Source organism: Gadus morhua, chromosome 11 (assembly GCF_902167405.1).
Source record: "Gadus morhua chromosome 11, gadMor3.0, whole genome shotgun sequence".
NCBI classification, from domain to species: Eukaryota; Metazoa; Chordata; class Actinopteri; order Gadiformes; family Gadidae; genus Gadus; species Gadus morhua.
Genome location: NC_044058.1, coordinates 30,587,650 through 30,713,045, shown reverse-complemented (window position 1 = coordinate 30,713,045; position 125,396 = coordinate 30,587,650). Strand labels below are relative to the sequence as shown.

Below are 125,396 nucleotides of genomic sequence, written 5' to 3'. Positions count from 1 at the left end.
ACCTGCCACGCCGGCGGCACGCCGGAGCCCACAGTAGAGTGGCTCCACAACGGCAGGCCCCTGGAGAGGGACGGCACAGACGACCAATCAGAGGCCTGGGTGGAGAGGGGCTTCCTCTTCGTCAGAGGTGGGAGGTACGGCGTGAACACGGTCTGCTGCATGGCGAGCAACAGCGCTGGCACGGCCAATCACAGCGCTGAGCTGCTTGTCTTTGGTAAGTCCTGGATCCAAGGAGAGATGTTTGTTGTTGATGTAGCAATAGTGTAACTATCATCACATGACCCCCCCCCCCCCCCCCCACACATGTCATGTTCAGGAGAACAGTACTAGTGATGAATGAGTGTATTCATAACACTGTTGTTGATGTTTTCATAACATTGTTGTTGATGTTTTTCATAATATTGTTGTTGATGTGTTCATAACGTTATTGCTGAGGTGTGTGTATCTATGTATGTGTACATATGTACATGTATGTATGTGTTCATATCTATGTATATGTACACAGAGCGCAGGAGAACAGTACTAGTGATGATGATGATGAGGATGAAGAGCAGTCCAGCAGCTCATCATGTCTGGTTCTCCCTCAGATGCCTGTGACCTCACACTGGACCCCAACACGGCCTACAGACGACTCTCTCTGTCTGAGGACAACAGGAAGGTGACGCTGGGTTGGAGAGGTCCAGTCGTATCCGGATCACCCAGACAGATTTGACTCCTATCCCAGGTGTTGGGTAGAGAGGCTCTGACTGGCCGCTGTTACTGGGAGGTAGAGTGGGAAGAACGGGTTGAGATAGGAGTGACATACAGAGGAATCACAAGGAGAGGAGTGGGTGTTGACAGCGAGCTTGGACTGAACAACAAGTCCTGGGCTCTTCATTGTTCTGATGATGGTGGTTACTCTGCCCGGTACGACCGTACAGTGACAGACCTCCCTCTCCTCCCCGCTGGCCCCACCAGAGTAGGAGTGTATCTGGACCGGCCTGCTGGCTCTCTGTCCTTCTACAGAGTGTCCCCAGGTGGTAGGAGGGTCCTCAGACACACTGACACACCTCCACACCTTCTGGTCCTCCTTCACCCAGGAGGACCTCCTCCCGGGGGTGGGGCTATGGGGGTTGGGGGGTCCTCAGCGTCTCTGTGTCGGTTGTAGAAAAAAAGAGGGTGAAGGGCGCAGGAGCACCGGGGGGGGGGGGTCAGCGGGGTAAAAAATAAGATGCATCCCCGGCGCGCACACACTCACACGCACACACGCACAACACACACACACACACACACACACACGCACACACGCACACACGCACACACACACACACACGTTCACACACACACACACACACACATACACATGAACACACACACATAGACACACACACACACACACAACATACATACACGCACACACAAACGCACACATATACACATACACATATCAAACACACACACACAAACACACACACATATACACATACTCAAACACACACACACAAACACACACACATATACACATGTACACACATACTCAAACACACACACACACACACAAACACACACACACACACACACACACACACACTGAGAGGACTGATGACTCTGTCTCTGTGGCAATTATAGTCTCTCTCTCACAAACACGCACACACACACATAAACACACATACATAAAAAAACATACACATACACACTGTGGCAGTTATAGTCTCTCTCTCTCTCTCTCTCTCTCTCTCTCTCTCTCTCATCTCTCTCTCTCTCTCTCTCTCTCTCTCTCTCTCTCTCTCTCTCTCTCTCTCTCTCTCTCTCTTCTTTAAAGTATAGCATGATAAACCAATCATTATTATTTGAAATGTATATAAAATACCTATTGATGGTAAATGTTTGTATATTTTCAGACTTCACCAGTTTTGGTCTTAAGGGCTCTGATATCATCATATTTGTCATAATCCTGATTTACAACCTGATTTAATGCAGATTTTATATTTTTTTCATAATAACCAAGATGTCTATGGGATAATGTTGCATGTTGTAGATGACTTTAAACTGAATCTTGATATTTTGTGTTCTGTTTGGAACCAAGCGGCCGCAGAACATGTTCAGTTATTAAAGATACATGCACACCTGTTGATGATTTGTAAAGTCTGCTGCTGATTGTTTTAGTCCTTTGTTTTAGTGTTTATTGTGTACATGTGAGGGATTATTTTTCTGTCTTATTTGTTAATGAAGCATAATTGCAATAAACAACTCAGTGGATCCAACTGAATGTTCTCGTGTGTTCAGCCGATGATTTCTCGTTTTATTAGTGAACAATAAAAAAAAACCTAACATTATCAAACTTCTTCACGAAAATGTTTAGTTTTCTTTGCATGAAAAATTATCATTTAAATCCACAAACATCATATGTGTAACCCGGGGCATATAAAAGACTGGGACCAGACAATAATGACTTTCTCTCCATTGAAACCCATTCATATTCTTCGATCTCATAGGTCCCATGGGCTCTACCAGAAGGGGCGTGGCTTCTCCACTCTGTAGGTCCATGACTAGCCCTAGGCTAACGTCCTGCCCAACACTTTACCCGGGATAACGTCAAACTGTTGCCGTGGTAACGGGACTAAACACCAACCGCCGCAGTGTGGGCAGCTGGGGCTGGGGGAGGGCTGCGGGGGGACGGGGCGCGCCACCCCTCCTCGTCCCAGCCGCCGGCGTGGCCGTCGACGGGCCAGACGTCGGAGGGCGGCGGAGGACGGGGTCCCCGAACGGCGCTCCAACGGCCCCCTACGACGGATCAGGTGGGGGCCCCGAAGGAGGTGGTCCCCGACCACACCCCCAGGGCTCCTGCTGACTCTGGGGTCTGGCAGACGAGGGCCTTCGCTAAGGATTCTGGGGGTTCTCCTGTTCTAGGGGGTGGGACCGTTTCGGGGCCCTCCTGGGTCATTAGTGGTTGGTAAACTAATCAGGGTTCATGGGTTGGGGTTTATCGATGTCGGGGTGTGTTGGTGACTCTTGTGTTCATGTTGTGTTCATTGCACCATCACTGAAAGTGTTAGTGTGGTTGAATGGCGGCGTGTGTTCTAGTGTGTACCGTGCTGGTGTTATTAAAGGCAGCTCCGTTGTCCAGCGGTGTATGGGGCGCGGAGCTTCGGCCGACTGCTAAACCTGGGCTCCCGTCTCGTCCTTCACCTGCTGCTCGCCACAATATGATTGTTGAAGTTAAACGGATTGAATTATGGAACATGATTGTCTAGTGGGCTCATGTTTAAAAGGATTATGGTGGGATGTTATTATTTAAATGAGAAGTAAATATTATATATTTATAATTAGAAGTAAGTTTAAGTAAAAAAAAACTGAATAACATTAAGAATGATAAACAGTGGGAGAATTTATTTTACACTTTGATTAATTTAAGGGAAATAAGGCAAAAAATCACATTGTAAAACAACCTTTTTCTTGTTTCTTGATGGTTTTTCACCTTGCTAACAACTGAATTACTTACAACTGACCATCAATTGAGGCTTCAATAAAAGAAGATAAAGAGGAAACACTTTGTTGATTAAGTGTGACCCATAAGGAACTCTGAGTGGATGCACCAATCTCGTTCAAGTGGAGAATGCACAAAAAAAGAGAGAACTTGACAATAGTAATATTATAACAGTATTCATTAGTGATAGTAATATCATAACAGTATTCATCAGGGATAGTAATATTGTAATAGTGTTCATCAGAACTGAAGTTATATTTTCAGAATCCCTGTTTATCAGTTTAATTTAATACCGTCTTGTATTGTATTGTAGGAGCAGCAGCCTGGGTCTGAGGAGGCACGGAGCAAAGGTAAGTCTACTTTCTGTTCTATTCCCTCTTCTGACCCCCAGAGGAATCCAGGCAGGGCCCATCCATACACATCCTCTCACAGAAAGGGAATTATGCGCATAAATACAAAATATAGGCATAAAGGGGAGCACACTGCAATCTGAATCAGAATTCATGGGTGAATAATGCAGGAACCCCTTTAATGTAACAATGTACACGTATACATATATACATATATATACTGTATATATATATAAAAACATGGGAAAAGCATGCAAGAAGTATTAAAAACACACAGGGTAAAGATACGTGCTGGCAGATAAGTGCAAAATAGATAAAATGAATAAATAAAGAAATAGGTAAATAAATAAAGATAAATGAGGCATAGTAAAACCATTCACACATTCATACGTCCTTTCACCTAACAGAAGCCTCCAGTGTAATAAATGGGGCAGTACAAGAGTGGAAGGCCTCAATAACATCATGATGTAAAGGAAGCACACAGTGAAGATAAAAACATGGAACACATTAAAACACACAATGGACCCGACGCCATGCAGGGAACCCCCCAGGAGGAGTCCCAGGACCCCCCAGCGCCCCCAGCAGCGTCCCAGTGCGGCCCCTACTCCCTGATGTTCAGGCCCACGGGGGGGAGGGTCTCAAGCTTGGCTCTCCACCTCTGCTCCGCCTCCTTCCTCTGTGTGTCCGCCCAGCACGCCTTCGTCTCCAGCCCGGTGATGAACAGTGAGGTGATGGGGTGTGTTTGGAAGTGTTGGACGATGTGAGTGTTGAGGGTGCCTACGTGTTTAGTATATAAGAGCTGTTTAAGTCAGGTGAGTATCGTGTGCTTTGTGTCGCCGACATATATGACGTGGCATTGGGAGCATGAGATGGCGTAGAAGATGTTTCTGTCCAGTATGGTGAGGTTTTGCGGAGTAGGGCTGGAGGTGGAGGCGTGCTGGTTCCTGACGACCGCCAGCTGCTGAGAGTGGCTTTGGTGTGGAGAGGGGGCGCCTCTAATATCTGTGGAGAAGGGGCGCACCAGGACATCCTGGAGGTCCCAGGACGTCCTGGAGGTCCCAGGACGTCCTGGAGGTCCAGGACGTCCTGGAGGTCCCAGACTTCCTGGAGGTCCCAGGACATCCTGGAGGTCCCAGGACTTTCCTGTGAGCTGATGTTATTTGATGCTTCTGGAGTGTGGGGTTGTTGTGTTGTGCGCGTGTGAATGCGTGTTTCAGTTTGTGTGTGTGTGATGTGTTGTGTCAATGTGCTGATGAGGGGTACGATGTGTGTGTGTGTGGCTGCCCCCCCCCTGATCGTCTCCGCTCCTGATGTAAGGGGTCCCCTCAAGGAGCCTGTTGGGGAAGACCCCCTGACTCAGGGATCCAGGCCCTCCTAGTGGGGGCCCCCCTCAGCCGGCCTGTGGACGGGGGCGGACCCTAAGTCGGCCCCTCCAGGGGGGGAGGGGAGCCGGTTAGTGTCTGGCGCCCCCCGGTGGCCCCTCCCAGAGTCGTGGTGGGCCAATGGGAGGGCCTGGCCTTGATTGGCAGCACCAGGGTGTTGGCATGGCGACTCCTACCTCGGGGGGCTCTGGGGGGCCGACCAGGGGGGGGGCTCCTCCTGGGGGGATTGGTGAGGGGGGGGGCTGGTGTTTAACAGCTCTAGGTCAGGGAGGGGGGGGAGGAGTATGGGAGGGGGGGGGAGAGGAAGACCGGGGGTCTGGAGCTGTAGGGGGGGGGGGGGGGGACCCGAGAGGCAGTGGGCCTGGGGTGGGGGGGCGAGGGGCGGGTGGGGGGCTATGGAGGGGGGGGCTGGGGGTGTTGAGAGGGGTAGGGGGTCGAGGAGGGGGGGGGAGAGGACAGGGGGGGCAGTAGTGAGCAGTGTGTGTGTCTGAGGGAGGGGGGGGGCCGGAGGTGGGGTCTGTACCGGGGGGGGCCACCTCACTGCCACGCCCCCCCCCCCCCCCCCCCCCTCAGAGGGGAAGCCTGTTGGAGGAGGGGGTTAAAGTGTGGGGGGGGGCTGTGGTAGAATAAGGTTCTGCTTCAGCCAGTCGTCCGTGTTCTGCTCCCCCCTGTGGACGGTATGGGGGGGGGGGGGGGGGGGGGGGGGGGGGGGCAAGCAGGTTTAATGGACTCTGCTCATTGGTTCCCCTGTCTGACCGTCCCTGATGGGGGGGGGGGCAAGCAGGTTTAATGGACTCTGCTCATTGGTTCCCCTGTCTGACCGTCCCTGATGGGGGGGGGGGGCCAAGCAGGTTTAATGGACTCTGCTCATTGGTTCCCCTGTCTGACCGTCCCTGATGGGGGGGGGGGCCCAAGCAGGTTTAATGGACTCTGCTCATTGGTTCCCCTGTCTGACCGTCCCTGGTGGGGGGTGTTGGTGGTGACGGCGTGGGGGGTGACTGCTTGGTGCTGAACTGCTTGTATCGTTTTAAAGGATGTCTTGGTGACGTGGGAGAGTGGAGGTAGGGGGTGTGTGTTAGGGGCTGGTTGTTTCTGTGTGTGTGTGTGTGTGTGTGTGTGTGTGTGTGTGTTTGTGTGTGTGTGTGTGTGTATGTGCGTATGTAAAACAAACACGAACACACAGTGTGTTTGTGTGTTTTTTGTGTGTCTGTCTGTCTGTCTGTCTGTCTGTCTGTCTGTCTGTCTGTCTGTCTGTGTGTGTGTGTGTGTGTGTGTGTGTGTGTGTGTGTGTGTGTGTGTGTGTGTGTGTGTATGCAGTGGTGTAGTCTACGTGATACGCAGGTATACGCCGTATACCCACTAGGAACGCACCAGGATTTGCGTATACCCACTTAAAAATGTGCACGGATACGTAGGCCTATCAACCGTCTTGTGACAGATCTTTCACTTCTGTTTATTTTTCGGAAATATCGGTTGGGTATAACTGCAATAAAATACTTTAAGCAGGGGAAGTTATCTCCTACATTCACCATTCATAAAATTCCCCCTGCGCGCACGCGCTCTGCCCTGTCTCTGTTACGAAGCGCGAAGCTGCCCCTGCATCTCTGCACGTTAGTTGGCGGGCCGAGCCCCTCCTTCTCGCGTGTGTGTGCCTGTGTGTGCGTGCGTGGGCGTGCGTGTGCGTGCGTGTGTGTGCGTGTGTGTGTGTGTGTGTGTTTGTGTGTGTGTCCAGTCCTCCCATATTAATGTGTAAACCACATAATAAGTAGTCAACAGAAGACAATGTTTTAATCCCACTTTATATCTCCTTGTTACTTTTAGATGAGAACCCCTGGCCAGCCTTTCAGACTGGGTGTCAGGCTAGGGAATTTAAAAACAGGCATCCTTGGTTAGAGTGGAGGGAAAAAAAGTTATAGGTAAATGTCAGCCAACATACAGTTGGTATACACAATTGAAATTCATAATGTTAATCACTATGCAAATGAGAGTATAGCTAATTCATGGTCATTTTTAAGGTGCAGTAATTTCACACTTTTACACAATTCAATTACTGTATGGTATGTTAGATAACAACAGTAAGAGCTAAAATTAGAGCAATTGAAAGAGGGAAACATTAGTCTCCTGTCATCTCCTTCTCATGCACTGGTTAGCCATGGTTGTAAACAGTTCATTAAATTATTTTGAGTAGATTTTGTCCTTGTTTAGCATGTGCTATTGCTACTATAGATATACAAAGGACAACTTGTCATTTTTGTGTTCTATTTGTACATACTGTTATTAAAACTGATAAACCTATTCAGCTTTCCATGATTGTTTATAATCGTTATACTCTTAAATCAGCGGGTTGTAGACCCCTGCGTTGGTGAGTGTGGTGCGACACCCCATAAGCGCCACACACGTACACGTACCGGTGGGACGGGTTTGTACGAGGCTGGGCGGGAATCATCACAGTATACCCACTACAATAAAATAGACTACACCACTGCTCACATCTGTCACTAACCTCACTACTTCACTAATCTCTACTCCTTCCCCTTCTTCTTCCTTCTCCGTGGTTCGAACCTTTACTCTGAAGGAGTGCCTTCTTGAACCTTTACACTGAAGGAACGTCTTCCTGCCCTCAGAGGGTTCAGCGTTAGGGTTGAGAGTCAGGGTTTAGAGTCGGGGACAGAGCTGGTCAGGGAGGACTGGTTTTACACAAACCCCTTCATTTGCTTTTGTGAATGGTGGTGACATTTTGAAATTATTAATTTGGGAAAATGTTTTCCTCTGCTTTCCTTTACAAAAGTATGTATTCAACATCTGTCAAGTGTTTTTGTTTATACTGTATATTAAAATCCTACATTGACTTCTGCATGTTTGGTGCGTTTCATTAATTGTCCTTTGACTTGGTTAATGTCAAGCTAAATATCAAACATCCATGTTACTACTAAATTCAAGCCTATTCATGTATTTAACAATGTACATACTGCCCCCGCAGGCCATTCTCTGCTACTACAACACGTTCAAACCACCAACCCGGTCTCCCATCGATGTACAATAGCTTTGTTGGTTCAAACGGAAAATGTAGTTTGGTGTGAGACTGTTGTCCAAACTGTCCAGCAGAGGGAGGTGTCATACACCTCAATTAATTATACAGGAATGTGTGTGTGTATTTACATTTTAAAAAGTTAATGTGCTGGTCTATGTCTGCAAATAACTCTGCCTCCAGCAACAGGTTTGGTCGCAGCATAGGAAGCAGTAGCGTGCGGTGCCCCTTCATCTCGGTGGGGCAGAAACGACCGGCGTATGACCACACCCACAATTTATATCAATTTTTAACAAGTATATTTTGAGCTACATTAAAACATGTTAACTAAACTAATTGTGAGTAAGAATTAAAAATAAACCAATAGCCTAATGTTACTGCACGCTTTTGAAGTGCCATCCGCAACACTCGTCATATGATGTCGGGCTAATTAGAATAGCCCATGTGCAATGGAAACTCCAACTCTGCAAAGTCAAAAATTTCAAAGGACATATTCGACATTATAGGGAAGTTATTTCTTCCATATTTTATTTTAACAATCTAACAACAATTTAACAACAGGCTTAGCGAGTGCATTGCAAATACATGAAAAGTAGAAATACCCGTTGGCCCGACGATGTGTGCAAATCTCTCAACACCTTTGAAATCAGCTATTTCTCAATAACAGCTGTTTAAATCAGGTATGAAATCAGGTATACAATTTTAATACCTGCTGAAATTAATAAATAAATAGTCTTCAATGCCGAAAGATACAGGCGGAGTAGTTCGATTTTAAGGCAAGGCAAGGCAACTTTATTTATATAGCACTTTTCATACACAAGGCAGACTCAAAGTGCTTCACATATAAACATTGTCATACAATTAAATAAAACAATAGGTAAGTAAAAGAAAAACATGCAAAAAAAAAAAAATAGAAGTTAAAATAAAGGCAAAGTTAAAAAAGCATTTTTAGAAAGTGCAATGTCTTTAAGATTTAGCAGAAAGCTATAGCAAAGCTATAGTAAACATAAAGCTATAGCAAACATGTTAAACAACAACAGTCAGAGAACACGACCATGGGCCAGACTACATTACGACCATATGGGCGTCTTATAGCGCGGAAAGCAATTGTTATTGCAGCCTGCAGGGTTAATGCGAGAAACATACGGAGGGACGCGGGTCGTTGAGCTCCGCGCCCCACATTGCATCATACGTTAAACTCAACTAGAATCGCCACCATCAATTTAATATCAACAGACAATATAGTCAGAAAGCCTACAGAAACTATTGATAGTTAATGTAGCAATGACATTATTAAAAATAAACTTGGAGCAATGATTTACTGAGGAACTATTTTTTTGGGAGCATGCTTTTGCAGTGAGTTCGCCGCCCCAGCTGCCCATATGGACGGCACGCGCCTGTAAGAGACTCTCCCTCTCCCTCCATCCCCCCTCTCCTCCCTCTCTCCCCCATCTCTCTCTCCCTCCCATTCTCCCTCTTTCTCCCTCTCCCCCTCTCCCTCTATCCCTCTCTCCCCCTCTCAGTATGAGAGAATCTCTGCTCTCCAATGTCGTTATGTCGTTGTGAGTTGTGTGGAATTCAGAGTGGTGTATTTCGAATAGTGAGTTGTATTTTGTAGTTATGAATGCATTAAGTCAATATGTTAATGGGGTCTGATGTGGTGCAGCTAAATTGTGTGAGAAAGTAATGATGGGGACATATATGGTGGCCTGCGGGTATTTTTCTACGGTTTTGCAGTGCAGTGCCTGGAGAGAGCACGTTGCCGACTCCAACAGGTTGTCCCTGTGGTTGATGCCCAGAGAGACCACCACAATCTTGGTGTGTGAATTTTTTTCTTTTTTATCTAAGACCTGTGTGATGTGTTGGTTTTGCACTGGGATATCTATCCATTTGGGGTCTGTGTGTGTGTGGGGAGGGATCCATCTCAAGTTTGACTCACAGTTGATCACTTCGGGCTGGATGGATCAAATAGTCCAATCCCTAACTGTATGCCCCGTAGGATCGTGTCTGGTCCTTTTGAACATCGTCTTGTTCGGTCGAGGCTTGGGGTCGGTGGTTCCACTCGGCCGTCGGCGCTCGGGAGCAATGGCGTCTTTGCATTAGGGGCCAGTGGGGCACGGCCCCACCAGAGAACGCTGCCGTGCAGGCAGGGGCGGATCTAGCCATTTTGGGGCCCTAGGCAAAATATAGACATGGGGCCCTCATTTTTGAAACACGTACACAAAACAAATAACCTTTCCAATACTCTTAGAATCGCAATAAACCCATAGTGCACTGCCACTCAACTCTCCACAGTAAAATCAGTTTCAGATTGCTCCAGCCTTTGCCAAAATTACATGTTTATTAACGAAGAGCGAGAGAAGAGAGATGAGAGAGAGAGAGAGAGGAGAGAGAGAGAGAGGAGAGAGAGAGAGAGAGAGAGAGGAGAGATAAGAGAGAGAGAGAGAGAGAAGAGAGGAGAGAGAGAGAGAGATTAGAATTTCCATTCTCTGCCAGAGATACAAAATGATCTTGCACTTAACAGAACTAAAATATAAATGGATATGAGTCTATGAAAACCACCATTTACATTTAAACAGGACAATGAAAAGATTTGTGTGTGGACAGGAATAACAGTGCTGTGTGTGTGAGTGAGAGACAGGCAAAGCAGTGGTTCAGTGTGAGTGAGTGAGTGAGTGACAGGAGAGAGAGAGAGAGAGAGAGAGAGAGAGAGAGGAGAGGAGAGAGGAGAGAGAGAGAGAGAGAGAGAGAGAGAGGTGGGGGGGGGGTGTTTAGGTGTGCAAGTGGTTAAGTTCTCCATCTTCAAATGTCCATTTTCCCTGTTGCCTTCACCATTTCATGTGAGTAAAACAGTGTGTGTGTGTGTGTGTGTGTGTGTGTGTGTGTGTGTGTGTGTATGTGCAGGGCCGTCGGACTGCGGGGACAAAGGGGACAGTGGTGGGGGGGCCCAAGGCAGAGGGGGGGCCCATGACCAAAAAAAAAAAAAAAAAACCCCCCCCCCCCCCCCCCCATCAACAATCGCTCCGGAACCCCCCCCCGTCAACAATTGCTCCGGACCCCCCCCCCCCCCGGTCAACAACCTGGCGCAGGGGGGCCCATCAGTACCTATAGTATAGGGGCCCAGGATTTGGTGCTACGGCCCTGTGTGGTGTGTGTGTGTGTGTGTGTGTGTGTTGTGTGTGTGTGTGTGTGTGTGTGTGTGTGTGGTGTGTGTGTGTGTGAGACAGAAAGCATTTGTAAACACAAAGTCCTACTGTTGTCGTCTTCTCAAAAGTCTTCATATCAGAGAAAAGTGTGTGAGCAGCAGTATAGAACCCAACCTGAAAAACAGACAAACACAGCATTAGAACATACTCACTACACCATGTTTCATTTGGCATTGATCTTTATACAACAAGAATGTACTTTGTCAACTCAAATACCTTGTTCAGCCAGGGCTCACTGATAGAAGGTGATGTTGTTCATCTGTCATCCCCTGTTTTCAAATCATCTTCGTCTTCATCTTCCTCTCCTTCGGCTTCCATAGCCACCTCTTCTCCTTGGGCACCCACCTCTCCTCCTTCCTCCTCCACCTCCACCTCCACTTCATCATTTTCCCCAACAGCAGAGCCTGTCGCAAGTTCAGCAGCGGCTGCTGTGGCGGCAGCAGGTGTAAAAAATGAAGTCAATTTCAGCAGTGTATCTGCAATTCTTTTCTTCTCAGCTTTTTGTTTTCGTTTAGCACAACCACTATCATAATTCCGCTGCTTCATTTTCACCGAGTCGCATCCCTCTGCTTTGGTTTGAAGTACGTTATTTCGCGCTGCGCGCGTTACTACGTAATCATATTCTGTACTAGTCCAATGCACAATGGAGGGGGGCATGTGTGCTGGAAAATTATTATTTAGGCATTAGTTCGGCGTTATTTTGATATTTTTTTTTTTTTTTTTTTGGCCATAAGTAATGGCTGGGGGGGGCAGATTTGGGGGCCCCTAATAAAGACAGATTTGGTTGGGGCCTAGGCACTTGCCTAGGTTTGCCTAATGGAAGATCCGCCACTGGGTGGTGGTCCCTTGTGGGGTAACCTGAGAGGGTGGGGGTCCCGTGGTGGGTAGCCTGAGAGGGTGGGGGTCCCGTGGTGGGTAGCCTGAGAGGGTGGTGGTCCCGTGGTGGGTAGCCTGAGAGGGTGGTGGTCCCGTGGTGGTAGAGGCGACGGCAGGACGGTCCCTGGTAACTGCTGACGGTGACACAGCAACGGGCCAATAGAAACACACTTCTATTGGAAAGGATGAAAGTACATCAGAGTAAATAAAAGGGGGGGTCTGAGGACCCGCCCGCACACACACGCATAGAAGTATATACATATATATGTGTATATATGTATATATTTCTAAATATATGTGTTCTGTTACATGTATGTTTTCTCCTGTGTAATTCAGTCTTTTATGTTTATTGATGGTCCTGTGATGCCATCTACTGCGGACTTTGGTATTGTTCTGGAATACGTTCTGATATGCATGCCTTTCACTCCATTACACTACATTCACTTGAATCGGAAAGCAGGTACTCGCACTCGTCTTCATAATTGCGTCTCCTCTGGTTTCAAGTTAGCCTTTGAAAGCATCGTTGGTACGTTATCTGTATTGCTATGTTAAGGGGGTTTGGATGTATAATGAGATTAAGGAAACTTTGTAAACAAATTAGATGGATGGATATTCTTACGTTAGCAAGCCAATTTAGTAGCTAAGCTAATTTTACAGCATTCTGTTATTCTCATACTGAAATGCTGTACTTCCATTCCTCAGTTTTACCCTACTTCACCTCACCATAAAGAGTGAACTGTAACTTTTCGTCTGCGTGGTTTGATGGAGAGGAGTTTATACCATCTGTCAACCCTGGCAAGGTGCTGGGGGTACTGCAATCTCAGTAGAAGTCATGGGTGAAAAATGCAGGAACCCCAAAATTGCACATATACATATATATATAAATAACATGGTATAAGCATTTCAAGAAGTATTAAAAACACACAGGGTAAAGATAAGTGCTGGCAGATAAGTGCAAATAGATAAATGAATAAATAAAAAAATAGGAATATAAAAAAAGATAAATAAGAGATAGTAAACCATTCACACATCCATACCATCCTTTCACATAAAAGAAGCCTCCAATGAATAAGAGGGTAAGGGTTAGGGTTATGGGTAGCATAGCCCTAACCCCCGTCCCCGAGCCCAATGAGACGCTGTCCTGGGTCGTCTGGAGTTGAAGGAGAGACCGTTGTTTAAGGTGACCGCATCGGGGGTCCACCTCCTCTATGCTGTCTCTCACAAAGCTGCTGAAGGCCTCAGTGCAGTGGAGCTGGTGAAGGGATAGCTCGATGGAAACAGAGAGGAGAGGAATGACGAGACGGGCCTTGAGGGACTTCAGCTCTGCTGTTTCCAACGCGACGTCGATGTCTTTGATAACGGTAACGGCTGTTTGTTCCCTAAGACGTTGTTTATGTCTACCTAAAAACCACCGGTCTGATGCCAGAGCCTGGGGGAGGGGGATCTAAGCAGGACCGCAGTGAGGTGTCTGAGGGTCGCTCCCGGGAACCTGTGGGCTGAACCTCCGACCGTTTAAATGTGGGGGTGGGGGCGATGTTAGAATCCCCCATAATGATAAGAGGCTTCCTAATGGCCAGAGCCCACTGGGAGGCTAGGGGGGTACCAATGGTTTGGTGAGGGGGGGGGGTCCTGGGTTGATCTTCATTTGATGGTCTAGAACAAAAGGAAGGAGGTGGAGAGGGGGGGGGGGGGAGAGGGGGGGGGGAGGAGAGGGGGGGGGGGGGGGGGGGAGAGGAGGAGAGGCTGGGGTCAGTGGGGGCCATTGGACTATGCCAGGTGAGCTAGGGATCAATACACGCTGGGTAATGGTTTGCTGGGGGCATCTAAAACAGTGTTGGAGGGGGTGAGTGAGGGGGAGAATGAACTCGGGCAGTAAAGGAGACAGACACAACACACACACACACACACACACACACACACACACACACACACACACACACACACACACACACACACACAGGACAGAGCAGACTGAGCGTCTCGGTCCCAACTATATATAGAACCGGAACTAGAACTATAGCGGTCCCGAAGCAGTGCTTAGCTTCGCTGTCTTTGCTTTTGATGTGAAACTGGTTTTTTGTACAATCTCAAACTCGAACAATTAATCCCAGGACGATTAACCATTCACTTGTTCTGATAGTTTAAACCGATTTAATCTCTCTCTCTCTCTCTCTCTCTCTCTCTTCGCTCTCTCGCTCTCTCGCTCTCTCTCTCGCTCCCTCTTGCTTCCTCAAGTACTTCCCCTTCCAACAGGTGTGTGTGTGTGTGTGTGTGTGTGGGTGTGTGGTGTGTGTGTGTGTGTGTGTGTGTGTGTGTGTGTGTGTGGTGTGTGTGTGTGTGAGACCCGACCCCCCGGACCCTCTCCTCAGACCAGACCCCCAGACCAGACCCCCAGACCCTCTCCCCAGACCAGACCCCCAGACCAGACCCTCTCCTCAGACCAGACCCCCAGACCAGACAGACCCTCAGACCAGACCCTCACAGCTTGTTCCTCACAGAGAGAAAAACTAACTCGAGATCTCTTCTGCTCTTCCTGCTCACTCACTGTCTCACTCTCTCTCTGTCTCACTCTCGCTGTCTCACTCTCTCTCTGTCTCACTCTCTCGCTGTCTCACTCTCTCGCTGTCTCACTCTCTCTCTGTATCACTCTCTCTCTGTCTCTCTGTCTCTCGCTCTCTATCTCTCCTCTCTCGGTTTCCTGAAGTACTTCCCGTTCCAACAGTTTGGTGTGTGTGTGTGTGTGTGTGTGTGTGGTGTGGTGTGTGTGTGTGTGTGTGTGTGTGTGTGTGTGTGTGTGTGTGTGTGTGTGTGTGTTTTGAGAGTGGATAAGTGTATGATTGCATCATTATGCATGTAACTGTATTTGTTCAGGAGGTGGCTAATGACACCACTACCTTTATTATAAGGGGGATGTTTACCATACTCTATCTCTCTCTGTACCTGACTCTAAGGTGTGTGTGTGTGTGTGTGTGTGTGTGTGTGTGTGTGTGTGTGTGTGTGTGTGTGTGTGTGTGCGTTGTGTACTTGCTGCGGTGTGTGTGTTGTGTGTGTGATGTGTATTGTGCGCGAGCACTGCATTCATAAGATTCGTCTTCACAGATATCACGTGCCCGCGCTGAGAGAGGCGTTTGTCCCGGGTTTTTTCAACTGCGAGTCAACAGTGTCGCAGCGAAGAGCCTTTCTTTCACTTCCTTTCACCTGATTAACTTGTTTTAGAAACACTCTAACCTCCGTTTCTTCCCTTACATTTAAACTTTTACAACTTATACCGTATGGACGCAATATAATCCCGGAGTAGATACGATAAGGTAAGGTAGGCTGACAGTTTACTAGCATTTATATTGTCTTTCGGTTATGCATATGATAATGAACAACCAGTTTACTAGCGTTAATATTGTCTTTAGGTTGCTGTATATAATACTGACCTCATCTTGGTATGTGTCTCCGTGTATCGCTTATCAATTAAAGACAGAGTTTATTGTAGAGAATGCAACGTTAGTTCATGTTTCACTGCTTTTCTGACCCGTGTGGTAAATTGAACACTGCGTTCAATATTCAAGAGATTCGTTTGTCTTCATGCTACTCCGAATTAAAGGAAGGACGTGGCAGAAGTCCTTTCAATGTGGTGATATTTAAAAAAGTTATATATTTGTTCGTATTGACTATCGATGTGTTGAGCTTCACAGTTGATCTATATTGAATCTGTGGTTCAGTAAAGGGACAGAATTCAGACTTTGGTCCAGTGGAGAAATTATTCTAACGTTCTTTACTTTAATTGTACCGCAATGCATTTCTTTTAAGTCTATTGTATATCTTTTTGCGTTGTAGTTTAAGCACAGTTACAGTCTCCAAGGTGTTTAATAATTCATCGGTCATCTGCTGTACCCATCTGTACTGTAGTGAGGGCGGTGTGGTTATGTGTGGGGTTCATATTGATGGTCTATGACGTCCATAATGCTTTAGTGTGACGCAGTCTCAATGACCTCTCTCAAAAACGGCTGAAGTTCAAAAGGCAATTGAAGTGATGGATGAGTTGTGTTTGTGTCCAGGTCTCCAGTCTACTATGGATGAGGAGAGAGAGGAGGGGGGTCCTACCTCTAAGACCACTCTGTCTGGGGAACATGGCCGCCGGAGCAAAGCTAAGAGGTAAGAAGAGGATCTCTCTGTCTGTGACTGTTGTCCATCTCAGAGCTCAGCAGTGATGCATCATGACTCCATCATTAGTCTGAGTAATAGGTGTGTGTGTGTGTGTGTGTGTGTGGTGTGTGTGTGTGTGTGTGTGTGTGTGTGTGTGTGTGTGTGTGTGTGTGTGTTGAAGCCCAGAGCAGCAGCAGAGAGCAGACTCCCTGGACCCAGCTGTGTCTCCATGTAGAGTGGCTGGTCTATGGATATACCATTGGTGTTTAAAGATGGACGCCCCCCCAGAGAGGAGAGGTAGGACTTTTAAACAGACGAGGAAAACAGACCAATTAGTTGTTATCAGTCTCTACTGCTGCTGATATTTACAAGTGTGTGTGTGTGTGTGTGTGTGTGTGTGTGTGTGGTGTGTGTGTGTGTGGTGTGTGTGTGTGGTGTGGTGTGGTGTGTGTTGAAGCCCAGAGCAGCAGCAGAGAGCAGACTCCCCTGGACCCAGCTGTGTCTCCATGATGAGTGGATGGAACATCCTCTATGGAACATCCTTTTAACTTTAAAGATGGAAATCAGTCTATTGAGAAAAGGTAAGCATTGATTAGAGATGATGATTTGGGCTGTAGTCTTAAATTCAACCAACTCTCTGACCAATCGATTGGTCGATGGTGAAAAGATGATTATAAAACAATGCGTCCGTTATCTCCAGATTAACAGAATCTACCACAGTGCGTTGTACTCTACCTGCTAGCCTCAACATCACATAAGGGCTGTTTGGAGAAGGGCAGTGGGTTTCAGACCCCCTCTCGGTCCGAGTCCACTCGGTTAGGGCAGAGCTTCAATATGAAGCAGACAGCGGACGAGCCACGGAGCGTCGGGCAGCGTCGTTTATAGACGGACACCACCGAAGAATTGATTATAGCTTTTATCTGTGTGTAATATAACGGGGCCCACTGGATGCTGCTGGGATTCGTGACAAGAAGCCAATTCTGTTGTGTTCCACTCAAAGCCTAGCGAGCGTTAAACACGAAGGGGGTTGAAGAATCACAGACGTATAAGAAAAAAGTACTCATGCCACCATTTTAGCTGATCTGCACACAAACTTACTCTACACTTGCATGCTATTTTGTCGTCCTTTTTAACCAAATGCTGCCAGATCGATGACTTTGTTGGAATCAATGAGTTAGTAGCGGAGTAAAGGTTGAGTAAGTTAGGACTAGCGGTCTTCCTTATGGGTTTGACCCTGTCGTATAAGTCTTATCGTTGAAACAGAAACTACTAAGCCTTCAACATTATTTTATTCATAATTAATGTTATTTCTAACACAATATAGCCCGTCACTCCAATATAAAAAAATGGATGAAGAAGCTCTTTGTTCTTATTAAAGGAACACCAGCCATTGCCCGACCAAAGAGAATCTGGTCCAACAAGTGCATATCGATTAACCAGTCAATCAACTCAGTGGTCCCCAACCCCCGGTCCGTGGGTCATTTGGTACGGATACCATATTGAATACAATTATATTATTATTATTATTATTTTTTTTTAATTCATGCAAAATGCATGCACACTTAATAAACTCAATTTACTTCGCAATACCGTCACTCTTTTACATGCCATAAGTCTATATGCAGTTGTTAGATTGCATATAACATGTTTTCATTTTAGGCAACCTCTGCGCAACATAACCCAACCACCCCCCCCCCCCCCCCCCCCCCCCCCCCCCCCCCCCCCCCCCCCCCCCCCCCCCCCCCCCCCCCCCCCCCCCCCCCCCCCCCCCCCCCCCCCCCCCCCCCCGGTCCGCGAAACTTTCGGAGAATCATACCGGTCCTTGATTGTTGTGGACCCCTGAATCAACCGACCAGAACGTGACAGCCCTAGAGATTATATCGGTACAGCTTCTATCAAACGAAATCCTGTTTGTTTTCTAGAAGAGTCCAGCAGCAGAGAGCAGACTCCCCTGGACCCAGCTGTGTCTCCATGAAGAGTGACCACTCTATGAATCATCCTGCTGAGTTGAAAGATGGAAATCAGTCTATTGAGAAGAGGTGAGGATTCATTATATATTATAAAGGTACAGCTTCAATATTGAAGACGATCGCGTTGACTTCTGCGGTCTGTTCTGCCTTCGTGCTGTCTGCGTCAAACCAAAACAAACCTGAGTGACAGCGGCCGCACTTGTCCCGCCTCCTGCGAATTTACGTAATATCCCTCCCCTTGCAATGCCGGCGCTGGCACTGGCCGCGGGAGCAAGATGTTATTCAAACAAAAATGCATCAATCATTGTTTTATTCTTTCATTGCACAATTTCTTTCATTCTTATAGATAAAAAAATAATATAAATACATATATAAATCTAGCCAACTTGGTGTCGAAAACAAATTCAGGTGTTGCTATGGCAACACCCTGGCGCCCGCCACTTCTCAGAGGTCTTCTCAGGTCAAGTACAGTTATAAAATATCGTTGATAAGAGATGGACATAAGAAAATTCCTTGGGAAGAAAAGGGCAGAGCAAGAACAAGCGGTGGAGAGTGTGGCATCATCTCCCGCAACCCCTTGATGAGAACACTTGGATCAGCTCTGGTTTGTGAAAAGCAGCCAGTCGATAGCTTATTTTGATTGATTAATGCTGGTCTGGTGTTACTACCTAGTAGCTAGCATAGTAGCGGCGCCTGTCTTGTCTCTCTAGTGGTCCTTCATTCTAAAACACCACAATCTGTTGAGAAGCAAATGGTTGCAGCCTCTATAGGCTTACTGTGGCGCTGATGTGAGTACTGTATGCATGCAATACTACTACTCATAGTAATAATCTCAGAGGGTTGAGAAACAGTGGGACAATCCATTCTAGCTTCGTACCTCATTTTGAAAATCCCCAAAAAAGAAACTTCACATAGGACTGTCTTTCAATTTTTAATACATTGCTTTGGAGGTTTTCAATCTAACATCCCACTGGTTTGATTTTACCTAAGAGAAAAATGTTTATTTTTTAAAGCATCCACAGCAGCCTTAATAATGAGATTATGAGACAATGAGAATGAAGCGGCAACAGTGTGACTGTGCAGAGTGAGAGAGATGGCTTCAATGGATGACCAGGGATTGGTGGTGGCGTTACCCAGGAAGGGCGGCTGTAGTTAACTGCAAGCAACAGAACATGAATAGTGAAGTGGAGGAAGGAGTCGAAATGAGACTTCATTAACAGATTCATGTACAGCTCAGATTTATATGGAGATAAGCTTCTTAAAGATCCCATGCCATTCTATTTTATGATGCTTTAATATAGGTATTAGTGGGCCACAAACACAGTATTCAAAGACGTCCCCGAAATTCAGCCGTGGTGCAGAGTTACAGTCACTCCGAAACAGTCGCACATTGAGCTTCCCCCAAACGCGCTGTTTCGGTGGGCGTGTCAAGGCAGGTCAAGGAGGGGGGTGGGGGTGTGGCCCTGAGCAGCTTGTAGCCACTACCATGCGCTCTGTATACGGTGGGCGTGTCAAGGCAGGTCAAGGAGGGGGGTGGGGGTGTGGCCCTGAGCAGCTTGTAGCCACTGACAGTACCATGCGCTCTGTTTACGGTGGATGCATCGCAATGGCTCGTAGAAACCCATATTATGCATAGATATCTATATCATATAATATATGATATATATTATCACCTGGCACCTGAGCAGCTTGTAGCCACGGTACCATGCGCTCTGTTTACGGTGGATGTATCGCAATGGCTCTTAGAAACCCATATTATACATAGATATCTATATCATATAATATATAATATATATTATCACGGCCAAAAGCTGTGTGAGCCTCCAGACGATAGGTTATTATGAATCTCAAACGACCGCGTCTACTTCAGATTGATGTGGAAGTGGAAGAACCAGAGACGTCGGAGAACCCGACGAAGTCCTTTGTGATTCATTATATCGTCTGGACGCGCACACAGCTTTTGGCCGTGATAATATGTATTATTTGATATAGATATCTATGTATTATATGATATTATTTAGATATAGAGCAGAGCTCCAGGACTGTAACGCAAGTGTTGTACACTTCCTTGTTATTTGGATAACCGTTCTGCTGTTGGTGTGATGGCGCGTCGGACTCTCGTCTCTGGTATTTCTACAACGAGACTCGTAGTGGGGGTTATCTCAGCCATGGTTGAGAATGAATTGGGGGAAAGGAACTTTGGCTTTGACTCCCTGAAGTAGGCTACATGAACCACGACATGGAGGAGAAAGGGATTGTTGGCCGCGAATGTATCCCGCTTGAGCCCTGCTTCCCGCCGCCTCGGCAGCGGTCAGCGCTAATCACCGCATCCTGAAGCCGAGGCGGTGGTCCATCGGCAGCGAGGCTCCGGCGGGAGACGACCGCGGTCAACAATCCCTTTCTCCTCCATGTCGTGGTTCATGACTTCAGGGAGTCAAAGCCAAAGTTCCTTTCCCCCAATTCATTCTCAACCATGGCTGAGATAACCCCCACTACGGGTCTAGTTGTAGAAATACCATAGACGAGAGTCCGACGTGTTATGCGCCATCACACCAACAGCAGAACGGTTATCCAAATAACAAGGGAGTGTACAACACTTGCGTTACAGTCCTGGAGCTCTATATCTAAATAATATCATGTAATACATAGATATCTATATCAAATAATACATATTATCACGGCCAAAAGCTGTGTGCACGTCCAGAAGATATAATGAATCACAAAGGACTTCGTCGGGTTCTCCGACGTCTCTGGTTCTTCCACTTCCACATCAATCTGTAGTAGACAGAACCGTGCGCTGCCTGCTGCCTGCTGCCGCCGCGAGGCACCACCGCCCGGCTGCCTGCTGCCGGGCGGTGGTGCCTCGCGGCGGTGGTGCCTCGCGGCAACCGGCGGCAGGCAGCATGTCGCAGTTCATGTACTTCGATGTTGTTCTGCCATTGCATTCAAAATTCTGTAACTAGCCTGTTACTACGAACTAAGCAACTACCATACACGTATTAGCATTTAGCACTAGCTCAATCACGACTCCTTCAGAATTCTTGTGGGTGGTTACGAACCAACCAAGTGGGCAGGGCCATGAATAATAGTTTGACAACGCTACGTCCCAGTGTCACCTTATCCAGATTGGCTCATTTCTTCTGCCTTTTTCCTTTCATTGCCTATTGCATTCAGCAGACACACTGCATAGATTTCAAACTTACCACAGCTCACAAACTTATTCAGACCTATGTTATTGAACAAACAACAGGAAAAATGTGATTTTAATGGCATGGGCTCTGATATGAGTGCAACACTGTAATATAAGGTTGAGAAAATACCGTACATTAAAAAAAAAATTGCATTACAATTACACACGGTCACTTGGCTTTTTTAGCCAAGTGACCGTGTGTGTGTGTGTGTGTGTGTGTGTGTGTGTGTTGTGTGTGTGTGTGTGTGTGTGTGTGTGTGTGTGTGTGTGTGTCCTACTCCTGAACAGCTCTATGGTTTCACATCACTGTCATTGTGAGCATCGGACTGCTGAGTATTCTCCTCAACTCCCTGCACTTCAGTGAGTCTAAATCATATCATCCTGAATAGAATTACAATACAGTATAATCATATCAATGATTGTATTGATAGCAATGATAATGTTAATTATTGTTTTTGTTAGATCTAGTGATAATAATGGGATTAGCACACATACACCGCACGCACACACATAAACACCGCATACACACACACACAATCCAGCCACATGTGCACGAACACACACGCACACACACAGACACTGCACACACGGGCGCGTTGATGCAAACGTTTCAAGACAAGGGCAGCGCAGGACACCGCATACACACACGCCACACACACATGCACACATGCTATGGAGTTAGAATCATGCCAAAACCCCACATACACGAAAACGTGTTTTACTCACGCACAACGATTCACAAATACAAAACATCATTCACAAACTTATGCATTTTGCTTCAGAAACAAATACATAATGTTTTACACATACAAAGAAACATATTTCTTCAATTACAAAAAAATATCCTCCAAGTACAAACTAAAATCTTCCAAGTACAAAAAAGTCACGTGACAAACAAATGTCCTGTGATTCACACTACACAACAGCAGGTGGCGCTGTTGAGTCAGTTTAAGGCCGCCAGGACAATCTTTTTTCTCCCCAAAATCTTTGGGTGTGTTCGCAATGATTTACTAATTACTACTTACTACCTACTCAATACTTGGCTTACTTCTCGAATTCTTAAATAATGATTCAGTAATACATATGAGTAATCGACGTTCGGAAGCCCGCTCTTACTTAACCACCTCAGATGACGTGAATCAAATGACGTGTCAATAACCTACCGGCCGGGCGCCGTTAATAAATATTATAAATAAATATATAAACGTCACATTTAACGTCACAGTACACCTTCAACCTAAGGATTTGCGGGGCTCTGCTGCTGCGGCTCCCCGTTTAGCGCCATTGCTTCCGTTGTTTTTTTGAATAGACGCAGTGCATTCTGGGGCAGTTGAGTACGTCTAGTAAGCTAGTGATGCTTACACAAAATCTTTCCGGAAGTAGAAGACATTCGGATACTACTCGCTTACCTAAAACTCGCTTACTACGTTCTGCTTACTCAATTTGACGTCATAGTTAGTAAGAGTAGGAAGCAAGTATGGTTTCGAACACACCCTTTATTTCATAGCGGCCAACCGTGTGTGGATGCTATGGAAAGCCAAGAAGGCCACTAACTGGCCTTAATATCGCGCGGTGAAATTGCTAAACCGCACGGAAACCGTACGGAATCCGTGTGGTTTCGCAGGAACAGCGCCACCTGCTGTTGTGTAGTGTGAAAAAGATTTTAGTTCGTACTTGGAGGATATTTTTTTTGTAATTGAAGAAATATGTTTCTTTGTATGTGTAACACATAATGTATTTGTTTCTGAAGCAAAATGCATTAGTTTGTGAATGATGTTTTGTATTTGCAAACCACACTGAGCGTGTGTGTGATTCGTTGTGTAGTGTAAAACACGTTTTGTGCTTGTGTGAATCGTTTTGCGTGTGTGTGGGGTTTTGGCATGATTCTAACTCCATACCATGCACGCACACACATGCACGTGCATAAACACACTGCACACACGCGGATGCAGATATTTCAAGACAACGGCAAGATTGACATAACAGCCCCGCCGTCGACACACTCTCCCACCTGAGCCTTATGTCTATCATCAACACTTTTTGCAAAACGTTATTTTTCTTTAAACATTATCCACCTCCTTGAGCCTCCCGAAATGTCTTGTGATATTGAAATCCCCCCTCCCCCCTGCCGACTGTATTAGTTGTTTTATTTTTCTTATGTTTTATGTGTAGGCTATGTGTGACTGTAGGCTACTGCCGCCTGTCTTGGCCAGATCACTTGAAGAGATGTTTAATCTCAATGACGCATTCTTCTGTTAACAAAAAAAAAAACATCTCTCATGTCAGGTAGCCAATGTACAATCTGCAATGTAGCCCTCACAACCCCACCCCCCCCCCCCCTCACAACACCCCCTCACAACCCCCCCCCCCCCCCCCCCCCTCACAACCCCCCCCTCACAACCCCCCCCCCCCCCCCCCCCCCCCCCCCTCACAACCCCCCCCCCCCCCCCCCCCCCCCCCCCCCCCCCCCCCCCCCCCCCCCCCCCCCCCCCCCCCCCCCCCCCCCCCCCCCCCCCCCCCCCCCCTACTTACCAATAGTAGTTGCCATGCATTTTTTAAGTATCAATGCACTTTGAGACCTGAATAACAGTAAAATCTGTTGAATGATCAATCTGCATGCATAGTATACAACACTTTATATGAAACAATTACCCCTGTAACCCAACAGTTAGCTGAACATGATATGGTCCCGTCCTTCCACTCCCTGTTTTCTCACCCTGTTTAAACAAGAAATCAACTGCATTAGTCCCAGTGTTTGTGCTATGGGAAATTAAAGGTCCCACGGCATGCTACTTTATGGATGCTTTAATATAGATATTAGTGGGCCCCTAACACAGTATTTGAAGTCGTTCCCGAAATTCAGCCGTGCTGCAGAATTACAGCCACTACGAGCCAGTCGCACATTGAGCTTTCCCCAAATGCGCCATTTCTGTGTCAGTAGCTTTAATGCAAATGAGGCAGAGAGAGGCGGGTCAAGGAGGAGGGTGGGGGTGTGGCCTTGAGCAGCTTGCGGCCACGGTACCATGCGCTCTGCTTACAGTGGATGATTCAAAATGGCGAAGCATACAACAATCAATCCCTTTCTCCTCAATGTCATGGTTCATGTACTTCAGGGAGTCAAAGCCAAAGTTCCTTTCCCCCAATTCCATCTCAACCATGGCGGAGATAACCCCCAACTACAGTCTGGTTGTGGGATTACTAGGGACGTCAAAGAACCAACGTTTTATGCGCCATAACATCAAAGCAGAACGGTTATCCAAACTACAAAGCGCCGTGTGGCGCTGGCATGGACGTAGTTCATTGGCTGATTGGTGGGCCGCATTGTCTGGGCGGGCCAGTCAGAGAAAGGGGAGGTAACCTGGCCCCTTATGGCGCCATATGGGGCCACATTACAAATCAGCACGCCTGAGCTTCCATTTATTTTAAAGGCGAGCAGGATACCTAGTGCTCGTTTTACACCGAACGCAAGTTTTAGCCACTAGGAGACGATAGGCAGACTAGTGGACCTCATATTAATGTTAGAAAACCTCATAAAGGGAGATTTTCATACCATGGGACCTTTAAGCAATAAAACACGCTCTCCGGTATCGTTCGCGACGCCCTTCTTCTTCGTCTTTTCTTCAATTTGTCTCTAACTCATGCTCCAATCTTTCATTGATCGAAGCTTTGGATGTTGTGAATGCAACGGAATATAGGATGCTTCGTTGCAGAAACATTTCAGATGATGGCGATGAGTTCTGCCCGTTCTGCCCCTGTGCTGTCTGCGGTCAAACCAAAACAAACTGCAGTGTCAGCGGCCGCACTTATCCCGCCTCTTGCGAACCTAGACCGTACGTCATATCCCGCCCCTTGCAAGCCCACCCCCCTTGATTCTACTGATGTCTGAACGACATTGATGTCTGCATTAAAGCACCAAGTGTGAATCACCCTCAGGGTCTAATCTTCTGATATACAAATGCTGCAAACTTAAAATTATCATGCTTGCTTCATAAAGTAATGAGAAAATTATTAGGCTTGCTTCATTGCGTAATAGCTGAACCAATATGTTATTTATTGTAACATTGTAGGCAAAATGTTATGATATTATACGTTCAGAAATTTGATACATTATCGACCAGGGTTTCCATATTATAGCTTTGGGTTTTAGTAGAGGTTGAGCGCGGGCAACGGACACACGGACACTCTAGTCTTACTTCTATATAATAGCAGGCCTGTCCGACCAGTTACTGAAGTTGGTCAGTGCGCAGGTGCCAAGCAGCCTGCAGCTCTCACACACACACACAGCACACGCAAACGCATGCATAAACCCCAAGCACGAACATGCACACTGCATATACTCACCGCACACACACACCTCACACACACGCACCTGTCCACGAACATACACGGAAGCACAGACACACACACACACAAATACGCACACACACACGCGCTTGCACACAAACGCACGTGCACACGACGCACGTCAAGACAAAGGCAGCGACACACTCGCCCAGGTAAGAGGTTATGTTTTTAGCCATAACGGCTCCGCCATCGACACATGTGCAGGTAAGAACACACACGCACGCGCACACACCGCAGCGAAACTCGCCCAGGTAAGCCGTTATGTTTTTAAACATCTTACTGCTATAGAAAAGCAGGCCTGTCGCACAAGTGATGGAGCGTTCACACCAAACGCTAAGGGGCGACATGAACTGTGTGTTCACACCAAACGCTAAGGGGCGACATGAACTGTGCGTTCACACCAAACGCTAAGGGGCGACATGAACTGTGCGTTCACACCAAACGCGAAGGGGCGACACGATTCCGTACGCGTTGACGTGGTTTTGCAGCCCCACACTTTTGCTCGAATTGAAATCTTTCAACTTTGCCGCGACATTCGCGTGATGACAGCCAATCCGCGTTCAACAGCATGGCCACTGAGTGGCGTAACGTAACAGCCAATCAGCGTTCAAATAAAATGATACAATTAAATATATAATATTACGGCCAAAAGCTGTGTGAGCCTCCGGATGGCCGTAGCGCGTAGGAGGGCTTCGAGAGGTTTATTTACCGGCGTTGCTAGGGTTACCGGTCTTGTGTTTTCCAACGGTTTATTAGCGAAGGTATCTAATAAATCGCGGTCTAATCAATACTTTATTCACTGCCTCTTCCGTGGTCATTACGATATTATGGATCGACTGCGTCTGGTTCTCCGCCGTCCCTCCCTCTTCCACAACAGGTATAGACATGCTACGGTGGTTATCTCGGCCGTGGTTGAGAATGAATTGGCATGAAGCTCCGTTGGCGGGCAAAAGATGCTTGCTTCATAACGTGAAGAGAAAATTATTATGCTTGCTTCATTACGTTATAGCTGAACCTAAATGTTATACGTTGTAACATTATAGGCAAAATGTTATCATATTATGCATTCAGAAATTTGTTACATTATCGACTGGGGATTCCACATTATAGCTATGGGTTTAATTACAACTAGAGGTTGAGCGTGCAATGCTCAACCTCTAGTTGTAATAAAAGCAATGATAATGATCATTATTGTATTTGTTAGATTTTGTGTTAAGACTTTACTGATACTAATATGAATAATTGTAACAATAGCAACGATAATGATATTGATAACTGTAGTTATTGCTATTTTAATTAGTATTAATATTATGGACTTTGTGTTTGGTTGGCTGTGGGTCCTGTGATGTTTAGAGACGATGTCGTTCTGTTTTAGAGCTCATATCTTCTGTACTCCTCTGTCCTGTCCTAGACTCACCGTCACCCTGGAAAGAGGGGAGAGAGCACTTACTGGATGAACTCGGTGAGGGTTTTATCCAAGTTATTAAATCAATCGCGTCATTAACATTCATTTCCAAAAACACCCTCTGCTTCTGTGATTCATGTTGTGGTCTACTAAGGTCAGGTTTCTATTGTCATCTATTTAGGTCATGCTTCTATGTGGTCTGTTAAGGTCAGGTCTCAGGGTTGTGTGTCCGTACCGAAGACCGTAAGATAAGCAGTTATCTGTTTGTTCAGGATGTTCTTTTACATTCAACAGATGAATTGACACTTCAGGGCTGGATGCTTCACGACAAGAGTCTCTACCTTGTTTCTACTACTAAGAAGGGCTGGAGGGCCAGTAGAGAAGACTGTCAGAAGAGAAAGGCAGACCTGGTGGTCATCAACAGCAGAGAAGAACTGGTGTGTGTGTGTGTGTGTGTGTGTGTGTGTGTGTGTGTGTGTGTGTGTGTGTGTGTGTGTGTGTGTGTGTGTGTGTGTGTGTGTGTGTGTGTGTGTGTGTGTGTGTGTGTGTGTGTGTGTGTGTGGGAGAGACCAATTGTTTGTTTGTGTGAGTGATTAAGAAAGAGAGAGAGAGAGATGGAGAGAGAGAGAGAGAGATTGTGTGTGTGTGTACTTTGTGGTCATGATAACAGATGCTTTTACCTTTAGAACCAGGTTTCCAGGTTTGACAGCAGATTGATGGGTTCTTCCTGGATTGGACTGAGTGATCAAGAGAAGGAGGGGACCCTCAAGTGGGTGGATGGTACCCCCATGACCTCAAGGTAAGGCTGAAGACTCTATTCAGCAGCATCTCTTCTCTGAGAGTGACAGACTGACCTCCACTGTCTCTTCCTCGTGGTTCTCAGTTGGAGACACGTTAAACCACGCGATGACGGCGGAGCAAGAGACTGTGTCGTAGCAGGGGAGGACGGCTGGTCTGAAGAACCGTGTAACAGACTGCACCACTGGATCTGTGAGAAGGTCCTAGACCTGGATCATCTGGAGGCTGAGCGGAACAAAGAGGGTCGGTAGACTTTGTTTGTGTTCATGAGTGGAGAACGGTTCCTCCTTTCTGTTGAGAGAATTGAAAGGTTGTTGGATGTGTTTAGGTCTACCAAGGTCATGTTTATATTTTGGTCTACTGAGGTCATGTTTCTATTGTGGTCTACCAAGGTCAGGTTTCTATTGTGGTCTCCTAAGGTCAGGTCACAAGGGTCAACCCTTTCTGGGTTCACTTGGACTAGTTTCTATTTGAGCTGCTGAACTGTTTTGCGTTCTTTTATGCAAGCTCCGACCGACTCGTTAATCTCTGCGCTGGAGTGACTTCCCGTCCCTGGGTAATCTTTGTAGACACTGCTGTGATACTCAATCATGTATAAAAAGGCAGGCGAGAATACTGGGTGTGAATCTCCTGGGTCGCCCTCTAATGGACAGGTGTTAGGAGAGAGTGAAGGGAGTGTCTGACGCTGCATCTCTAGATCCGTGTTGTAAGCGTTCACTCCTCTCCTCCTGGCTTCTTCAGGTTCAGTGATGCCCACGGAGGAGGAGGAGGAGGAGGCCCCTAACATCACAGAGTTCCACTCCTCTACCCACGTGTTGCCCGTGGGCCAAACGGCCCGCTACACCTGCCACGCCGGCGGCACGCCGGAGCCCACTGTAGAGTGGCTCTACAACGGCAGGCCCCTTGAGAGGGACGGCACAGACGACCAATCAGAGGCCTGGGTGGAGAGGGGCTTCCTCTTCATCAGAGGTGGGAGGTACGGCGTGAACACGGTCTGCTGCATGGCAAGCAACAGCGCTGGCACGGCCAATCACTGCGCTGAGCTGCTTGTCTTTGGTAAGTCCTGGATCCAAGGGGGGATGTTTGTTGTTGATGTATTCATAATATTGTTGTTGATACATTCATAATATTGTTGTTGGTATATTCATAATATTGTTGTTGATGTTTTCATAACATTATTGTTGAGGTGTGTGTATCTATGAATGTCTACAAATGTATATGTATGTATGTGTTCATATCTATGTATATGTACACTAGGGCTTTGACTTTTGCCCAAAAATCATATTCGAATTTCGTTTGTTTATTAATATTAATATTCGAATATATCTCATCTCATCTCATCTCATCTCATCGTCATCCGCTTATCCGGGGTCGGGTCGCGGGGGGAGCTGCTCAAGCAGGGGGCCCCATACTTCCCCTTCCCGGGCCACATTGACCATCTCTGACGGGGGGATCCCGAGGCGTTCCCAGGCCAGTGTTGAGATATAATCTCTCCACCTAGTCATGGGTCTTCCCCGAGGTCTCCTCCCCACTGGACGTGCCTGAAACACCTCCCAAGGAAGGCGCCCAGTGGGCATCCTTACCAGATGCCCGAACCAGCTCAGCTGACTCATTTCTAAGTAAAGGAGCAGCGGCTCTAATCCGAGTTCCTCACGGATGGCTGAGCTTCTCACCCTATCCCTAAGGGAGACGCCAGCCACCCTTCTGAGAAAACTCATCTCGGCCGCTTGTACCCGCGATCTCGTCCTTTCGGTCATCACCCAACCCTCATGACCATAGGTGAGGATAGGAACGAAGATCGACCGGTAGATCGAGAGCTTTGCCTTGCGGCTCAGCTCTCTTTTTGTTACAACGGTGCGGTAAAGCGAACGCAATACCGCCCCCGCTGCTCCGATTCTCCAGCCAATCTCACGCTCCATAGTACCCTCACTCGCGAACAAGACCCCGAGGTACTTGAACTCCTTCACTTGGGCTAAGGACTCATTTCCTACCCGGAGTAAGCAATCCACCGGTTTCCTGCTAAGAGTCATGGCCTCAGAATTAGCGGTGCTGATCCTCATCCCAGCCGCTTCACACTCGGCCGCCAGCCGATCCAGTGAGTGCTGAAGGTCACAGGCCGATGATCCCATGAGGACCACATCATCTGCAAAAAGCAGTGACGAGATCCTCAGACCACCGAACTGCAACCCCTCCCCACCACGACTACGCCTCGATATCCTGTCCATGTATATCACAAACAGGATTGGTGACAAGGCGCAGCCCTGGCGGAGACCAGCCCCCACTGAGAACGAAACTGACTGGCTGCCGAGGACGCGAACACAGCTCTCGCTTTGGGAGTACAGAGATTGGATGGCCCTGAGGATAGACCCCCTTACCCCATACTCCCGCAGCACCTCCCACAGTTTCTCCCGGGGGACCCGGTCATACGCCTTCTCCAGATCCACAAAACACATGTAGACCGGATGGGCATACTCCCAGGCCCCCTCCAGGATCCTTGCGAGAGTGAAGAGCTGGTCCGTAGTTCCACGTCTGGGGCGAAAACCGCATTGTTCCTCTTCAATCTGAGGTTCGACGATCGGCCGGACCCTCATTTCCAGCACCTTGGAGTAGACTTTACCAGGGAGGCTGAGAAGTGTGATACCTCGAATCGAATATTTATTAATAATATTTTGACCATTAAATGCCTTCAGTAAGTCCTGGGCTGAATTTGAATACTTAGTACATACTATTTCTGTTCAGTGTCTACTACTTGACCGTACTACACTTAACAGTGTAGTACGGTCTACAGCTATGCGTAGAACGCCTCTGAACGCTTCCGAACATCGCCGAAACTCCACCGGAAGTTTGGAGATGACGTGTCTCCTCTCAGATGCCGGCAAAATGACCTTGAAAAGTTACCTGTTTTCCGTCTTGTCATCGTTGCTATTAAATTAAAAATGTCTCTTTTTACTTAATTACTTACTTTTCTTTTTTACTCTTTTTAATGTCTCTTTTTTTCGCCGCTTTCTACAACGTCTTTCTAAGCCGCTGTTGGTGGTGTCGGGTCAGCCATCTCTTCTTCGTTCGTTACCAGACTCCGGTTGCATTGTGGGATAGCGTAGTGACCTACCGTTGTATACTGTGGCGGTAGCACGCATTCTTTAACGTTTTCCGTCCTACACAATGCGTACTGAGCATTCGAAACGCGCTTTATTTGTGGCGTACTACAAAATGCATACTATAAGTATGAGTATTTGGATTCAGCCCTGGATTGGGTTTTGCAAGCTTTGTTTACCGGCGTTGCTATGGTTACCGGTCTTGCGTGTTCCAACGGTTTATTAGGTTTCTAATAAATCGCTGTCCAATCAATACTTCATTCACTGCCTCTTCCGTGGTCATTACAATAATTATGAATAGACTGAGTCAGGTTCTCCGACGTCTCTCCCTCTTGGCCTGCCCATAACAGGTTCCAATATTGCTAATACTGCCTAATATTTGTTCGTATTTTGATTTATTTTTTGATATTCTAATATATTCGAATCACGAAGTTCGGAGTCAAAGCCCTAATGTACACAGAGCGCAGGAGAACAGTACTAGTGATGATGATGATGATGATGATGAGGATGAAGAATGGTCCAGCAGCTCATCATGTCTGGTTCTCCCTCAGATGCCTGTGAACTCACACTGGACCCCAACACGGCCTACAGACGACTCTCTCTGTCTGAGGACAACAGGAAGGTGACGCTGGTTGGAGAGGACCAGTCGTATCCGGATCACCCAGAGAGATTTTTCTTCTGGCCCCAGGTGTTGGGTAGAGAGGCTCTGACTGGCCGCTGTTACTGGGAGGTAGAGTGGGAAGGAGGGGTTGTTATAGGAGTGACATACAGAGGAATCACAAGGAGAGGAGGGGGTCGTGACAGCGGGCTTGGACTGAACAACAAGTCCTGGGTTCTTTATTGTTCTGATGGTCGTTACTCTGCCCGGTACAACGGTACAGAGACAGCCCTCCCTCTCCCCCCCGCTGGCTCCACCAGAGTAGGAGTGTATCTGGACCGGCCTGCTGGCTCTCTGTCCTTCTACAGAGTGTCCCCAGGTGGAGGAGGGTCCTCAGACACACTGACACACCTCCACACCTTCTGCTCCTCCTTCACCCAGGAGGACCTCCTCCCGGGGGTGGGGTTCTGGGGGAGGAAGGGGTCCTCAGTGAGGTCCTCAGTGGGGTCCTCAGCGTCTCTGAGTCGGTTGTAGGAAAAAAAAAAGGGTGCGGGGATCAGTCAGTTGTAGAAAAATTGACACACACACACACACACACACACATACACACACACGCGTTCAAGCACACACACACACACACGCGCACACACACACGCACGTTCAAGCACACACACACGTACACACTAGGCCTGCAGCGGATTCGAATTGTATCCGAATCCGTTCGGTTCATTTACCACAGTTCGGAGCATTCTGGAGATCCGCGGATTTCGGTTTCATGAAGGCATTGCCTTATGTAGTGTATTTGGGGGTGGGAGGGGTCCCCAGAGGGGTCCTCAGTGGGGTCCTCAGCCTCTCTGTGTCGGTTGTAGAAAAAAAAAACATCAACCACCGCTCCCCCCCCCCATTTTCCTCCCGGCGGCGCCCCGGCCTCTGGTCCGGGGCGCCGCCGGGAGAAAAATGGGGGGGGGGAGTCAGCGGGGTGCCTCAGACTCAGTGTGTGTGCTTGCGTTTCCGCCCCGGCACACGCAAGCACACACATACACACACATAAAAAAAACACATACGCACACACACAGTCTCTCTCTCTCTCTCTCTCTCTCTCTCTCTCTCTCTCTCTCTCTCTCTCTCTCTCTCTCTCTCTCTCTCTCTCTCTCTCTCTCTCTCTGTCTCTCTCTCTGTCTCTGTCTCTGTCTCTGTCTCTGTCTCTGTCTCTGTCTCTCTCTCTCTCTCTCTCTCTCTCTCTCTCTCTCTCTATGTATCTCTCTCTCTCTCTCTCTGTCTCTGTCTCTGTCTCTGTCTCTGTCTCTCTCTCTCTCTCTCTCTCTCTCTCTCTCTCTCTCTCTCTCTCTCTCTCTCTCTCTCTCTCTCATATATTATTGTAATTGTACATAAAATACCTATTGATGGTAAATTTTAGAATATTTCCAGTTTTGGTCTTGAGGGCTCTGATATCATCATTTTTATCATAATCCTGATTTACGACCTGATTTAAAGCAGATTTTATATTTTATTCACAATAACCAAGAGGTCTGTGGGATAATGTTGCATGTTGTAAATTACTTTAAACTGAATCTTGATTTTTTTTGTGTTCTGTTGGGAACCAAATGGCCGCAGAACATGTTCAGTTATTAAAGATACCTGCACACCTGTTGATGAAAGTCTGCTGCTTCTATTGTTTTAGTCCTTTGTTTTGGTGTTTATTGTGTACATGTAAGGGACTATTTTTGTGTCTTATTTGTTAATGAAGCATAATTGTAATAAACAACTCAGTGGATCCAACTGAATGTTCTCGTGTGTTCAGCCGATGATTTCTCGTTTTATTAGTGAATAATGCTTCCATAAGTGCCGTAATAATAATAATATATTAATCAGAAATTATTAATAGAACAACAAATGTTTGTCCGATATTATTCTTGGACCTCCTCCCTTTTTGTTGTGTGGGGGGGGGGGGGGGGGGGGAGGGGCGTGGCTTCTCCACTCTGTAGGTCCATGACTAGCCCTAGGCTAACGTCCTGCCCAACACTTTACCCGGGATAACGTCAAACTGTTGCCGTGGTAACGGGACTAAACACCAACCGCCGCAGTGTGGGCAGCTGGGGCTGGGGGAGGGCTGCGGGGGGACGGGGCGCGCCACCCCTCCTCGTCCCAGCCGCCGGCGTGGCCGTCGACGGGCCAGACGTCGGAGGGCGGCGGAGGACGGGGTCCCCGAACGGCGCTCCAACGGCCCCCTACGACGGATCAGGTGGGGGCCCCGAAGGAGGTGGTCCCCGACCACACCCCCAGGGCTCCTGCTGACTCTGGGGTCTGGCAGACGAGGGCCTTCGCTAAGGATTCTGGGGGTTCTCCTGTTCTAGGGGGTGGGACCGTTTCGGGGCCCCCCTGGGTCATTAGTGGTTGGTAAACTAATCAGGGTTCATGGGTTGGGGTTTATCGATGTCGGGGTGTGTTGGTGACTCTTGTGTTCATGTTGTGTTCATTGCACCATTACTGAAAGTGTTAGTGTGGTTGAATGGTGGCGTGTGTTCTAGTGTGTACCGTGCTGGTGTTATTAAAGGCAGCTCCGTTGTCCAGCGGTGTATGGGGCGCGGAGCTGCGGCCGACTGCTAAACCTGGGCTCCCGTCTCGTCCTTCACCTGCTGCTCGCCACAATATGATTGTTGAAGTTAAACGGATTGAATTATGGTACATTATTGTCTAGTGGGCTCATGTTTAAAAGGATTATGGTGGGATGTTATTATTTAAATGAGAAGTAAATATATTTATAATTAGAACTAAGTTCAAGTAAAAAAAAACCTGAATAACATTAAGAATGATAAATAGTGGGAGAATTTATTTAACACTTTGATTAATTTAAGGGAAATAAGGCAATCATTTAAAAGAAAAAAATTCCCATCTGGAAGTCTCTGCCTTCCTGTGTTCAGCACTTGGGTCCCAACGTCCTGTTCCATAACAAAAACCTTCAATGGGCACCTGGTCCTTCTCCCTTTAAACCCTTTATTTATTATAAATATTTGTTTACCATGATTTATTTTGTGTGTGTGTGTGTGTGTGTGTCTCTCTGTGTGTGTGTGTGTGTGTGTGTGTGTGTGTGTGTGTGTGTGTGTGTGTGTGTGTGTGTGTGTGTGTGTGTGTGTGTGTGTGTGTGAGACACACAACACATCCCTTTTATTTTATTTATTTATTGATCGTGGTATCACTTGCATTGGTTGATTGATTCACTAGATGTGTAACTTGTATTGACCCGTCCGCTGTGGGGGGACCCTCTAGGGCCCCGGCCCCTCTGGCCCCCACCGGCTCCGGCGCTGACCTGTTCCCCTTGGCTCCTCCTGGCTCCTGACTGTCCTGGTCCTGGTCCTGGTCCTTGTCCTGGTCCTGGTCCTGGTCCACCGGGCCTGGTCCACTGTCCACCGGGTCCTGGTCCTGGTCCTTGTCCAATGGGTCTTGGTCCTGGTCCACCGGGTCCTGGTCCTGGTCCACCGGGTCCTGGTCCTGGACCTGGTTTATATATGTGTATCTGTGGTGTGTGCCTGCATATGGTGTGAATCTATACGGTGTATTGGTGTATGTCTGTATGGTGTGTGTGTGTCTGTGTGTTAACGTGTGTGGTGGTGGGCGATGACTCCAGCTAACCAGTGAATGAGTCTCTCTGGTCTCTTTGATGAAAGCTTCCTTCTCACTCCTCAAAGGGCCGTTCAGGATGCTGCCAAGTTATGGTTGCTATGGAGACGGTATCTCGCAGAGCGCACAGAGAGCAGAGGTTCTCGTGTGGAAACATCGCCCTCTGCTGTCCAAATCCGCTCACTACATACAGATGGATGCAAGATCACACGTGACTTGCTTTTCACCAACTTGACATCACACAGTAGTTACACACACACACACACACACACACACACACACACACACACACACACACACACACACACACACACACACACACACAAACCACACAGTAAGGTGAATTGAATGAAGACTTTCTTCGTTTTGAAGTATGAATTTAAATCTGTCAAATCAGACTCATCATTTTAATCAAAATGAGGGAGGTCATTTAAGATCAAACACAGAGCTTAAACAGACTTTCACTATTACCAAGGCGACCAGAGGAGGTCGAACCTGGGTTGAGTTTTACTATTTAGCTCAGCTGCGCAGCTCGCACGCCATGTGGTTTCCTCAATTGGTTCATTGGTTGCATCTGGTGCATTTCACATAAGAGGGAAGCGGACAATACATTTGTGTCCTCCACTGTTTGGCAGTTTATCGTCTCCCAAACACGGTATGTTGTTGTGTTCTCAGAAACTAGAACGTGTGTGTAATGTTCTGTTGAGCTCTGTTGTGACTTATTTGTCATCTCTTCCTGTTTCACAGGTTAAAGACTTTTTGAAGTAAAGAGGAGCATCTCATCTGGACCTGATGTGAGTAGAAATGTGTAGCAAAGCACAACTGCATTGACTTGTATGTTGAATATAAATCACTGATGTGTGAAGGAAATCAGGGATTGTGGTGGTTTAACTCTCATTTGAAATTAAATAATGATTTTACCTGCAAGTAACATTTTAGAGACAACACATTCAAACTTCTCAAAGTAAGAAGTAATCACTCTTGAATAATGACAGTCAAATAATTAGTATAACTTATTTATCTTAAACATTATTTAAAAGTTGGATGATCCCAAAAGCCCTGAATTTGTATTGGCATTCATTTATCTGATTTAATGGCAATGGTAGAAGTTGAACCTTGGGACAGTGCCCAAGTTTGGGGACAATAATAAGTAAACTGTTTGTTCCTTCAAAGGTCTATCATGGATATCTAACTGCAGTACTGTGAGTATCCCAACTTTAACATGAAGATGAACTGCGAACTGTAAGTCATTAGTTTCTCATTACTCTTGGGCACATTGATGTATGTTGGCTTCCTGGTGAGTTAACCCGTTAGCTGAAGGTTGATCTGATTAGTAAGGATCTTTTATTGGTTCATGGGTTACTTAGGTGTTTGGTTTATGTTGGTTTGAATGGTTTGTTAAAATGGTTTCAGGTTCAAAGTTATTGTTGTAAGCTGGAGTAATGGGTTGGGTTCTGATGTCTTCAGTCTTCTTTCCAGCTATTCTCCTGAGCTCTGCATCTTCATTACATGAATGTTGCTGTACTGAGGAGGGTGTGGTCTGAGTGAGCAGAGGTGCATACTGGGATACAGAGCTGTCTGAAGTCTACAGGTCTGTAGACACGCCCCCTCAGGGGAAACCGAGTGTTTGAGAAACCGTCGAGACGTCAGTTACATGGACCGGAATGTTCTTTAAGATGGAGACAGGGATTCAGAAGGAGAAACACCAGGGGGAGATGAGGGGGCTCCTCATCTCAACGACTAAAACACAACTTCAGTCTGACACAGAGAACCATGGAACACTTTCAACAGTCCCCTCCAGGCATCGTGACTCCTCAGGAACAGTTTTATTTCAGAGAAGGTCTCATTTGGGGCCATTCCAAGATGGATCCTGCTCCTCAAGAGCCACCCCCCTCCACTGGATGGTCTTCTGAACAGATGATCTCCTTCCTGTCCTCAGGCTGAGTAAAGCTGCACCGTTTGCATCTGTGAAGGCCCCTCAATCACTAAACCACTGGACTACAAACACATGACTTCAGAGACGTTGAAACAGCGTGAATGGAGACACCAAGCATAATCCATCACCAATGTGGGACGCCACTGAAGAATGTTGTGCATAATTTACGTCTCTGGAGATATTGGTGGTTCTGTTCTGGGTGCCCTGACAGGAGAGCTGGGGGTGGATGATGGAATGTTATTTGGCATGAGGTTTTTACCCTGCAGGAGTGTTTGGTCTTTTATGGCTCAGTGGTGTGTGTGGGTTAAACATGAGATGGAAGATTTTTGAACATCGATAGGGTTCTACTGTGTGTGTGTGTGTGTGTCCCACTCACACCCGGAACGGGGTTCTACGTGTGTGTGTCCTGGGTTCTGCGTCCTGCTTGCTTTGACATTGATAATTTTCTTACGGGGGTCTGTGTGATTGGCTTGGTGTATTGGAATGGTCAGTTAAGTCATACCTGCTGGACGGCCACACGTTTACTTGAGGCCTCCAGGAGACATGAAGAGCCCTGAGCGACGCTCCGGAGCGATATCCAACACACTGGGCAGGAAGGAGAGTATCCAACTCAAGTGTAAAAGGATGCAAGCGGCGTGTTCAGATCAGCGACTTCAAACTAGGACTACACCAATCAGGATCAATGGAGGATGGACACCTAAAGGCATTCCACAAGGACTCTGAAGTTGGAAAGGAACCTCAATGGATGTTCAAGATGACCTTCAGACCTGTAATGAGGCGGATCTTCCGACCTGGCTGGATTGATGGAGAGCCCTGTGGATCTTGTCTTGCTCTCAGTTGCACGTCTTCTCAGGCTGAACTGTATTTGCTGTACAGGACTAGCTGAACGATCGGTTCCCTTAAATCAGAACCAATCTGGGAACTCCAACTAGTGCGCTCTTCAAGCTGAAGTTGTGCTCTTCAGCAGAGGAGGCAAGGAAACCTTCACTGGGGCTTCGAGGTGTATAGAGGAGAACGTTTCGAAGTGTTCAATGGTACTCTGATGAAGAGCGTTGTTGTGTTTCACTGTCTGAGAGGAAGAACCCTCACATCCTCCTCTTGGCCTTCCTCCTTGGAGAATCCTGGCGCCATCTTGAAGAATATTCCAGCTCATGTAACTGATGTCACGACAGATTCTCAAACACTTGGTTTCTGCTGAGGGGCGTGTCTATAGAACTGAAGACTTCAGAAAGCACTGTATCCCAGCACGCATCTCTGCTCACTCAGACCCCACCCTCATGAGTAGGATGCAACACTCTAGCGATGGAGATGTAGAGATTTATAAGTAAAGATTGAGCAGACAACGGTGATTCGAACATAATTGCAATTTAAGTCTTTAAATCTTTAAACCATGAAGATGGTTGGATAGTTCAGGAATTGGGCTTAATTTTACTATGGGCAGTCCTTTCGCTCAAATGCCCACTTCTCACTGGACCTGTACATGTGTTGGTTGGCTGGCATGATTTGCTGTTGGTAATGAGGCGGTCAGGGTGACATTGCTTGGCTATGGTCGGCTCTCTGTGAGCTTACTGTTTAGATTTGATCTGCATGGTTTGTACCCTGAATGTCGATAATTGTTTTTAATTTTAAAATGTAGACAAGGTTTTGCATTGAATTATTCCATTGTTTTTAAGCAAAGAATTGAGGTTTAAAGTTGTTGTGGAACGTACATGGTAGTTCGGTTCTTCGTACGGTTTTGAGTGATTTAACTTGTACACACTGGGTGCATAATAATGTAAAGGTACACTGAATAGTATTAATGACCAACAGCAACAAACGGATCTCCTCAAGGTAAGTCTGTTGGCTGTGGTTTTAATGGTTTTAATAAAGACCATCGCTGGACTTCAGGATCTTCCTCCGTTCAGCTCAAGGTGAGGCGCTGGTTCTGTTTTTTCTTTGGTTGGTTCCGGCCGGAATGTTCGGATTCCAGTCGGACGGTTTGTGCTTCCCGCCGTGGAAGGTTCTGAGTGCGTTCACTTGATTTAGTCTCAATGGTTAGCATAGAACGTTGTAGTCTTGACAACCATAAGAACCCACGTGGCTGTTAGTTGGACGTGAATCCCCTGAGGGTATCTGGCGGAACGTTCTGGATTGTATTTGCGTATCTTCGAGCCGTTGCCAACAAACTATTTTTCAGTCGGTTTCCATCAGGAATTGTTGCCCCTTATCTTAAACTACTTAAGTTTGATATTATATACTCACTGACGCGTGCATCGTACAATATGTTGATAATTTCCGACTGTTGCGCCGACTTTAACCACGTTCACGGGACTCTCGCTGCGTTCGAAACAGCGTTCTACTTGCGGGCCCATTTCTGATCATCAGTGAAGGCTGAAGATCATTTCAAGGTGGAAGACAATTTGGCATTTCTTCGACGGAACCCTGCAGCTGAATATGGCTGAGTATATTTGATTTAATATCGATACTGCTTAGTGTTCTTTGTTACTTCAGCTTTCATACGTTCTAAATATCTGGTGTCAATAATTGAAGTAAAACCCTACCCAATGGAATGACGTTAAACAACGACTTTGGTGCTTAGTTACCAACGGGATAATAACAAAGCTAAAATAATGGCCGTCTTTCCCACATGTTACAGTAGAAGATACTCTAGAACTGTACAAGGTTAAAAAGGTAACATGTAGTTTGTCCCAAGGTGTCTGCCTCCTCACCCAGAGCCAGACCTCCACCTCCTCACCCAGAGCCAGACCTCCACCTCCTCACCCAGAGCCAGACCTCCACCTCTTCACCCAGAGCCAGACCTCCACCTCCTCACCCAGAGCCAGACCTCCACCTCCTCACCCAGAGCCAGACCTCCACCTCCTCACCCAGAGCCAGACCTCCACCTCCTGTCAGAAGTCCTCCAGAACAGGTCAGTGCTCTGTGTGAATAGAGTCTTCTCAGGTCAGTTTCAATGCATGGGCTGAACCACTTCTTTAAACTTGTGGACTGCTCTGTCTTCATTCCCAAAACGGGATGCTCATGTCTGATCTCTCCAATCTTTTCTAGCCTTGAGTTATAAAATAATAATCAAATTAATTGTGTAAATCAGTTTCGGAGTCAAATAAATATTTGTAGTAATAAATAATTATTGTTGGGCAAATGCTGATGTAAACCTGCTGCTGTAGCTGAAAGGCGAGGCTGAGAGGCTGGGGACCGGCTTGTGGTGCCAGGATGGACCGGGGACTGAGGCTGGAGACCAGGGGCCTGCAGCACCGGACCAGAGGGTAACCATCACCAAGCTCATCTGAAACACTAAAATCCACGGTAGTTTAGGTCTGGTTTTGATCATCTTAAGACTTTAAATCTGTGCCACGCTGTGATTTGAGTTAATTCATACCGGGGTTATGTAGAAGTCATATGAGCCATTATTGTTAGAGTGCTGCTACGACCGTAGTGGATGAATTGCTGAATGGGTCAATCTGTAGACGTTGTCTAATTGAAGTGTTTAAATGTGTTTTATATTCGTCTTCCATTTTACAAGTGAACCTCAGATGCAGGGGGTGGGTTGCGTCTCCAGGTGATTTACTGCTGAGACCAACTGTTTGTAACCAGACCAGGAATCCATGGCTGAATTGGCTGGTGGAGGAGCCGTGCTGAAGGCCCTGCCTGGTGGAGGAGCTGATGGAGGCCCTGCCTGGTGGAGGAGCTGATGGAGGCCCTGCCTGGTGGAGGAACCGATGGAGGCCCTGCCTGGTGGAGGAACCAATGGAGGCCCTGCCTGGTTGAGGATTTCTGTCGTTGGGTAGATGGAGCCCGACTCTGAAGTGATCATCACACTCAGTGCCACTTACCGTAGAATACTGCTACCACAAACTACCAGCCTTTGTTAATATACCAGTCAACTACATCTGTTTTACCACACATTAAAGCAAGACTTCCGCTGTTTGTTCCAGACTATGAATCTGTCTGAAGAGAGCTGGTGGAGGAGCTGAGAAGCTGTAAGACGATTAGGAATTGACAACAAGAATTCCTTGTAAGTTTGTATTTACTTAACATGGATAACTTGAAAAGGGCAAAATACAGCTGTTACTTTGACATGTGTCAAACTACCACGTGTTTCTGGAGCGGAGGCGAGCTGGTAGGGGAGCCGTGAATCTGGAGGATGAAAATCACTCTACCAACTTGGATTGTACATTTTTATTAACATAAAGTGGAAATAGAGAGCTTGAAAATAAGACAAACTACATGTTTGTTACCAGACGTTGGGGCCAGATTTGAGCTGTTTGTTCCAGACCAGGACTCTGGCTGAGGAGTGCTGATGGAGGAGCCAAGACTCTGGAGGACGACATCACTCTACCAACAAGGATCCTCGTCAGTTTGCATAAAGTAAACGGATCGCCTTGTTGTAACGCAGGATTAGTTTGTCCAGTAGTTAAGTTAAGGCATACTACTGTTGTTGGTTAACAGACAAACTACAGCTGCTACTTTGTGACCTTACATTAGAGCCCACCTACTCCTGTGTTTGTTACCTTACATTAGAGCCCACCTACTCCTGTGTTTGTTACCTTACATTAGAGCCCACCTACTCCTGTGTTTGTTACCTTACATTAGAGCCCACCTACTCCTGTGTTTGTTACCTTACATTAGAGCCCACCTACTCCTGTGTTTGTTACCTTACATTAGAGCCCACCTACTCCTGTGTTTGTTACCTTACATTAGAGCCCACCTACTCCTGTGTTTGTTACCTTACATTAGAGCCCACCTACTCCTGTGTTTGTTACCTTACATTAGAGCCCACCTACTCCTGTGTTTGTTACCTTACATTAGAGCCAAACTACGTTTGTAACCGGACCAGGAATCTGGAGGACTGACGGAGAAGCCATACATCTGGAAGGCAAATCCTGAGGACGACCAGGACTCTACCATCAAGGATTCCTCGTAAGTTTGCATTATCTGAACATAGTGGACCAGGTAGGGGGTTGGGGGTTCAACTCTCAGACCATTGGTGCCTGGTTCAAGTCCTCAGAATACAGTGATGCGTCCTTGAGCAAGGCGCACTAAAGCCTGCCTGCTCCTTAATGACTTATCTTTGGTTCAGATAATGTTGCCTCTTTTGAATATTGAACGTAATCCATGTCCTTGTTTGCTCCGGGCAGACACACCTGAGCTGAACCTCACCTGATCCTGTTTGGTCGGGGTCAGACTCACCTGAGCTGAACCCCACCTGATCCTGCTGGTCCTGTCTCCTCAGTTCATCTTAGCCTCGTCTTCCAGAAGCCCTGCTGAACTCAGCGGTCTGATCCTGATGGATCAATGACCTCCAGTGGGAGTGATCTTCTTGACCCCACATGTACCTGTGTGCTTCCACACGCCTTACCCTCACGTCTGTCACAAACCTCACTACTTCACTAATCTCTACTCCTTACCTTCTTCTTCCTTCTCCGTGGTTCGAACCTTTACTCTGAAGGAGTGTCTTCTTGAACCTCGCGTCTGTCACTAACCTCACTACTTCACTAATCTCTACTCCTTACCTTCTTCTTCCTTCTCCGTGGTTCGAACCTTTACTCTGAAGGAGTGTCTTCTTGAAGCTTTACACTGAAGGACCGTCTTCCTGCCCTCAGAGGGTTCAGCGTTAGGGTTGAGAGTCAGGGTTTAGAGTCAGGGACAGAGCTGGTCAGGGAGGACTGGTTTTACACAAACCTCTTCACTTGCTTTTGTGAATGGTGGTGACATTTTGAAATGATTCATTTGGGAAAATGTTTTCCTCTGCTTTCCTTTACAAAAGTATGTATTCAACTTCTGTCAAGTGTTTCTGTTTATACTGTATATTAAAATCCTACATTGACTTCTACATGTTTGGTGCGTTTCATAAATTGTCCTTTAACTTGGTTAATGTCAAGCTAAACTCCTGCAATACATGCATACTCATAATATACATGATGGATGCTGTTCACATAATCCATTTTGCAAAAATACAAACATCCATATTACTACTAAATTCAAGCCTATTCATGTATTTAACCATACATACATTGCACAATAATTTCCCTCGGGATAAATAAAGCATCTTGAATCTTGAATACTGCCCCCGCAGGCCATTCTCTGCTACTACAACAGGTTCAAACCACCAACCCGGGGATTCTGCCCAGATTCAAAAGGTTGAGTCCTGTTTGGCTGCTGTGAAGGGCTGGATGTCACAACTTCCTACAGCTTAATTCTGGGAAGACAGAGCTGATGATTATCGGCTCGAAGCGGGACCGGGAAAAGTTTGAGGATGTCTCTCTGTGGTTGGATGGCTTCGCCATCCCACAGAGTGCATCTGTCAGAAATCTTGGTGTCTTGTTTGACCCTCAACTATGCTTTGATCAGCATATAAGAAGTATAACTAGAATTGCCTTTTTCCATTTGAGAAACATTGCAAGAATCAGATCAATGTTATCTGTAGTGGATGCAGAGACACTGATTCATGCGTTTGTCTCGTCAAGACTGGACTATTGCAATGCATTGTTCTCGGGATTACCGAACTTATGGAAGCATATATGTAGCAAAATTCAAATGGCAATGCAATTTGCAATTCAATAAGTAATTACGTTATGCAATTGACAATGCATTATGCAATTTCATAATGTAATTTGTAAATACGTTATTCAAAGTGTATTTTAATATGCAAAGTGACAATGCAATCCTCAATTACATTTGCAAAAGTTATAACAATAAAAATACAATAACATTTTGTCAAATTATTTTGAGTTCCTTTATTCAAATTGAAAAGCTATAGCGTCCCCGTGATTGCAATCCACTTCGCCACGCTCCGTGTGTTGCGATATTCAAATGACATTTCAATCCGCAAAACGGAATCCAAAAAGGAATCCAAAACGGAATCCAAAGAGGAATACAAATAGGAATCCAAAACGGAATCCAAAGAGGAATCCAAATAGGAATACAAATAGGAATCCAAAAAGTCAATATGCAAAGTGGCAAACGTATCAGCCAATCAGCGTCTGAACGTCACTTTCTATTGTCTCCAAATATCTCCACGGTAATAATAATAATAATAATACATTTAATTTAAAGGGCGCCTTTCAAGACACCCAAGGTCACCTTACAGAGCATAGTTATCATAAATAGTTTAAAACAACACATTGTGGAAAAATAATAATAATAAATAAATAAATAAAACAAAAACAAGACAAAAAAAAAACAATCAAGACAGTGATCAGTTAGACGTTGTGTGCGAGTTTGAACAGGTGAGTGGTGACTTGAAGGTTGTAATGGTGTATGACTGTTTTATGTGTGGGGGGAGGGAGTTCCAGAGCCTGGGTGCTGAACAGCTGAATGACCGGGCACCCATTGAAGTGATGTGGGGATACATAGTCCAGCAGAGGTTGAGCGGAGGGAGCGGGAGGGAGTGTATTCTTGGAGGAGGTCGCAGAGGTAACTGGGGGCTAGGTTGTGGAGAGCTTTGTAGGTGAGGAGTGGGTGGAGACGGTGGGTCTCCCGACCCTATGTTTTGCACCCAGTGCCTGTAGCACTTGGGAAATCTTTGTGTTTACCACACTGGCGTCAAAACGTACCAGTGAGGATAAGTCGTCTATCCTATCTCCCAGAACACGCACTCTATCTACTGCATTTGTGTCTTCAACACGATTGTTCTCCACATCATCGGCCAAACTTCGGAGCGTATCAATAATCTCCATTGGTGACCATGGACCATAGGCTACGAACTAGAAGGGAACAAGGAAATTACGAGCAAGTGACGTAGTTGCCGCCCAGACGCTGATTGGCTGATACGTTTGCCACTTTGCATATTGACTTTTTGGATTCCTATTTGTATGCCTCTTTGGATTCCTATTTGTATTCCTCTTTGGATTCCTATTTGGATTCCTCTTTGGATTTCGTTTTGCCAAATCTTAGCGTTCGTTTTGCGGATTGAAATGTCATTTGAATATCGCAACACACGGAGCGTGGCGAAGTGGATTGCAATCACGGGGACGCTATAGCTTTTCAATTTGTATAAAGGAACTCAAAGAATTTGACAAAATGTTATTCTATTTGTATTGTTATAACTTTTGCAAATTTAATTGAGGATTGCATTGTCACTTTGCATGTTAAAATACACTTTGAATAACGTATTTACAAATTACATTATAAAATTGCATAATGAATTGTCAAATGCATAATGTAATTACAAATTGCATTGCCATTTGAATTTTGCTACATATATGCTTCCATACGAACTCTACTATAAAGAGTCTACAGCTGGTACACAATGCGGCAGCTAGATTGCTGACCAGAACGAGAAAGTTTGATCATATTACACCTATTCTCGCCTCTTTACATTGGCTACCAATAACTTTCAGATCAGACTTTAAGGTGCTATTGCTGACCTATAAAGCCTTGCATGGACTATCTCCATTGTACCTGAAGGACCTGATCATTCCTTATAGTCCTTCTCGGTCTCTCCGGTCTTCGGGAGCCGGCCTTCTTTCATTGCCGAAGGTTAAAAAGAAATCGGCTGGACAGAGAGCGTTTGCCTATCGAGCCCCCTTTTATGGAATAGGCTGCCATCAGCGATCAGGGAAGCTGACTCTGTGGAGCTATTCAAAGGGAAGCTCAAAACGCACCTCTACAATCTTGCATTTGGAGTGTGAAAACAACAGATGCGTAGTGAGGACTACTCTGTTTGCTTGTGCTTTTCTTATTACATTATACATTCCCACTATGTACTTTTCCGTTCTAATTCACTTTTCTGTCAGTTGTAGCGTGCTGCGGGTGCTGGACTGGATGCCTGGACTCTCCTCATGGATAACCGGCCAGAACCCCATCACCATTTTAATGGTGTACATGTATTTACCTGTATGCCAATTGTGGCACCCATTGCACTCCTGACCATCCCTGGAAGAAGGGATCCCCTACACTGCGTTTCTTCTCAAGATTTCTTCCTTGCTGATTCAAGGGAGTTTTTTCTTGCCCGTGTGGGGGCATGGGTAAAGGGGGGTGTCACAAATATTTGGCCTGTTAAAGCCCTTTGAGACTGTAATGGTGATTAAGGGCTATATAAATAAAATTGAATTGAATTGAATTGAACCCGGTCTCGCATCGATGTACTATGGCTTTGTTGGTTCAAACGGAAAATGTAGTTTGGTGTGAGACTGTTGTCCAAACTGTCCAGCAGAGGGAGGTGTCTTACACCTCAATTAATTATACAGGAATGTGTGTGTATTTACATTTAAAAATGTTCATGTGCTGGTCTAGTTTGTCTGCAATAACTCTGCCTCCAGCAACAGGATTGGTCGAAACGCATGAAGTGAAAGAAATAAAAGCCCATTTCACCAGATCTGAGGTCAGCTGCCGTCAGGTTTTCGATCATGAATGTATTGAGCGAACGAGGTCTGAGCTGAATATTAGCCACCTGGAACTTGGTGCGTTTCCTTGAGCTCAGAGGACGGAAGGACGCGAGTTTACCTGGTTGATGAGGCCCTGAACCCAGAACCTAGACCCAGACATCCTGAACACAGACCCTGAACCCAGAACCCAGGGGCGTCACTATGCTGGTTTATTCAGGGTTAAAGCCCCGGATTTTATGTAGTTAGACCTGAATATAATTTTTGGGTAAAATAAATAAATGTATAAATATTTATAAGTAGCCTAGTCTAGATAGTCCTTCTGGCAAGAGAATAAATAGTTTAAAAAGGTAACCTGTTTACCGCCTCAAGTGAATTAACCTCTCCTATCCCCAGTCAGATCCGTGTGTGTAGGTGTGTGAGTGTGTGTGTGTGAGCTTGGCTGACAATCCCTTTCTCCATGTCCCAGTTCATGGACTTCAGAGAGTCATGGCCGAAGTTCCTTTTCCCCAATTCTTCTCAACCATGGCCGAGATATCCCCCACTACCAGTGGTGTAGTCTATTTTATTGTAGTGGGTATACTGTGATGATTCCCTCCCAGCCTCGTACAAACCCGTCCCACCGGTACGTGTACGTGTGTGGCGCTTATGGGGTGTCGCACCACACTCACCAACGCAGGGGTCTACAACCCGCTGATTTAAGAGTATAACGATTATAAACAATCATGGAAAGCTGAGTAGGTTTATCAGTGTTAATAACAGTATGAACAAATAGAACACAAAAATGACCAGTTGTCCTTTGTATATCTATAGTAGCAATAGCACATGCTAAACAAGGACGAAATCTACTCAAAATAATTGAATGAACTGTTTACAACCATGGCTAACCAGTGCATGAGAAGGAGATGACGGGAGACTAATGTTTCACTCTTGCCCTAATTTTAGCTCTTACTGTTATCTAACATACCATACAGTAATTGAATTGTGTAAAAGTGTGAAATTACTGCACCTTAAAAATGACCATGAATTAGCTATACTCTCATTGGCATAGTGATTAACGTTATGAATTTCAATTTATACCAACTGCATGTTGGCTGACATTTACCTAACTATTTTTCCCTCCACGTTGACCAAGGATTCCTGTTTTTAAATTCCCTAGCCTGACACCCAGTCCGAAAGGCTGGCCAGGGGTTCTCATCTAAAAGTAACAAGGAGATATAAAACATTGTCTTCTGTTGACTACTTGTTATGTGGTTTACACATTCATTTGGGAGGACTGGACACGCGCACGCGCGCGCGTGCACACGCACACTTATATTTCCCCAGACTTCTAGACATCAGTATCAGTAGGGTCTGATTACAACCAACTGGTCTGTTTTCCTCGTCTGTTTGAAACCCCTACCTCTCCTCTCTGGAGGGGCGTCCATCTTTAAAGAAAGGAGGTTGAAACATAGAGTGGTCACTCTTCATGGAGACACAGCTGGTTCCAGGGGAGTCTGCTCTCTGCTGCTTCTCTGGGCTTCAATACACACACGCACGCACGCACGCACGCACGCACGCACGCACGTACGTACGTACGTATCTGGAGACGCAGCGGTGCAAAAGAGGAAATGAAGATTGTTGAGGTCTATTCCAGTTTCCCCCAACAGAGCCATACAGCGACCACATGTTGCCCTGGCTTGTAAATATTTTACTTTAGATACAATTAGTATGGACTGAATTGAGAATAGTGTTAGTCTGCAAGTGTCCATCACAGCTTGCAGAACAGCAAAGGTGTGTGTGTGTGTCAACATTAACTTTTTTCATGAGGCCTTGTTCCAGGGATAAATACATTTACGTTTCACTCGTCCAGGCAGAAAGTCACTTTTCCGAGTAAAAAGTCATCATTTTACAATAGTAATCATTTTTGATGTTTGCCAACTGAGTATTCAGAATTCAGAGGAACAAACAGTTGCAATCATTCACACCATGTCAACCACATCACTAAAACAGCCATATCCCTCATTGTGTTTTTCTTGTCGTACCAAGTGACCAAGGAGGAGGGGTGGGCATCTTTTCCCCCCTCGCTGCCTCTGGTCTGTAGAGAGAGAGACACACACACACACACACACACACACACACACACACACACACACACACACACACACACACACACACGTTATGAACCTACAGAGATCTTTTGCATATTATTTTAACCTTATATTTCAGTTTTATGTCTATAGCGTTGTGTGTATTTTAATTCCTGTTACTAGTGAACCTACAGAGATGTTTTGGAGGCTTTGACCACTGGCAGCAGCCTCAGAAGACCCTCCTCTGAATCACAGTATTCCTTCATGTCAAACATTTCCTGCTCCTCTTCTGATGTCAGAAGGATGAAGGCCAGAGTTGCCAGTTGAACAGGAGAGGGAGATTTTTGGGGGACACTTACTGATGTCAGGTACTGTTGGATCTCCTTCACTAGAGAATGGTCGTTCAGCTCATTCAGACAGTGGAAAAGATTGATGCTTCTCTCTGGAGAGAGATCTGGTCAGTGAGCTAGTTTCTCTCTTTGCCCGCAGACCTCGTAGGACAATCTGATTGGTCTGCAGAGAGAGGCCCAGGAGGAAGCGGAGGAACAAGTCCAGGGGTCTGTTCGAAACCACCTACTTGCTTCCTACTCTTACTAACTATGACGTCAAATTGAGTAAGTAGAACGTAGTAAGCGAGTTTTAGGTAAGCGAGTAGTATCCGAATGTCTTCTACTTCCGGAAAGATTTTGTGTAAGCATCGCTAGCTTACTAGACGTACTCAACCGCCCCAGAATGCACTGCGTCTATTCAAAAGAACAGTGGAAGCAATGGCGCCAAACGGGGAGCCGCAGCAGCAGAGCCCACAGCCATACCGCTGTAAGTGAATCGTCTATTACCGATCGTATGTGGTCAAAATATATTTGATTTATTAGATTTTATAGGATGAACGTAGCTTTGTTGTCGTCCAACATGTGTTTAAAGTAATACAATAGACAAGAAAAATATAAAATAATTCATCATAATTAATAAATGGTTTTTTTAATAATTGTTTAATAATTGTTTTTAACACATCACCGCAAATCCTTAGGTTGAAGGTGTACTGCGACGTTAAATGTGACGTTTATATATTTATTGGTAATATTTATTAACGGCGCCCGGCCCGTAGGTTATTGACACGTCATTTGATTCACGTCATCTGAGGTGGTTAAGTAAGGACGGTCTTCTGAACGTCGATTACTCAAATGGATTACTCAATCATTATTTAAGGATTCGAGTAGTAAGCCAAGTATTGAGTAGGTAGTAAGTAGTAATTAGTAAGTCATTTCGAACAGACCCCAGGTGTCCATTCTCACTCTGTAAGGCCTTGTCCACAGCACTCTGGTAGGGAAGGGGTTTATCTTTCCTGGAGGTTGAGAGCAGATTGACACCAGTATCGATGAAGGACAGAAAGACATAAAGGGCAGCCAGAAAATCCTAGATGAGATCCTGAAACTCTCTCTCTCTATCTATATTTATCTATTTTTCTCTCTCTCTCTCTCTCTCTCTCTCTCTCTCTCTCTCTCTCTCTCTCTCTCTCTCTCTCTCTCTCTCTCTCTCTCTCTCTCTCTCTCTCTCGAGTAAAGTGGGTCAGTAAGTGCTTTGATTCAACTTACAGTCAGAGCCTTCAACGATGAGGATCTACACCAAAAGTGCAAGAATCATTTAAGTACATATAAAACAAAATCATGAAATAACTAAAGCAACGGCTTTTAAGTGTTGCACTATAAAGACTAGACATAGCGATGGATAGAGGATATCTCTCAGATAGCACTAGTTATGCTACCATTACGTCTGCACATTATTCTGGCTCCCATTGCACTCCTACCATCCCTGGAGAGGGATCCCTCTTCTGGGTTCCTCCTCCAGGTTCACTGATATTAGGGGGGGTTTCCCTGCCCTTTGGGGGGCTAAGGTCAGGGGGCGTCCTTTAAGAAGCGGCCTGTGAAGCCCTTCAGATCTCTGGTCCAGGGCGTTCTAAACTGTTTGACCTGATGGGGATGTGGTGTTTCAAGGCTGCTCGGACGGCCGGGGAGTTTCCCCCACAGAGCCATCCCCCCAAATACAGACATGTTGCCATGGCTGAGAATATATTGTGAAATACACTCAATAATCATTCTGATGACATGGAAAAAAACACAAGACCACGCACACAAACACCGACACACACACACACACACACACACACACACACACACACACACACACACACACACACACACACACACACACACACACACACACACACACGTCTGGAGACGCAGCGGTGCAAAAGAGGAAATGAAGATTGTTGAGGTCTATTCCAGTTTCCCCCAACGGAGCCATACCGCGACCACAAGAATGTTGCCCTGGCTTTTAGATATTTTACTTTTGATAAAATGTGTCAGGGCTCCAGACTAACTTTTTCCTTGGGTGCACTGGTGCGCCTACATTTTTAATTTGGGTGCACCAGCACGTATTTATGGTGCACCCAAGTTTTGAGTTGTTGACGGGGGGGGGGGGGGGGGGGGGGGTTGGACCGTGCCTGCCTTGCGCTGAGTTGTTGACGGGGGGGGGGGGCAACCGGGCAGCTGCACCGGTTGCACCGTCTATATTTACGCCATTGATTAATAATATTTTGACCATTAAATAAATGCCGTAAATAAATGCCGAATCTGTATCTCTCATAAAGAATATCATCAGACAATGCCCAGGGATCGGTTCTGTCCCGAAAAACCCTCTGTCTCCGGAGAGATGCCTGTACGATAAGTGCACCGTGGTCCATGGGAACACCCACAAATGGTGACGCCATTATCGGAGGAGGGGCTAGGAAGCTGCGCACGCCGATATAAGCAGCCGATCTCTGGGTAGACTCGCTGAAAGCTGCTCCCGACCAGGTTTGGTTGCGAGCGTAAGTCACCAATGGTGATACAGCGACGCTTAAAGAGACTTTCATGGTACAGCTAACCCAGGCTTTCAGCTCAACATACCTCGCTAACCCTCTAATCGAGCTTCGTAGTACAGGCCCCTGGATTGGGCTTCGCGGGTTTGTTTGCCGGCGTTGCTATTGTTACCGGCTTGCGTGTTCCAACGGTTTATTAGGTATCTAATAAATCGGTGTCTTCGTCTTCTTACTTCATTCACTGCGTCTTCCGTGGTTATTACAATATTATGAATAGACTGCTCTGTAAAAAAATAAAATAATAATAATTATACCAGATCGATTTTCAGTCGCACCGGTGCGCCCAAATAAAATATTTGGTCGCACTACCCCGAATTCTAGGCGCATATGCGCCCAAATTAGGCGCACTCTGGAGCCCTGTGTGTATGGACTGAATTGAGAATAGTTTTAGTCTGCAAGTGTCCATCACAGCTTGCAGAACAGCAAAGGTGTGTGTGTGTGTGTGTGTGTGTGTGTGTGTGTGTGTGTGTGTGTGTGTGTGTGTGTGTGTGTGTGTGTGTGTGTGTGTGTGTGTGTGTGTGTGTGTGTGTGTGTGTCAACAGAAACCTTTTTTATGAGGCCTTGGTCCTGGGATAAGTAAATTTACGTTTCACTTGTCCAGGCAGAAAGTCACTTTTCAGAGTAAAAAGTCGTCATTTTACAATAGTAATAATTGTTCATGTTGTTTGCGAACGGAGAATGATGAATTCAGAGGAACAAACAGTTGCAATAATTCACACCATGTCAACCACATCACTAAAACAGATATATCCCTCCTCTCAATCACACCACCTCTGAGCAATAACTGTTTAAATTCACTCATTCACTCACTCGCTCACACGCTCATCACACACACACAAACACGATCACACACACTCTTTCTCACACACAACTTACACACACTCTCTTCCCGATTCCCAATGCAATATTCCCTCTGTGAGCCCAACCCTCTCCCTGTGATTGGACGACACTGTGGATCAGAGTGAGCGTACACCCCCCCCCCAGGTTGGTTTTCAAGTCTAATGAGGACCCTTCATCTCTCTCTCTCTCTCTCTCTCTCTCTCTCTCTCTCTCTCTCTCTCTCTCTCTCTTTCTCTCTCTCTCTCTCTCCCTCCCTCCAACCCCGTCTCCCTCCCTTTCTCTCCCCCGTCCCTCCCTCTCTCACCCTCCCTCACCTTTACCTTTTGACCTTTGACCTTCTAAGTGTCAGCCTATCAGAGCGCAGTGTGCTGGTCCCCGACACCAGGGACTTCTGGGAGAAAGTGTGTTGATGGGTCGCACCAAGTGACCAAGGAGGAGGGGTGGACATCTTTTCCCCATTCTCTGCATCTGGTCTGTAGACACACACACACACACACACACACACACACACACACACACACACACACACACACACACACACACACACACACACACCAGTGTTGTTTTCGTCAGGCGAGACGAAAACGAAAATGACGTCGTCAGACCCCTTTTTTCCATGACGAAAATGAGACTAAGACGAACGTCACCAAAGCCATATAAAGACTAAAATGTGACGAAAAATGTAGACATTTTCGTCAGACGAGAACTAGACGAGACTAAATTGTTAGTGAGTGGACGAACAAAGTTTCAAAACATGCTTTTTTCCCGCCAACTATAATATGCGTACAATGTCCATCAAGAGCTCAGACATCAGAAATGGAGCCAGCTGCTTGTCCTAACAGTCACGCCCCCATCACACACTAAAAGCCTCGCTCGCGCGCAGCTGCGCCTGCACGCACACGGCACACACACACTCATAGGGTGTGTTCGAAACCGCGTACTTGCTTACTGCTTACTACCTACTAAATATTTGGCTTACTTCTCGAATCCTTAAATAATGATTGAGTAATCCATTTGAGTAATCGACATTCAGAAGACCGTCCTTACTTAACCTCAGATGACGTGAATCAAATGACGTGTCAATAACCTACCGGCCGGGCGCCGTTAATAAATATTATAAATAAATATATAAACGTCACATTTAACGTCACAGTACACCTTCAACCTAAGGATTTGCGGTGATGTGTTAAAAACAATTATAAAACAATTATTAAAAGCACTGCTGCTGCGGCTCCCCGTTTAGCGCCATTGCTTCCACTGTTCTTTTGAATAGACGCAGTGCATTCTGGGGCAGTTGAGTACGTCTAGTAAGCTGGCAATGCTTACTCAAAATCTTTCCGGAAGAGGAAGACATTCGGATACTACTCGCTTACCTAAAACTCGCTTACTACGTTCTGCATACTCAATTTGACGTCATAGTTAGTAGAAGTAGTAAGCAAGTACGTGGTTTCGAACACACCCATACGCTACAGAGAGAGGCCGGTGGACGAGGCACACACACACACTCATACACTACAGAGAGAGGCTGGTGGACGAGGCACACACACACACACACACACACACACCATGGCAGCAGCAGCGGTGATAGCAGCGGACTAAAACTAGACTAAAGCCTTTGGAGTTTTCGGCGGACTAAAACTAGACTAAAACCTTTTGAGTTTTCGTCAGACTAAAACTAGACTAAAATTTTCAAAGATAGAAATAACTAAAATGGGACTAAAACTAAGAAGCATTTCGTCAAAAAGACTAAGACTAAAACTAAATCTAAAATGCCTGCCAAAAACAACACTGACACACACACACAGACACACAGACACGTTGTGAACCTACAGAGATCTGTTGCATATTATTTTAACCTTATATTTCAGCTTTATGTAAATTGGGTTGTGTCTTTTTAATTGGAGGTTGGTGGTTCTTCTGATAGCAGATTTATACCAGTATCGATGAAGGACAGAAAGACATAAAGGGCAGCCAGAAACTATATGAGATCCTGAATCTCTCTCTCTCTCTCTCTCAGAGGCGTCATCAGACCCTTTTTCCGCTGTGTCTTTTGTATTTGCACAATTGGAACAACGACCAAAGTCAGTGCAACACAGTCCTGCAGAGAAACAGGAACAAAAACCAGCTCGCAGACGTTGCGCAGGGTGGGATTGTGAAACACCAGCTGAGGGAAATCACGAGTCAGCCTCTTCTTCAACGTATCCTTTCTGCAACACAACGAAACAGTGACAATTAAGAGTCACATGAGTACCATCGAAAGCAGAGAGCGGTGGAGGTGTTTCAAGACTTTACAGTCGGGCTGTGCAATATTTCGAATTTTGATCACGATTTCGATGCTTGGGTCAAACGATCACTAAATTAATAAAATTCAGTCCCTCCCCCAGAGCGTTCAACGCGCCCCCGCGAGCTGTGTGTGTGTGGTGACCTTATTCAGAAAACAGCACGAGCGAGATGGCAGAGGGAGGGCAGCCGCGTTTACTCGATAAAAAGGGTAGAAACGATCTCTCTAATATGGCAACACTTCGGATTCGAAGAAGCCGACGAGGCACAGGCCCACATAATGTGCAAAATGTGCTACAATGTTATATCTGCACCGCTCGGAAACACGACAAACTTGTTTAATCACCTAAGGCCCTGTCCACACTAACACGGATAAATCTACAAATGCATAAATATTGATCCGTAAAATAATCGTTTGAAGAATCGTGATTCTCATTTTTTCCAAAATCGAGCAGCCCTACCTTCTACAGTGTGTCCCCAGGTGGAGGAGGGTCCTCAGACACACTGACACACCTCCACACCTTCTACAGAGTGTCCCCAGGTGGAGGAGGGTCCTCAGACACACTGACACACCTCCACACCTTCTACAGAGTGTCCCCAGGTGGAGGAGGGTCCTCAGACACACTGACACACCTCCACACCTTCTACAGAGTGTCCCCAGGTGGAGGAGGGTCCTCAGACACACTGACCCACTGACACACACTTCACCCAGGAGGACCTCCTCCCGGGGGTGGGGGTAGGGGGGTGGTGGACCCCAGTGGGGGTCCCCAGTGGGGGTCTCAGTGTCTCTGTGTCGGTTGTAAAAAAAGGAAAACGGCACGGGAGGGGAGGAGCGAGCGCACAAACACGCACGCACGCACGCACGCACACACACACACACACACACACACACACACACACACACACACACACACACACACACACACACACACACACACACACACACACACACACACACACACACTCTTTCCTTTGCTGTGAGGCCTTAGGTGTTGGAGCGTTCCCCGCTCTGGGAGGGTTGAAGCTGGGGCCGCCAGAGAAGGCAGGAGTAGCTTGCTACCGCTCCAGGAGCCTCGATGGAGAGGGGTCATTTAGCTGGAGGGGGTCTCTCTCTCTCTCTGTGTGTTTGTAGTCTCTCGATGGAGAGGGGTCATTTAGCTGGAGGGGGTCTCTCTCTCTCTCTCTGTGTGTTTGTAGTCTCTCGATGGAGAGGGGTCATTTAGCTGGAGGGGGTCTCTCTCTCTCTCTCTGTGTGTTTGTAGTCTCTCGATGGAGAGGGGTCATTTAGCTGGAGGGGGTCTCTCTCTCTCTCTGTGTGTTTGTAGTCTCTCGATGGAGAGGGGTCATTTAGCTGGAGGGGGTCTCTCTCTCTCTCTCTGTGTTTGTAGTCTCTCGATGGAGAGGGGTCATTTAGCTGGAGGGGGTCTCTCTCTCTCTCTCTGTGTTTGTAGTCTCTCGATGGAGAGGGGTCATTTAGCTGGAGGGGGTCTCTCTCTCTCTCTGTGTGTTTGTAGTCTCTCGATGGAGAGGGGTCATTTAGCTGGAGGGGGTCTCTCTCTCTCTCTGTGTGTTTGTAGTCTCTCGATGGAGAGGGGTCATTTAGCTGGAGGGGGTCTCTCTCTCTCTCTGTGTGTTTGTAGTCTCTCGATGGAGAGGGGTCATCTAGCTGGAGGGGGTCTCTCTCTCTCTCTCTCTCTGTGTTTGTAGTCTCTCGATGGAGAGGGGTCATCTAGCTGGAGGGGGTCTCTCTCTCTCTCTGTGTGTTTGTAGTCTCTCGATGGAGAGGGGTCATTTAGCTGGAGGGGGTCTCTCTCTCTCTCTCTCTGTGTGTTTGTAGTCTCTCGATGGAGAGGGGTCATTTAGCTGGAGGGGGTCTCTCTCTCTCTCTGTGTGTTTGTAGTCTCTCGATGGAGGGGGGTCATTTAGCTGGAGGGGGTCTCTCTCTCTCTCTGTGTGTTTGTAGTCTCTCGATGGAGGGGGGTCATTTAGCTGGAGGGGGTCTCTCTCTCTCTCTGTGTCTTTGTAGTCTATCGATGGAGAGGGGTCATTTAGCTGGAGGGGGTCTCTCTCTCTCTCTGTGTGTTTGTAGTCTCTCGATGGAGAGGGGTCATTTAGCTGGAGGGGGTCTCTCTCTCTCTGTGTGTTTGTAGACTCTCGATGGAGAGGGGTCATTTAGCTGGAGGGGGTCTCTCTCTCTCTCTCTTTGTGTTTGTAGTCTCTCGATGGAGAGGGGTCATTTAGCTGGAGGTGGTCTCTCTCTCTCTCTGTGTGTTTGTAGTCTCTCGATGGAGAGGGGTCATTTAGCTGGAGGGGGTCTCTCTTTCTCTCTGTGTGTTTGTAGTCTCTCGATGGAGAGGGGTCATTTAGCTGGAGGGGGTCTCTCTCTCTCTCTCTGTGTTTGTAGTCTCTCGATGGAGAGGGGTCATTTAGCTGGAGGGGGTCTCTCTCTCTCTCTGTGTGTTTGTAGTCTCTCGATGGAGAGGGGTCATTTAGCTGGAGGGGGTCTCTCTCTCTCTCTGTGTGTTTGTAGTCTCTCGATGGAGAGGGGTCATTTAGCTGGAGGGGGTCTCTCTCTCTCTGTGTGTTTGTAGTCTCTCGATGGAGGGGGGTCATTTAGCTGGAGGGGGTCTCTCTCTCTCTCTGTGTGTTTGTAGTCTCTCGATGGAGGGGGGTCATTTAGCTGGAGGGGGTCTCTCTCTCTCTCTGTGTGTTTGTAGTCTCTCGATGGAGAGGGGTCATTTAGCTGGAGGGGTCTCTCTCTCTCTCTCTGTGTTTGTAGTCTCTCGATGGAGAGGGGTCATCTAGCTGGAGGGGGTCTCTCTCTCTCTCTCTGTGTTTGTAGTCTCTCGATGGAGAGGGGTCATTTAGCTGGAGGGGGTCTCTCTCTCTCTCTGTGTGTTTGTAGTCTCTCGATGGAGAGGGGTCATTTAGCTGGAGGGGGTCTCTCTCTCTCTCTCTGTGTGTTTGTAGTCTCTCGATGGAGAGGGGTCATTTAGCTGGAGGGGGTCTCTCTCTCTCTCTGTGTGTTTGTAGTCTCTCGATGGAGGGGGGTCATTTAGCTGGAGGGGGTCTCTCTCTCTCTCTGTGTGTTTGTAGTCTCTCGATGGAGGGGGGTCATTTAGCTGGAGGGGGTCTCTCTCTCTCTCTGTGTCTTTGTAGTCTATCGATGGAGAGGGGTCATTTAGCTGGAGGGGGTCTCTCTCTCTCTCTGTGTGTTTGTAGTCTCTCGATGGAGAGGGGTCATTTAGCTGGAGGGGGTCACTCTCTCTCTTTGTGTGTTTGTAGTCTTCAGTGTGTAAAATGTAACCACAGTTAAACACACTTAAATGCTGAACACGCAGATTTTGGGGTACCCACCAACCGGTCGAAGCAACCGGGAGAAGCTGGATCAGGGTAGAGGGCCAGAACAAACCCTGGTCACGCCAAACACCAGGTTGGATAAAGGTAAGCTAAGAGGTATCAAGAGCAGTTAGAGAAAGTATTTAATAGGGTTAAAACAAAAGGCAGAAGGGCCTCGACAGCGGGGCTCCGGCGGGAGACAATCGCGGGCAATCCTCCATGTCGTGGTTCAGTCCACTTCAGATTGATAGATTGATGTGGACATGGAAGAACCAGAGACGTCGGAGAACCCGACGCAGTCGTTAGAGATTAATTATATTGTCTGGAGGCGCAAACAGCTTTTGGCCGTGATAATATATTTTATATGATATAGATATCTACGTCTAATGTGATATTATTGAGATATAGAGCTCCAGGACTCCCGCCGGAGCACCCAGAGTTTTCTAGAACATTTACAGACCACGGCCATTTGCACTTGGTTCTCTGAACATCCTAACTGTACCAGCAGAGATATATTGTTGTCTTTCTTCTTTGACTTATTGTAGGCGTCTGCTAAACGCCCTAAATGTAAAATGTAAATGTCGCAGCAAAGTTCAGAAGCGCAGGAAAGGGGCCTATTAGGGATATTGAACCGTCGGCATAGTGGCATGTCGATCTAATGGGAAATATTTCGGACCACTGAGACGTCGGAACAATGAGGCGTCGGAATTACGGCATGGCACCTCATCTGGTGGTCCCTGAGGGTCACTGCAGTGGAACTAGTTACAGTAATGCTTCACGTCTAACGGGAGCGGACTTCAACTAAAGTCAGAATGTTGCATTTCAACTTGCATGTGGCTCAAAATGTGCGGGATATATATGCATTCAATCACAATCGCTAACAGACGCACCAGAAATGCAGATTCAATCGGATAAAGACCAGGTTACCTAGGTCAGAGACCGGTTCGGACCGGTTCTGCATGTAAAGGTACAGATGACATCATGCTTCAAAAGAGCTCATATACTAGTTCACCTCCTTCTCCACTTCTGCTGTTCTCTCTCTCTCTCTCTCTCTCTCTCTCTCTCTCTCTCTCTCTCTCTCTCTCTCTCTCTCTCTCTCTCTCTCTCTCTCTCTCTCTCTCTCTCTCTGTCTCTGTCTCTCTCTCCATCTATCTCTCTCTTGCTCTCGGTTCCTCAAGTACTTCCCCTTCCAACAGTTCGGTGTGTGTGTGTGTGCGTGCGTGTGTGCGTGCGTGCGTGCGTGCGCGCGCATGCTGCCCGTTTTCCCAGGAAACATTTGACATGCGCTCAGAGGGGCGGTTCAGCTAAGTTACTTCCTCATCTGAACCGTCCGTCGCAGCGAGGAGCCTTTCTTTCTCCGCTTTGAAAACCTTTCACCTGATTAACGTGTTTTATTCTACTTCATTTAAGAATGCTCGATTCTGATTGGCTGGGAGGGGTGCATTAATCCGGCATATTGCCCGCTGACTTGTCGGTTCTACTTGCTGCTGACTGAGCACAGTAGATCAATACGCCGCTTGTATCGTTTTCTATCACATACATTTCCAACATGAGGTCCATAGTAAAAATAAACCAAGGAGTGCATGTTTGATCGATCGTCATTAAAGCTGACTTGATACGAATGTAGCAACTACGTTATTGAACTAGTGATCAGATCCAGCCTAGTGTGGTTGCTATAGAAACGAGTTACCTACAGCTGAGCTAACGTTATTCACCGTAGTTCTAAAGGGAACTACTTTTCGAGGGAGATGAATTTAAACAGAGTATACATTTAATAAGAATGCAATACGAATAAGAAAAAGGCTAATTATTAAAATATTTAATTTTTTTTATTATGTTGGCCGGCGCGAAATAGAATAAACGGAATAATCACCTCAAGGCAGGGCAATAAACAGTTTGATATGCCCGGCTCGCGGAAGGTTACCGCCCTCGACTTCGTCTCGGGCGGTAAGCCGTCCACGAGCCGGGCATATCAAACTGTTTATTGCCCGGCCTCTCGGTGATTATTCCTTACTTATAAACACTTTAACCTCAGTTTCTTCCCTTACATTTATACTTTATAACTTTTTGCCGTATGGGACGGAACGTTTTTTTCTCCAGTCTACTATGGATGAGGTGATAGAGACCTCTAAGACCACCCTGTCTGGGGAACATGGCCGCCAGAGCAAAGCTAAGAGGTAAGAAGAGGATCTCTCTGTCTGTGACTGTTGTCCATCTCAGAGATCAGCAGTGATGCATCATAACTCCGTCATTAGTCTGAGTAAAAGCTGTGTGTGTGTGTGTGTGTGTGTGTGTGTGTGTGTGTGTGTGTGTGTGTGTGTGTGTGTGTGTGTGTGTGTGTGTGTGTGTGTGTGTGTGTGTGTTGAAGCCCAGAGCAGAGAGCAGACTCCCCTGGACCCAGCTGTGTCTCCATGAAGAGTGACCGCTCTATGAGACCTCCTGCTAACATTAAAGATGGAAATCAGTCTATTGAGAAAAGGTAAGCATTGATTAGAGATGATGATTTGGGCCGTAGTCTTAAATTCAACCAACTCTCTGACCAATCGATTGGTCGATGGTGAAAAGATGATTATAAAACAATGTGCAAGTTATCTCTGGATCAACAGAATCTACCACAGTGCGTTCTACTCTACCTGCTAGCCTCAATATCACATAAGGGCTGTTTGGAGAAGGGCAGTGGGTTTCAGACCCCTCTCGGTCCGAGTCCACTCGGTTAGGGCAGAGCTTCAATATGAAGCAGACAGCGGACGAGCCACGGAGCGTCTGGCAGCGTCGTTTATAGACGACACCACCGAAGAATTGATTATAGCTTTTATCTGTGTGTAATATAACGGGGCCCACTGGATGCTGCTGGGATTCGTGACAAGAAGCCAATTCTGATGTGTTGTTGATGTTCACAATATCAACATTTCCATAAGTTGGTTCAATATCATAGCGTTAACAAAATTAGCCTTACCATTTGACGGAACTAACCGCCCCTCAAAGCATAAAATTTATCTTTATTCTCACTGAATCCTATGTTTTTTTTTCCCCTTTGGCAATGATTTTGCCCATTTAACATACTTCTTATCAATTTGCGGGATTTAATTTCTACGGCAGCAGATCCATTTACATTAGTGTTGGGGCTGTTCAGCTTTCTTTGACAACAAAAGGATAGCTCGATGTCAGGAACCTTGACTCTAGATGTGTTCAGTCGTCAGGTCCTCATTTTGTACTTAGTCTGTGCAAGGCTTAAATGTGTTTCAGATGACGTCCCAATATGGTGTGACCCAACAAGAGTAGAGTGTGTGTTACGAGGTCCTCATATGGTTGGGTAGCAGATATTTTAGTTTGAACCATTTCTATAGAGCCTTACATAAATAGCCCAGATCCACGTTTGAGTTGTTTTACTTACAACTGTGGTCCCTACATGCATAGTCAATGTAGCACAGTATAATATATCCTAATTCCACGTTTCAGTACTGTGTTTATACAAAATGATATTTATTGTTCATCATTTCTTTCAAGGCAAGCAAGTCCTCTGGAACTGTCCCCTTCCACAAGAACGCTGCATTCTGGTCATAAGTTCAAATAGTTCATATTTTCACACCTTGGGGTAATTATGATGTGAGGAAACATTGTAGACTTTCAAGTAAGTATTTTCATTTTGATTTGTAAAGTTCAGAAAAAGCTGCCGTCTGAAAAATCTGAAGCGCCATCATGGTCGTTGTGAAGATCGTTACCAGGAGGCTCAAAAAGAGATAGCCAAGAGATCTTTGATTCAGGTCACCAGAATTAATTATTCGGTGAGTTTGTAGATGTTATGCACATTGTGATGGTACTATAGGGAGTATGATACCCTAGCTATTAATGCATGCGTAAGTTATTGACAGAATTAGAAGCTTTTTTTCTCCATTTTCCTTCAGACCTCCACTGACTTATTTGAGGAATCTTCGGATGCTACGGACTATGATGATGCTGACTATGTTCCAGACTCATGTGGCAATTCCTCGGATGCTTCAATTATAAGTACTGCTAGTCAAGAACTCAAAACCATGAAGGGGGATGGTGCCACCAGTTCAGAGGTACCTAGAACATTCAGTTCTTCAAAGATGAGCAGCAATCATTGTGCTTCAGTGATAAGCTGCAGTACCAATTTCTGCCCCGGCAGTATTTTGGTTTTTTTCGCCTATACACATACCCAAATGGAAAAGCTTATAACACAGTAACCCTAAGTCCTAGATGGATGTATGATACTTCATTTGAAAGCTGACAAGCTCTAGTTTCTGTAGATATTAGGGCTGTAACGATACGCGTATCAAACCGAAAATCGCGATACTCAAAGCCACGATCCTGTCTCGCGGTGTGAGAAGGCAGAAGTGCGATACGCCCTTTCTAACTCTGCGGTCAAATTGTCCGATTGAAATTTGCTAATAATTTGTCTAGATAATAGTCTGCTGACAGCGCCCCCTCCTATCGATGCCGTAAGTATGCGACTGCAATCCTCCGTGGCTACGGAGGATCGCATTTCTCCACAGCCGTCGAAGTGCTCATATGCGATATGAACGACATTTATCCAGAGGGGGCCTGTTTGATCCTGTCTCTAGTGTTTTGTGTGATTTGACTGGCAGTTTGTCTGCTTATAGGTCGGAATGAAGCGGCCAGCGATTATTGACAGGATGGGTACTTTATTCTACCGGACTCGTTCGCTTCTTCACTAGACACACGCGCTACCGCTCGCTCTCCTCGCTCGTCCACTCACTCGCTGACGTCACTCACACACGCATACGCACATTGCCATTCTGGCGCACACACATATGCTACTCGTAACGCCTCATTATTGCGACGTTCATGACCTTCAGGTTTTTCTCCATCTATTGAAAGTTAGGCTATTAAACATGTTGCATTCTATACGGCCTGATTATGTCATTATTTAAGCTACATAGCCTAATAAGTAGTGCTAATAAGGATATTTGACTAAACCAACCAAACAGTTGAAAAAAGCATCCTCCCACACGTTATTTCTTTATTCATTTAGCTATACTTTAATAGTATTCTTTCTGTTCAAATCTGTTCAGTGTTCCAAATTATTTGTTATTAAATGTTACATTAAGTTAATTGGTATATAAGTGTTGTTTAAATAAAATGCTTTTTAAATTTCAAAAAATCATGGGATGTATCGAACCGTGGGTCAAAAATCGTGATACAAACCGAATCGTGAGTTTGTGTATCGTTACAGCCCTAGTAGATATGTATTTGGCATGTATCATACACACAACCTAAATGACATCAGTTCAGACATGGCTCTAAAGCAATTTTTTTGTCTTCGAAAATAATAGGTCATAATTGAACTACAATAACTAGGATGTGCTTTATATGTAAGGCATATGGCAATATGCCAAATACCTTCTACATCATGCCAACTACACCTGGAAGAAATTTTGGAGTTCTAGGCCTAAACCTTGGGGAGTTAATGGAGTTTTTATGGTGTGTTGTCACTGGCGGCACAAACCTCTCCAAAATGTCTCCAAATGGCCAAATTGTGCCAAATGCATTTACTCTACTTCTGTGACACTGGAAACATTACTGAAGCATTTTGGTGACTATAAAACCTTTCTCCATGATTCAGAACATAATTTTTTCACACATTCATATTGAGATATTGGCCATATCATGAAAATATGACAAGAACTAAATATGAACAATATATGCGCAAAATATGCGCAAAGTGAGTTGTCTGCCGTGTTGACGCAGCTTTATATCTCGGCTCATACGTATCACACCTGGACACGCCTGGCAGCGTTGGAAAGGTAAACTCATTGGCTAGAAGCCCAAGTGATTGATATATCAATCGCCAATACGCTGTCCCTATACTAAAGCCACGAAACAAAGTAAACAAAGCCCATTGGCCCTTCGAACTGGGAGCGCTCCATCTACTTCACGGGCTGTACCGGGGTGAAAACTGAACAGAAAAAGACGGGGACACTTTTATTTTGTAGCCAGCAAAGTGATGAAAACAAGCATATCCAACAACTGCATACTGGAGCTAGAGAAAAAATCGATACGGCTGCGAACGTCTGGATGTTAGTTGACGAACAAAGTTTGGAGATGGTAAACAAATGGACTTTACACGACGATATTCACAAGCTGGAATAATTTTATGAAAAACCATTTGGATGCTTTTGATCAGTGGATTCTCACGGACAATTGGAATATAAATAATTGAGGAATGGACACATATTACGGTTCTCAGATTGCTTCAAAGGTAGGGAGTCACTCTGTTTTTTGGCATTTCCGGTTTACCATGCTGGTAAATATCAATATTTATGGTTTTGTGCTCATGATTTATAGAAAAAAACAACCGGATGAATAAATTGTGGAGATTCTACCCTTTCTAACGACGTATAGAATGTCTGTAATGATGAAAGTTGAAGCGGGTTATGTCTCCGTAGTGGAAACATATCGTCAACAAACCCAATCGCCCACCGGTGGGCGATTGGGTCTTAAGAGGTTAAAGAACACATCACAGCAGAAAAGCTCCATAAATGTCACACCATTGCCAATAAAAGCAAAAGGAAGCAAGTACAACAAGAAGCAATTTTGTCTTTATTGTAAAAAGGCCATTTCTAAATTGGCAAGACATTTTGAATCCGTCCACAGTGAAGAGCCTGATGTTGCAATGGCTTTCAGTTTTGATAAAAGATCCCGCAAAAGAAGCGAGTTGTTACGCTCTATTAAGAAGAGAGGAAACTTTGACCATAATGCTGAAGTGGCAAGCTGTGGCACTGGAGAGATGGTTGCTTGTAGAAGACCCAGTACTGCAAAACAATCTGATGACTTCCGTCACTGCAAATTTTGCGAAGGACTGTATGCAAGAAACTCTTTATGGAGACATGTGAGAAACTGCCCGAAAAAGTCTGTTGAGGAAGAGCCTCAAGTTGGCCGAAAATGGATTCAAATGCACTTACCAAGACCTGACTCAGTTAAGGAAACTGTTTGGAAGATTGCTTGTGAAATGAACCAGGATGACGTTTCTTCGGTTGTAAGGAGTGTAACTGTAATCCTTTGTATCGGCGAGTCACTGTTCAATTCCAGGAAACCGTATGAAAGAAGGAATGACTACATACGCCAACAAATGAGAGAGATGGCAAGACTATTGATAACGGCAAGAGCTATAACACCTTTGAAGAGCACCGAAGACCTTGTTATGCCTTGTAACTTTCCACATGTGATACAGGCAGTTAGATCTGTTGCTGGTTATGATGTCGAAAGCAACTCGTATAAAATCCCATCATTGGCTTTGAAATTGGGACACAGTTTAGCCAAAGTTGCAGGCATTGTGCAATGCAATGCCATCATTGCAAATCGCCCTGCCGTTGCAGAGTCTGCAAAGCAATTTGCCACTCTACATCAGAAAAAGTGGACAGAGTCCATTTCTGCTGCCGCATTGGGAACACTTCAACAAGCCAAATGGAATAAACCACAGGTTTTACCCTTTACAGAGGATGTGTCGGTGCTGCACAAGTTTCTTGCTGCTGAGCGTGTTAAGCGCATGAAGGACCTTGAGGAAGAACCCAACAGCAAAAGCTTTGGAAATCTTGCTAAAGTGACTTTGACGCAGGTAGTACTATTTAACAGAACGCGGGAAGGTGAAGTTTAAAAAATGGAGCTTCAGACATTCACATCCAGGGATCGTACAGAGCTGAATCCAGAACCCTAATCCTATCGGCTTCCAGAGAGTACCCTTCAGCTCGCAAAAGTCAGCAAACTCCTGATATCACTCGAAAAAGAAGACTGCCTTACCTGCAGGGGAAAGGGCTGGATGACATTGAGGTCAATCCTGAAGGTAACATTTTATTTGAAATATAGTTTTTAACCACTTCAAATATAACTATTATAAGTGTTCTTAGTCCTTAATTTAAATGATTTGCCTGAACTGTTTTTTACCCAACCAGATGAAGTAGAAATGAGTGATGATTCCAGCGAAGAAAACGTTGCTGACCTACATCAATCATCTGACTTGTATATATGCGGTAATATCTTTAAGTTATGTCACATAAATTAACATTTCTGGGGGATTATCGAAATGATCCTCAAGTAATTCTACATTCATGAATTTGCATTCAGCTTATGTTTACATCTGAAATCTAAATTAATATATAATGTAGAATTGCATATTGCCTGACACTGAGGTTGTTTACAGTGAATAATGCAAGCAAACCAACGTATTGTCAGAAAGCTCATAGAATAACATCACAATCATTATTACTTTGCAAAGGCCCAATAACTGAGACTGCCAGGGACCAGACACTTCTGAGGCATACTCCTGAGTCAACCAGCCTGGACAACATGGAGGGCACTTCCGAGTCAACCAGCCTGGACAACATGGAGGGCACTTCCGAGTCAACCAGCCTGGACAACATGGAGGGCACTTCCGAGTCAACCACCCTGGACAACATGGAGGGCACTTCCGAGTCAACCACCCTGGACAATATGGAGGGCACATCTGAGTCAACCAGCCTGGACAATATGGAGGGCACTTCCGAGTCAACCACCCTGGACAACATGGAGGGCACTCCTGAATCAACCACCTTGGATGATGTAAACATGAGTCACAAAATTGTCACATCCCAAGCTTCTTCAAAGGGCTCCAAAAGAAAGCAAGGTTAGTCAGCATTTTGTATTCATTACTTTATTAGAAAAATGTATTGATAACATATATCATATAACTACTAACTAGAATCCTTTGTATCATATCCCCCATTTGTCACGTTAGCAGAGCCATTGATCCATTGTTAATCAGTTTTATTTTGTTTCCATTTATGAAAGCTGTGAAGGTGAGAAGCAAGTGGACGGGTGAGGAAGAGAAGGCTGTTGAGCGGCATTTGCTTAACTTCATTACAAGCTGCAGAATACCTGGTAAAAAGGACTGTGACTCCTGCCTCCAGGCAGAGCCAGTAGCTCTGAAAGACCGAGACTGGGTTGCCATCAGGTACTACGTACACAACAGAAACGTAGCATTAAAAAGGAAGATGACTAGGTAGATCCATTCCAATTGATCTTGTTTTTTGCTTGTATTTTTTTTGCTGGCACTCAATAAAAGTAAGAAATGCAAAAAGTGTTCCGCCTTTTTTTATTACGTGAATATTTGCTACAAATTTTTATATATTGTCACAAATAACAATAATACGACTTTGTTATTATTTTGTTATTATTAAAAAGAGAATATATTATATTTAAGAGCTATTTGAACATGGATAGTCCTTTCTGTTGAAGGTTACCCGGGCTGTCTGGGGTTTTGACATTTCTACATATATAACCGGACCCCAGTTAAAATACAGATCCTATTTTGTGTATTCTAGGGTCTTTATAATTCACATTAACCTGAAAATAGAGTGTGTGTGTGTATGGGCTGGTTGCTATGGGCCTTATAAGTCACATAAACCCGAAAAGGTCCTCATATGTAGCATTAAAATCAGGTCTGAACAAAAATATAGCCCTAGCCTAAATCTGAATAGATGGTTGCATTCCTAGAATCAAGGAATGGAAATATTCTGATTCCCAGGTCTCTTGGACCTTAGGAAAGGCATGTCCCAATTTGTCACATTTTTTTCATAAGTCCTGATATAGTCTATAAACGCGTATGTGTGTGTGTGTGTGTGTGTGTGTGTGTGTGTGTGTGTGTGTGTGTCTGTGTGTGAATACACACACTGTAACGCAAGTGTTTCTTGTCGGTTCTTTGACGTGTCTTGTATTTCCACAACGAGACTGTTGTGGGGGTTATCTGAGCCATGGTTGAGAAGAAATTGGGGGAAAGGAACTTTGGCTTTGACTGGCTGAAGTACATGAACTGCGACATGCCGCCGGTTGCCGCGAGGCACCATCGCCCGGCAGCGGGCAGCCGGCAGCAGGTAGCGCGCGTTTCAGTCGACTTCAGGTTGATGTGAAAGTGGAAGAACCAGAGACGTCGCAGAACCCGACAAAGTCGTTTGTGATTCATAATATCGTCTGGAGGCGCACACATCTTTTGGCCGTGATAATATGCATTAAATGATATAGATTTCTATGTATTATATGATATTATTTAGATATAGAGCTCCAGGACTGTAACGCAAGTGTTGTACACTTCCTTATTATTTGGATAACCGTTCTGCTTTTGGCGTTATGGCGCATAACACGTCGGACTCTCGTCTCTGGTATTTCTGCAACGAGACTCGTATTGGGGGTTATCTCAGCCATGGTTGAGAAGGAATTGGGGGAAAGGAACTTTGGCTTTGACTCCCTGAAGTACATGAACTGCGTCATGCCGCCGGTTGCCGCGAGGCACCATCGCCCGGCAGCGGGCAGCCGGCAGCAGGCAGCGCCCGGTTCAGTCGACTTCAGGTTGATGTGAAAGTGGAAGAACCAGAGACGTCGCAGAACCCGACAAAGTCGTTTGTGATTCTTTATATCGTCTGGAGGCGCACACAGCTTTTGGCTGGAACTTTGGCTTTGACTCCCTCAAGAACATGAACCACGACATGGAGGAGAAAGGGATTGTTTGCGGCGAATGTCTCCAGCTTGAGACCCGCTGAGGGACCACCGCCGGAGGCGGAGGTGCCTAAGCGCTGCCCGGCAACGATCCCTTTCTCCTCCTTGTCGCGGTTCAGTCTACTTCACATTGATGAGGACGTTGAAGAACCAGGAACGTCGGAGAACCCAACGCGGTCGTTTGAGATTCATAATATCGGCTCACACAGCTTTTGGCCGTTATAATATATATTATATGATATAGATATCTATGTAGGCTACATGATAATATTTAGATATAGAGCTCCAGGACTCCCGTGTGTTCTATAATATTTACAGAACACGGCTAAAGGCTGTGTGCGCCTCGCCATTGCGATACATCCACTGTAAACAGAGCGCATGGTACCGTGGCTGCAAGCTGCTCAGGGCCACACCCCCACCCTCCTCCTTGACCCGCCTCGCTCCTCCTCATTTGCATTATAGCTACAGACACCAAAACAGCGCATTTTGGGGAAGCTCAATGTGCGACTGGCTCGGAGTGGCTGTAACTCTGCACCACGGCTGAATTTCGGGAACGTCTTTGAATACTGTGTTAGTTGCCCACTAATACCTATATTAAAGAATACATAAAATAGCATGTCATGGGACCTTTAAGAACCCTCCGCCGTCTCCTTCCGCCGTTTGCTCCGCATCTCCGTGATTGCGCTCGATGCGCGCTCCCGCGCCGCCGCGCCGAGCGACACGTATCTCCCACGGACTACCTGTGATGATGATGATGATGAGGATGAAGAGCGGTTCAGCAGCTAATCATGTCTGGTTCTCCCTCAGATGCCTGTGACCTCACACTGGACCCCAACACGGCCCACAGACTCCTCTCTCTGTCTGAGGAAAACAGGAAGGTGACGCAGGTTAGAGAGGACCAGTCGTATCCGGATCACCCAGACAGATTTGACTCCCGGCCCCAGGTGTTGGGTAGAGAGGCTCTGACTGGCCGCTGTTACTGGGAGGTAGAGTGGGAAGGAGGGGTTGAGATAGGAGTGACATACAGAGGAATCACAAGGAGAGGACGGGGTGGTGTCAGCGGGCTTGGACGGAACAACAAGTCCTGGGGTCTTTATTGTAATGATGATGGTTACTCTGCCTGGTACAACCGTACAGAGACAGCCCTCCCTCTCCGCCCCGCTGGCTCCACCAGAGTAGGAGTGTATCTGGGCCGGCCTGCTGCCTCTCGGTCCTTCTACAGAGTGTCCCCAGGTGGAGGAGGGTCCTCAGACAAACTGACACACCTCCACACCTTCTGGTCCTCCTTCACCCAGGAGGACCTCCTCCCGGGGGTGGTGCTCTGGTGGAAGGGGTCCCCAGTGTGGTCATCAGCGGGGTCCTCAGCGTCTCTGAGTCGGTTGTAGAAAAAAATAAAAGAGTGCGGGGGATCAGGGGGTCAGTCAGTTGTAGAACAATGGAGGGGGCGGGGGGGGGGGGGGGTCGGACTCAGTGTGGTAAAAAAAAAAGGTGCATCCCCGGCGCGCGCACACACACACACACACACACACACACACACAAAAAACACAAACCAATACATACATACACACTGTGGCAGTTATAGTCTCTCTCTCTCTCTCTCTCTCTCTCTCTCTCCCTACCTCCCCCTCTCCCACTCTCCCTCCCTTCTCTTTCTCCCCCTCTCCCTCTCCCCTCTCCCTCTCTCCCTCGTACCAGCGCGGGCGTCTCCGTGATGAGCGGCCGACCGCTTGGCGTATCCCTGGCGACCCCGCTGACCTCAGTGGCGGCAGCGGCGCCGCCTGGGTGTTGTGTGTTCTGCGGGGGTCGGGGGTCGCGTGGATGGCGTTGTGCGTGTGTCTGAGGTCACGTGGGTTGTGCGTCTGCTCTCGGCCGTGCTCGGCGTGCTGGGTTTGTAGTCCGCAGTGCTTGTGATGTGCGTCGGGGTCGGTGTTGTTGTAGTTCTTGGTGTAGTGGTTATGTGGAGGAACTCCTCCTCCACGTTTCCGATAAACGTCCGCCTCTTCTCTGACGTTTGCGTCTGTCGGACCGTGTTCGCCGCCGTGACGCCGTTCTGACCCGTTTTACCGCGGACCTTGGCCGGGATGTCCGCCCATTTCCGTGGGTCGATCTTGTTGCTCGCCACATTGACCCTCCGGCGCTCGTCCACTGCGGGCTGCCTGGCGTCGACGCGAGGCTGGATGGGTTTCCACGGCACCGCCGGCCTCCTCCCCGTCGTCCTGAACGGATGTCCCGCCCTCCTCCCCGGGATGGGACGCCTGCGAGAGACGAGGAGGGGTGGCGCGCCCCGTCCCCCCAGCCCCAGCGGCCCACACTGCGGCGGTTCCAGGTCCCCTGGCCTCGTGTTCCGGTTCTCGTCCCGCCCGGACCGGAAGGCCGCTGTCTCAGTGCCCCGGGAGAGGGCCGCCCCGGCCGCGTCCCCCCCGGGCACCACAGCGCCGGCGGCGGTGCTTGTCCGGACCAGACCGGTCCTGGCCGTCCTCCTCCGTGGAGGCTGCTGGCCGGGTCGGGGCAGAGGGCGACCTCGGCCCGTCGGGCCTCGTCCAGAGCCGCACCGAGGGTCTGGGGCCTGGGGAGGCCCACGTGTCGAAAGGGAATCAAAAGGAATAAAAGAGTGCTGTTCAGCTCAGAATATGTACCAGGATGGTCCCCTAAAATAAATAAATGAAAGAAATAAAACTGATAAAAAACAGATGGCATAAAAAATGGGTCTTTGAATTAACAGGTTTAAATGAATGAAATTATAAATAAAAGGGGGGAGTTTTCTTTTTCTAAAAAGACCTGACGTTTCGTTGTAATCCAACCTCTTCAGAGGCCAGGGTCTGGGTTGGCCTTTAGATCAAAGCCCCGTTAACCCGGACACTGAAATGGTGGAGCTCTCTCTGGGCCTTAACAACAGGGAGCCTGGGGGTGGGAGGGCAGGGGCCAGCTCCATGCACTCTGCAGTAAGGCCTCAGAGCGCTATCCCCAAGACACCATCTATGACCCAGACATCCACTTCTCCTGGTACCTATCCAGACCGTCTCCCCATAACCCCAACCCTCACCCTGACCCCCACCATAACCTCATCCACCACCAGGTCTCCCCATAACCCCAACCCTCACCCTGACCCCCACCATAACCTCATCCACCACCAGGTCTCCCCATAGCCCCAACCCTCACCCTGACCCCCACCGTAACCTCATCCACCACCAGGTCTCCCCATAACCCCAACCCTCACCCTGACCCCCACCATAACCTCATCCACCACCAGGTCTCCCCATAACCCTAACCCTCACCCTGACCCCCACCATAACCTCATCCACCACCAGGTCTCCCCATAACCCCAACCCTCACCCTGACCCCCACCGTAACCTCATCCACCACCAGGTCTCCCCATAACCCCAACCCTCACCCTGACCCCCACCATCACCTCATCCACCACCAGGTTTCCCCATAGCCCCATCCTCCCGGTCCAGGACCAAGACAAGGACCAGGATCGGGACCAGGACCTGGATCAGGACCTGGTCCGGGTCCTGGACCTGGTCCTGATCCGGGTCCTGGTCCGGGTCCTGGTCCCGGTCCTGGACCTGGTCCAGGTCTGGTCCTTGATCGGGACCGGGACCAGGACCAGGACCCGGGACCCGGTCGGGTTCTTTGTCATGGTCCTGGACCCTGTCCTGGACCTGGTCCCGGTCGGGGTCCTTGTCATGGTCCTGGACCCGTTCCCGGTCCAGGTCCTGGTCATGGTCCTGGACCTGGTCCGGGTCCGGGTCCTGGTAATGGTCCAGGTCCCGGTCCCGGTCCTGGTCCGGTTCCTTGTGCGGGTCCTGGTCCTGATCCTGGTCTGGGTCGCGGTCCTGGTCGAGGTCCGGGTCCTGGTCCCGGTCCCGGGCTGGGGACCGATCCTGGACCCGTTCCCGGTCCTGGTCCAGGTCCCGGTCCAGGTCCTGGTCCCAGGACCTGGACCCGGACCATGACCAGGACCCAGACCCGGAACCAGACCTGGACCTATAGCGGGACCAGGACACTGACCCGGACCAGGATCCGCAACGGGACCCGGACCGGGACCCGTACCCGGATCAGGACCTGGTCCCGGTCCTGGACCTGGTCCTGATCCGGGTCCTTGTCCCGGTCCCGGTCTGGCTTCTGGTCCGGGTCCCGGTCCGTGTCCTGGTCCTGGACCTGGTCCTGGTCCTGATCCAGGTCCTGGTCCCGGTCCCGGTCCGGCTTCTGGTCCGGGTCCCGGTCCGTGTCCGGGTCCTGATCTTGGTTCTGGTCCTAGTCCCGGTCCTGGTCCTGGTCCCAGAGGTTCTGCTGTAACCCAGTGGACTGGAGGATCAGAGTTTCTGCCATAAATTGGCTCAGTGATCCGTCCGTGTGTGTGTGTGTGTGTGTGTGTGTGTGTGTGTGTGTGTGTGTGTGTGTGTGTGTGTGTGTGTGTGTGTGTGTGTGTGTGTGTGTGTGTGGGGGGGTGCGTGGGTGCGCGCGTGCGCACGTGCGCGTGTGTGTGTGTGTGTGTGTGTGTTCGTGTGCGGTGGATGCGTTTGCGTGTGTGCTCGTTTCCCCGAAAACACGTTACCCGCGCTGAGAGTCAAACCGGTTCAGCTCACTTCCTCATAACTGTTTGTCGCAGCGTGGAGCCTTTCTTTCTCCGCTTTTTAAACCTTTCACCTGATTAACTTTTATAAGGATAAAGGTTAAAGTGTTTTATAAACACTATAACCTCAGTTTCTTACCTTACATTTATACTTTTATTAGGCTACTTTATACCGTATGGACGCATTTTAATCACGGAAGAGATACGATAAGGTAAGGTAGGCCGACAGTTTACTACCGTTTATATTGTCTTTCGGTTATGTATATGATAATGAACAACCAGCTTACTACCGTTAATATTGACTTTAGGTTACTAGTATATAATATTGATCTCATCTTGGTATGTGTCTCCGTGTATCGCTTATCAATTAAAGACAGAGTTTACTGTAGAGAATACATTAGTTAGTTCATGTTTCACTGCTTTTCTGACCCGTGTGGTAAATTGAACACTGCGTTCAATATTCAAGAGATTCGTTTGTCTTGATGCTACTCCGAATTAAAGGAAGGACGTGACAGAAGTCCTTTCAATGTGGTGATATTTAAAAAAGTTATATATTTGTGCGTATTGACTATCGATGTGTTGAGCTTCACCAGTTGATCTATATTGAATCTGTGGTTCAGTAATGTGACAGAATTCAGACTTTGGTCCAGTGGAGAAATTGTTCTAACGTTCTTTACTTTAATTGTACCGCAATGCATTTTTTAAGTCTATTGTATATCTTTTTTGCGTTGTAGTTTAAGCACAGTTACAGTCTCCAAGGTGTTTAATAATTCATCGGTCATCTGCTGTACCCATCTGTACTGTAGTGAGGGCGGTGTGGTTATGTTGTGGGGTTCATATTGATGACGTCCATAATGCTTTAGTGTGACGCAGTCACAATGACCTCTCTCAATAAACAGCTGAAGTTCAAAAGGCAATTGAAGTAATGGATGAGTTGTGTTTGTGTCCAGGTCTCCAGTCTACTATGGATGAGGAGAGAGAGGAGGGGGGTCCTACCTCTAAGACCACCCTGTCTGGGGAACATGGCCGCCGGAGCAAAGCTAAGAGGTAAGAAGAGGATCTCTCTGTCTGTGACTGTTGTCCATCTCAGAGCTCAGCAGTGATGCATCATGACTCCATCATTAGTCTGAGTAAAAGGTGTGTGTGTGTGTGTGTGTGTGTGTGTGTGTGTGTGTGTGTGTGTGTGTGTGTGTGTGTGTGTGTGTGTGTGTGTGTGTGTGTGTGTGTGTGTGTGTGTGTGTTGAAGCCCAGAGCAGAGAGCAGACTCCCCTGGACCCAGCTGTGTCTCCATGAAGAGTGACAGCTCTATGGAACAACCTCATAACTTTAAAGATGGAAATCAGTCTATTGAGAAGAGGTGAGGATTTATCAGAGATCATAACGATACAGCTTCTATCAAACGTCCATAAATCCTGGTTCTTGTTTTTCTAGAAGAGTCCAGCAGGAGAGAGCAGACTCCCCTGGACCCAGCTGTGTCTCCATGAAGAGTGGCTGGTCTATGGATATACCATTGGTGTTTAAAGATGGACGCCCCCCCAGAGAGGAGAGGTAGGACTTTTAAACAGACGAGGAAAACAGACCAGATGGTTGTTATCAGTCTCTACTGCTGCTGATATTTACAAGGCTGTGTGTGTGTGTGTGTGTGTGTGTGTGTGTGTGTGTGTGTGTGTGTGTGTGTGTGTGTGTGTGTGTGTGTGTGTGTGTGTGTGTGTGTGTGTGTGTGTGTGTGTGTGTTGAAGCCCAGAGCAGCAGCAGAAAGCAGACTCCCCTGGACCCAGCTGTGTCTCCATGAAGAGTGACCACTCTATGGATATACCATTTCAATTTAAAGATGGACGCCCCTCCAGAGAGGAGAGGTAGGGGTTTCAAACAGACGATGAAAACAGACCAGTTGGTTGTTATCATTCTCTACTGATACTGATATCTACAAGGCTGGGGAAATATAATTGTGTTTGTGTGTGTTTGTGTGTGTTTGTGTTCCCCACAGACACCAGAAGAGGTCAAAGGTTACCAGTGCTCAGTCTCTACAGCAGCATCAAACAGAGCTGATCAAGGTGTGTAAATGTCCACCAAGACGTTTGACTTCAGCTCTCCATGAACATTAGAAAGCATCTCTTGTCCAGCGGGACGTGAATCCAGGAAAGATGCTTCTGATGTCCTCAGTGAGTTCAGAGTAAAGTTCTCCTTGATGTTTGTTCTGTTCCAGAGGGCTGAGGAGAACGCACACGCTTTCCTAGACAAGGAGCTGAAGAAGCTCTGGAGGGATCTCTTCTCAGATTACCCACAATGCTCAGAGGGTCAGAGAGTGGAGGAGGAGGAGGTGGATGGTAAGAAGGAGGAGCAGAGGAGGCGCGCCATAGAGGGAGTGGTGGACATCACAAAGCTCTGCCTGATGGAGATGAACCAGGAGGGACTGGCCGACACACTGGGGGGCGGTAAGAGACTCTTATCTTGAAAACAGAGAAGAAATACACATTTTGAAGAGCAGTAGGAGATTATATTTCTTCTGTTCAGACTAATTGACGTAATGTGAGACTTATACATTTCAAACTTCCATGTGGAGACAATCTTTCCTCTTTGGAGTTAAATGGTTTGATCCAGTATGTAGGGTTGTTGTAGGGTATCAGGTTAAATGGTTTGATCCAGTATGTAGGGTTGTTATGGGTATCAGGTTAAATGGTTTGATCCAGTATGTAGGGTTGTTGTGGGGTATCAGGTTAAATGGTTTGATCCAGTATGTAGGGTTGTTGTGGGGTATCAGGTTAAATGGTTTGATCCAGTATGTAGGGTTGTTGTGGGGTATCAGGTTAAATGGTTTGATCCAGTATGTAGGGTTGTTGTGGGGTATCAGGTTAAATGGTTTGATCCGGATATGTAGGGTAGTGGTGGGGGTCTCAGGTTAAAGAATGTTAAACATCATCATTACCAGAACCAAATCCCCCGACCACATCACCCCCATTCTCGTCCAACTACACTGGCTCCCTGTCCAACACCGGATTGATCTTAAAACCCTTCTGCTCACCGACAAAGCCCCCCACAACGTGGCCCCCACTTATCTCCCCGACCTCCTCCAGGAGGACAGGCCCTGCCGCTCCCTTCATCATCCTCAGCTGGTCTTCACCGTCCCGACCTCCCGCCTCAGCACCGTGGGTGCTAGGGCTCTCAGCACCGTGGGCGCTAGGGCTCTCAGCACCGTGGGTGCTAGGGCTCTCAGCACCGTGGGTGCTAGGGCTCTGAGCACCGTGGGCGCTAGGGCTCTCAGCACCGTGGGTGCTAGGGCTCTGAGCTGAAAGAGACACCCTGACAACATTGACCTTTCTCCTCAAAACACATGTGCTCCCACTGGCCTTCTCGCTGTAATGACCCCCTACCGTGGGTTCCCCTCGTATCCCTGTTGTGCTGCTGTTCTTACCCCCTCCTACCTGGGTCTCCTCACTGTTCTTACCCCCTCCTACCTGGTCTCCTCACTGTTCCTACCCCCTCCTACCTGGGTCTCCTCACTGTTCTTACCCCCTCCTACCTGGGTCTCCTCACTGTTCTTACCCCCTCCTACCTGGGTCTCCACACTGTTCCTACCCCCTCCTACCTGGGTCTCCTCACTGTTCCTACCCCCTCCTACCTGGGTCTCCTCACTGTTCTTACCCCCTCCTACCTGGGTCTCCTCACTGTTCTTACCTCCTCCTACCTGGGTCTCCTCACTGTTCTTACCCCCTCCTACCTGGGTTTCCTCACTGTTCTTACCCCCTCCTACCTGGGTCTCCTCACTGTTCCTACCCCCTCCTACCTAGGTCTCCTCACTGTTCTTACCCCCTCCTACCTGGGTCTCCTCACTGTTCTTACCTCCTCCTACCTGGGTCTCCTCACTGTTCTTACCCCCTCCTACCTGGGTTTCCTCACTGTTCTTACCCCCTCCTACCTGGGTCTCCTCACTGCTGTTCTTACCCCCTCCTACCTGGGTCTCCTCACTGTTCTTACCCCCTCCTACCTGGGTCTCCTCACTGTTCTTACCCCCTCCTACCTGGGTCTCCTCACTGTTCTTACCCCCTCCTACCTGGGTCTCCTCACTGCTGTTCTTACCCCCTCCTACCTGGGTCTCCTCACTGTTCTTACCCCCTCCTACCTGTGTCTCCTCACTGTTCTTACCCCCTCCTACCTGGGTCTCCTCACTGTTCTTACCCCCTCCTACCTGGGTCTCCTCACTGTTCTTACCCCCTCCTACCTGGGGTCTCCTCACTGTTCTTACCCCCTCCTACCTGGGTCTCCTCACTGTTCTTACCCCCTCCTACCTGGGTCTCCTAACAGCTCTTGCTGTTTTCGACCCTAGATTGTTTTATGAAATGTAAGGCGACCTTGGGTGTCATGAAAGGTGCCTTGCAATAAAATATTATTAAATGTTATTATTATTATTGTTATTATTATTAATAATATTAAACACAAACTGCAGATCAACATCAGAATAACTCTGGAAGAGATGCAACACTCTTGTTATATCAGCATGTCATTTTACACCAATTCATTATCATTGTTATTATCATTAGACCAATCATGTCGCTGGGTAAAAACTAGAGGTGGGCATAGATTAATTTTTTTAATCTAGATTAATCTTGAAATTAATCTAGATTAAAATGGCTCATTTGAATTCTGCCGAAGGCATTCATAATATATGTGTGCTACCTAAATAATTAGACCAGGGGCTCATCTCCTGTTTCCAAAATGCATCACAAACTGCTAGAGAAAGCTGTTCTACTATAATTGGTGATGAAAATAAATAATGTTCAATAAGATGCACTTGTGTTTATGAACTGTTTATTCAGTGAGTATACTGATAAAGTCACCCACTCTATATCCATAATATGGATATAGAGTGGGTGACTTTATCAGTATACTTTGAGTATACTGATAAAGTCACCCACTCTATATCCATAATATGGATATAGAGTGGGTGACTTTATCAGTATACTCAATCGAGATGGCCACAATAATAACCGCTCTTAGATGGGTTGTAGATACTAAGTTACTTTTATAACAGATAATTCAATACGTGAAGAATTGGTGATAGAGGTAAAGCATCTTCTTTTAAATATTATAAGCCTTGGTTTAGTTATTCAGTTCTGTTGGATTCCAGCCAACCATGGAATATATGGCAATGAAATTGCTGATAAATTAGCTAAAAGATACTAACCTAATTAGAAGAATTTAACCTTAAGTATATATATTTTTTTATTTTATTTTTTATTTATTCATTTCTTTTGTTAGTTTGTTTTATTTTGTTTCGTTAGTTTGGTTTTTTCTTTGAATTTATTTTTACGATTTAAAGTATCATTTGCAAACGTCCTTGTCACAAACTCCTGTGTAGTAGTCAAGTAGGTGGCGGTATATGGGGAAAAACTATGATCCACCACTAAACTAGAAGAAGAAGAAGATCTCTGCATCCGGTACGTCACGGAATAGGTCACGTGTCTTGGCCCCATAACGCGGAAGCAAATCGCTCCTGTATGATGCCCTGCGCCACTGAGCAGTTTCCATAGGAATGAATGGGCGGCCATTTTCGGTCTGTGGTCCATCCTTTAATATGTCCATGTGGCGAACGCTCCAACTGAACGGACGGATCCACAATGCATTGCGCGTCCGTCCCCATTCAAAGTCAATGGGCAACGGTCAACTGACGGAGGTAGTGGGCACGGGGCGTGACTCGTTCTCGCCCCCTAGTGCAATTCGCCAAGTTTTTCACCCAACTTTGAGAATAGATTAACGGCGATATTTTTTTTATCGCCGATAAAGAGTCTCGCGTTAACGCGAGCGTTAACGCCGATAACGGCCCACCACTGGTAAAAACGAAAAGTCCGGAACATTTTGGATCTGTAACATGCAGTCTTTGTCACGACCAGCTTCTCCGACCACAAGTTATGAAGCCACATAACATTAATCATTATACTGCAGACCAACAGCAGAAAAACTCAGTGGAAGTGATGAAACCCTGTCTTGTTGTGTCAGCATAGCAAATCACTTTACACTGATTCACTATCATCATTACTATCATTAGACCAATCAGATTGCTGTGGAAATAATAGGCCTTTGTTAATCCAGATAATTCAATAACCACAACGAAGGTTGATCAAGTTGAAACGTTTACTGAACATTAGCATATTACATGCACAACCATGGCTGCCGCCATTATTCCCCGATAGAACAGCAAGCCACACAAACTGCGCACGCACAGTAGATAACATGCAACTTAACACCTTAACATTTTGAATCTGTAACATGCAGTCCATCACAACCTGCTTTTCCGACCACAAGTAATGAACCCACAAAATATCATGAAGTTGATAAAGGAAATATTGCCCTGGTTCCACTGATCACCATCCACTAACTGATGTCAGCTGTTGTTTTCTCATTTAGGATCTGATGCTGTCGATTGCCAACATAAAATCAAGTCTCATTTGAAGAAGAAGTTCAGGTGTGTGTTTGAGGGAATCGCTAAAGCAGGACAGCGAACAGATCTGAACGACTTCTACACAGAGATCTTCATCACAGAGGGAGGCAGTGGAGAGGTCAACAAGGAACATGAGGTCAGACTGATTGAAACCGCTTCCAGGAAACGAGCCAAGGAAGAAACACCAATCAGATGTGAGGACATCTTTAAACCCTTACCTGGACGCGATCAACCAATAAGAACAATGATGACAACTGGAGTGGCCGGCATTGGTAAAACTGTCTTAACACACAAGTTCACTCTGGATTGGGCTGAAGGCAAAACCAACCAGGACATACACTTCACATTTCTCCTCACTTTCAGAGAGCTGAATTTACTGAAAGGGAAAGAGTTTAGCTTGGTGGAACTTCTTCATCACCTCTTTATTGAGACCAAAGAAGCAGGAATCTGCAGATTCGACCGGTTCCAAGTTGTCTTCATCTTGGATGGTCTGGATGAGTGTCGACTTCCTCTGGACTTCCAGAGAAACCCGATCTGGACTGATGTCACAAAGTCCACCTCGGTGGACGTGCTGCTGACCAACCTTATCAGGGGCGACCTGCTTCCCTCCGCTCGCATTTGGATAACAACACGCCCTGCGGCAGCCAATCAGATCCCTGCTGAGTGTGTTGACATGGTGACAGAGGTGAGAGGGTTCACCGACCAACAGAAGGAGGAGTACTTCAGGAAGAGATTCAGAGAGGAGACGCTGGCCAGCACAATCATCTCCCACGTCAAGAAATCACGAAGCCTCCACATCATGTGTCACATCCCAGTCTTCTGTTGGATCACTGCTTCAGTTCTGGAGGACATCTTCAAAAAATCCCAGATCGAAGAGATGCCCAAGACCGTGACTCAGATGTACAGCCACTTCCTGAGGGTTCTGTCCATACAGGGGGACAGGAAGTACCTTGGGAGGGCTGAAACAGATCCAGATTGGAGCTCAGAGAGCAGGGAGATCATTGTTTCTCTAGGAAAACTTGCTTTTAATCAGCTGGAGAGTGGCAACCTGATCTTCTATGAGGCAGATATGGCAGAGTGTGACATCGATATCAGAGCAGCCTCAGTGTACTCAGGAGTGTTCACCCAGATCTTTAAAGAGGAGTGTGGGCTGTACCAGGACAAGGTGTTCTGCTTTGTCCATCTGAGCATCCAGGAGTTTCTGGCTGCCCTTTATGTCCTTCAGTCCTTCATCGATACTGGTGTCAATCTGCTCTCAGAAGAACCATCAACCTCCAGGAAAGATAAACTCCTCCTCTACCAGAGTGCTGTGGACAAGGCCTTACAGAGTGAGAACGGACACCTGGACTTGTTCCTCCGCTTCCTCCTGGGCCTCTCCCTGGAGACCAATCAGATTGTCCTACAAGGTCTGCTGGGACAGAAAAAAAGATCACTGTCCACTCAGATTAAAACTGGTTTGCTGCGACTGAAAGGAAGTAGCTCACAGACCAATAAGGGAACAGTGTCTTACATCAAGAAGAAGATAAAAGGAGACCTATCTCCAGAGAGAAGCATCAATCTGTTCCACTGTCTGAATGAGCTGAACGACTGTTCTCTAGTGAAGGAGATCCAACAGTACCTGACATCAGGAAGTCTCTCCGGAAAAACTCTCTCCCCTGCTCAGTGGTCAGCTCTGGTCTTCATCCTACTGACATCAGAAGAGGAGCTGGACGTGTTTGATCTGAAGAAATACTCTGCTTCAGAGGAGGGTCTTCTGAGGCTGCTGCCAGTGGTCAAAGCCTCCAAAACATCTCTGTAGGTTCACTAATAACATGTATTACAATACACACTACACAATATAATTACAACTGGAATATAAAGTTAAAATAATCTGAAAAAGATCTTTGTAGGTTCACTAATAACATGTATCACATTACACACTACACAATATAAATACAGCTGGAATATAAGGTTAATATAATATGAAAAATATCTCTGTAGGTTCATAACAACATCATTTTAAACATACTAGTTATAATATCGTACAAAACATCACTGTAGGTGTCCTAATAACGTTTAATGTATTACAGTACACATAAGAGAATATTCACAACAATAGAAAATAGAAGACATTTTCAATCTCAACTAAACAACTATTTAACATTTATACATTTAATTGTTTAGTATGTTTGTTAAACTAATAACATTCCTTGATTATTTAATAACTTAAAGATGTTTGTTATATTAATCACAGTTCCTAACCTGTTCTCTTTATTACGTGTGCAGGCTGAATGCCTGCCATCTGTCGGAGAGATGCTGTGAAGCTCTGGCCTCAGTTCTCAGCTCCAAGTCGTCTAGTCTGAGAGAGCTGGAGCTGAGTACCAATGATCTGCAGGATTCAGGAGTGAAGCTGCTCTCTGCTGGACTGGGGAGTCCACACTGTACACTGGAAACTCTCAGGTCAGTATTCAGCCTCTTAAAACTGTGTCTTGGGGTTGTTAAATATGTAGCTCTGGCCCGCTGATGTGAGGGTTAGGGGTTGACCTGTTAACTACTAGTATGTTATGTTTGTTACATGTTATGTAACTCTGGTCAGCTGATGTTAGGGTTAGGGTTGACCTGTAAACTAATAGTATGTTATGTTTGTTATATGTTATGTAGCTCTGGTCAGCTGATGTGAGGGTTAGGGGTTGACCTGTTAACTACTAGTATGATATGTTTGTTATATGTTATCTAACTCTGGTCAGCTGATGTGAGCTCATGGGGATGAGGCTTTAGCCGTGCTGTGATCTGAATATAATGTACACCTCATCATAGAGCTTCACTGGCACGTGGTAAAGTGAATCATATTGAACATTAAAGATGGACTTTATTAACTTCACATTAGTTTGGTGTAGTGCTGGTCATGTCCGATGCATTTCTGTTGCTCTTTTGCCGGCTGACAAAACTCTCCCTGGTTCTACACAATGTTAGAACCTGTGAAGAAACGGTCTCAGCGTACCAAACACATCGGGTACGCTCCTTACTCTAACCGAACAATATCTCATTGAGTTGTAGCTATTGAGAAAGGAGCATTTGTTTAAGATCCTGTTTCACATCCAAGTGAGGGAAGTTCTGATGTCTGTGATGATGTCATCTCCCCACTTCCTCTTCCTGTTCTCCTTGTCCTCTTCTCTGCTTGTCCTCCAAATGGAATGAATACGCTTTATAAATATGGTTACTTTAGTATGAACTGCTCTCAACCAGAATAAGTATAATAATTTGTGTGTGTGTGTGTAGCTTGTCTGGCTGCCTGGTCACACAGGAAGGCTGTGCTTCTCTGGCCTCAGCTCTGAGCTCCAACCCCTCCCATCTGAGAGAGCTGGACCTGAGCTACAATCACCCAGGAGACTCTGGAGCTGCGCTGCTCTCTGCTGGACTGCAGGATCCACGCTGGAGACTGGACACTCTCAGGTATGGAGAGGACAGCTCACCACTCAGGGACATAGTCTCCTACAAGGATTCAAGCTGCTAGATGAAGTGATTTGAAGAGGCAGCTGTCACTCACGTTGTGTAGAACGTTATGAGACGGCAGATGATGAAGGTGGATGTTTCAACATACTGCTCTCACTTTGTTTCCCCCCCAGTGTGGAGCACGGTGGAGTGTGGAGGCTGGAACCAGCTCTAAAGAAGTGTAAGTGTCTGTTTGATTCATCACATCACACACTCACTATTGAGATGGAAAGTCCATCCACACAGCAGGAAGTGAGGTCACATCCTACTGGGAATGAAGATGATGGCTGACATCATGTATCTTAGGTCTATTAATACTGTCCACCATCACAGTTAAACCTGCTTGTATAAAACCCAGCAGGTATTACATTGATACACTGAGGGGGGGCTGAGGGGGAGGGGGAGGGGGGGTGACCGGCTGAGGGGGGAAGGGGAGGGGGGGAGAAGGGGCTGAGGGGTGGGGACTAGGGGTGAGGGGGAGGGGGGGTGACCGGGCTGAGGGGGAGGGGGAGGGGGAGGGGGGGGGGGGGGGAACCGGGCTGAGGGGTGGGGACTAGGGGTGAGGGGGAGGGGGGGTGACCGGGCTGAGGGGGAGGGGGAGGGGGAGGGGGAGGGATGGACCGGGCTGAGGGGGGGCTGAGGAGGGGGGGGGAGGGGGAGGGGTGGTGACCGGCTGAGGGGGGGCTGAGGGTGAGGACTAGGGGGGAGGGGGAGGGGGGGGGACGGGGCTGAGGGGGGGGCTGAGGGTGAGGGGGAGGGGGGTGACGGGGCTGAAGGGTGAGGACTAGGGGGGAGAGGGAGGGGGGGGCTGAGGGTGAGGGGGAGGGGGGGTGAGGGGGCTGAAGGGTGAGGACTAGGGGGGAGGGGGAGGGGGGGTGACGGGGCTGAGGGGGGGGCTGAGGGTGAGGGGGAGGGGGGGTGAGGGGGCTGAAGGGTGAGGACTAGGGGGGAGGGGGGGTGACGGGGCTGAGGGGGGGGCTGAGGGTGAGGGGGAGGGGGAGTGAGGACTAGGGGAGAGGGGGAGGGGGGTGACGGGGCAGAGGGGGGTTGGGGAGGGGGAGGGGGCTGAAGAAGAAGAGAGAGCAATCCCAAAAAGAAAGAGAATAAAAAGAAGAAGAGCAGGCTGGATCCAAGGAGAGATGTTTGTTGTTGATGTTTTCATAATATTGTTGTTGATGTATTCATAACGTTATTGTTGAGGTGTGTGTATCTATGTATGTGTACATATGTACATGTATGTATGTGTTCATATCTATGTATATGTACACAGAGTGCAGGAGAACAGTACTAGTGATGATGATGATGAGGATGAAGAGCGGTTCAGCAGCTCATCATGTCTGGTTCTCCCTCAGATGCCTGTGACCTCACACTGGACCCCAACACGGCCCACAGACGACTCTCTCTGTCTGAGGACACCAGGAAGGTGACGGGGGTTGGAGAGGACCAGTCGTATCCGGATCACCCAGACAGATTTGACTCCCGGCTCCAGGTGTTGGGTAGAGAGGCTCTGACTGGCCGCTGTTACTGGGAGGTAAAGTGGGGAGGAGGGGTTGAGATAGGAGTGACATACAGAGGAATCACAAGGAGAGGACGGGGTGGTGACAGCAGGCTTGGAGAGAACAACAAGTCCTGGGTTCTTTATTGTTATGATGGTGGTTACTTTGCCTGGTACAACGGTATAGAGACAGCCCTCCCTCTCCGCCCCGCTGGCTCCACCAGAGTAGGAGTGTATCTGGACCGGCCTGCTGGCTCTCTGTCCTTCTACAGAGTGTCCCCAGGTGGAGGAGGGTCCTCAGACACACTGACACACCTCCACACCTTCAGGTCCTCCTTCACCCAGGAGGACCTCCTCCCGGGGGTGGGGGTCTGGTCAGGGGAGGGGTCCACAGCGTCTCTGTGTCGGTTGTAGAAAAAAAGAGGTGAAGTGTGTGTGTGTGTGGCTGCCCCCCCCCCTGATCGTCTCCGCTCCTGATGTCAGGGGTCCCCTCAGGGAGCCTGTTGGGGAAGACCCCCTGACTCAGGGATCCAGGCCCTCCTAGTGGGGGCCCCCCCTCAGCCGGCCTGTGGACGGGGGCGGACCCTAAGTCGGCCCCTCCAGTGTGGGAGGGGAGCCGGTTAGTGTCTGGCGCCCCCCGGTGGCCCCTCCCAGAGTCGTTGTGGGCCAATGGGAGGGCCTGGCCTTGATTGGCAGCACCAGGGTGTTGGCATGGCGACTCCTACCTCGGGGGGCTCTGGGGGGCAGACCAGGGGGGGGGCTCCTCCTGGGGGGATTGGTGAGGGGGGGGGCTGGTGTTTAACAGCTCTAGGTCAGGGAGGGGGGGGAGGAGTATGGGAGGGGGGGGGGGAGGAAGACCGGGGGTCTGGAGCTGTAGGGGGGGGGGGGGGGACCCGAGAGGCAGTGGGCCTGGGGTGGGGGGGCGAGGGGCGGGTGGGGGGCTATGGAGGGGGGGCTGGGGGTGTTGAGAGGGGTAGGGGGTCTAGGAGGGGGGGGGGAGAGGACAGGGGGGGCAGTAGTGAGCAGTGTGTGTGTCTGAGGGAGGGGGGGGGCCGGAGGCGGGGTCTGTACCGGGGGGGCCCACCTCACAGCCACGCCCCCCCCCCCCCCCCCCCCCCCTCAAAGGGGAAGCCTGTTGGAGGAGGGGGTTAAAGTGTGGGGGGGGGCTGTGGTAGAATAAGTTTCTGCTTCAGCCAGTGGTCCGTGTTCTGCTCCCCCCTGTGGACGGTATGGGGGGGGGGGGGGGGGGGGGGGGGGGGCAAGCAGGTTTAATGGACTCTGCTCATTGGTTCCCCTGTCTGACCGTCCCTGATGGGGGGGGGGGGGGGGCAAGCAGGTTTAATGGACTCTGCTCATTGGTTCCCCTGTCTGACCGTCCCTGATGGGGGGGGGGGGGGGCAAGCAGGTTTAATGGACTCTGCTCATTGGTTCCCCTGTCTGACCGTCCCTGATGGGGGGGGGGGCCAAGCAGGTTTAATGGACTCTGCTCATTGGTTCCCCTGTCTGACCGTCCCTGGTGGGGGGGGGGGGCCAAGCAGGTTTAATTGACTCTGCTCATTGGTTCCCCTGTCTGACCGTCCCTGGTGGGGGGGTGTTGGTGGTGACGGCGTGGGGGGTGACTGCTTGGTGCTGAACTGCTTGTATCGTTTTAAAGGATGTCTTGGTGATGTGGGAGAGTGGAGGTAGGGGGTGTGTGTTAGGGGCTGGTTGTTTCTGTGTGTGTGTGTGTGTGTGTGTGTGTGTGTGTGTGTGTTTCTGTGTGTGTGTGTGTGTATGTGCGTATGTAAAACAAACACGAACACACAGTGTGTTTGTGTGTTTTTGTGTGTCTGTCTGTCTGTCTGTCTGTCTGTCTGTCTGTCTGTCTGTCTGTCTGTCTGTCTGTCTGTGTGTCTGTGTGTGTGTGTGTGTATGCAGTGGTGTAGTCTACGTGATACGCAGGTATACGCCGTATACCCACTAGGAACGCACCAGGATTTGCGTATACCCACTTAAAAATGTGCACGGATACGTAGGCCTATCAACCGTCTTGTGACAGATCTTTCACTTCTGGGTTTATTTTTCGGAAATATCGGTTGGGTATAACTGCAAAAAAAAATACTTTAAGCAGGGGAAGTTATCTCCTACATTCACCATTCATAAAATTCCCCCTGCGCGCACGCGCTCTGCCCTGTCTCTGTTACGAAGCGCGAAGCTGCCCCTGCATCTCTGCACGTTAGTTGGCGGGCCGAGCCCCTCCTTCTCGCGTGTGTGTGCCTGTGTGTGCGTGCATGGGCGTGCGTGTGCGTGCGTGTGTGTGCGTGTGTGTGTGTGTGTGTGTTTGTGTGTGTGTCCAGTCCTCCCATATTAATGTGTAAACCACATAATAAGTAGTCAACAGAAGACAATGTTTTAATCCCACTTTATATCTCCTTGTTACTTTTAGATGAGAACCCCTGGCCAGCCTTTCAGACTGGGTGTCAGGCTAGGGAATTTAAAAACAGGCATCCTTGGTTAGATTGGAGGGAAAAAAAGTTATAGGTAAATGTCAGCCAACATACAGTTGGTATACACAATTGAAATTCATAATGTTAATCACTATGCAAATGAGAGTATAGCTAATTCATGGTCATTTTTAAGGTGCAGTAATTTCACACTTTTACACAATTCAATTACTGTATGGTATGTTAGATAACAACAGTAAGAGCTAAAATTAGAGCAATTGAAAGAGGGAAACATTAGTCTCCTGTCATCTCCTTCTCATGCACTAGTTAGCCATGGATGTAAACAGTTCATTAAATTATTTTGAGTACATTTTGTCCTTGTTTAGCATGTGCTATTGCTACTATAGATATACAAAGGACAACTTGTCATTTTTGTGTTCTATTTGTACATACTGTTATTAAAACTGATAAACCTATTCAGCTTTCCATGATTGTTTATAATCGTTATACTCTTAAATCAGCGGGTTGTAGACCCCTGCGTTGGTGAGTGTGGTGCGACACCCCATAAGCGCCACACACGTACACGTACCGGTGGGACGGGTTTGTACGAGGCTGGAAGGGAATCATCACAGTATACCCACTACAATAAAATAGACTACACCACTGCTCACATCTGTCACTAACCTCACTACTTCACTAATATCTAATCCTTCCCCTTCTTCTTCCTTCTCCGTGGTTCGAACCTTTACTCTGAAGGAGTGCCTTCTTGAACCTTTACACTGAAGGAACGTCTTCCTGCCCTCGGAGGGTTCAGCGTTAGGGTTGAGAGTCAGGGTTTAGAGTCGGGGACAGAGCTGGTCAGGGAGGACTGGTTTTACACAAACCCCTTCATTAGCTTTCGTGAATGGTGGTGTCATTTTGAAATTATTAATTTGGGAAAATGTTTTCCTCTGCTTTCCTTTACAAAAGTATGTATTGAACTTCTGTCAAGTGTTTTTGTTTATACTGTATATTAAAATCCTACATTGACTTCTGCATGTTTGGTGCGTTTCATTAATTGTCCTTTGACTTGGTTAATGTCAAGCTAAATATCAAACATCCATGTTACTACTAAATTCAAGCCTATCCATGTATTTAACAATGTACATACTGCCCCCGCAGGCCATTCTCTGCTACTACAACACGTTCAAACCACCAACCCGGTCTCCCATCGATGTACAATAGCTTTGTTGGTTCAAACGGAAAATGTAGTTTGGTGTGAGGCTGTTGTCCAAACTGTCCAGCAGAGGGAGGTGTCATACACCTCAATTAATTGTACGGATGTGTGTGTGTGTGTGTGTTTTAAAAAGTTAATGTGCTGGTCTGTCTGCAAATAACTCTGCCTCCAGCAACAGGTTTGGTCGCAGCATAGGAAGCAGTAGCGTGCGGTGCCCCTTCATCTCGGTGGGGCAGAAACGACCGGCGTATGACCACACCCACAATTTATATCTATTTTTAACTAGTATAATTTGAGCTACATTAAAACATGTTAACTAAACTAATTGTGAGTAAGAATTAAAAAGAAACCAATAGCCTGTTACTGCACGCTTTTGAAGTGCCATCCGCAACACTCGTCATATGATGTCGGACTAATTAGAATAGCCTATGCGCAATGGAAACAACAACTCTACAATTAATATATTGTGGCTGAGCTGATGTGTGTTAATGTGTGTGTGGAGGTGTATATATTAATTAATATATTGTGGCTGAGCTGATGTGTGTTAATGTGTGTGTGGAGGTGTATATATTAATTAATATATTGTGGCTGAGCTGATGTGTGTTAATGTGTGTGTGGAGGTGCCGGTGGGGCTGTCTCTGGGCTGGCGGTGGGTGAACGCTGTGAGGACAGCGGGCTCCTCAGTGAGTGTGGGACCGTGTTGAGGACCTGGGCCTCCACGGGGACCGTTCTGCCGGCCGGGGGGTCTAAGGTGGGGGCTGAGGGAAGTACCGGTTGGGATGTTGTCAGGTTGAGTGGTGAAGGTGTCGTGGGGAGTTTCTAGTGGGGGACTGAGATCAGTGACTGTGTAGCTGTTGAGTGGCGTAGGTTCTGCTGTTGTGTCGGTGAGTGGTTGATGACTGGGAAGTGGATGGTGGCGTTGGGGAATGTGGTGATAGCCTGTTTATTAAGGGCCGATATTTGTTTGATGGATGTAAGTTCGGGGTTGTGATTCATGTTGTTTATGCCAACTGAAAGGATGACTGTTTGTGTGTGAGTGTGTGTTGGTGTTTTCTGTAGGATGTGTAAGATATGTCCTATGGTGGCCCCGGGATAACTGTCTATTTGTATGTGTGCGTGTGTGTGTGGGGGAATTCTATAGAGATTGTAGTCGCGGATGATGAGTGTGGGTGTGTGTCCTAGGTACGACCAATCCTGCAGCTTGTGGCCCCCCCTAACCTTATGGTAGGTGGGTCGATAGTATTTTAAGACTGCAGGATTGGTCGGGGAGGGGATGGACTGTGGTTTGATATCTGGAGGGGGTAGTGTAGGGGGGGGGGGCAGTGGGGGTCGGAGGGTTGGTGTCAACAGTGACCTGGTAAGAAGGTTGTGGGGGGAGGGGGGAGACTTTTGGTCAGTTGGGTTCGTTGTGGTCGTGTTGACCTTAGTAGGCCCCTTCATCATTGCTCTTAGATTTTTCGCCAGGCCACTGGTGACACCTATGAGGGGGGGGGGGGGGGAGTCAACAAGGTCCACAATGAGGTTGGTGCGTGTGTGTGATCTAAGGAGGGGTCTGCTGGGTGTTGGTGTGTGGGGTGTGGTGGAATCTGGTGGGGAGTTCTGGGTATGAATGACCTGTGCGTCTGGGTGGAGGATCGTCTCCTTGCGGGGGTTGGGAGTGGGAGAGGTTGGAGTCAAGTGTCTGGATGGAGTGAGGGGGAACTCTGGAGAGAGGGTGGTGTATGGTGGTGTGTTGGTTGTTGCTCGGTCCTCTGAGGTGGAGGTTCATCTGGTGGGAGGATTTCTGACTGGGTGGAGCGGGGGAGAGGGTGGGGATGGGTGGGGGGGGGTGGGTTGAGTTGGGGGGGGGGGGGTAATTGATCTGAGGTGGTGTGGAGGGTGTGTGGTGCGACTCTGTGGGGGTCCTGGCTCCTGCTGCAGGTAGGGAAGGTGGGGGCCCTACCCCTCCCCCTTATCCTTGAGGGAGGGGGGAGGGGGAGGGCCGGTTGTGTGAGGGGGGGTCTGTTGTGTTTCTGGTTGTGTGTATAGTTGTGAGCTCCGTCAGTGTGGGGCGTGGGCCTGAATAGAGTGAGCTAGGGTGTGTGTGGGTGCTGGTTGGGGAGGCAGAGGGGGGAGGGGGGGGGGTCTGTGTGGCTGAGTGTGGGCTGTGGAGGTGTCGGTGAGGGGGAGGTCCAGGCTCGAGGTGGGGTGGTATGGGGACTGGTCGGTATGGGGGAGGGGGGGAGTAGGTTGAGGGGGTGTGGGTTGGTGATGAGTGGTGAGTGTGGGGCGGACGGTGTATGGAGTAGTGTGTGTTCTAGTTGATGGAAGGTGGTGGGTAATAGTCTGTGGCCCAACCTCTTGTGCGCCCGGTTGGTAGCGGTCTTAAGTGAGAGTGTGTTGGTGGGCTGGGGGGTTTGTGTGAGTTGGTCTATTGTGTGTGTGTAGTGTTCTTTAAGGATCAACATGTCATTGTGCATCCAGGTGTTGGTGTTGTCATTATTTCTTTGTGATGTGGTGTCTGGGGGTGATGGGTTTGATGAAGTGGGATCATTTGTGGACCTGTCGTGACATCCCCCTGGGGAGTTCCCGGGAGGACACCGCTCTGTCCGCTGTGTCCCTGTGGTGCAGGGCCTGGAGTATTTTAAAATATACTTTGTCTTTTCCACGGGTTGGGCCATCTGGTGCAATGTACCGGGTGTGTGTTGGTGGTGGTGGGAGGAGAGGACGGGTGGATGGTGGAGGTGGTCTTTGTGGTCTGAGTGGTTGTGTGTGTGGGTGTGTTGGTGTGGGTCTGGTGTGTTCTGTGGTTTGATATGTGTGTGTGGGTCTATTGTGGTGATGGTGGGTGTGTGGGGGTCTATACAGAAGGCTGGGGGGTCTATAACGGGATGTAGGTGTGGGAGGTAGCGTGCGTCTGTTGTGTGCGTGGTAGTGTGGCTGTGTGGTGTTGGTGTGATTGGTGTAGGTAGGCCTCCAGGGTGAAGACACTTCAATAAAGATAGATCTATTTCAAAAGGGTGGAGCTGTGAGGGGGCTCTGACCTGCTGACGGAGAGGGTGGTGGTCCCGTGGTGGGTAGAGGAGAGGGTGGGGGTCCCGTGGTAGGTAGAGGAGAGGGTGGGGGTCCCGTGGTGGGTAGAGGAGAGGGTGGTGGTCCCGTGGTGGGTAGAGGAGAGGGTGGTTGTCCCGTGGTGGGTAGAGGAGAGGGTGGTTGTCCCGTGGTGGGTAGCCTGAGAGGGTGGGGGTCCCGTGGTGGGTAGAGGAGAGGGTGGTGGTCCCGTGGTGGGTAGAGGAGAGGGTGGGGGTCCCGTGGTGGGTAGCCTGAGAGGGTGGTGGTCCCGTGGTGGGTAGCCTGAGAGGGTGGTGGTCCCGTGGTGGGTAGCCTGAGAGGGTGGTGGTCCAGTGGTGGGTAGAGGAGAGGGTGGTGGTCCCGTGGTGGGTAGAGGAGAGGGTGGTGGTCCCGTGGTGGGTAGCCTGAGAGGGTGGTGGTCCCGTGGTGGGTAGCCTGAGAGGGTGGGGGTCCCGTGGTGGGTAGCCTGAGAGGGTGGTGGTCCCGTGGTGGGTAGAGGAGAGGATGGTGGTCCCGTGGTGGGTAGCCTGAGAGGGTGGTGGTCCCGTGGTGGGTAGAGGAGAGGGTGGTGGTCCCGTGGTGGGTAGCCTGAGAGGGTGGTGGTCCCGTGGTGGGTAGAGGAGAGGGTGGTGGTCCCGTGGTGGGTAGAGGAGAGGGTGGTGGTCCCGTGGTGGGTAGCCTGAGAGGGTGGTGGTCCCGTGGTGGGTAGCCTGAGAGGGTGGTGGTCCCGTGGTGGGTAGAGGAGAGGGTGGTGGTCCCGTGGTGGGTAGCCTGAGAGGGTGGTGGTCCCGTGGTGGGTAGAGGAGAGGGTGGTGGTCCCGTGGTGGGTAGAGGAGAGGGTGGTGGTCCCGTGGTGGGTAGCCTGAGAGGGTGGTGGTCCCGTGGTGGGTAGCCTGAGAGGGTGGTGGTCCCGTGGTGGGTAGAGGAGAGGGTGGTGGTCCCGTGGTGGGTAGCCTGAGAGGGTGGTGGTCCCGTGGTGGGTAGAGGCGACGGCAGGACGGTCCCTGGTAACTGCTGACGGTGACACAGCCAACGGGCCAATAGAAACACACTTCTATTGGAAAGGATGAAAAGTACATCAGAGTAAATAAAAGGGGGGGTCTGAGGACCCCGCCCGCACACACACGCATAGAAATATATATATATGTATATATTTCTAAATATATGTGTTCTGTTACATGTATGTTTTCTCCTGTGTAATTCAGTCTTTTATGTTTATTGATGGTCCTGTGATGCCATCTACTGGCGGTCTTTGGTATTGTTCTGGAATACGTTCTGCTATGCATGCCTTTCACTCCATTACACTACATTCACTTGATCGGAAAGCGTGGTACTCGCACTCGTCTTCATAATTGCGTCTCCTCTGGTTTCAAGTTAGCCTTTGAAAGCAGCGTTGGTACGTTATCTGTATTGCTATGTTAAGGGGGTTTGATGTATAATGAGATTAAGGAAACTTTGTAAACAAATTAGATGGATGGATATTCTTACATTAGCAAGCTAACTTAGTAGCTAAGCTAATTTTACAGCATTCTGTTATTCTCATACTGAAATGCTGTACTTCCATTCCTCAGTTTTACCCTACTTCACCTCACCATAAAGAGTGAACTGTAACTTTTCGTCTGCGTGGTTTGATGGAGAGGAGTTTATACTATCTGTCAACCCTGGCAAGGTGCTGGGGGTAGAGGGCAAAACAAGAGAGACACACACACACACACACACACACACACACACACACACACACACACACACACACACTCACACACACACACACACACACACACACACACACACACACACACACACACACACACATCCACGCATCCAGACCCATCCATACACATCCTCTCATTAATAGTAAATCATGCGCATTTATACAAAATATAGGAATAAAAAGGAGCACACTGCAATCTCAGTAGAAGTCATGGGCGAAAAATAAAGGAACCCCAAAATTGCACACGCATATACATATATAATAAAAACATGGTAAAAGCATGCAAGAAGTATTAAAATAACACAGGGTAAAGGTAAGTGCTGGCAGATAAGTGCAAAATAGATTAAATGAATAAATAAAAAAATAGGAATATAAAAAAAGATAAATAAGAGATAGTAAAACCATTCACACATCCATACCATCCTTTCACATAAAAGAGGCCTCCAATGAATAAGAGGCTAAGGGTTAGGGTTATGGGTAGCATAGCCCTAACCCCCGTCCCCGAGCCCAATGGACGCTGTCCTGGGTCGTCTGGAGTTGAAGGAGAGACCGTTGTTTAAGGTGACCGCATCGGGGGTCCACCTCCTCTATGCTGTCTCTCACAAAGCTGCTGAAGGCCTCAGTGCAGTGGAGCTGGTGAAGGGATAGCTCGATGGAAACAGAGAGGAGAGGAATGACGAGACGGGCCTGAGGGACTTCAGCTCTGGCTGTTCCAACGCGACGTCGATGTCTTTGATAACGGTAACGGCTGTTTGTTCCCTAAGACCGTTGTTTATGTCTACCTAAAAACCACCGGTCTGATGCCAGGCCTGGGGGAGGGGAATCTAAGCAGGACCGCAGCCAGACCGTAGCCTGGTGGGCCCGCCTGAGGGCTCTGTCATGAGTCGGGAGAGTGGTGGAGAAACCGAGAGGGGATAACGGGAGGTTTAAACGGTAAAGTGAGTGTGTTGGGGTGTCTAAGCGGGGCTAGGGGGACCTGTGGTGGTGTAGGGAGCGGTGGGACGCCCTACTCCCCCTGAGTAGCGGGGGGGTGGGCAGGGGGGGGGCCGAGGTGGTTAACAGGGAGTGTAGTGTGGAGGAGGAAGTCAGTCGCTTGCCGTAGCCTGGTGGGCTACGGCAACAACAATTACCCTCAACAATCGTGTCCACAATCTGCCGTGAAACCCAAACCCCGAAACCCGCCTCCACAGCGGCACGCGTGGATACTGTAGGTATAACACGCTGTTTTACGTTGAAATGCTACGTATCCAGTGTTCATGGAAACGTACACCGTCAACGTTTTTTCTTGGCGACTGGGTTGCACACACACACACACACACACACACACACACACACACACACACACACACACACACACACACACACACACACACACACACACACAGGACAGAGCAGACTGAGCGTCTCGGTCCCAACTATATATAGAACCGGAACTAGAACTATAGCGGTCCCGAAGCAGTGCTTAGCTTCGCTTTCTTTGCTTTTGATGTGAAACTGGTTTTTTGTACAAACTCGAACAATTAATCCACAGGACGATTAACCATTCACTTGTTCTGATAGTTAACCGATTTAATCTCTCTCTCTCTCTCTCGCTCTCTCTCGCTCTCGCTCTCTCGCTCTCTCTCTCTCTCTCTCTCTCTCTCGCTCTCTCTCTCTCTCGCTCTCGCTCTCGCTCTCTCGCTCTCTCTCGCTCTCCCTCTTGCTTCCTCAAGTACTTCCCCTTCCAACAGTTCTGTGTGTGTGTGTGTGTGTGTGTGTGTGTGTGTGTGTGTGTGTGTGTGTGAGACCAGACCCCCCAGACCCTCTCCTCAGACCAGACCCCCCAGACCCTCTCTTCAGACCAGACCCCCCAGACCCTCTCCTCAGACCAGACCCTCTCCTCAGACCAGACCCCCCAGACCCTCTCCTCAGACCAGACCCCCCAGACCCTCTCCTCAGACCAGACCCCCCAGACCAGACCCCCCAGACCCTCTCCTCAGACCAGACCCCCCAGACCCTCTCTTCAGACCAGACCCCCCAGACCCTCTCCTCAGACCAGACCCTCTCCTCAGACCAGACCCCCCAGACCCTCTCCTCAGACCAGACCCCCCAGACCCTCTCCTCAGACCAGACCCCCCAGACCAGACCCCCCAGACCCTCTCCTCAGACCAGACCCCCCAGACCAGACCCTCTCCTCAGACCAGACCCCCCAGACCAGACCCCCCAGACCCTCTCCTCAGACCAGACCCCCCAGACCCTCTCCTCAGACCAGACCCCCCAGACCCTCTCCCCAGACCAGACCCCCCAGACCAGACCCTCTCCTCAGACCAGACCCCCCAGACCAGACCCTCTCCTCAGACCAGACCCTCACAGCTTGTTCCTCACAGAGAGAAAACTAACTTGAGATCTCTTCTGCTTCTTCCTGCTCACTCACTGTCTCACTCTCTCTCTGTCTCACTCTCTCTCTGTCTCACTCTCTCGCTGTCTCACTCTCTCTCTGTCTCACTCTCTCGCTGTCTCACTCTCTCTCTGTATCACTCTCTCTCTGTCTCTCTGTCTCTCGCTCTCTATCTCTCCTCTCTCGGTTCCTGAAGTACTTCCCGTTCCAACAGTTTGGTGTGTGTGTGTGTGTGTGTGTGTGTGTGTGTGTGTGTGTGTGTGTGTGTGTGTGTGTGTGTGTGTGTGTGTGTGTGTGTGTGTGTGTGTGTGTGTGTTTTTTGAGAGTGGATAAGTGTATGATTGCATCATTATGCATGTAACTGTATTTGTTCAGGAGGTGGCTAATGACACCACTACCTTATAAGGGGGATGTTACCATACTCTATCTCTCTCTGTACCTGACTCTAAGAGGTGTGTGTGTGTGTGTGTGTGTGTGTGTGTGTGTGTGTGTGTGTGTGTGTGTGTGTGTGTGTGTGTGTGTGTGTGTGTGTGTGTGTGTGTGTGTGTGTGTGTGTGTGTGTGTGTGTGTGTGTATTGTGCGCGAGCACTGCATTCATAACATTCGTCTTCACAGATATCACGTGCCCGCGCTGAGAGAGGCGTGTCCCGGGTTTTTTCAACTGCGAGTCAACGGTGTCGCAGCGAAGAGACTTTCTTTGACTTCCTTTCACCTGATTAACTTGTTTTAGAAACACTCTAACCTCCGTTTCTTCCCTTACATTTAAACTTTTACAACTTTATACCGTATGGACGCAATATAATCCCGGAGTAGAAACGATAAGGTAAGGTAGGCTGACAGTTTACTACCGTTTATATTGTCTTTAGGTTATGTATATGATAATGAACAACCAGTTTACTAGCGTTAATATTGTCATTAGGTTGCTGTATATAATAATGACCTCATCTTGGTATGTGTCTCCGTGTATCGCTTATCAATTAAAGACAGAGTTTACTGTAGAGAATACATTAGTTCATGTTTCACTGCTTTTCTGACCCGTGTGGTAAATTGAACACTGCGTTCAATATTCAAGAGATTCGTTTGTCTTGATGCTACTCCGAATTAAAGGAAGGACGTGACAGAAGTCCTTTCAATGTGGTGATATTTAGATATAAGTTATATATTTGTGCGTATTGACTATCGATGTGTTGAGCTTCACCAGTTGATCTATATTGAATCTGTGGTTCAGTAATGTGACAGAATTCAGACTTTGGTCCAGTGGAGAAATTGTTCTAACGTTCTTTACTTTAATTGTACCGCAATGCATTTTTTGAGTCTATTGTATATCTTTTTTGCGTTGTAGTTTAAGCACAGTTACAGTCTCCAAGGTTTTTAATAATTCATCGGTCATCTGCTGTACCCATCTGTACTGTAGTGAGGGCGGTGTGGTTATGTTGTGGGGTTCATATTGATGGTCTATGACGTCCATAATGCTTTAGTGTGACGCAGTCTCAATGACCTCTCTCAATAAACGGCTGAAGTTGAAAAGGCAATTGAAGTGATGGATGAGTTGTGTTTGTCTCCAGTCTACTATGGATGAGGAGAGAGAGGAGGGGGGTACTACCTCTAAGACCACTCTGTCTGGGGAACATGGCCGCCGGAGCAAAGCTAAGAGGTAAGAAGAGGATCTCTCTGTCTGTGACTGTTGTCCATCTCAGAGCTCAGCAGTGATGCATCATGACTCCATCATTAGTCTGAGTAATAGGTGTGTGTGTGTGTGTGTGTGTGTGTGTGTGTGTGTGTGTGTGTGTGTGTGTGTGTGTGTTGAAGCCCAGAGCAGCAGCAGAGAGCAGACTCCCCTGGACCCAGCTGTGTCTCCATGATGAGTGGATGGAACATCCTCTATGGAACATCCTTTTAACTTTAAAGATGGAAATCAGTCTATTGAGAAAAGGTAAGCATTGATTAGAGATGATGATTCGGGCTGTAGTCTTAAATTCAACCAACTCTCTGACCAATCGATTGGTCGATGGTGAAAAGATGATTATAAAACAATGCGTCCGTTATCTCTAGATCAACAGAATCTACCACAGTGCGTTGTACTCTACCTGCTAGCCTCAACATCACATAAGGGCTGTTTGGAGAAGGGCAGTGGGTTTCAGACCCCCTCTCGGTCCGAGTCCACTCGGTTAGGGCAGAGCTTCAATATGTAGCAGACAGCGGACGAGCCACGGAGCGTAGGGGCAGCGTCGTTTATAGACGACACCACCGAAGAATTGATTATAGCTTTTATCTGTGTGTAATATAACGGGGCCCACTGGATGCTGCTGGGATTAGTGACAAGAAGCCAATTCTGATGTGTTCCCACTCAAAGCCTAGCGAGCGTTAAACACGAAGGGGGATGAAGAATCACAGACGTATTAAGAAAAAAGTACTCATGCCACCATTTTAGCTGATCTGCCCACAAACTTACTCTACACTTTGCATGCTATTTTGTCGTCCTTTTTAACCAAATGCTGCCAGATCGATGACTTGGTTGGAATCAATGAGTTAGTAGTGGAGTAAAGGTTCAGTAAGTTAGGACTAGCGGTCTTCCTTATGGGCCAGTTCAACGTTGAGGAACCCGGGGGTTTGACCTCTTGTCTTATAAGTCCTATAGTTTATTAAACCATATGATTGTTTAAACAGAAATTACTAAGCCTTCAACATTATTTTTATTCATAATTAATGTTATTTCTAACACAATATAGCCCGTCAATCAAATATAAAACACATCGGTCTGCATTTGTCCCTCCCGGCTCTAAAATAATGGATTAAGAAGCTCTTTGTTCTTATTAAAGGAACACCAGCCATAGTCCGACCAAAGGGAATTTGGTCCAACAAGTGCATATCGATTAACCAGTCAACCAACCGACCAGAACTTGACAGCCCTAGTGATTATATAGGTACAGCTTCTATGAAACTTACAGGAATCCTGTTTCTTGTTTTCTAGAAGAGTCCAGCAGCAGAGAGCAGACTCCCCTGGACCCAGCTGTGTCTCCATGAAGAGTGACCACTCTATGAATCATCCTGCTGAGTTGAAAGATGGAAATCAGTCTATTGAGAAGAGGTGAGGATTTATCATATATTATAAAGATACAGCTTCTATCAAACATCCATTAATCCTGGTTCTTGTTTTTCTCAAAGAGTCCAGCAGGAGTGAGCAGACTCTTATTATCAGACTTTGCTGGTACTGATGTTTCCAAGTCAGGAAAAATTAAAGTGTGTGTGTGTGTGTGTGTGTGTGTATGTGTGTGTGTGTGTGTGTGTGTGTGTGTGTGTCTGTGTGTGTGTGTGTGTGTGTGTGTGTGTGTGTGTGTGTGTGTGTGTGTGTGTGTGTGTGTGTGTGTGTGTGTGTGTGTGTGTGTGTGTGTGTGTGTCTGTGTCTGTGTGTTGAAGCCCAGAGCAGCAGCAGAGAGCAGACTCCCCTGGACCCAGCTGTGTCTCCATGAAGAGTGACCACTCTATGAATCATCCTGCTGAGTTGAAAGATGGAAATCAGTCTATTGAGAAAAGGTAAGTATTGATTAGAGATGATGATTTGTGCTGTAATCTTAAATTCAACCAACTCTCTGACCAATCGATTGGTCGATGGTGAAAAGATGATTATAAAACAATGTGCAAGTTATCTCTGGATCAACATAATCTACCACAGTGCGTTGTACTCTACCTGCTAGCCTCAATATCACATAAGGGCTGTTTGGAGAAGGGCAGTGGGTTTCAGACCCCTCTCGGTCCGAGTCCACTCGGTTAGGGCAGAGCTTCAATATGAAGCAGACAGCGGACGAGCCACGGAGCGTCGGGCAGCGTCGTTTATAGACGACACCACCGAAGAATTGATTATAGCTTTTATCTGTGTGTAATATAACGGGGCCCACTGGATGCTGCTGGGATTCGTGACAAGAAGCCAATTCTGATGTGTTCCACTCAAAGCCTAGCGAGCGTTAAACACGAAGGGGGATGAAGAATCACAGACGTATTAAGAAAAAAGTACTCATGCCACCATTTTAGCTGATCTGCCCACAAACTTACTCTACACTTTGCATGCTATTTTGTCGTCCTTTTTAACCAAATGCTGCCAGATCGATGACTTTGTTGGAATCAATGAGTTAGTAGCGGAGTAAAGGTTGAGTAAGTTAGGACTAGCGGTCTTCCTTATGGGCCAGTTCAACGTTGAGAACCTGAGGGTTTGACCCCTTGTCGTACAAGTCTTATCGTTGAAACAGAAACTACTAAGCCTTCAACATTATTTTTATTCATAATTAATGTTATTTCTAACACAATATAGCCCGTCACTCCAATATAAAAAAATGGATGAAGAAGCTCTTTGTTCTTATTAAAGGAACACCAGCCATTGCCCGACCAAAGAGAATCTGGTCCAACAAGTGCATATCGATTAACCAGTCAATCAACTCAGTGGTCCCCAACCCCCGGTCCGTGGGTCATTTGGTACCGGATACCATATTTGAATACAATTATTATTATTATTATTTTTTTTTTTTAATTCATGCAAAATGCATGCACACTTAATAAACTCAATTTACTTCGCAATACCGTCACTCTTTTACATGCCATAAGTCTATATGCAGTTGTTAGATTGCATATAACATGTTTTCATTTTAGGCAACCTCTGCGCAACATAACCCAACCACCCCCCCCCCCCCCCCCCCCCCCCGGTCCGTGAAACTTTTCGGAGAATCATACCGGTCCTTGATGCTGAAAAGGTTGTGGACCCCTGAATCAACCGACCAGAACGTGACAGCCCTAGAGATTATATCGGTACAGCTTCTATCAAACGAAATCCTGTTTCTTGTTTTCTAGAAGAGTCCAGCAGCAGAGAGCAGACTCCCCTGGACCCAGCTGTGTCTCCATGAAGAGTGACCACTCTATGAATCATCCTGCTGAGTTGAAAGATGGAAATCAGTCTATTGAGAAAAGGTAAGTATTGATTAGAGATGATGATTTGTGCTGTAATCTTAAATTCAACCAACTCTCTGACCAATCGATTGGTCGATGGTGAAAAGATGATTATAAAACAATGTGCAAGTTATCTCTGGATCAACATAATCTACCACAGTGCGTTGTACTCTACCTGCTAGCCTCAATATCACATAAGGGCTGTTTGGAGAAGGGCAGTGGGTTTCAGACCCCTCTCGGTCCGAGTCCACTCGGTTAGGGCAGAGCTTCAATATGAAGCAGACAGCGGACGAGCCACGGAGCGTCGGGCAGCGTCGTTTATAGACGACACCACCGAAGAATTGATTATAGCTTTTATCTGTGTGTAATATAACGGGGCCCACTGGATGCTGCTGGGATTCGTGACAAGAAGCCAATTCTGATGTGTTCCACTCAAAGCCTAGCGAGCGTTAAACACGAAGGGGGATGAAGAATCACAGACGTATTAAGAAAAAAGTACTCATGCCACCATTTTAGCTGATCTGCCCACAAACTTACTCTACACTTTGCATGCTATTTTGTCGTCCTTTTTAACCAAATGCTGCCAGATCGATGACTTTGTTGGAATCAATGAGTTAGTAGCGGAGTAAAGGTTGAGTAAGTTAGGACTAGCGGTCTTCCTTATGGGCCAGTTCAACGTTGAGAACCTGAGGGTTTGACCCCTTGTCGTACAAGTCTTATCGTTGAAACAGAAACTACTAAGCCTTCAACATTATTTTTATTCATAATTAATGTTATTTCTAACACAATATAGCCCGTCACTCCAATATAAAAAAATGGATGAAGAAGCTCTTTGTTCTTATTAAAGGAACACCAGCCATTGCCCGACCAAAGAGAATCTGGTCCAACAAGTGCATATCGATTAACCAGTCAATCAACTCAGTGGTCCCCAACCCCCGGTCCGTGGGTCATTTGGTACCGGATACCATATTTGAATACAATTATTATTATTATTATTTTTTTTTTTTAATTCATGCAAAATGCATGCACACTTAATAAACTCAATTTACTTCGCAATACCGTCACTCTTTTACATGCCATAAGTCTATATGCAGTTGTTAGATTGCATATAACATGTTTTCATTTTAGGCAACCTCTGCGCAACATAACCCAACCACCCCCCCCCCCCCCCCCCCCCCGGTCCGTGAAACTTTTCGGAGAATCATACCGGTCCTTGATGCTGAAAAGGTTGTGGACCCCTGAATCAACCGACCAGAACGTGACAGCCCTAGAGATTATATCGGTACAGCTTCTATCAAACGAAATCCTGTTTCTTGTTTTCTAGAAGAGTCCAGCAGCAGAGAGCAGACTCCCCTGGACCCAGCTGTGTCTCCATGAAGAGTGACCACTCCATGAATCATCCTGCTGAGTTGAAAGATGGAAATCAGTCTATTGAGAAGAGGTGAGGATTTATCATATATTATAAAGATACAGCTTCTATCAAACATCCATTAATCCTGGTTCTTGTTTTTCTTAAAGAGTCCAGCAGGAGTGAGCAGACTCTTATTGTCAGACTTTGCTGGTACTGATGTTTCCAAGTCAGGAAAAAATAAAGTGTGTGTGTGTGTGTGTGTGTGTGTGTGTGTGTGTGTGTGTGTGTGTGTGTGTGTGTGTGTGTGTGTGTGTGTGTGTGTGTCTGTGTCTGTGTGTTGAAGCCCAGAGCAGCAGCAGAGAGCAGACTCCCCTGGACCCAGCTGTGTCTCCATGAAGAGTGACCACTCTATGAATCATCCTGCTGAGTTGAAAGATGGAAATCAGTCTATTGAGAAAAGGTAAGTATTGATTAGAGATGATGATTTGTGCTGTAATCTTAAATTCAACCAACTCTCTGACCAATGGATTGGTCGATGGTGAAAAGATGATTATAAAACAATGTGCAAGTTATCTCTGGATCAACATAATCTACCACAGTGCGTTGTACTCTACCTGCTAGCCTCAATATCACATAAGGGCTGTTTGGAGAAGGGCAGTGGGTTTCAGACCCCCTCTCGGTCCGAGTGGACTCGGTTAGGGCAGAGCTTCAATATGAAGCAGACAGCGGACGAGCCACGGAGCGTCGGGCAGCGTCGTTTATAGACGACACCACCGAAGAATTGATTATAGCTTTTATCTGTGTGTAATATAACGGGGCCCACTGGATGCTGCTGGGATTCGTGACAAGAAGCCAATTCTGATGTGTTCCACTCAAAGCCTAGCGAGCGTTAAACACGAAGGGGGATGAAGAATCACAGACGTATTAAGAAAAAAGTACTCATGCCACCATTTTAGCTGATCTGCCCACAAACTTACTCTACACTTTGCATGCTATTTTGTCGTCCTTTTTAACCAAATGCTGCCAGACCGATGACTTTGTTGGAATCAATGAGTTAGTAGCGGAGTAAAGGTTGAGTAAGTTAGGACTAGCGGTCTTCCTTATGGGCCAGTTCAACGTTGAGGAACCTGAGGGTTTGACCCCTTGTCGTATAAGTCTTATCGTTGAAACAGAAACTACTAAGCCTTCAACATTATTTTTATTCATAATTAATGTTATTTCTAACACAATATAGCCCGTCACTCCAATATAAAAAAATGGATGAAGAAGCTCTTTGTTCTTATTAAAGGAACACCAGCCATGGCCCGACCAAAGAGAATCTGGTCCAACAAGTGCATATCGATTAACCAGTCAATCAACTCAGTGGTCCCCAACCCCCGGTCCGTGGGTCATTTGGTACCGGATCCCATATTTGAATACAATTATTATTATTATTATTATTATTTTTTTTTAATTCATGCAAAATGCATGCACACTTAATAAACTCAATTTACTTCGCAATACCGTCACTCTTTTACATGCCATAAGTCTATATGCAGTTGTTAGATTGCATATAACATGTTTTCATTTTAGGCAACCTCTGCGCAACATAACCCAACCACCCCCCCCCCCCCCCCCCCCCCCCCGGTCCGTGAAACTTTTCGGAGAATCATACCGGTCCTTGATGCTGAAAAGTTTGTGGACCCCTGAATCAACCGACCAGAACGTGACAGCCCTAGAGATTATATCGGTACAGCTTCTATCAAACGAAATCCTGTTTCTTGTTTTCTAGAAGAGTCCAGCAGCAGAGAGCAGACTCCCCTGGACCCAGCTGTGTCTCCATGAAGAGTGACCACTCTATGAATCATCCTGCTGAGTTGAAAGATGGAAATCAGTCTATTGAGAAGAGGTGAGGATTTATCATATATTATAAAGATACAGCTTCTATCAAACATCCATTAATCCTGGTTCTTGTTTTTCTCAAAGAGTCCAGCAGGAGTGAGCAGACTCTTATTATCAGACTTTGCTGGTACTGATGTTTCCAAGTCAGGAAAAATTAAAGTGTGTGTGTGTGTGTGTGTATGTGTGTGTGTGTGTGTGTGTGTGTGTGTGTGTGTGTGTGTGTGTGTGTGTGTGTGTGTGTGTGTGTGTGTGTGTGTGTGTGTGTGTGTGTGTGTGTGTGTTGAAGCCCAGAGCAGCAGCAGAGAGCAGACTCCCCTGGACCCAGCTGTGTCTCCATGAAGAGTGACCACTCTATGAATCATCCTGCTGAGTTGAAAGATGGAAATCAGTCTATTGAGAAAAGGTAAGTATTGATTAGAGATGATGATTTGTGCTGTAATCTTAAATTCAACCAACTCTCTGACCAATGGATTGGTCGATGGTGAAAAGATGATTATAAAACAATGTGCAAGTTATCTCTGGATCAACATAATCTACCACAGTGCGTTGTACTCTACCTGCTAGCCTCAATATCACATAAGGGCTGTTTGGAGAAGGGCAGTGGGTTTCAGACCCCCTCTCGGTCCGAGTGGACTCGGTTAGGGCAGAGCTTCAATATGAAGCAGACAGCGGACGAGCCACGGAGCGTCGGGCAGCGTCGTTTATAGACGACACCACCGAAGAATTGATTATAGCTTTTATCTGTGTGTAATATAACGGGGCCCACTGGATGCTGCTGGGATTCGTGACAAGAAGCCAATTCTGATGTGTTCCACTCAAAGCCTAGCGAGCGTTAAACACGAAGGGGGTTGAAGAATCACAGACGTATTAAGAAAAAAGTACTCATGCCACCATTTTAGCTGATCTGCCCACAAACTTACTCTACACTTTGCATGCTATTTTGTCGTCCTTTTTAACCAAATGCTGCCAGATCGATGACTTTGTTGGAATCAATGAGTTAGTAGCGGAGTAAAGGTTGAGTAAGTTAGGACTAGCGGTCTTCCTTATGGGCCAGTTCAACGTTGAGGAACCCGGGGGTTTGACCCCTTGTCGTATAAGTCTTATCGTTGAAACAGAAACTACTAAGCCTTCAACATTATTTTTATTCATAATTAATGTTATTTCTAACACAATATAGCCCGTCACTCCAATATAAAAAAATGGATGAAGAAGCTCTTTGTTCTTATTAAAGGAACACCAGCCATTGCCGACCAAAGAGAATCTGGTCCAACAAGTGCATATCGATTAACCAGTCAATCAACTCAGTGGTCCCCAACCCCCGGTCCGTGGGTCATTTGGTACCGGATACCATATTTGAATACAATTATTATTATTATTATTTTTTTTTTTTAATTCATGCAAAATGCATGCACACTTAATAAACTCAATTTACTTCGCAATACCGTCACTCTTTTACATGCCATAAGTCTATATGCAGTTGTTAGATTGCATATAACATGTTTTCATTTTAGGCAACCTCTGCGCAACATAACCCAACCACCCCCCCCCCCCCCCCGGTCCGTGAAACTTTTCGGAGAATCGTACCGGTCCTTGATGCTGAAAAGGTTGTGGACCCCTGAATCAACCGACCAGAACGTGACAGCCCTAGAGATTATATCGGTACAGCTTCTATCAAACGAAATCCTGTTTCTTGTTTTCTAGAAGAGTCCAGCAGCAGAGAGCAGACTCCCCTGGACCCAGCTGTGTCTCCATGAAGAGTGACCACTCTATGAATCATCCTGCTGAGTTGAAAGATGGAAATCAGTCTATTGAGAAGAGGTGAGGATTTATCATATATTATAAAGATACAGCTTCTATCAAACATCCATTAATCCTGGTTCTTGTTTTTCTCAAAGAGTCCAGCAGGAGTGAGCAGACTCTTATTATCAGACTTTGCTGGTACTGATGTTTCCAAGTCAGGAAAAATTAAAGTGTGTGTGTGTGTGTGTGTGTGTGTGTGTGTGTGTGTGTGTGTGTGTGTGTGTGTGTGTGTGTGTCTGTGTCTGTGTCTGTGTCTGTGTGTTGAAGCCCAGAGCAGCAGCAGAGAGCAGACTCCCCTGGACCCAGCTGTGTCTCCATGAAGAGTGACCACTCTATGAATCATCCTGCTGAGTTGAAAGATGGAAATCAGTCTATTGAGAAAAGGTAAGTATTGATTAGAGATGATGATTTGTGCTGTAATCTTAAATTCAACCAACCCTCTGACCAATCGATTGGTCGATGGTGAAAAGATGATTATAAAACAATGTGCAAGTTATCTCTGGATCAACATAATCTACCACAGTGCGTTGTACTCTACCTGCTAGCCTCAATATCACGTAAGGGCTGTTTGGAGAAGGGCAGTGGGTTTCAGACCCCCTCTCGGTCCGAGTCCACTCGGTTAGGGCAGAGCTTCAATATGAAGCAGACAGCGGACGAGCCACGGAGCGTCGGGCAGCGTCGTTTATAGACGACACCACCGAAGATTTGATTATAGCTTTTATCTGTGTGTAATATAACGGGGCCCACTGGATGCTGCTGGGATTCGTGACAAGAAGCCAATTCTGATGTGTTCCCACTCAAAGCCTAGCGAGCGTTAAACACGAAGGGGGATGAAGAATCACAGACGTATTAAGAAAAAAGTACTCATGCCACCATTTTGGCTGATCTGCCCACAAACTTACTCCACACTTTGTATGCTATTTTTTGTCGTCCTTTTTAACCAAATGCTGCCAGATCGATGACTTGGTTGGAATCAATGAGTTAGTAGTGGAGTAAAGGTTGAGTAAGTTAGGACTAGCGGTCTTCCTTATGGGCCAGTTCAACGTTGAGTAACCCGGGGGTTTGACCTCTTGTCTTATAAGTCCTATAGTTTATTAAACCATATGATTGTTTAAACAGAAATTACTAAGCCTTCAACATTATTTTTATTCATAATTAATGTTATTTCTAACACAATATAGCCCGTCAATCAAATTTAAAACACATCGGTCTGCATTTGTCCCTCCCGGCTCTAAAATAATGGATTAAGAAGCTCTTTGTTCTTATTAAAGGAACACCAGCCATAGTCCGACCAAAGGGAATTTGGTCCAGCAAGTGCATATCGATTAACCAGTCAACCAACCGACCAGAACTTGACAGCCCTAGTGATTATATAGGTACAGCTTCTATGACACTTACAGGAATCCTGTTTCTTGTTTTCTAGAAGAGTCCAGCAGCAGAGAGCAGACTCCCCTGGACCCAGCTGTGTCTCCATGAAGAGTGACCACTCTATGAATCATCCTGCTGAGTTGAAAGATGGAAATCAGTCTATTGAGAAGAGGTGAGGATTTATCAGAGATCATAAAGATACAGCTTCTATCAAACATCCATTAATCCTGGTTCTTGTTTTTCTCAAAGAGTCCAGCAGGAGTGAGCAGACTCTTATTATCAGACTTTGCTGGTACTGATGTTTCCAAGTCAGGAAAAATTAAAGTGTGTGTGTGTGTGTGTGTGTGTGTGTGTGTGTGTGTGTGTGTGTGTGTGTGTGTGTGTGTGTGTGTGTGTGTGTGTGTGTGTGTGTGTGTGTGTCTGTGTGTTGAAGCCCAGAGCCGCAGCAGAGAGCACACTCCCCTGGACCCAGCTGTGTCTCCATGAAGAGTGACCACTCTATGAATCATCCTGCTGAGTTGAAAGATGGAAATCACTCTATTGAGAAAAGGTAAGTATTGATTAGAGATGATGATTTGTGCTGTAATCTTAAATTCAACCAACTCTCTGACCAATCGATTGGTCGATGGTGAAAAGATGATTATAAAACAATGTGCAAGTTATCTCTGGATCAACATAATCTACCACAGCGCGTTGTACTCTACCTGCTAGCCTCAATATCACATAAGGGCTGTTTGGAGAAGGGCAGTGGGTTTCAGACCCCCTCTCGGTCCGAGTGGACTCGGTTAGGGCAGAGCTTCAATATGAAGCAGACAGCGGACGAGCCACGGAGCGTCGGGCAGCGTCGTTTATAGACGACACCACCGAAGAATTGATTATAGCTTTTATCTGTGTGTAATATAACGGGGCCCACTGGATGCTGCTGGGATTCGTGACAAGAAGCCAATTCTGATGTGTTCCACTCAAAGCCTAGCGAGCGTTAAACACGAAGGGGGATGAAGAATCACAGACGTATTAAGAAAAAAGTACTCATGCCACCATTTTAGCTGATCTGCCCACAAACTTACTCTACACTTTGCATGCTATTTTGTCGTCCTTTTTAACCAAATGCTGCCAGATCGATGACTTGGTTGGAATCAATGAGTTAGTAGTGGAGTAAAGGTTCAGTAAGTTAGGACTAGCGGTCTTCCTTATGGGCCAGTTCAACGTTGAGAACCTGAGGGTTTGACCTCTTGTCTTATAAGTCCTATAGTTTATTAAACCATATGATTGTTTAAACAGAAATTACTAAGCCTTCAACATTATTTTTATTCATAATTAATGTTATTTCTAACACAATATAGCCCGTCAATCAAATTTAAAACACATCGTCTGCATTTGTCCCTCCCGGCTCTAAAATAATGGATTAAGAAGCTCTTTGTTCTTATTAAAGGAACACCAGCCATATTCCGACCAAAGGGAATTTGGTCCAACAAGTGCATATCGATTAACCAGTCAACCAACCGACCAGAACTTGACAGCCCTAGTGATTATATAGGTACAGCTTCTATGAAACTTACAGGAATCCTGTTTCTTGTTTTCTAGAAGAGTCCAGCAGCAGAGAGCAGACTCCCCTGGACCCAGCTGTGTCTCCATGAAGAGTGACCACTCTATGAATCATCCTGCTGAGTTGAAAGATGGAAATCAGTCTATTGAGAAGAGGTGAGGATTTATCAGAGATCATAAAGATACAGCTTCTATCAAACATCCATTAATCCTGGTTCTTGTTTTTCTCAAAGAGTCCAGCAGGAGTGAGCAGACTCTTGTTATCAGACTTTGCTGGTACTGATGTTTCCAAGTCAGGAAAAATTAAAGTGTGTGTGTGTGTGTGTGTGTGTATGTGTGTGTGTGTGTGTGTGTGTGTGTGTGTGTGTGTGTGTGTGTGTGTGTCTGTGTGTGTGTCTGTGTCTGTGTGTTGAAGCCCAGAGCAGCAGCAGAGAGCAGACTCCCCTGGACCCAGCTGTGTCTCCATGATGAGTGACCACTCTATGAATCATCCTGCTGAGTTGAAAGATGGAAATCAGTCTATTGAGAAAAGGTAAGTATTGATTAGAGATGATGATTTGTGCTGTAATCTTAAATTCAACCAACTCTCTGACCAATCGATTGGTCGATGGTGAAAAGATGATTATAAAACAATGTGCAAGTTATCTCTGGATCAACATAATCTACCACAGCGCGTTGTACTCTACCTGCTAGCCTCAACATCACATAAGGGCTGTTTGGAGAAGGGCAGTGGGTTTCAGACCCCTCTCGGTCCGAGTCCACTCGGTTAGGGCAGAGCTTCAATATGAAGCAGACAGCGGACGAGCCACGGAGCGTCGGGCAGCGTCGTTTATAGACGACACCACCAAAGAATTGATTATAGCTTTTATCTGTGTGTAATATAACGGGGCCCACTGGATGCTGCTGGGATTAGTGACAAGAAGCCAATTCTGATGTGTTCCCACTCAAAGCCTAGCGAGCGTTAAACACGAAGGGGGATGAAGAATCACAGAGGTATTAAGAAAAAAGTACTCATGCCACCATTTTAGCTGATCTGCCCACAAACTTACTCTACACTTTGCATGCTATTTTGTCGTCCTTTTTAACCAAATGCTGCCAGATCGATGACTTGGTTGGAATCAATGAGTTAGTAGTGGAGTAAAGGTTGAATAAGTTAGGACTAGCGGTCTTCCTTATGGGCCAGTTCAACGTTGAGGAACCCGGGGGTTTGACCTCTTGTCTTATAAGTCCTATAGTTTATTAAACCATATGATTGTTTAAACAGAAATTACTAAGCCTTCAACATTATTTTTATTCATAATTAATGTTATTTCTAACACAATATAGCCCGTCAATCAAATTTAAAACACATCGGTCTGCATTTGTCCCTTCCGGCTCTAAAATAATGGATTAAGAAGCTCTTTGTTCTTATTAAAGGAACACCAGCCATAGTCCGACCAAAGGGAATTTGGTCCAACAAGTGCATATCGATTAACCAGTCAACCAACCGCCCAGAACTTGACAGCCCTAGTGATTATATAGGTACAGCTTCTATGAAACTTACAGGAATCCTGTTTCTTGTTTTCTAGAAGAGTCCAGCAGCAGAGAGCAGACTCCCCTGGACCCAGCTGTGTCTCCATGAAGAGTGACCACTCTATGAATCATCCTGCTGAGTTGAAAGATGGAAATCAGTCTATTGAGAAGAGGTGAGGATTTATCATATATTATAAAAATACAGCTTCTATCAAACATCCATTAATCCTGGTTCTTGTTTTTCTCAAAGAGTCCAGCAGGAGTGAGCAGACTCTTATTATCAGACTTTGCTGGTACTGATGTTTCCAAGTCAGGAAAAATTAATGTGTGTGTGTGTGTGTGTGTGTGTGTGTGTGTGTGTGTGTGTGTGTGTGTGTGTGTGTGTGTGTGTGTGTGTGTGTGTGTGTGTGTCTGTGTCTGTGTGTTGAAGCCCAGAGCAGCAGCAGAGAGCAGACTCCCCTGGACCCAGCTGTGTCTCCATGAAGAGTGACCACTCTATGAATCATCCTGCTGAGTTGAAAGATGGAAATCAGTCTATTGAGAAAAGGTAAGTATTGATTAGAGATGATGATTTGTGCTGTAATCTTAAATTCAACCAACTCTCTGACCAATCGATTGGTCGATGGTGAAAAGATGATTATAAAACAATGTGCAAGTTATCTCTGGATCAACATAATCTACCACAGCGCGTTGTACTCTACCTGCTAGCCTCAATATCACATAAGGGCTGTTTGGAGAAGGGCAGTGGGTTTCAGACCCCCTCTCGGTCCGAGTGGACTCGGTTAGGGCAGAGCTTCAATATGAAGCAGACAGCGGACGAGCCACGGAGCGTCGGGCAGCGTCGTTTATAGACGACACCACCGAAGAATTGATTATAGCTTTTATCTGTGTGTAATATAACGGGGCCCACTGAATGCTGCTGGGATTCGTGACAAGCCCAGTTCAGACCAAAGATTCACCTTGCAACGCCTTGCAACTCGCAACGCCTTGCAACTCGCAACGCCTTGCAACGCCTTGCAACGAGACGGGCTGCGACGTTCTAAAACTGGGCAGTTCACACTGCCTGCAACGCGCTGCAACGGGCTGCGACGCTAGGTGGTTTCCATAGCAACTGTGAACGCTCTGGCACATGCTGAGAGCCGCAACAGCATTATTTGCGTAGGTTAGGTTAGATTAGTTAGGTTTGCAATTAGTTGTATTTTTATTTTACTTGAGAGTAGGCTAAAGTTACTATGTCTTATCATTTTCCACTACATCTGCATTGGAGTAAATAGCTGGAGCTTACAGTTAGTTTAGATTACCCGTTGTTGGATACATTGCATTTTCCGGTCATTTGTCGTCCTCATATCTGTATGTGCACACAATTATTCATGTCTGCGATCATCACAGAGTCCACAAGCAGCAGGTCGCAATTCCCGATGGGTCACAATTCATGACAGCAGACCGTCGAAATCTGCGACCACGCTTTTTAGCAAGGGCTGCGCTGTAGCAACACTCCTAGCCTAGTGTTACTAACAAAGAAGAGCACTGCGTGTAAATGTATAGACGCCTCTGTCTTACCTGTCCCAAGGCCGCAAGGTAACCACAAAGAAAAAAAAAAACATGGGGGAACTAACAAAGGAGGTCACAATTGGTGCAAGCCGGGGGCGAAAGGAAAACTAGTGGACAATATATGTATATCTCTTAGATATGTATATAATTAAAATGCTCTAACCATGCCACAGCAAAACCAGTCCACGAACCACGAACGGGACAAAAAGGAGAGAGTAAGGGACGAGTTAAACTGGCTTTTACGTGTGTGGCAGGCCTCCCCTGGCTGGAAACTGATGAGGTGATTGGTGGAAGCTGGTTGGTAGAGGCGGGATGATGATGAGTTCTTAATGTCTCGCACCTGCACATAAAAGAGGGGAAACAAGAAGGCAGCCACACACAAACAGTGGCCGTAACACTCCCTAACACACTGCGGCACCGTGGAACGTGTGTCAGGGGTTGTTAACGAGGTGTTTGTGTCCCCAGGGAGAAGGTGGCTGACCTGTGTTACACAGCCGCCCTGGAGGACCAGGGGCCCCTCCAGACCACCGCCGCCCTTGAGGACCAGGGGCCCCTCCAGACCACCGCCGCCCTGGAGGACCAGGGGCCCCTCCAGACCACCGCCGCCCTGGAGGACCAGGGGCCCCTCCAGACCACCGCCGCCCTGGAGGACCAGGGGCCCCTCCAGACCACCGCCGCCCTGGAGGACCAGGGGCCCCTCCAGACCACCGCCGCCCTGGAGGACCAGGGGCCCCTCCAGACCACAGCCGCCCTGGAGGACCAGGGGCCCCTCCAGACCGCTCCCCTGTCCTCTGCCCAGGTGAGGGCCCCTACCTACACTTGCTAACCCGGTCGGGGGTCACTCAGTATAACAGGCGTGTTCATCTACAACAGAGCAGACTGGAGCAGCAGGATCTCAACCGGACCCCAACACGAGCACCCCCCGGCGGCCCCAGCAGGGGCCCCCAGCCCGGGCCGGGCCCCAGCAGGACCCCCGCCCAGGCCTGGGCCCCCGGGCCGGGCCCCAGCAGGACCCCCGCCCAGGCCTGGGCCCCCGGGCCGGGCCCCAGCAGGACCCCCGCCCAGGCCCCCGGGCCGGGCCCCAGCCGAGACACCCTGGAGTACCGTACCGCTGTGGAGCTGGAGCTATGGAAGGAGGAGCAGGAGGACGCCTTCCTCCAGCAGGTCCTGATGTAGTACTACTGCTAGTACTAGTAGTACTAGCACTACTAGTACTAGAATTAGTACTAGTACTAGTAGAATTAGTACTAGTACTAGTAGAATTAGTACTAGTACTAGTAGTACTAGTACTATTAGAAGTAGTACTACTACTAGTATAATACTAGTACTAGTAGAAGTAGTACTACTACTAGTACTAGTAGAAGTAGTACTTAGTACTTAGTACTACACTACTAGTACTAATCCAACTTTTATGATTAATAGTACTATACTATTACTAATAGTACTATACTACTACTCATAGTACTATACTGCTACAAGTACAAATAGTACTACTACTAGTACTAATCGTATTATACTGCTACAACTAATAGGACTTATATTATTAATAGTACTATACTACTACTATTACTAGACTATTATTTATTAGGGCATTTAGCTGACGCTTTTATCCAAAGCGACTTACATCGGTTGATGCACATTGACGGCAGAGTCAACCATGCAGGGCAACTGACAACCAGGTCGGTACATTCAGTGAAAAGAGAAATAAAGTGTGTGTGTGTGTGTGTGTGTGTGTGTGTGTGTGTGTGTGTGTGTGTGTGTGTGTGTGTGTGTGTGTGTGTGTGTGTGTGTGTGTGTGTGTGTGTGTGTGTGTGTGTGTGTTAGCTGAGGAGAAAGGAGTCTAGTCACATGCAAGTGTTGGCTGAAGAGTGGAGGAGACGAGACGGCGAGAGAGAAGCTCTGGTCAAGAAGAAGGTACACACACACACACACACACACACACACACACACACACACACACACACACACACACACACACACACGTGTACTCCCTAACCCGTGTATTTGTAATATATATCTTATGTATCTCCATCACTAGGAAGTGGAGTATAACCAGTTAGAGGAGCGTCTGCAGAAGACTCTAGAGGACCTCGAGATCAGAGAGAAACAGCTGGAGCACGCTCACAAGGAGGTACGCTACCGCTACTGTTCACTATCCAGCGCTAGTAGAGGTACGCTACCGCTACTGTTCACTGTTCACTATCCAGCGCTAGTAGAGGTACGCTACCGCTACTGTTCACTGTCCAGCGCTAGTAGAGGTACGCTACCGCTACTGTTCACTATCCAGCGCTAGTAGAGGTACGCTACCGCTACTGTTCACTGTCCAGCGCTAGTAGAGGTACGCTACCGCTACTGTTCACTGTTCACTGTCCAGCGCTAGTAGAGGTACGCTACCGCTACTGTTCACTGTTTACTGTCCAGCGCTAGTAGAGGTACGCTACCGCTACTGTTCACTATCCAGCGCTAGTAGAGGTACGCTACCGTTACTGTTCACTATCCAGCGCTATTAGAGGTACGCTACCGCTACTGTTCACTATCCAGCGCTAGTAGAGGTACGCTACCGCTACTGTTCACTGTTCACTATCCAGCGCTAGTAGAGGTACGCTACCGCTACTGTTCACTATCCAGCGCTAGTGGAGGTACGCTACCGCTACTGTTCACTATCCAGCGCTAGTAGAGGTACGCTACCGCTACTGTTCACTATCCAGCGCTAGTGGAGGTACGCTACCGCTACTGTTCACTGTTCACTATCCAGCGCTAGTAGAGGTACGCTACCGCTACTGTTCACTATCCAGCGCTAGTAGAGGTACGCTACCGCTACTGTTCACTATCCAGCGCTAGTAGAGGTACGCTACCGCTACTGTTCACTGTTCACTATCCAGCGCTAGTAGAGGTACGCTACCGCTACTGTTCACTATCCAGCGCTAGTAGAGGTACGCTACCGCTACTGTTCACTGTCCAGCGCTAGTAGAGGTACGCTACCGCTACTGTTCACTGTTCACTATCCAGCGCTAGTAGAGGTACGCTACCGCTACTGTTCACTATCCAGCGCTAGTGGAGGTACGCTACCGCTACTGTTCACTGTTCACTATCCAGCGCTAGTAGAGGTACGCTACCGCTACTGTTCACTATCCAGCGCTAGTGGAGGTACGCTACCGCTACTGTTCACTATCAAGCGCTAGTAGAGATACGCTACCGCTACTGTTCACTATCCAGCGCTATTAGAGGTACGCTACTGCTACTGTTCACTATCCAGCGCTAGTAGAGGTACGCTACCGCTACTGTTCACTGTTCACTATCCAGCGCTATTAGAGGTACGCTACCGCTACTGTTCACTATCCAGCGCTAGTAGAGGTACGCTACCGCTACTGTTCTCTATCCAGCGCTAGTAGAGGTACGCTACCGCTACTGTTCACTGTTAACGATCTATTAATAATAATAAATTGGATCTATCTTTTGTAGGACTCAAAGTCGCTTTATCACCGGTGGTGATAAAACAAACAGACGCTGCACTGAGACACGCTGGCTGTATGTCAGTGCTTAATCTGTATTATTAACAGACTGTCATCATTAACATGTTATTGGTGATTCAATATGGTCCTTATTAACAGACTGTCACCATTAACACGTTATTAGTGTTTCAATATGGTCCTTATTAACGGACTGTCATCGTTAACATGTTATTAGTGTTTCCACATGGTCTGTATTATTAACAGACTGTTTTCATTACATGACATCATTAACATGTTATTGGTGTTTCCATATGGTCCTTGTTGTTAAGACTGTTTTCATTAAAATGTCATCATTAACCTGTTATTAGTGTTTCCATATGGTATGTATTATTAACAGACTGTTTTCATTACATGTCATCATTCACCTGTTATTGGTGTTTCCAAATGGTCCGTATTATTAACAGACTGTTTTCATTAACATGTCATCATTAACCTGTTATTGGTGTTTCCATATGGTCTGTATTATTAACAGACTGTTTTCATTAACATGTCATCATTAACCTGTTATTGGTGTTTCCATATGGTCCGTATTATTAACAGACTGTTTTCATTAACATGTCATCATTAACCTGTTATTGGTGTTTCCATATGGTCCGTATTATTAACAGACTGTTTTCATTAACATGTCATCATTAACCTGTTATTGGTGTTTCCATATGGTCCGTATTATTAACAGACTGTTTTTAGTCACTTGTTATGGTGTTTCCACATGGTCGTCATTGTTCATTCCCATGTTATTATTAACTTGTCTCCTCAGAGCCAGGCGGTGGGCCGGGACCTCCGGCTGGACTACGAGCTTCGGCAGCGGGAGCTGCAGGAGAGGAGCGGGCAGCTGGCCAGGGAGTACGGCCAGCAGGGGGCGGCAGAGCGCCACCGCCTGGGCCTGCTGGAGGCGGAGAGGAACCGACTGCTGCAGCAGGTAGGACAGGGACAGGGTGAGGAACCGACTGCTGCAGCAGGTAGGACGGGGACAGGGTGAGGAACCGACTGCTGCAGCAGGTAGGACAGTGACAGGGTGAGGAACCGACTGCTGCAGCAGGTAGGACAGGGACAGGGTGAGGAACCGACTGCTGCAGCAGGTAGGACAGGGTGAGGAACCGACTGCTGCAGCAGGTAGGACAGGGTGAGGAACCGACTGCTGCAGCAGGTAGGACAGGGTGAGGAATCGACTGCTGCAGCAGGTAGGACAGGGTGAGGAACCGACTGCTGCAGCAGGTAGGACAGGGTGAGGAACCGACTGCTGCAGCAGGTAGGACAGGGTGAGGAACCGACTGCTGCAGCAGGTAGGACAGGGACAGGGTGAGGAACCGACTGCTGCAGCAGGTAGGACGGGGACAGGGTGAGGAACCGACTGCTGCAGCAGGTAGGTCAGTGACAGGGTGAGGAACCGACTGCTGCAGCAGGTAGGACAGGGTGAGGAACCGACTGCTGCAGCAGGTAGGACGGGGACATGGTGAGGAACCGACTGCTGCAGCAGGTAGGACAGGGTGAGGAACCGACTGCTGCAGCAGGTAGGACGGGGACAGGGTGAGGAACCGACTGCTGCAGCAGGTAGGACAGTGACGGGGTGAGGAACCGACTGCTGCAGCAGGTAGGACAGTGACAGGGTGAGGAACCGACTGCTGCAGCAGGTAGGACGGGGACAGGGTGAGGAACCGACTGCTGCAGCAGGTAGGTCAGTGACAGGGTGAGGAAGCGACTGCTGCAGCAGGTAGGACAGTGTGTAGAGAAGAAAGTATTAGTGTGTGTGTGTGCGTGTTAACGTCTGTGTGCTGCAGCTGGAGGACGGGGAGCTGCGGTACAAGGCCCTCCAGAAGGAGTTCTGTATTGGTGTGTGTTAACGAGTGTGTGTAAACGTGTATTAGTGTGAGTTAGTATGTTAACGTGTGTGCGTGCTGCAGGTGGAGGAAGGTGAACTGCGGTACCAGGCCCTCCAGAAGGAGTTCTCCGTGTTCAGGGAGCAGCAGCACTGCAGACCAGAGGCCCGCCTGCAGTCAGAGGTCAACCTCCTGACCCTGGAGAAGGTATCATCACTGCATGAGTACTACTGGTTCACTACCTACCTTCTTTATGGTTCTAGATGGTGGGCTCTATTATGTCCAGGGTCTAGATGGTTCTAGAGGGTGGGCTCTATTATGTCCAGGGTCTAGATGGTTCTGGAGGGTGGTCGCCCTACGCTATTGGGTGATGCGTTTCAGCTTGATGCTCATCTTGATCTCTTTACTTCAGAGAAGAATGACCTCCTCAGTGACCTCCCGGCCTCCTTAGTGACCTCCTCAGTGACCTCCCGGCCTCCTTAGTGACCTCCTCAGTGACCTCCCGGCCTCCTTAGTGACCTCCCGGCCTCCTCAGTGACCTCCTCAGTGACCTCCCGGCCTCCTCAGTGACCTCCCGGCCTCTTAGTGACCTCCTCAGTGACCTCCCGGCCTCTTAGTGACCTCCTCAGTGACCTCCCGGCCTCCTCAGTGACCTCCTCAGTGACCTCCCGGCCTCCTCAGTGACCTCTTCAGTGACCTCCCGGCCTCCTCAGTGACCTCCTCAGTGACCTCCTCAGTGACCTCTTCAGTGACCTCCCGGCCTCCTCAGTGACATCCCGGCCTCCTCAGTGACCTCTTCAGTGACCTCCCGGCCTCCTCAGTGACCTCCTCAGTGACCTCCTCAGTGACCTCTTCAGTGACCTCCCGGCCTCCTCAGTGACCTCCCGGCCTCCTCAGTGACCTCCTCAGTGACCTCACGGTGCTCAGAGTTCTGCTTCTTTTGAAGGTGGAACTGGAGAGGAAGTTGGAGTCGACCACCAAGTCCAAACTCCACTACAAGCAGCAGTGGGGGCGCGCTCTGAAAGAGCTGGCCCGCTTCAAACAGGTAGTGTACCCCGCTGGGCCCCTACCCCATCTCACCCCGGTACCCCGCTGGGCCTCTACCCCGTGTCACTCCAGTACCCCGTCTCACCCACTTTGCATCAGGCTAGCCTAACAGCCTCCATCAGGCTAGCCTAACAGCCTCCATCAGGCTAGCCTAACAGCCTCCATCAGGCTAGCCTAACAGCCTCCATCAGGCTAGCCTAACAGCCTCCATCAGGCTAGCCTAACAGCCTCCATCAGGCTAGCAGCCTCCATCAGGCTAGCAGCCTCCGACAGGCTAGCAGCCTCCATCAGGCTAGCCTAACAGCCTCCATCAGGCTAGCCTAACAGCCTCCATTAGGCTAGCCTAACAGCCTCCATCAGGCTAGCCTAACAGTCTCCATCAGGCTAGCCTAACAGCCTCCATCAGGCTAGCCTAACAGCCTCCATCAGGCTAGCCTAACAGCCTCCATCAGGCTAGCAGCCTCCATCAGGCTAGCAGCCTCCATCAGGCTAGCAGCCTCAGTCAGGCTAGCTAACCCTAAGCACACTCTGTAGTGCTACCATCTGTAACAGACCCCTACCTGTAGACACACCTCCTGCCTGTAGACACATCCCCTACCTGTAGACACACCCCCTACCTGTAGACACACCCCCTACCTGTAGACACACCCCCTGCCTGTCCCACAAACAATTTCAAACTGCTTTAACCAATTGTTTAAGTTCTCGTTTAAGGTTTTCCAAGTTAAGGGTGTGTGTGTGTTTGTGTAGCGGGAGCAAGAGAATGCTCTCCATCGTCTGAAGAGGCAGCAGGAGGAGTTGGAGGCCATGAGGCTACGTTACCTAGCAACCGAGGAGAAGGAGGCGGTGCTGAGTGAGAGACAGGAGCTGGACAGCATCCGCCACCAGCTGACCAGGTGAGGGTTAGGTAGGCTCTCTAGGGGTTAGGTAGGCTCTCTAGGGGTTAGGGTTAGGTAGGCTCTCTAGGGGTTAGGTAGGCTCTCTAGGGGTTAGCTAGGCTCTCTAGGGGTTAGGTAGGCTCTCCTGGGGTTAGGTAGGCTCTCTAAGGGTTAGGTAGGCTCTCTAAGGGTTAGGGTTAGGTAGGCTCTCTAAGGGTTAGGGTTAGGTAGGCTCTCTAAGGGTTAGGGTTAGGTAGGCTCTCTAAGGGTTAGGTAGGCTCTCTAAGGGTTAGGGTTAGGTAGGCTCTCTAAGGGTTAGGTAGGCTCTCTAAGGGTTAGGGTTAGGTACGCTCTCTAAGGGTTAGGTAGCCTCATTGTAGGGTCAGGGTCTAAGGCCCGGGTTAGGGTCTAAGGTCAGGGTCAGGGTCTAAGGTCAGGGTTAGGGTTAGAGAAGGATAGATGAGAGAGATGAGTCTTCCAAGATATAAACGATGACATCATTTCCTGTCTAGGTTTAAGCAGCAGGAGGAGTCTTCAGACCCCGCCCCCAGCGAGAAGGGGGAGGAGCATCTGGCTCGGCTGGTGGAGGAGAGAGACTCCCTGCTGAGGACGGGCGTGTACACCCAGGACGACCTCATCATCAGCCAGCTCAACACACAGATACACACTGCACGCACACACAGTACTACACACACACTATAGACACACACAACACACACAATACACACACTAACACACACAATACTACACACACACACTATACACAGATACACGCTGTGACCACTAGGGGGAGCCCTGAACTCTTCTAAAGTCTTGGAAGCAGCTGTTTGTAGTTAATATCGGAGCCCGAATCAGTCTGCACCAAGTGGGACTCTAACTATTTATTCTGTTGAGATTGAACTTTGTTTAATAAAGGAATTATTTAGATGCTTTTTGTTGGTGTTGTGGTGTTATTACAAGTGTATACTCGAGAGAGGAGGGAGGGAGGGAGAAAGTGAGGGAGGGAGGGAGGGAGTAAGTGAGGGAGGGAGGAAGAGAGGGAGGGAGGGAGGGAGGGAGAGAGGGGAGGCAGGAGGACGGACAGTAAGCAGATGTCTGTAGAGGGGGGGGCTCTATCTGATGTCTTGTAGCTCAATAGCGCTCCGTTGGTGGGAGAGAGAGAGTGAGTGTGTGTTATCTGGAATTCCTGCTTAAAAAACCCCTTTTGACGGATAACTGACTAATTGCTAAACATCTGTCCTGCTAAGTGCCCTGTTCCCTACACACAAACATACTGACACTCACACTCTCACACTGACACAAACACACTCACTGACTCTAACACTTACACACACACGCTCACACTGACATTCACACTCTCACACTTACACACTCACACTCTCTCATTGTAGAAAGTGTAATTGTTCAGCAGAATTTATGTTGCTTTGTGCGTCCCGAAATCTCTAGAGGATGTACTCAAAACCACGTACTCCAGTACTCTAGTACTATCCAAGTTCTTTAGATAATATCAAAATACTCAGTTGTACTACATCAAGTACTCTCACCCGTTGTAAACTCGTAACTACAACCCTTGTGGTAGTGACATCAGAGTCCTGGGTCTGTGTGGAATCGGGTTTGAAGTTGTGCTTTATTACACCCCACTGAGTAACCAGTCGGACTAATAGCTGGAAATCAGTCGCACCCGTATACTCCTATGCATTCAAAACGTCAGTCTACCACTCCAGCCAGTAGGCCGCACCTCAGGAACATCAGCCTGCCAACGGGAGCGACTGCTTTCTATAGTTCTAAATCTGCTTTATAGAGCTCTAATTCTGTTTTCCCGAGCTCTCGATCAGCACAGACAAATGACTCTCCTTGTTGTAGCTTCAGGGCTAGTGCTAGTTGTAGCATATTCGCTAATCAAAATGTCACAATAATATCGCTCTAAATCCAGCATGAACTACAATATGCACAACAATTTAATTAAAGCTTATGTTGATAAAAAAACGATGCATGTTTAATATGAATTCTAGTGGAACAACTAACTGTAACCGGGGGTTCAAGGTCTTTGTAGGCCTACTGAGCGTTTGCAGTGGGTGTGTAGGCCTACTGAGCATGTGCAGTGGGTGTGTAGGCCTACTGAGCATGTGCAGTGGGTGTGTTGGCCTACTGAGCGTGTGCAGTGGTTGTGTAGGCCTACTGTGCGTGTGCGGTGGGTGTGTAGGCCTACCAAACGTGTCTGGTAGGTGTTCAGGCCTACTGAGCGTGTGCGGTTGGTGTGTAGGCCTATTGAGTGTGTGCGCTGGGTGTGTTGGCCTACCGTGCGTGTGAGCTGGGTCGAGGCATCAGGCTGGTTCCCAGGACGGCCGGCGGTGATTAATGGATGAAAACCTCGACGCTGTTTGCTTTGGTGAATAGTTCAGATTCTCTGGAGAACCACTTTGTTGAAATCTCTCTCTCCCTCTCTCTCTCTCTCTCTCTCTCTCTCTCTCTCTGCTGAACCACAGACGGTCCAGTAACAGTGGGTTTGGAAGAATTGGTAATGGTTCAAGAAGTAAATGTGTGTGTTGTTTTGTAATTTTAGCCATCGTCATCTTTCAACAGTTCCTTCTACTTTGAAACAATAAGACACATACAGACACACACATACACCCTGACGTTTGTGAATTAATTTAGCCACCGTAGCACAATCCTCCAGTGAGTACACGAGGAGAGACGGAGGTCAGGATGCAGACATTTTTTATCTGAGTGAACATCTCACACGATAAAGACCCTGGGATGAAGAGTCTTCTCATTGTGAGATGATTTGCTGACCCGACGGAACATGTAATCACAAAAGTACTTCAGGAACTACAATGAGAAATTGAGTCTATGGAGCCAATTAACCCTAACCTTACTTACACTGAACCTCTTTATAGACTGACCCTGATAGCTCCAGGAGTGAGACATCACCCTCTTTATAAACTGACCCTGTTAGCTCCAGGAGTGAGACATCACCCTCTTTAAAGACTGACCCTGTTAGCTACAGGAGTGAGACATCACCCTCTTTATAAACTGACCCTGTTAGCTCCAGGAGTGAGACATCACCCTCTTTATAGACTGACCCTGTCTCACAAAGTTGGCGTTGGACGTCAGGATGCCCTAACCCTCCCACACAAACACACACATCTTCGGACACAAAACCCAGGTGTTTGAATTCCATCTTAGAAAGGGGGTCCACTTACACTTTAAATGGTCATTTATTCAATTACAGACAGTTGAAGACACTTCAATGTGAGTCCCAAATTACCATATTAACTATTTGGTCAGCTGACCACTTCCATGTTAATACATACAAATTTGTAATTTTTTTACACATTTCCAAAATCTTTCTTTCCAAGAGCATATCTACAGAATCAATCAATAATTTTATTGAGGTTATTAAAATAAACAGTACTTAAATAATAAGTTATGTGGAAGGGAAAGGATCTGTTGCAACTTATATCATAGATCATTATATTAAGGAGATCATCTGCTAAACATTACATAAATTCTCAGAAATGTTGGACTCCTCAAACGAAAATGTACGCTTTCTATTTCTTCCATTGACAGGATTTACATTATAGTGCACTACATCAGAACACAATTCATCATTTCTCATCAATTTCTTTGAGAATTCTGCTGAAATTAGATTTCGTCAGGTTTGTTTTGATGCCCCTTTCAGTCTCCGCCTTCAGCTTCAGCTGGTCGACACACTGCTCAGTTAGAGTCTCTGCGTTGGTGCTGGTGGAGCCAGTCTTTGGTCAGAGTTAGGATTCATCTGATGGCTTTAAAAGGACCGGGATTGGAAGCCCTGCCCCATAGTTAAATCGTACAAAAACAACTCCATTTTGTATTTACATCATTGGATCAATATGCATTCTGAATGTACAGCATAGTGATTAAGATTCCACTTTGGTTGACCACCTTAGCTCACCTAGCTTTAACCTATTATTCAATATTTAAGGTTTGGAAGCAAAAATATTGTGCCAATGGCTTTGTAAAGCCCATTAGCAATGAGGCTAGGGCCCACATTTGAGTATTTACTGTAGATTTCTTCTTATTAGCTGGATAATCTTTGGGTAGAGAAATTACAGTGTTCAGATATGTAAAGCTTTCCATGTTTTTTAGGCACTAAAACCCATTTAGTGTTCATGACTGCTATCCCCTTTAATACAAGAGTGTCATCAGGTCATAGATCTATGTACACATCTGCGATTGCTTAGAAATGGATTCAAATCTGAATTGCAAATAAAATAATATACACAGTATCCCAAGAGAAATACAGTTTACAGGAAAAACACAAAAATAACAAGGAACAGATTTGAATCAGGCTGGTGTTTAAAAGGGAATTCTGTTTCAAAATGGATGAGTAGAAGGGGAAGATGGGGGTGCATAAGCCACACCCCTTATCAGGTTGATCAGCCATCAGAAGGGTTAGGGTTCCCAACCCATCAAGAAGCCACACCCCTTATCAGGTTGATCAGCCATCAGAAGGGTTAGGGTTCCCAACCCATCAAGAAGCCACACCCCTTATCAGGTTGATCAGCCATCAGAAGGGTTAGGGTTCCCAACCCATCAAGAAGCCACACCCCTTATCAGGTTGATCAGCCATCAGAAGGGTTAGGGTTCCCAACCCATCAAGAAGCCACACCCCTTATCAGGTTGATCAGCCATCAGAAGGGTTAGGGTTCCCAACCCATCAAGAAGCCACACCCCTTATCAGGTTGATCAGCCATCAGAGGGGTTAGGGTTCCCAACCCATCAAGAAGCCACACCCCTTATCAGGTTGATCAGCCATCAGAGGGGTTAGGGTTCCCAACCCATCAAGAAGCCACACCCCTTATCAGGTTGATCAGCCATCAGAGGGGTTAGGGTTCCCAACCCATCAAGAAGCCACACCCCTTATCAGGTTGATCAGCCATCAGAGGGGTTAGGGTTCCCAACCCATCAAGAAGCCACACCCCTTATCAGGTTGATCAGCCATCAGAGGGGTTAGGGTTCCCAACCCATCAAGAAGCCACACCCCTTATCAGGTTGATCAGCCATCAGAGGGGTTAGGGTTCCCAACCCATCAAGAAGCCACACCCCTTATCAGGTTGATCAGCCATCAGAAGGGTTAGGGTTCCCAACCCATCAAGAAGCCACACCCCTTATCAGGTTGATCAGCCATCAGAAGGGTTAGGGTTCCCAACCCATCAAGAAGCCACACCCCTTATCAGGTTGATCAGCCATCAGAAGGGTTAGGGTTCCCAACCCATCAAGAAGCCACACCCCTTATCAGGTTGATCAGCCATCAGAAGGGTTAGGGTTCCCAACCCATCAGAAGGGTTAGGGTTCCCAACCCATCAAGAAGCCACACCCCTTATCAGGTTGATCAGCCATCAGAAGGATTAGGGTTCCCAACCCATCAAGAAGCTCATGAAGTAGTTCCTGATTTTCTACTGAAGTTCATTCAACTCTGGAATCCACATTAATGATAACGTGATGATGTGGTGACCTGGTGACGTGGTGATGTGGTGACGTGGTGATGTGGTGACGTGATGAAGTGGTGTCAGCACCTAATATTACCAAGCTTGGCAGAACCTAGATCTTAATGTTCTGAAGAAACCCTGTGGGGTTAACCCTTACCTGTCTAACCCTGACCTGAAAGAGTAAATCTAAGGGTTAAACCTACGCCTCTCCCCGGATGGATGGCAGCACCCACAGCTAACCCCCACCCTCAGAGTTATCACATCATGCCGTACTCCTTCCTTCACAGGATAAACATTTTATATTAACCTCAAGCTTCAGAGAAACCCTTTGAATATGCCCTCACCTCATCGTCATCCGCACATTTCTGTGTTCACCCCAACACAGAAATGTGTTTGAAAGATTTTTTTTTTTGCTAAAGATAGAGAACAGAGCTTTTATCAATAAATCTGAGTTAAAAGTAGCTTTATATAACTATATTCTCAATTAGCATAGTCATAGACTCAGCCTCATACAAGCTATATTAGCTATTATAAATCTGAGCTTATAGTAGCTTTTATAATAGCTATTATACATCTGAGTGTATAGTAGCTTTCATAATAGCAAATATTTATAACATCCTCACTTAATTTCAACGCATTGTGTCTGTTTCAACATTATGTTTTTGGTATTCAGTCTGGTATTGTCCCATAAGTATGGTATGCACTAGGGTTAGGGTGAGGGCTAGTTAGCTAGAGTTAGGGTGAGGGCTAGTTAGCTAGGGTCAGGGTGAGGGCTAGTTAGCTAGGGTTAGGGTGAGGGCTAGTTAACTAGGGTCAGGGTGAGGGCTAGTTAGCTAGGATCAGGGTGAGGGCTAGTTAGCTAGGGTCAGGGTGAGGGCTAGTTAGCTCTAGGGTCAGGGTGAGGGCTAGTTAGCTAGGGTCAGGGTGAGGGCTAGTTAGCTAGGGTTAGGGTGAGGGCTAGTTAGCTAGGGTCAGGGTGAGGGATAGTTAGCTAGGGTCAGGGTGAGGGCTAGTTAGCTAGGGTCAGGGTGAGGGCTAGTTAGCTAGGGTTAGGGTGAAGGCTAGTTAGCTAGGGTTAGGGTGAGGGCTAGTTAGCTAGGGTTAGGGTGAGGGCTAGTTAGCTAGGGTTAGGGTGAAGGATAGTTAGCTAGGGTTAGGGTCATTGCTGTGTCTGAAATCGCGCACTTCTATACTTACTTACTTTTTTGAGTGCAATTTACGCAAAAAACGGAAAGTGTGCCAAATCGCAGTGCACTGGAAGTACCTCGATGGCGCACTCAAAACGATCTAAAACTTGAG

The 125,396-nt window shown here is 47.3% G+C and overlaps 3 protein-coding genes, 7 long non-coding RNA genes and 1 pseudogene across 12 annotated transcripts; 10 read left to right on the top strand and 1 right to left on the bottom strand.

The window, feature by feature from the left end:
* Positions 1-1,527: 1,527 nt before the first annotated feature.
* LOC115554550 (uncharacterized) lies at positions 1,528-14,411 on the bottom strand. Its single transcript, XR_003978613.1, has 2 exons — positions 14,198-14,411; positions 1,528-1,569 (listed from the first exon to the last, which is right to left on the bottom strand). It is a non-coding gene; the product is annotated as an uncharacterized LOC115554550 (long non-coding RNA).
* Positions 14,412-16,620: 2,209 nt separating this feature from the next.
* LOC115554549 (uncharacterized) lies at positions 16,621-18,427 on the top strand. Its single transcript, XR_003978612.1, has 3 exons — positions 16,621-16,742; positions 16,903-17,026; positions 18,368-18,427. It is a non-coding gene; the product is annotated as an uncharacterized LOC115554549 (long non-coding RNA).
* Positions 18,428-27,720: 9,293 nt separating this feature from the next.
* On the top strand, positions 27,721-28,296 carry LOC115554639 (uncharacterized). Its single transcript, XR_003978629.1, has 3 exons — positions 27,721-27,791; positions 28,041-28,153; positions 28,238-28,296. It is a non-coding gene; the product is annotated as an uncharacterized LOC115554639 (long non-coding RNA).
* A 12,740-nt stretch (positions 28,297-41,036) lies between these two features.
* On the top strand, positions 41,037-42,805 carry LOC115554586 (uncharacterized). 2 transcript variants are annotated; one of them, XR_003978622.1, is made up of 5 exons: positions 41,037-41,180; positions 41,332-41,411; positions 41,638-41,764; positions 42,206-42,316; positions 42,535-42,805. It is a non-coding gene; the product is annotated as an uncharacterized LOC115554586 (long non-coding RNA). The 2 variants fall into 2 exon arrangements; XR_003978621.1 differs by having other exon boundaries at positions 41,037-41,202.
* Positions 42,806-43,321: 516 nt separating this feature from the next.
* LOC115554566 (uncharacterized) lies at positions 43,322-49,289 on the top strand (annotated as a pseudogene).
* Positions 49,290-52,815: 3,526 nt separating this feature from the next.
* Positions 52,816-54,803, top strand: LOC115553846 (uncharacterized). Its single transcript, XR_003978524.1, has 2 exons — positions 52,816-53,019; positions 54,566-54,803. It is a non-coding gene; the product is annotated as an uncharacterized LOC115553846 (long non-coding RNA).
* A 9,724-nt stretch (positions 54,804-64,527) lies between these two features.
* On the top strand, positions 64,528-67,805 carry LOC115553843 (uncharacterized). The gene is made up of 4 exons (XM_030370370.1): positions 64,528-65,992; positions 66,102-66,179; positions 66,425-66,811; positions 66,976-67,805. The coding sequence occupies exon 1, from the start codon at positions 64,556-64,558 to the stop codon at positions 65,804-65,806; it is 1,251 nt and encodes a 416-aa protein (XP_030226230.1). The 5' UTR covers positions 64,528-64,555; the 3' UTR covers positions 65,807-65,992; positions 66,102-66,179; positions 66,425-66,811; positions 66,976-67,805.
* A 5,429-nt stretch (positions 67,806-73,234) lies between these two features.
* On the top strand, positions 73,235-75,042 carry LOC115553845 (uncharacterized). The gene is made up of 5 exons (XR_003978523.1): positions 73,235-73,464; positions 74,203-74,299; positions 74,499-74,609; positions 74,684-74,800; positions 74,992-75,042. It is a non-coding gene; the product is annotated as an uncharacterized LOC115553845 (long non-coding RNA).
* Positions 75,043-76,158: 1,116 nt separating this feature from the next.
* LOC115554565 (NLR family CARD domain-containing protein 3-like) lies at positions 76,159-81,973 on the top strand. Its single transcript, XM_030371348.1, has 2 exons — positions 76,159-76,402; positions 79,655-81,973. Exons 1-2 carry the CDS (start codon positions 76,159-76,161, stop codon positions 81,484-81,486), a joined length of 2,076 nt encoding a protein of 691 aa, XP_030227208.1. The 3' UTR covers positions 81,487-81,973.
* Positions 81,974-94,820: 12,847 nt separating this feature from the next.
* LOC115553844 (uncharacterized) lies at positions 94,821-98,463 on the top strand. Of its 2 annotated transcripts, XR_003978522.1 has the most exons (5): positions 94,821-94,835; positions 95,885-96,255; positions 96,998-97,086; positions 97,242-97,365; positions 98,404-98,463. It is a non-coding gene; the product is annotated as an uncharacterized LOC115553844 (long non-coding RNA). The 2 variants fall into 2 exon arrangements; XR_003978520.1 differs by lacking the exon at positions 94,821-94,835 and having other exon boundaries at positions 95,329-96,255.
* A 12,845-nt stretch (positions 98,464-111,308) lies between these two features.
* On the top strand, positions 111,309-119,558 carry cep120 (centrosomal protein 120). The gene is made up of 9 exons (XM_030370909.1): positions 111,309-112,174; positions 112,249-112,539; positions 113,200-113,289; positions 113,414-113,506; positions 115,645-115,806; positions 116,789-116,911; positions 117,651-117,749; positions 118,499-118,644; positions 119,139-119,558. Exons 3-9 carry the CDS (start codon positions 113,224-113,226, stop codon positions 119,326-119,328), a joined length of 879 nt encoding a protein of 292 aa, XP_030226769.1. The 5' UTR covers positions 111,309-112,174; positions 112,249-112,539; positions 113,200-113,223; the 3' UTR covers positions 119,329-119,558.
* The last annotated feature ends 5,838 nt before the right edge of the window (positions 119,559-125,396 follow it).

Excerpts from the sequence above, each read along its gene's own strand:
- LOC115553843 (XM_030370370.1), top strand. The coding sequence starts at position 64,556 with ATGTCTGTAATGATGAAAGTTGAAGCGGGTTATGTCTCCGTAGTGGAA.
- LOC115554565 (XM_030371348.1), top strand. The coding sequence starts at position 76,159 with ATGTTAAACATCATCATTACCAGAACCAAATCCCCCGACCACATCACC. Across the intron at positions 76,403-79,654 it reads CTCCCGCCTCAGCACCGTGG|GATCTGATGCTGTCGATTGC; the intron begins GTGCTAGGGCTC and ends TTTCTCATTTAG.
- cep120 (XM_030370909.1), top strand. The coding sequence starts at position 113,224 with ATGCAAGTGTTGGCTGAAGAGTGGAGGAGACGAGACGGCGAGAGAGAA. Across the intron at positions 117,750-118,498 it reads AGCTGGCCCGCTTCAAACAG|CGGGAGCAAGAGAATGCTCT; the intron begins GTAGTGTACCCC and ends GTGTTTGTGTAG. Across the intron at positions 118,645-119,138 it reads ATCCGCCACCAGCTGACCAG|GTTTAAGCAGCAGGAGGAGT; the intron begins GTGAGGGTTAGG and ends TTTCCTGTCTAG.